A 144,179-nucleotide genomic window follows, 5' to 3' on the forward strand; every position below is an offset into this window, starting at 1 on the left:
AAACCCACTCCCCTATCCTTCTGACATCCTGTGCTTTAGAAATGAGGCCAGATATCCACACAAATATGGACAGGAGAAAAATGAGCTGACTTTTCTTTCATAAGTACCTAAAACTAAAAACATATGAACCTGTAGGTAAGCAAACAGGCCTAATCTGAGTGTCTAACTCAGAAAGTCTTGGGAGTTGGAGAAGTTTGTTTGTTTTTGGATGGGGGTCTTGCTATATTGCCTAGGCTGCTCTTGAACTCCTGAACTCAAGTGATCCTCCTGCCTCAGCCTCCCAAGTAGCCGGGACTACCAGCACACACGCCACCATGCCTGGTGAGATTTCCATCTCTTATATATTTCCAGGTGATGCTGCTGCTGGTCCACTGGCCACACTTTTGAGAACCACTGGTCTAAGGATTAAGCAAGCAAAATGAATGTCCCTACAGTGATTGAATTACTGGGGCATACTTATCCAGATGACCATTTTTAGCAGGGAAATTTGTACAAACTTACAACTTCCCTGGAAAATTCCATTTTGTGGCTAATTTCTTCTGGTTTCTTATCTTCTCTCTATGTTCCTCCTCTCCCTTTAACCATCATATCCACCCTGAAAGCATATATAACCTTATTTTTTTTGGTTTTTGTTTACAACTGTATTTAACTTTATTGGTACACATTCTCAGAATTGAGGCCCTTTGGAAAAGGCCCAAGGTTTGCAAATTCAAAAACACATTTTGAATTGAGGCAACTTAAAAACATATCTTATTATTGCTTTTTCTTGCATACTCCAAATTTCCTTTACAATTCTCCTCTTACATATCAGTTTGAATCTAAGCAGTACTTAAATTAGGAAGTTCACAAACTCAAGGCAACTGATAAGTGGTAGCATCTAATAAGCAAATGATTTTCTAAAGTAATTTTCCATTTTTATTCTGCCCTATTTCAGTCAGTCTGGGAGATTCCTGGAAAGAACATGTGCTAAAAGCATTTCTATTTATATTAGCAGTTGGTTCCATAAACAGCATATTTGTTTTACTTTTCTCTGGATCATTCTCAGCCCTATTTGCTCCAGTTGAGTCACACTGCCAAAGCAAGCTGACATGGTTTATACTCAAATAACCCTAACTTGTTAGTCCTGATGTACAATTTTAAGCATATTTATAGAAAAAGGAAAAAGAAAACTACACCAATACGTAACGTAGTTTTTTGTTGGTGACCTCTCTCTCTCCAGCCAACTGGTAATCTATTTTTATTTAAAATAAAATCTAGCTTTTAAAAAATAAAGAAAGCTGTTGATAATGGGAAAGGCTGTGCATGTGTAAGGGTGGGAGGTATAAGGGATATCTCTGTACCTTCCTCTCAATTTTGCTGTGAACCTAAAACTGCCCTGAAATAAAAAATCTTAGGCCGGGCGCGGTGGCTCATGCCTGTAATCCTAGCTCTCTGGGAGGCCGAGGCGGGCGGATTGCTCAAGGTCAGGAGTTCAAAACCAGCCTGAGCAAGAGCGAGACCCCGTCTCTACTATAAATAGAAAGAAATTAATTGGCCAACTGATATGTATATAAAAAAAATTAGCCGGGCATGGTGGCACATGCCTGTAGTCCCAGCTACTCGGGAGGCTGAGGCAGAAGGATCGCTCGAGCCCAGGAGTGTGAGGTTGCTGTGAGCTAGGCTGACGCCACAGCACTCACTCTAGCCTGGACAATAAAGCGAGACTTTGTCTCAAAAAAAAAAAAAAAAAAAAAAAAAATCTTAAAAAAATGAATGCAAAGCATTTATTGCATAATGATTTAATGACAGGATTAAGGATGTATTAAAAGATCTATTGGGAAGAAATTTTCAAACTTAAGACCCCAGAGTCTCAGTTTTTGGTGAGTATTCAGATGCACACGGTCAGGCATGCTGCCATGTGTCATTGTTGCTCAGGTGCTAGATTAGTGACCACTGATGCCTTTGGTGGTCGCTGCTGAGAGCTCTGAATCTTACATCCCTGGAGAAGCCAACCTCATGTCTCCTGCAATTTGTGAAGCACCAACTCTCCTGAGCCCTCTTCTTTGAAAATTTCATTGAATCAAATCTCAGCCCACAGTTTGTCTGGTGGCCCCATTAGCTGTTCCAGGGTGGGACCTTGTCTAGTGTCTTTTCTCAGATGAGCAATCAATCTGCAGGCTCACATCTTGCCACACACAGGGTTAGAAAAATGTGTGGCATACAACAGCAACCCAACAGAAGTGGAATTAAACAGAAACTTTATAGTCTATTTCTTTATCACTCTATCACTGCTGTTTTTTAGGTAATCCTGAGCTTTGTCATCTAAATATTAAGCCCAGTATTTTGCAAGATAATCAAAATGGAGAAATTCAAAAATTCTCATTTCACAAGTACAGGCCCATTTATTCTCTTTCAAATCTCTTCTCTTCTAAAATTGCACCCTTCATGATAAAACCATATAATAAGTGACCTTGGAAAAGTCACTTAATTTCCCTGAGCCTGTTTCCTTACCTGTAATATGAGGATAATAATAATCATCTCTTTCAAAAGTTTTATGTGAAGATTAAATAAAATTATGTATATGAAAGCTCTTAAGAGTTAAGGCAAACTTGATTATCATTGTTACCTCAAATCTAGATCACAATAATACCAATAATCTACACTTATAGCTACCTGAAACAGAACATTAGCCATTTTCTCCCCTAAGTTTTTCTCCTGTTTTCCCAAAGCCCTCTACTCCTTGAGTCAATGGCATTCACTCCCTCAGGGAGTGGATGGGCACAGCCAAGACTGGGGAATCCCTGAGCAGAAAAGGCCATTTGCCTGGCTCCAAGAGTATAGACCTCAAGAAAAGGCTCATGTCCAACATGACATCCAGTGGTAGCATTACAGTGTCTAGGGAACAAGTCCAGGCAGATGGGCCTAAGAGAGACCTGAAGAGACTGCACATCCCAGCATAGTTGGGGAATGCTGCAAGAAACTCCCCATGTCCCCACAGAGATGTGGAAGGGACTGAGCAGACAGCAAACTGGAAGAGCCCTGCTTGTAAAGAGTAGATTCATTAGCAAATTAGCAGGGCCTAAAGCTGAAACCCAAGGCAGATAGAGCCTCAGGATGGGAACCCCACGAGGAAGAACAATTGTACAGGCTGGTCTCTAAAGATGGCCCAATGCACCCCACCGTCCAACAGTGACATCCCTGTGTAGTTCCCTCCCACATCGAATCTGGGTTGGTCCTGTCACTCACTGTACCAACTGAATGCAGCAGAAGTGACACTGTGCCATGCCAGTTCTAGGCCTGGCAGCTTTTACTTTAGCCCTCGTGAAAGTCGGGACCAGTTACCTTGCTGGAGAGAGAAGCCATGTGGAGAGGCTCTAAATGGCAAGGAGACACCATGCGAGGAGAGAGACCACATGGAGGAGTGCCGAGGTGCCAGAGTTGTCCTAGACCAGTCAGTTTGAGACTGTCAGGAAAAAACTGTAGCCTGACAAAATCAGGTTTATCGACCCTCTGAAATGAGGGAGATCATACTCTAGAGGAATCTCGGAGTGGCTTGCTGAAGGCAAAGTAGAGTTAGCATAGGATTTGAGGGAAAGGTGGAATTTAGGTGGAATATAAAGCTGAGTTTTTCTGTCTGTTTTTGAATTGAAAATCATTTTGTAAATTGAGGTCATCAAGGAAACTCTGTGAAGTGACATTAAGAGTCAAACAATTTTCTCGCAAAGCATTTGGAGAATATATATGCATTATGTAGATGACAAGGGGGTTCAAACAGGATGTAGGGGTGCAGAGGATGGGAGATGAGGTGGATAACGGAACCTCAGTATCCTAACCCAGTTACAAATTGGAGCAATGGAGATCCACTAGGAGCCGAGTAACAGGAATAAGACAACACTGTGCCTGGCTGGCTCAGGAAGTGCCAACAGATTCAAAGCCATATGCAGCATTTGAAGACTCTAAATGTCTACTGTCTTTAAAAATTGAGATACCATATTCCACAGACCATGAATTCACATACCGTAAAAGTCACCATTTTAGACTATACAACGCAGTGATTTTTAGTGTTGAATCCGAGTGTTGATGGGCTCGAAGCAAGGCATCCTCTGTGTAAAGGGTTCAACAGCAGGTCTGGATGATAAAGGGGACCCCAGGGTCCTGTTTCCTGGGCTGTTAGAAAGCTGTGATAGAGTAGAATGCTGTGTCCAGAAACCCTCTGCAGCTGAGTTGCAAAGCAAGGCTATTTCTCTGCATCAAAGTGACTTAGCTCTTCCAGGCAAAAGTTTCTAATAATCTATGATTTTAGGAAACAAAGCTTCTCAGTGAATAAGCCAGTTGGTAGCCACTCACAGCTGCCGTGTGCCCTTGGATGAAAAGTTTTTCTTCTTTTAACTTCGCATCTGGCCTTATTCACATCTCTTATGTGAATAGCCTGATGAATGGCTGCGCAGATTTTTTACACTCTTAGCCTGAGCTCATTTTTACTTTCTCAGAGTGAAGAAGGCAACCCAGATCTTCCCATCCAGTGCTATCCTCTAGGGGACCCCAGCTGCAGTTGCCATTTGATCAAAGCTGCATGAGAGAGTTCAAGCAACATACGCAGAAGAACACACTGAGCCCAGTCAACCTACAAAAATGTGAGGGAATAACGTCTTGGATTTAGCCACTATGTTTTGGGATGACTTGCTACATATAAATCCGTTATTGAACTAACCATGCTTGAAGCAGACCTCTCCCCTGATGGCAGGATGATAATAAGACCCTGCCAGTCAAGCCCAGAGAAGGAAATAGGGGAGAGGAATGAGCCTAAATTAGACTAAGGACTTACTCAAAAGGCTTGAGTTTTAACCTCTGGCGCTAGAAGTCAGAAGAGTGGTTACTTCTGGGGGATGGAGGAGCTGAGTGGAGAGGGGATGAGGGAGCCTTCTGGATTGCTGGCAATGTTCTACACCTTGATCTGGGCAGTGGTTACATGGACGCATACATATGTAAAAATTCATTGAGCTTCAGGACCAAGTGGAAACGGCATTCAAGAGTTAACTTCTGAGTGAGATGTGCACCATCTGGGGGATGGTCATGATGGAGACTCAGACTTTTGGGGGGAGGGGGGGAAATGGGCATTTATTGAAACCTTAAAATCTGTACCCCCATAATATACCAAAAATAAAAAAAAAAGTTATGTAGATCTAGTTATATTTAAATTTATAAAAATGCATGAATAAAAATTACATGTAAATGTAGAGCTTATCACTGTTCTAATTTATAAAGATGTTTATTTTTTCCTGATAAGAAAAGTAAAATATCAATTTTGGTATTTCTTGGAAAAAACATTTTTTTGAATGGAGGTGAACATTTATCTACTATGATGATAGTTATGATAATACCAATGAGTCTTCAATTTTAGGTACAGCTGTGAAACACCTGCTCATAAATAGTTAAGGATCTCTCTTTCTTGCAAAGGACCATCACCATATTTTTCTTAATTATATATAAATTAGATAGAAGGTTCTAGAGTTATTTCTCATAAATGAGTTGATTTGTGTAGAATACTTAGAGCTTAGAACAGTCCTTGGCACATAATAAGCAGTCAGTGTATGTTATACTTCATCATCATCATCATCATCATCACTGTCATCATTGTTGCTATAAAGGGGCATATGAATTTGGATTATTTAATTGTATAAAATGCTGATTAATCCCAAAAAAAAAAAAAAAAAAGAGTTAACTTCTGGCTGGGCGTGGTGGCTCACGCCTGGAATCCTAGCACTCTGGGAGGCCAAGGCCGATGATTGCTCAAGGTCGGGAGTTCGAAACCAGCCTGAGCGAGACCCTGTCTCTACTAAAAATAGAAAGAAATTAATTGACCAACTAAAAATATATATACAAAAAATTAGTCAGGCATGGTGGCGCATGCCTGTAGTCTCAGCCACTCAGGAGGCTGAGGCAGCAGGATCGCTTGAGCCCAGGAGTTTGAGGTTGCTGTGAGCTAGGCTGATGCCACAGCACTCACTCTAGCCTGGTCAACAGAGTGAGACTCTGTCTCAAAAAAAAAAAAAAAAAGAGTTAACTTCTCTGATAGAATAATAAAGAAAAGGTAACCAATTCTGTGAAATGTATACCTGCCACACATTAATGAAAACAAGAGATTATGACAGATGCATGATGTAAACAAATAATGATGTAGGAAAAAAGTACTAATTACGAGTCTAAACGCTGAGTGACCAAGATGCCAAAGATGAATATGGTTGAGAGCATGGAACTTAAGTAGAATATAAAATTATAAAATTGCTGGAATATCCATTCTTATAATTCCTATTTTAATGAATGAAATTAGAAGTAGGCTGTACTCTCTTCAAGGTTATTGTCCCTGGAATTAGAGGTGGAAGGAAGCTTTGAAATTGTCCTTCACTAGTCATCAAATGGACTGCACACTGGATTCACCTGGAGAGCTTTAAAAAATACTGCAGCCTGAGTCCCACCCTAGAGACTCTCTGATGTCATTGGTCTGAGGCACAGCCTGGGAAGAAGGATGTTTAAAAGCGCCCCAAGTGATTTCAGCATGCTGCCAGGGTTGAGAACCACTGGTCAATTTCAATCACTCTTCTCACAAATGAGAACACAGAGGCCCCGTCCTAGCACATCCATTCATTGGCTGCAGCCAATTTTCTCTGATGTGCTCTAATAGGAGGGAGCTGGGGCATGGACAATGCCAAGCAGTGAATAATCTAAAAATAATTTCTATTTGGTTTGGGAAAGCAGCACATGACTTCCTGGCCGCAGACTGGCCTGGCTAATTCAGTTGGGCCTAAATGAATGTGTCTTCTCCCGAGTTGACACTGACAACCCAGCCCTGGGCTGAGGTGTTGAAGGAAGATGGCCAAATTAAATGTCGACCATGGCCAGTTCCCCCATGGGCAACCAATAGGCTGCTGTCAATGGCGTGCAGTATCTATATGGATGTGGGGACCTTTCTTAGCAGAGGGTTCCACAGTGGAGCAAAGCTAGCTTTCTCCTGACCCTTTACTCTGTGAGGGTTGGGGGCCAGAAGTGTGAAGAAGGAATAAAAAGAGAGAGGCTAGTGGTTATCCAGGAGCAATAGCTGGGTTCTATGCTAAGCACTTCTATAAACAGTACATGCTCCAGACAGCTCTGAGTTAGGCATTCTATTACCCTCATTGTAGAGATGAGGAAACTGAGGCTCAGAGAGGTTGTATAACCACCAAAGCAGAGCCAGGATAGAAACTTAGGCTTATCATACTCAATGCTTTTCCTGAGACACCATCTGTCTGTCCAAGAGGGTCGTCTGCAGATGGCCTTGGGTCAGATCCTTGGATGTTAAGTCCTGCTGAATGAACTTTGCCTCCCACTTTTTTAGCTGTAACAATCTAAAGGGAGCAGCAAGGGAGACCGCCAGAAAGTGCCTATGGCAGCCATGGCAATCTGCCTCCAAGTACAGGAGCATAACTGACCTAGAGCCCCAACTGCCATGCTCTGAAATCTGTCACCCTCATTTATGCTGAGGCCACATTTCCCAGGCATTGTGTGGCACCCCTTTCATGCCTGAGTCCAGTAGGGATACCCCTCAAAGGTGGGCCCATTCCTGGGAGGCATGGGACTGCTCTGATGTAAGTAAGCCTTAGCAAATCTTCCCTAAGACTGCAAGCAGCAGCATGCTTCCACCACGCTTCCTTCCCCCTCCCCTTCACTGGGGTCTGACGGCTCTCTCAGCTTTGCCAGCTCCTTCTGTTTTCTCTCACACAGGCATCTCCCTTAATAAAGTCCTCACGTATCTAATCCCATCTCGGCATCTGCTTCTCAGAAGACCTGGACTAAAGCAATGCTGTTCCCCACTGGTGCCCCTAACCAGACACACATCGCTGTGCAGGGAAAGGGGAGGGGAGGAGGTCACCTGCCAACTCGCAAGGGGAAGCTTGTCTGAGATTCTGAAGATGAAGGTGACAGAGGAACAGATTTCTCAATATGTTTGCCTTCATCACTGGTCTCGGTGATATGAAGGAAGGTAGTTTAGGAGACAAGGAATTGACTAGCACCTCAACTAGCCCTGACAGAGGGCTAAGTGCCAAGAAGTCACCTGTTATTGCAGGTGACCACTAGGTCTAACTTGGAAATGCTAGGTATTCTTTTCTGCTCTTGCCATGTGCTTTTGGGGAAGACATTCAAACCCTGCAGTCTCAGTAACTACTAACAGGGAGGTTTTCCTGTCATCTTTGCTCCTCCTGAAGGAGGAAAGTAGATAAAGGATATGCTGATTCGAAAACACCTGGAAGGAAAGTGGTGCATTCCCACCAATACCACAGAGCAATGCTTTGGAAATACTAGCCAATCACACTTGATAGAAAGGAAAAGAGGTTTAAGATAACTTATTAGGTATAGAATATGCAGAATATGCAAACAATAGCTAATTATAAAATATAGAGGAAATTGGGAACTAACTTACAATAGCAATGAAACAGATTAATGCTTAGGAACAAATTTAACAAACACTTTGTAGGGTCAATATGATGCAAACTTTTTTTCTTTTAAGAGACAGGGTCTCACTCTGTTGCCCAGGCTGGGGTGCAGTGGCATGATCAGTAGCTAGGAATACTGGCGCCCACCACCACACTTGGCTACTTATTTATTTATTTATTTGTAGAGATGGAGGTCTCGCTATGTTGCCCAGGCTGGTCTTGAACTGCTGGCCTCCAGTGATCTTCCCACCTCAGCCTCCCAAAGTGCTGGGATTACAGGCATGAGCCACAGTGCCCAGCCTAATGAAAACTTAAAACCCCACTGAAGGGCAGAAAAAGAACTTCAGTTGAAAGATACCTTATTGTTGAATAGAAATGATATTTTAAGATTGAATTCTCAAAATATTCATTTAATTTTTATATGAATATTTAATATTCACTTAATGCCACTCTGTATTACCCATGTCTTTTTTACTTTCTATAATTCTGATGCTTTGACATCTAGGCCTTGCTGACCCTGGAGGGACTGCCCAGCCCAGGGTCAGCTAAATCCTAGTGATAGCAAACAACTCAGCAGCTGCGGCCTCACTGACCCTGGAGAGGGTAAACAACTCTCGCCTTTTACATGCAAACCAACCAGTCCAGAGCTCAGAGCCCCAGTGTCCCACTTCACGGCCCTCTTTACCAGGCTCTCACATTCTAGGGCACTATGCCCTCTGCCCTAATCACCCTAGGGCACATCAGACAGCTAGGGACAGCCCCTACACCATTTCTGAGCCCATCCACAATGTTCAGAGGAGCCAATCCTAAATCTCTTTACCCTGCCTCACACCTTTCTTCCTGCAGTAACCACAAGAAAGGCTTTAGCCCACTAATCCTCTTTCTCTCTCTGATGTGACTGAGCCCTCCTCTTGGGAACTATATGTAATCACTATCTTTTAAATAGCAAGTCTCCTGATATGTTTGCCTTAGTGAACCTTTAAATTTTCTATTAATACATTCTATTTTAAAATACTAGATTTCTTTTTTGCTACTGAAGTTAATATGGCAAAAAAAGAGAAAAATCATCATGAAAATTCTGAAAAAGAAGAGTAACGGAGGATGGTGGGGAGAGGGAACAGGTGAGTGGCTGATGGGGGACAGAGAGGCAGGATGGCACTATGAACTATTAAATGGTTTGATGAATGCAGTCGATATAAATTGCAGCCCACACTCAATTGTGAAAGAAATCTTTATTTTCAGTAATTTAACTTAATTTTGACCTCCATGTTACCAGGATACCAACTAAATTTCAGTCATTTCAGGGCCTCATGCCCCCCAGTCCCATCCCCAGCACTGCTCTAAAAATCATTGGGTTTATAAAATACCCACACATCAGGGTGGGCTTCTAATCCTTGGTGGCTCATCTCTCCACCTTGCATCCTTGTTTAAAGTTGTCTGTCATAGCTTTTGTGATATGAACCCCTCCTGGGCAACCTCGTCCCCAGGAAAATTTCCTTGATGTTTTTATTTCCACATGCCATGTGTAAGCAGACTGCAGGGGAACCCACAGAGGAGCTTGTCAAACAGGAGCAAGAGGACACAGGCTCTGGAAGACAAGGGGTGGTAAATCTCCCTCACAGACAAGTGAGGGAAATATACTCACTTCATTCACAGACAAATAGGGTAGGGAGATGGGAATTTAACTCACCATGGACAGAGGCACCCACAGGGTACTGCAGGAGCACACAGAAGGAGGAAGACTTCATGGAAGAGAGAACTGTTGATCTGGGCCTAGAAGGATATGTAACTGATTCCACATGGCAAAAATGGGTGGGGGTGCATGGAGCATTGTAGCAGAAACATCATGAGCAAAGCTGGAGCTAAGGTGAAACTGAGTCTGACTTCCTGAGCCCACCTTGACCATGCAGTGAGGAGACAATTCCCAGGAATGTGCAGGGACCAGGAGAATGAGCCTCAGGAGTGAACCAAATGGCAATAGAGTAATCACTCCGCAGAGCTGGCTCCAGTGACCACTGGATGAAAGAAAAGAAATCACGAGTCTTGCCACCTCTACAGATATTTCTAGGTCCTGAGTCAAAATTTAAAGAGATCCAGGAATTTGTGTGCATGTCTTTCTCTGCTCCCTAATTGGAAGGGTGACCATACAACCTGGATTTGCTATGGGTTCACTGGCCACCTAGCTCCTCTTCTGGAAGGGAAGGCTTTGGAGGAGAGGGAAGATGCAAGATAATCCAGTGAAAACCAGAGTACGTGTAGCCAGTCCTACCTGTCAGATCTGAATCCAAGATGTACTTTTATCTCTACCTCTTCTAAGGGTAGGATTTTCTTCTAAGGGTAAAATTTGTAGGATCGTCAATTTCTTCCTTCTATGTTACTTCATTTATTCAGATTAGCAGCAGCAAACGCAACCAGAAAACACTAGATAATTCAAACTTAACCTGTATACATTTCGCTCTCTGTAGTCAGCAGGCAGCTTTATTAGGATTGTATCAGTCATAATTCCCATCTGTAATTTAACTAGTTTCCAACTTTTTAATACATTCATGATATTCTACTGTAGTCACTCTACATGTACATTTATTTCAAAGTCACAGGCCACTCCTTCACTGGAATGCACTGTTTACCCACTGCCTAGCTAAGTGTCTTAAAAATAATAAAGGAACGCAAATACTTTGGGATTCAATATTATTTTCATTTTCTTTCTCCTTCAGTGTTTAAAAGTCCTATTATTTTCTTATAACAGACTTAAGGCTTTTTTTCCTAAGGAAAATATATTAATACTCATTTTGCATAATAAGCAGAGCTACTTCAAATGTGTGAAATAACCATGGAAAATATCTACTGAGCTGTTTTTAACCATCATGAGTTCTTATTCAACTAGCATTTAGTAAACCCCTGCAGAGTGCTGTGGCTGTATAAGGAAGTAAAAAAAAAAAAAATACACAGCCCCTCTTTTCTAGGAAATGTCTAATTTACTTGGAAAAGTAAGAGCCACTTTGAGAAAAGAGAAACTACTGTTTACTTTTAAATTCAATGCTAGGCAGGGATTCCAGTCAGTCTTCTTTTCTCTAAAGTCTCACTTTCCTAAAACACAGTGGTACTTATTGAGGGCCTTTTATGTGCCAGGCACTGGGCTGAGCTTCTGCATAGCTTTTTGAATCCCCAAATAACCCCATGAAGTATGAAATACTTTAGAAAGAACATTAGTAGAGGAACTAACCTGAGAAATCATTTCCCACTGATCTCAACCCTGGATTATGAGTTTTCCTAAATTAAGAAAGCTGCCATAATCTTTCAAAGTTCAGTTTTTATGAGGTATTTGGGAATTATATGTTCTAGGATTGTGTTTATTATTTTAAACTAGGGGATGCAAAATGTTTTATCAAAGTAAGTTTTAACTATCGACCAATAGATTCAGTTTAAATTTACTTAATATCTCATCCTTCTAAGGAAAAATCCCTATGAGAAGATTAATTTCAAGATCATTTTTACAAAAGGAGCAGTCAGTGGACTCTGTCAATTAAAGTATTCCTGGACTAATCTGGTCTTTACACGCTTACACTGACCTCTGCTGGACAGTCTAATAACCTGCCAACATTTTTTTCTCTTGAGATAATATGGTTATTAGGAAGGGGCATTTTCTCCAAATTTTACCCAGTATTTAGAAACAGATTTATATAGTTCAATTCACAAATATTAATTACGCCCTGCAAACCACCTTAGGGCAAAAATCTTATATTGCACTTGGCTGCCAGAGGCAAGCATCTGTGGGCAGAGGAGAGAACTGATGAGGTTACTGGAGCTGCCCAGTCTGAATGCTCTTTTCATTATTCTCTTTTTCCTATGCAGCCCGGGCTCTCTATTGTATGCTTAAAAGTACCTAAGGGTACCTGCCAAGTAGGCCTGCTTCCAGGGGCCTGTCAGGGACCAAATTACAGTATCTCTAGGGTTCACACCTAAAGCTGGAATCCATCACTTTGTGGTGGTCACTTGTGCCCCAAACTACCCAGTGTAGATAAGTCTGCTATGGGTGGTACAAACGAGCTGAACTTTGATATGAAGTCTAATGCTCCAATTCATATGAAATTGCAGGTAATAAATATGAATGACCTTGAAAATAAGTGACATTTTTCTATTTCTGGTAGTCATTTAAAATAATATCTGTTTCTATCACAACTGATCCCAAAGAGATACAAGATATAATTTATGAGTACTACGAAAATCTTTATTCACACAAATTGGAAAATGTGGAGGAAATGGACAAATTTCTAGAAACACATAGCCTCCCTAGGCTCAATCAGGAAGAAATAGATTCCCTGAACAGACCAATCTCAACAGCCGAAATAGAAACAGCAATTAAAAATCTCCCTAAAAAGAAAAGTCCCGGTCCAGATGGCTTCACACCCGAATTTTACCACACTTACAAAGAAGAACTAGTACCTATCTTGCAGAAACTATTCCACAACATCGAGAAGAACGGAAACCTCCTCAACACCTTTTATGAAGCGAATATTACTCTGATACCAAAACCAGGAAAGGATGCAACAAAAAAAGAAAACTACAGACCAATATCCCTAATGAATATAGATGCAAAAATTTTCAACAAAATCTTAGCTAACCGAATCCAGACACTTATCAAAAAAATAATCCACCACGACCAAGTGGGCTTCATCCCAAGGATGCAGGGATGGTTCAACATACGTAAATCTATAAATGCAATTCACCACATAAACAGAAGCAAAAACAAACACCACATGATTCTTTCAATACATGCAGAAAAAGCTTTTGACAAAATTCAACACCCTTTCATGATACGAACACTTAAGAAAATAGGCATAGAAGGGACATACCTAAAAATAATACAAGCCATATATGACAGACCCATAGCCAACATCATACTGAATGGGGAAAAACTGAAATCATTCCCACTTAGAACTGGAACCAGACAAGGCTGCCCACTATCTCCACTTCTGTTCAACATAGTGCTGGAAGTCTTGGCTACAGCAATCAGACAGGAAAATGGAATCAAAGGTATCCAAATAGGGGCAGAAGAGATCAAACTTTCACTGTTTGCTGATGATATGATATTGTATCTAGAAAACCCCAAGGATTCAACCAAGAAACTCCTGGAACTGATCAATGAATTTAGTAAAGTCTCAGGATACAAAATCAATACACAGAAATCAGAGGCATTCATATACGCCAACAACAATCTAATTGAGAACCAAATCAAAGACTCAATTCCCTTCACAATAGCAACAAAGAAATTAAAGTACCTAGGAATATACTTAACCAAGGACGTAAAAGACCTCTACAGGGAGAACTATGAAACACTGAGGAAGGAAATAGCAGAGGATGTAAACAGATGGAAATCCATACCATGCTCGTGGATCAGCAGACTCAATATCATCAAAATTTCTATACTACCCAAACTGATCTACAGATTCAATGCAATACCTATTAAAATCCCATCAGCATTCTTCACAGATATAGAAAAAATAATTTTACACTTCGTATGGAACCAAAGAAGACCCCGAATATCAAGAGCAATTCTAGGCAACAAAAACAAAATGGGAGGCATTAATATGCTAGATATCAAACTATACTACAAAGCTGTAGTAATTAAATCAATATGGGATTGGCACAAAAATAGGAATATGGACCAGTGGAACAGATGTGAGAATCCTGATATAAAACCATCCTCATATAGCCATCTCATCTTTGACAAAGCAGACAAAAATATACGCTGGGGAAAAGAATCCCTTTTCAATAAATGGTGCTGGGAAAACTGGATAGCCACCTGTAGAAGGCTAAAACAGGACCCACACCTTTCACCTCTCACAAAAACCAACTCACGCTGGATAACAGACTTAAACCTAAGATATGAAACTATTAGAACTCTAGAGGAAAAAGTTGGAAACACTCTCCTAGACATCGGCCTGGGCAAAGAGTTTATGAAGAAGTCCCCAAAGGCAATCACAGCAGCAACAAAAATAAATAAATGGGACATGATCAAACTACAAAGCTTCTGCACAGCCAAAGAAATAGTCATGAAAGTAAACAGATAACCTACAGAATGGGAGAGAATTTTTGCATCCTATGCATCCGATAAGGGACTGGTAACTAGAATATCTTAGAACTCATGAAAATCAGGAAGAAAAAATCAAATAACCCCATTAAAAAGTGGGCAAAGGACTTGAACAGAAACTTTTCTAAAGAAGACAGAAGAATGGCCAACAAACATATGAAAAAATGCTCAACATCTCTAATCATCAGGGAAATGCAAATCAAAACCACAATGAGATATCACTTAACCCCAGTGAGAATGGCCTTTATCAAAAAATCTCCAAACAATAAATGCTGGCGTGGTTGCAGAGAGAGAGGAACACTCCTACACTGCTGGTGGGACTGCAAACTAGTTCAACCTCTGTGGAAAGCAATATGGAGATATCTTAAAGCGATACAAGTGAATCTACCATTTGATCCAGCAATCCCATTGCTGGGCATCTACCCAAATGATCCAATGACACTCTACAAAAAAGACACCTGTACTCGAATGTTTGTAGCAGCACAATTCATAATTGCAAGGCTGTGGAAACAGCCCAAGTGCCCATCAATCCAAGAATGGATTAATAAAATGTGGTATATGTATACCATGGAGTACTATTCAGCTCTAAGAAACAATGGTGATATAGCACATCTTATATTTTCCTGGTTAGAGCTGGAACCCATACTACTAAGTGAAGTATCCCAAGAATGGAAAAACAAGCACCTGATATATTTTCCAGCAAACTGGTATTAACTGAGTAGCACCTAAGTGGACACATAGGTACTACAGTAATAGGGTATTGGGCAGGTGGGAGGGGGGTGGGTATGTATATACATAAGGAGTGAGATGTGCATCATCTGGGGGATGGTCATGCTGGAAACTCAGACTTGTGGGGGGGGAGGGCATTTATTGAAACCTTAAAATCTGTTCCCCCATAATATGCCGAAATAAAATAAAAATATATATATCTGTTTCTGAAAATTAAATTACATAATTATTTTTAAAATCTTGCAGAAGGAGTGGTATATGTATACCATGGAGTACTATTCAGCTATAAGAAAGAATGCTAATATAGGACCTCTTATATTTTCCTGGATAGAGCTGGAACCCATTCTCCTAAGTGAAGTATCCCAAGAATAGAAAAATAAGCACCATGTGTATTCACTATCAAATTGGTTTTAACTGATCAACACCTAAGTGCACATATAGGAATAACATCTATCGGGTGTTGGGCAGATGGGAGGGAGGTGTGCGTATGTATATACATACATAATGACTGCAATGTACACTGTCTGAGGGATGGACATGCTTAAAGCTCTGACTCGAGGGTGGGGCAAAGGCAAGATACGTAACCTAAACATTTGTACCCCCATAATATGCTGAAATAAAAAAAAATCTTGTAGAAGGAAAAAACGAAGACATAAAAATAACCTATAATCCTATCACCAAGTTGTTTTAAAATATTGGTTAATTTTGTGCCTATCTTTTTTCTCTACGTATGCATGTGTGCATGAGAAATGGGTATATTTCCTTATTTGGCCCCATTCCATATTGTGGCCTGCTCTTTTCATATAATATTATATTGTGATTATTTCTCCATTAATAAATATTACTGCACAAAATTTTTATCTTATGATGTCAGACCACAAATTTATGTAACCAATATCCTAATATAAAACATTGCCATTATTCCTAAACTATGCTGAATGGCCTTTTATATAAATATCTGACCAAATATTTTATTATCTCTTGAGTTTACATTCCCTAAATGGGCTCACTGTGTCAAAAGTTATGGGGTATGAACATTTTTAAGATTCCAAATACAAGCAATGCTAGAGTTACAGAAATGTTGTACCAATTTCAACTCCAACCAGCAGCATAGGAGTCCCCATTTTCACTTCACTTTCACTTCACCAAAATTCAGAATAATTTAATAAGCACTTTGTAAGTGGATAGACAAAAAAAGAATTTTCAATATAACTTACACATTCATATTTATTTATACTCATACTTTTAATTTTTTAATTGTTTGTAGAGATGGGGACCTTGCTATGTTGTCCAGGCAGGTCTCAAACTCCTGGCCCTAAGCAATCCTCCTGTCTTGGCCTTCCAAAGTGTTGGGATATACTCATACTTTTATTAGCCATTTGTATTTTTTATGTGAGTTATACGTGCATGCCCTGTGCCTATATTTTACTGGTACATTAATATTCTTCTTAGTTATAAGAGTTCTTTAGATAGTACAGCTAACTCTTTTGGGTCATGGGGGTGGATCCCTCATGAATGGCTTGGTGCTGTCCTTGTGGTAAAGAGTGAATTCTTACTCAATTAGTTTCCATGAGAGCTGGTTGTTATGCATAAACTAAGGCTGTTAATCCAAATATATCCTGTAATTATTAGTTTGGATGTAGTGTTACTTCTTTGGCTTAGTAAAATCTTTCCAGGAAAAAAAAAGACCCATTAAGTATAGGACAAGACCCACCTAAATGCTGAGGAGACTAAGGTATGAAGTGGTCAAAAGATAAAATATGAACTAGAAAGAGCCTATGTACCCCAACTTCCTGAACATGTCTCTACATTAGACAAGTCTTACAGTTTTTTCTTTGGAAGATGTTTTTACTAAGACAGGTAACTGTCATAGTCTGTTCACTGTTGCTGTAAGGGAATACCTAAGGCTGGGTAATTTATAAAGAAGAGGTTTATTTAGCTCATGGCTTTGCTGGCTGGAAGGTGCTAGATTGCTCGAGGGGCTCAGGATGCTTCCACTCAAGGCAAAAGATGAAGAGGAGCTGGTGTGTGCAAAGATCACATGGCGTGAGAAGAGGCAAGAAAGGGAGTGGAGAGGTGCCAGGCTCTTTTTAACAACCAGCTCTACTAGCTCTCATGGAAACTGAGTAAGAATTCAGTCTTTACCACAAGGACAGCACCAAGCCATTCATGAGGGATCCACCCCCATGACCCAAACAACTTCCATTAGGCTCCATCTCCAAAACTGGGGATCAAATTTCAACATCAGGTTTTGGAGGACAAACATTCAAACTGTAGCAGTAACTTTAAGAATGAATTTACATAAAAGTATACTGATGTGTAACTCAGTGGTTGGGGAGTTGCAATGCTATTATTAAATATTTAATAAAACTCTTTTCTTTCATCTGTAAATGGTTATTTCTGTAGTAGAATACTGGTAACTTTTTCTGTTTTTAATCAATTCCTTTACTATAAAATATCATTTAAAATGTTTTTTATTTTTCTTGTACAATTTTAACATTATAGTAATTTTGCTGCAGAAAATAAAATTTCATTTTGCAGGAAAGAGAAAACTCAAGTCCACCCATTGGTATCTTTATTTACATTTTAGAGCGCGTCAGCCAGTGAAAATCCTAGAAAAGGAAGACAACAAACATTCAGTCAAAAGAAATAACTGTCTCAAACTCTATCCTCACTGTTTTGCTTGTTCTAAAATTTAAAAGTCCTACATAATGGTGGGTAAATGAGGTTTGTTTTTGCTCTAGTGCTTTTCCCAAAAAGGAGCTAAAAATCCATTAGCAAACCTGGCTGTCATGTCCTACAAAACAATCTAAAATGGCATTCTGGGTCTTCTTCTATTAATAGTAATCAGGGTACAAAAAAACCATACCGTGAAAGAACCAGAAGTGCACTCAAAAGGAGAGAAGAGGTGAAGGAGGCCCACAGAGGCTAAGCTCCCAGAGAAGAACATGGGTAGGAAGAACTGTGCATGACAGACTTTTCTAGGACTGACACCATCCTACACACATGGTCTGGACAGACTACTGCACAGATCTAGGCATTCTCTGTGTCAAAGCAGAAAGCAGCCAGCCTGAGAATCAATGACAAATGGCAGATGGATAGACAAGACAAAGATCAACAATTTAGAGACTATAATATATGTAGAATTCCACTGGAATGAAGATAAATAATATTGAAGTGATAAATCCAGGAAATATAAGGATAATCCTCACAGAATTATAATAGAAGAGGATAAGAGCTTCTATTTCTCCAGGAATACCCAAACAAACAATACCCAAATTCATAGGGAAATTGTTAAACAGAGATCATTAGAAGCAGAGAGGGGACAATTTATTAGGGCGCTCTGTAATTAACATAGTTAAAGATTATTTTTATTGTAAGTGTTCACCAAGCTTGTCATAGTGGCTTTAGTTCCCCTAGTACTCTCATGGCCTGACACCAGGAGGGGGCCATCCTGGGTTGCAAAACTACTGTATTCCAGTCCCTGGAAAGTATATATCCAATCATAAGTTAATAAAACAGTGTAAGATTTAAAAACCTGTCTATTGGGTATCTGGTTGGTATAAATCGTTTTGACAAATAGCATTTAAAAAAAGAAAAGGCAATCAGTAAGCCCACAGGGGTAGAGTAGCTTCTGAAAGTTGTTAGCAGGACAGCCTGCCTGCCTGCTCCTAGGAAATCCCGCTGACCCTGCTGGTCACCCTCCTGGCACAGTCCTGTGCTTATCTTCCTCATCACTAGCTTCTTGAGTACCTCTTCTCTCTGCCTGAGGTAAATGCCAGAGTCTCTAATAATCTGTTTCTACACAAACAGAATTTCAGTAAAATTTTATATATTTTACAGCTTCCAAATTAGTTAATTTATATTTCATTGATCGTCCAGGTATCTGTTTGCCCATTTGTCCCCAGCCTTGTTCAAAAAAGGAAGAAATCCCACAGTGGACACGTGTAAAAACCAAGACGGAAAGTACCTGAAAAATACTGGCTCTGTAGAGTGGCTGATATGCAAGGTGTAAGCATGCAAGACAGGTTATAAGAGGAAGCAAGTGACAGGATCAGGACCAGGAAACAAAATTAAGTATGAAAAGCAACTTAATGTGGGATGGGAGAGGATCAGGCTACACACTTAGCCATGTATTTCACTGCTGTAACCTACACTATAGTTTTGCCTTAGAGGTTAAAGTCATTAATTTTGAATGCAACAGCACGAATTGTCTGAATATAGTCTAATCTCCCATGTTACTTCCTCCACTCTATTGTCCAGCCACTCTGGCCTTTGTCACTCCTCAGACTTGACATGCTCCCTCTTGCCTCAGAGCCTTTGCACATCTCTTCCTTCTTCTCTTTACCGAGTTAGTCCCTCCTCATCTCTCCAATCTCAGTTTAAGCTTCACTTCCTCTGAGAAGCCTTCCAATACCATCAGATTCCTTTGTTATATGTTTGCTTAGAACTGGGTTCCTTTCTTTCCAAACAAACAACTGCCTCGCTCTGTCATGGTGTGCTCAGCTGTGAGGTTACCGCACTGTCTCTCTACCTTACTGGACTGCAAGCTCCGTGAAGGTGAGGACTGAGCCTAGTTCTGCTTCACCATGCTATTCTTTGCACCTAAGACAACATGCCTTACACATTATCTCAACAAATATTCGTTAAACAAAAAAGTAAAACTGCCAAACTCAGAAATGGCTTAGAAAGACCTCTGTGAATAGAGCGTGCTCTGTTTGGTGGATACTCTTTGGAGGGGGTGGAGGAATAGATGCATTTCCTGCTTTCTGTTTAGCAACTGCATTTACCTGGGCCTTCCGTGTGGCTTGTGGCTCAATCATGATGTTGATAAGAGAGGGTTTAGTTGTGTCTGCTAGGGATTGCCTCAAGGATTTTTGCAGTTCTTCTGGTGTTTGTACAAAATACCCTTTGCCTCCAAATGCAATCATGACCTGCTCATAATGAGAGTTTGGCAGAAGACATGCTGGAGGGGCCCTGAAAAACAAGGTCACAAGTCAATGAACTTTAAAACTTAAAAGTTTTAAGAAAAAAATCCATTCTCAAAATAACCCATAAAAAAATTTAGGCTGAACTGAAAGGCATACTTTTATTTCCAACAGTTAAACTGAGATGCCAGTACACTAAATTTTCCCTATATTTTTTATTGTCTATATAGCAATGTCCAATAGAACTTTCTGAGATGATAGAAATGTTTTATTCCTGTGCTATCCAATATAATAGCCACTATCTACTTATTTCTGTGAGCACTTGAAATGTGACTAGTTAAACTAAGGAACTCAATTTTTAATTTAATTTAAAATAATTTAAATTTAAATCTCAGGCCAGGTGTAGTGGCTCATGCTTGTACTCCCAGCACTTTGGGAGGCCAAGATAGGAGGACCGCTTGAGGCCAGGCATTTGAGACCAGCCTGGGCAATGGCGAGATGCCATCTCTATAAAAAATTTAAAAAAAAAATTAGCTGGGTGTGGTGGTGCATCCCTGTAGTCCCAGCTACTTAGGAGGCTGAGGCAGGAGAATCATTTAAGCCCAGGAGTTGGAGGCTGCAGTGAGCTATAATGATGCCACTACACTCTAGCCTGGGCAAGAGAGAGAGAGAGACCTAGTTACCAAAAAAAAAAAAAAAAATTTAAATTGTAACAATTGCAATGTGCCTAGTGGCTATTATACTACACAGCACAAGCTACACTATCAACTATTATAAATAAAAAAAAAATGGTTATACAAAATAACAAATAACAGTAAAATAACAAATGAAGTTAGTGAGGCATAAACAAACATACCCCTACCCTATTCCACACCCAGACTGGTTCACAAATTCACATCTGTCTCATAGCCTATGGCCAGCCACAACATTGTCTTAGTTTGGCTCTGCTACCAGATGATCAAGATTTAGCTAAGTGGTAAAAGCAATGAAGACCTCTGGATCATAAATAATATGTAAACATTCATATTGCTACATAGTAAGACTGGGAGAATTTTGTAATAAGCTCTTTTATTAACAAGGCTCAGATGTCATGCTCATTTATCTCAGTTTTCAGCGGCTACCTGATCATAAACTACTGAAGTACCTAATTATGGATATTTGTTCAAAGAGGAACCACAAAGACAGGATTCCTGCCCTTTATAAGGGCTGACGATCAAAACAGATGATACTTAACCATGCAGGTACATTCTAATACAGTAGACTTTTTAAAAAGATATTAAAATAGATGAGAGAAAGTAAATATACATTGTTTTCAGTTACTTACGCTATCGTAGCATCTTGAGATTTTAACATTTCATTCCAAGTATCTGTATCAAAACCTTGGTAAATTCCATTATTATTCACCACCAAGATTATGATCGGCAAGTTGTACCTCAAAGTAAAAGTCAAATATGAAGGAAATCATTTTTTATTCTTAAGCAATTTCTTTTCTTTGGGCTGAAATTTTAACTTAGAAATGGATAACGTTTTCTATAAACTTTGTAATTTTAGAGGAACACTACAAGTTAAGTATGTATTATCCTAATAAAGATTTCTGTCTGATAAAATCATTATCCAGGAACATCATGAAGTGGTAGAATGAATGCAAGATTAAGAGTTAGTAGACCTAAATTCTGGTTTTACAGCTATTTAGCTATGGACCTCAGGCAAATCCTGAGCTTTTCTGAATCTGGGTTTTCACAGATATAGATAGTAATATGAATGACACCTTCCCTACTTAATACCCTCTAAAGACCTCTTCTGGGTGGTTCCTAGGAGCACTAGTTGAAAACTACCTTTCTACTTCCTGAGCTCCTCAGACTAGATGCTGCGGGAGATACACAAGTGACTAGCATACACACTCTGCGCTCAAGCCACTGCACCCATTATTAGAAACACATTACATGGTGTAATTAATTAGTACAGAAAGAAAGTATCTAACAATGTGCTAAACAGTATAGCAAAGAGCAAAAAAAGATAATTAACCTTTATGAATAACTGAAAAAGAATGTGGGCTTTATTTTCTGCTGTAATTTCTGATGGTAGGTAGTAAAAATAAAACTAAACTGCATGCTGTTAAATAACAGGACTGTGGTACCTATTTCTCTCCATGCTCAAAAGGAATCATTATCTAGAAGGCCAACTTCCTAGTAAATCACGTTTTTGTTGTACATCAGTTGGTTGTCAATACAGACACTCTTAACAGACACAGACAGTGGGCCCTCCGTATCTGTGAGCTTTGCATCTGTGGATTTAACCAACCGCAGATCAAAAATATTTTTTAAAAAATTGTGTCTAGGCTGGGCGCGGTGGCTCAAGCCTGTAATCCTAGCACTCTGGGAGGCCGAGGCAGGCGGATTGCTTGAGGTCAGGAGTTCGAAACCAGCCTGAGCAAGAGCGAGGCCCCGTCTCTACTATAAATAGCAAGAAATTAATTGGCCAATTAATATATATATATATAGAAAAAAATTAGCCGGGCATGGTGGCGCATGCCTGCAGTCCCAGCTACTCGGGAGGCTGAGACAGTAGGATCGCTTGAGCCCAGGAGTTTGAGGTTGCTGTGAGCTAGGCTGCAGCGACGGCACTCACTCTAGCCTGGGCAACAAAGAGAGACTCGGTCTCAAAAAAAAAAAAAAAAAAATTAAAAAAAATTGTGTCTGTACTAAACACATAGACTTTTTGTTTCCCTGTTGTTATTCCCTAAATGATATAGTATAACAACTACTTATAGAACATTTACATTGTATTAAGTATTATAAGTAATTTAGAGATGATTTAAAATATATGGGAGGATGTGCATAGGTTATTTACAAATACTATACCATTTTACATCAGCGACTTGAGCATCCTCAGATTTTGGTAACTGAGGGAGGGTTCTGGAATCTATCCCCCATAGATACCAAGGGACAACTGTACCTTCCCCCAGTCTTGTAAGTTGTATATATCAAAGCTTTGAAAACTCCAAACATGATTCAAAAAAACCCTAATAAGAGCCCTGGCTAAGAAAAGAATGGTTTTACCACAGTTTAAATATAGTTGGGGAGAAAAAAATCTCCATACTTTCATAGTGGATCTACAACTCATGAGTTTCTCCATGAATCTTTATAACTACAAACATCATCCAAGTGGCTCAAGTTCATGGAATGTCACCTCAAAATTTACCTGGATTATCTCATTTGTCCCTTTCAATCATTCTCTAAGGTAGGAATTATTACTATTCCTATTTTAAAGAAGAAGAAAGTGAGGCTTGGTTAAGTGACTTAACCAAAGTCACTTGGTGTTGACACACTAGAACCAGTATTCACATGCAGGCCATTTGTCCCAGAGGCCATGCTCTTAACCACCACACTCTGCTGTCTCCCTGAAGAAAACAAGCTTCTCTCAGGCCAAAACATTTTTTTTCTAGTAACCTCAAAACTACTCCCTATAGATTTACAGGATTTTAGCATACAGTGAGGAGGTCAGGAACACAGAAACACTGTTCCAGAAGAGAAAGACCTTGGGTTACTTGCACCAGTATTCTCAGGACAGAGTTCGGTGCTATGCACAGGGCAGCTGACACATGGTGAACACTGGTACATATTTATTAGGCAAGTGGGTATGTAATTTTTCATATTCTGAAGAATGAAATGCTCTGATTCAGGATGCTGTTTTACCTGCAGATGGTTTCCACCTCCATGCCAGAAAACCCAAACGCACTGTCGCCTTCCACACAGATGACCCGCTGCCCAGGGCTTCTATCTTTAGCTAGTACAGCAGCTGCAATAGCAAATCCCAAACCAACTCCCATTGTTCCAAAAGTACCAGCATCAAGCCTGTTGGGGAACAAAACTAAAATGAAACTCTGGGGCATGTCACAGAGGGTGGAGTTGACACAAATCTTTTAGTCGTATTCACATGGTTTGTGAAAAAATAAAGAACCATGAAAACATTCTTTTTCTTTAATATAAAATCTTTAGACTATGAGGAACTAATTTGTCAAGAATAAGCATGATAGGGAAAAGCACTCATGACTGTTTGAAGACTGTAAACATATCCTTAGAACACTGAGAATACAAATTATCACACAATACCAAAGATATATCAAGCATAATAACTCTATGAAACCTCACCTAAGAATACTTTTATGAAATATGTCATCATACACTGCACATGTATAATTCTCAAATGTTTCCTTAATCTGTATTATTATAGTTTCAAATTAAACACATCATAATTAATTATAATTTCTTTCTCAGAAGACTTACCTGTGACGAGGAAGGTAGTTTTGAAGCACAGTGCGTCCAATGTCCATCGTATTTGCTCCTTCGCTTACAATAAAACAATCTCTGGGTAGTTGTTCTTGAACATGGTAGAATACTGTGTAATAATTCATAGGCGGGGATTTTTGGGAAGCTAATTCCTAAAAAGTAGACCAGAATGTAATCAAAATTAGATTGGGATACAATGAAAATAATCAATGTCAATAAGCTACTATCAAACTTACTTAGAAATAGGCAACAACTATAAGGTTCCCAAAATGATTATAAAATGGCCACTCTGAGAAGTTAATTGACCTATGAATAGTCCTGGGGGATATGCTAAGAAAAATGTGTCCCATGGCCCGTGTTTGGGACACAGTCAAATAAGTTAGGGAGGCCAGGCATGGTGGCTCATGCCTGTAATCCTAGCACTTTGGGAGGCTGAGGTGGGATAATTGCTTGAGGCTAAGAGTTCAAGACCAGCCTGAGCAACATTGTGACCCTATCTATACAAAAAATTTGAAAATTAGCTGGTTTCAGTGTCTCACACCTGCTACTTCCCAGCTACTTGGAAGGCTGAGGCAGGAATTTGAGTTTACAGTAAACTATCATGATGCTACTGCAATTTAGCCCAGGCAACAGTGTGAGACCCTGTCTCAAAAAAAAAAAAAAAAAAAAAAGTCAGGGAATCTCTTTCTGGAAATCCACAATGCCTAGTAGCATATTAAATACTAAGAAGTCCTATAGTAAAGAAAGCTGGGAAACATTGGGTTAAACAAAACTAAACTTTCTTATTTGACCACTCTTAGGAAAAAACTGCCTTAGAAAAAGTAAAACTTTTATTCTAGAATAATTTCATCAGAAATATGACCCTACCTAGCACTATGGGAGGCCAAGGTGGCCAGATTGTTTGAGCTCAGGAGTTCGAGACCAGCCTGAGCAAGAGCAAGACCCCATCTCTACCAAAAATAGAAAGAAATTAATTGGCCAACTAAATATGTGTGTGTGTATATATATATAAATTAATTAGCCGGGCATGGTGGCACATGCCTGTAGTCCCAGCTACTTGGGAGGCTGAGGCAGAAGGACTGCTTGAGCCCAGGAGTTTGAGACTGCTGTAAGCTAGGCTGACGCCACAGCACTCTAGCCGGGGCAACAAAGTGAGACCCTGTCTCAAAAAAAAAAAAAAAAAAAGAAAGAAATATGACCCTAAACTTAAAATAAAAATATCATAATTTTAGAAAACAATCTGAAAATCTGGTTCTTCCTCTACACACTGGAAAGTAAAGCATATATGCTACACCTACTATTCTAAAGGGTTCCTACCTGAACAGAGGGAAAAGCAGCAGGGAAAATGCCTTTGTCTAGCCACATGCCTTTTAGAGCTAGAGAAAGCCACAGGGGGCTTTAGCAGCAACAGAGCCACCTGGCCCCAGCACTGCCTCTTGTGCTACTTTGTTCTATTGGAGATATACCAAGATGGATGAGCGACCTTCCTATACTCCTGTACCAGAGAAGAGAGGCAAGTTCCTTCCGTCTTAAACTAAGGTCATTCCTAGGAAAAAGAAGGTCAGGATATGATTCAGGAAATAGAATTGAGACTGGCTCCTAATAGGAGAAACAGTCACTGATTAAAATTGCAATGTAAGATTCATGTATAATCAATTCTGCTATAATGCTTGGTGCAAAAAATACGAATTTGTTTCAAGATGATGGATATATTATGGAATCAAGTAAGCATAACTCAAATTTCATATTTGCTTATGCATAATTCTGCCAGTAAGAACCACTAAGTGACCACAGAAAACTGCACTCAGAGGACTCAATATATAGGAATACACAAAACAATGAAAAAAATCAGGAAATACCTTTCTCACAATCAGAGGGAAGGCATTACACATATATACAGAGACTTTAAATAAAAATTGCCAAGTCCTGCAAAAGTGACTCAGTGTGTTAGCAGTCAATGGTTTGGTAGTTTCAAACGTCACTACAATGTCCAATGCCTTTGCTATCAGACAAAGCCACAGGTTCAAATGGGAGAGCTGCGAAGGAATTTCTAGCAGTAATAGAAAAGTTAAATTAAAAACAAGGCTATACATTGGATCAAATTTTCTATTTTAATGAAACAGCTATCTATTATCATCTCGTGCCTTGAAGGTCGGATATCTTTTCTTTTGAGGCAGCGTCTCCATCTGTTACCCAGGAGCCCTCAGCGCAAGATGGCGCCGCGGGAGCCTACCCCTGCCAGTCTGCAGGAATGCTAAGTGACAGCGTCCACCGCCCTGTTCCAGCTCCCCGAGAAAGCTGGAGGGGAGCCCCGGCGGGTGCGATGGCCGCGGTGGCCGCCAAGCGGGAAGGGCCGCCGTTCATCAGTGAAGCAGCTGTGCGGGGCAACGCCGCTGTCCTGGATTACCGCCTGACCTCAGTGTCAGCGCTGTCGGGGGCCACAGCCGGCATCCTCGGCCTCACCGGCCTCTACGGCTTAATCTTCTACCTGCTTGCCTCCATTCTGCTCTCCCTGCTCCTAATTCTCAAGGCGGGAAGGAGGTGGAACAAATATTTTAAATCACAAAGACCTCTCTTTACAGGAGGCCTCATCGGAGGCCTCTTCACCTAAGTCCTGTTCTCTATGGCATGGTGCACATCTACTGAAATAGGGGCAGGGGTGACTTTTTTAAAAGAACAGATTGGGAGAACTGTTGCCAGATATTAAGACCGAATAGACTTACCTAGTTTTTAAATTGTTGAATACGCTGCCTGTTCTGTAATGTTATAAATAATTTATATCTGAAGATGGAAAGCCTGTATCTTCAGATTAAATGAAGCATGAGACACACACACAAAAAAATCTGTTACCCAGGCTTGAGCGCAATGGCATCATTACAGGTAACTGCAACCACAAACTCCTGGGCTCAAGCAATCCTCCTGCCTCGGCCTCCCAAGTAGCTTGGATTACAGGCATGCACCACCATGCCCGGCTAATATTTTTAAAAATTTTTTGTAGAGATGGGGGTTTCACTAAGTTGCTCAGGCTGTCTCGAACTCCTAGCCTTAAGCGATAAACCTGCCTTGGCCTCCCCAAAGTGCTGGGATTATAGGCGTAAGACACCACACCCAGCCTGAAGCTCCTATATCTTAAAGGCAGAAAAACATGCCCTGACATGCCTTAGGATTTAAAGTTCCAAAAAAGTCACTTGTGATGTTCTGTATCATCATCAAATTGAGAACAATGAGCCACATCCATCACACCCACTACTACAACTTTCCATCCCATGGCAGATCATCCTTTTTCCACCATTTCATAATAACTCACAAGCCACAACCCTCCCAATGCCTGCTGCCCATTTAAGGTCTTTTTCAAGGTAAAGAGCTATATTTACTGGCATATATTTCTTAACCACTTAACATGGTTAAAACTTTGCTACCATTTTTATTAAATTCCTATCTTATCTTTAGGTTTCTGAAGTTTTTGAGAGTCATGTCCCTTAACCCCTTTTTCCCATGAGCCCTGAGGTTTATACTGCATGATTTTGAACAGCAAGGTGATTTTTAGGAATGCATATGTCACATTTCACATTATGGCAGAACTAACCGAGCTTCAGTGGGTCCCTTCTTACCTTAGATGCAGCTTCATTGCTGTCCATTTTTTCCCTCAGAGTTTTCCACCACTTGCTCTCTGGAGGATACTGCCATGGTATTTTATCAAATTCTTCTAAAAGCTAAAAAAAACACAATTTTTTTTTCTTTTTGAAAATAAACTTAAATCATATTAACATAAAAATCTCCTTTTATTTTTTATTTCGGCATATTATGGGGGTACAGATTTTAAGGTTTTGATAAATGCCCTTTCCCCCTCTCCCCCCAAAAATCTCCTTTTAAAGAAGAAAATACTGCCATACTATTCTACCCTTTGCATCACTAGGACTATTTTTTTTTCCTCTAGGCAGCAAACAACTAATAGAAGATAAATGGGTAACATGGAAAGCTTTTGTTTGCATCAGTGTGGTTTTTGGCCAGATGCTGAGATTCCCATAGGACAGAGTGAAGTGTTACTTCTTCCACACTTCAGGCAGAGGCTCTAAAGCCCTCCTCAGTCTTTGACACTAGAAGGAAACCACCCTCTCCATAGGACCCTTGCAGGAATGCCAACAAATACCTATTGATTCCTATGATACAGACCCAAAATGCCCCAGAGTGATTTAATATGTTACTGGGAATTACATCCTAATATCCTATAGTCATAACAATACCAATTTGTATCACCCAAAATCAAGCGATAAATGTGATTATATTTTACCTCCTTTCACAGTGAAATAAAAACTATGTACAAATAATAAGAACCTGGAAAAGTCACTGATTACAGCTTGAAGAGTAAAAAGTTCTTTGTTACCTAAAGAAATACTAAATTCAATTTTTCCAGTGAGTAAGCCAATTCTTGGCTGTAAGTTCCATCCCTTTGAAAGGTATTATTATAAATTTTCAGCTAGCTGGATCCTGTATAATAAGTCACTGTTTACCTACTGAAGGACTTTAAATTTTCTATTGCCTTCCAAAAATGCTTAATTTACATAAAAATGAGCTATGTACAAGAAGTTGGATTTACCAAGTTCCAAAGTTTTACTTAAGAAGTTTTCCATAATAAATTTTATTTAAAATAGATATTAATAGACCTGTTACCAAGTAAATCAAGACTAAAACATTTTCAAGAATTGACTATTCCCTAAAGATTAATCCACATAAACTAAAACCCAGGCAGAAGTCCTTACCTGTTTAGTGACAGCATTTATGTCTCCTAGCAAAGTCACAGCAGGCCTTACATTATTCCCCAATTCTTCTGCACAGATATCAACCTAAAATTGAGACATGGCCAAACAACAACTCATGTTTATTCTTAAAAATCTTTACAAAGTCAATCAACACTGAATAAATGAACTGTACATATACAACATTCAAGGATTTGATATTCAGAAGTTCCTTAATAAAAGCAAAAGACCATAGAACTATATTAGTATCACAGCTAATATAGAGAACCTCATCATCTTCCCTTATTTTAAAATGTAAGGAATTTTGGTATTGTTCTATTAAACTGACAGGAATATATTTGACCTGATCAATTAGTTTTGAATCTAATCCATAATAAGTTCTATAGAATTACATTTGAAATTTCTATCTAAAGCAGGGGTTATCAAATTTGAGCATATATCAGAATCATCTGGTGGGTTTGTTAGACCATAGGTTGAGGGGTCCGCCTCAGAGCTTCTGATTTCAAGAGGTCTGGGTCTGGAAATGTGCATTTCTAAGAGGTTTCCCAGGTAGTGTTAATGCTGCTGGCCCAGGGAAGCACTCCATGAACATGGCGTGATTACTTCCCCATTTACTCAGAAGCTCTATTTCTGGATGGTCATGGACAAGTGAAAATAGCTTCTGCAAGGAGGAATAATTAAGACACTCCAAAGAGGATTTGGTTTATCCTGTAATCAAGAGGGGCAACCACGAGGTAGCAGAATCTTCGAGGCACAACCCAAGGTCTTGCTGGTTGTTTGTGGTTTCGGTTCTCAGTGGCCTCAGATGGGAAAGGCGCTATTAAAAGTTGACTCCTTAAGAAGTGAAAGGTAAGCCCGGGCCCAATGGCTCACGCCTGTAATCCTAAAACTCTGGGAGGCCGAGGCGGGCGGATCACTCAAGGTCAGGAGTTCGAGACCAGCCTGAGCAAGAGCTAGAACCCGTCTCTACTAAAAATAGAAAAATTAATTGGCCAACTAAAAAGATATAGAAAAAATTAGCCGGACATGGTGGCACATGCCTGTAGTCCCAGCTACTGAGGAGGCTGAGGCAGGAGGATTGCTGGAGCCCAAGAGTCTGAGGTTGCTATGAGCTAGGCTGACATCATGGAACTCTAGCCTGGGCCACAGAGTGAGACTCTGTCTCAAAAAAAAAAAAAAAAAAAAAAGAAGTGAAAGGTAGATTGGGAAAAGATAGCAACTGTAGTCGTCATCAAACTGTGGTCATCAAACATCCAATAGAATGGGCACAATCGTGTAGAACTTGTAGGTTTGCATGTCACTGTGTAGGTAGTACTTTCCATACCAGTAAAGAAACCAAATTATAAAGAGGATCCTAATGGTATAAGAGTCATCAAAGAGAGGTCAGAGTATATTCCAGATACTGTTTGATAACATAGATAAAAGCAATGTAGTTTAGAGATTTCCAACCAAAAGATCAAAAAAAGTTTTGGCTTCTAAAAGAAAACCTACCTCACTTCTTAACAATGCCAAATGTTTCCTTCTAATCTATCATCCTACTTAAATCTGGTTTCTCTACCTTTAAATATACTTGAACTGTGAAGAAGAGGCAAATTATACTTTTCAAACTATTTGAAACTTGATTTTGAAAGGTTTTCTGGTTAGAAATAAAGCAGCACATTATGTTTCATGGGCTTGAGAAGGCAGCTTATTTTGGGACCTGTAATTATGTTAGACAATTTATAAAATTCTACTTTTGTAAAAAGAGAAACAGTTCTTTACAGAAGTCAGAAAGAAAGTAGAGCTGATATGGTTGAGGAGGAGAATAATAAACTGTAGATAGCTTTGCTTTTAAATCTCTCCTCTCTAAGTACCTGGATAAACTTCACATCTGGCCGGTATCTTGGAGGCAGTCCAAAATGTAAAATCCAATTTAGTCTGGCACCAAGTAACACAATTACATCAGCAAACTGCAAAGCCCTATTTAAAAAAACATCTGATATAACACAAAAAGAACAACTATATTTCTTATGTGAATTATTCTAAAATTAATTTCTAAATGATTTTTAAAAGTCTACATAATTTAGAGCTTACATTAGATTTTAGAATCAGCTTCTAGGGTAAACTTGATCTTTCAAACTAATATCATTTATGAAACCATTCTATTTACATAGTAATCTAAAAGATGAAGTAGAAAAAATATTACCATATACTGTCTCTATGCTCTATTTTATTTATTACTTTTTTATCATTAGAAAAATTCATACAAGTTCACTATAGACAACCCGGAAAAAAACAGAAAAAGTATGAAGAAAAAAACAGAATCACCCCATAATACTGTCAATTTATAAACTATTATCAATATCCTGGCATATTTTCATCTAGTCTTTTTTTCTATGAAAGTATATTTTTATACAGCTGAGCTTATATACTATAATACTGTCTCATGCACTTTTGTTCATTATAAATGTTTTCCTTTGTTATTAAGTTCTTCTTAAGTACAATTTTTAAAGGCCACATATTTTGCTGAACACATATACCACAGTTTATTTAATGTTTGCTCAATTGCTGGATATTTTCTTTGTAATTAATAGTACTGAGTGGGATATCTTTATACTTAAGTCTTAATGCACTCTTCACATTGATTTCTAGAAGCAGGTATTTTTAAAACTATTGATTCATATTCTTGAATTGCTTTCCAGAATATTATACCAAGTGTATTTCTAATAGTTTTATTTTATATATTATAATATTTTTGTCAATATAACTCTGATCTTTAATGATTTTACTTTCATACCACAGCCACCCTTGCTTTCTTTTTTTTTTTTGAGACAGAGTCTCGCTTTGTTGCCCAGGCTAGAGTAAGTGCCATGGCGTCAGCCTAGCTCACAGCAACCTCAAACTCCTGGGCTCAAGCAATCCTCCTGCCTCAGCCTCCCGAGTAGCTGGGACTACAGGAATGCGCCACCATGCCCGGCTAATTTTTTATATATATATATTAGTTGGCCAATTAATTTCTCTCTATTTATAGTAGAGACAGGGTCTCGCTCTTGCTCAGGCTGGTTTCGAACTCCTGACCTCGAGCAATCTGCCCGCCTCGGCCTCCCAGAGTGCTAGGATTACAGGCGTGAGCTACTGCGCCCGGCCCCTTGCTTTCTTTTTGTTTACTTCAAATGTCTTTGCCCAGTCTTATTTTTAAGCTATATTATCATTTTTCAGATGTGGCTCTTATAACAGATTTAGTTGCTGTTATTATTAATGCAATCTGAATGTCTCTGCCTTTGTCCAGGGCAGCTTATTATTATAACTGCTGTGGGTTTCATTTTTATTTCTCATTTTTCTGCTTCTTATATCTGTTTCTCATTTTTTCTGTCTTTTGTCATACAGGATCTGTATTTACTACTTGTTTTCTTCAGTGATGAATGTAATTTTCACAGAAATTACAAACTCAAAAAAAAAGTATATACTCAAGTATATACTCAAAAGTATATACTCAAAAAAGCATCTTTATATACTATATTAGTCCTAGGGGACCCAATTTAACAAAAAAATAAAATTTGCAATTGGCAGGATAGATTTGCTTATTGATACTCTAAAACTGTTGAAATTATTAATTCATTTATAGCACCTTGCAATCTTTTTTACACTATTAATGTCATTATCTTCTTAAAATTTGGCTAGAAGGAAAATAAACTTCAGTTCAATCTAAATTAAAGTAAAAAAATTTTTTAAACTAACGAATTAATTTAGTTATATAAAGTATACTAATATGAATGAAAAGACAATCTATTAAGGTAGCATTAAATGAGCAACAATTAAAGATTGAGCAGCAAAAATTATATTTAAAAAACCCTCAGAATTAATTTTAATCCATGCATGAGAATACGAAGAACACCAAATGCATGACAGTGGTGAACTATGAAGAGGGAGGGATGGAAAGGGGTCCAGAATAATATATATGTGACTGCAAATGAATCTGTAATATAACATAGAGTTAATATCTGATGCACAATTTGTCAGATTTAGGTTGGGAGCAGTGGCTCACACCTGTAATCCTAGCACTCTTGAAGGCTGAGGCAAGAGGAATGCTTGAGCTCAGGAGTTCGAGACCAGCCCGAGCAAGAGCAAGATCCCACCTCTACTAAAAAGTAGAAAAATTAGCCAGGCGTCGTGGTGTGTACCTGTAGTACCAGCTACTTGGGAGGCTGAGGCAAGAGGATCACTTGAGACCAGGAATTTGAGGTTGCAGTGAACTACGATGACGCCACTGCACCCTAGCTGGGACAACAGAGTGAGACTCTGTCTAAAAAAAAAAAGTTGTCAGATTTAAAATGGACTCACTTGTGTCAAACCCTGGTAAATGGAGCTAGGGAAGGCTATGAGGGCAGGGCTCTCATGAATGATTTGCCTGGTAACAGGAAATATCATAAGAAATCTTTCCAAACAACAGCTTGCTACATGAGTCACACAAGGGCAGCTAGCTGCTTATACAAAAACACTTGCCTGACATACTGTTTCAAAAGCCCTATCCTATAAACAGCCCCCTATGACCTAGCAACTGCCACCACTCACCAATCAGGGGTTGCCAGCTTCCAAAAGACACTGTAGATACCAATAAACTTTCTTTTAAAACAAATTGTGGGCCGGGCGCGGTGGCTCACCCCTGTAATCCCAGCACTCTGGGAGGCTGAGGCGGGTGGATTGCTCGAGGTCAGGAGTTCGAAACCAGCCTGAGCAAGAGCGAGACCCTGTCTCTACTATAAATAGAAAGAAATTAACTGGTCAACTAATATATATAGAAAAAATTAGCCGGGCATGGTGGCACATGCCTGTAGTCCCAGCTACTCGGGAGGCTGAGGCTGCAGGATTGCTTGAGCCCAGGATACTGAGGTTACTGTGAGCTAGGCTGATGCCACGGCACTCACTCTAGCCTGGGCAACAAAGTGAGGCTCTGTCTCAAAAATATAAAAAATAAAAATAAATACATAAAACAAATTGTGTAACTTTGTCTTTCCCCAATAAAACCCTAACCTTTCCTTTCTTCTCCAGATATATAGTAGGCTACCTTGGTCTGTATGTATGTCCCAGATTACGACCCTACTTCTTATATATTATTCCCAAATAAAACCTTTTTACTTAGAGCTTGTCTCTTTGTATTTTTTATGTTGACACTGATAAAGTTGAGTGATGGTTATTCAAGTGTTCATTAAATTATTCTCTCTTCCTGTCTGTATATTTAGAATATTTCATAATAAAGAAATTTCAAGAAATATTTTTTAAAAAGGTAGAGTATATCACAAAGTGTGCCTTAAAAGTCTAAAAAGATCATGACCTAATGACCTCCTGAAAAAAAAAAAAAAAAAAAGTCTAAAAAGAGGAGGCTTCCAGGGATAGCCAAGATTGGGTATATGTTTGAAGAAACAAACACAGAGGGGGTAAGTTTCCAAGGGTTTTATTTCCCCTCTTTTATTTCCTGGCTTTAACTCAAGGGTAGCCCTAGTTGCAGAACTGTAGGCAGCAAAAACTTGGAAAGAAACCCATCTTTTGGGTCAGAATATCTAGAAAGGGGGCCTCTGTATGCTGGAGAGTATGAGAAAAAAATTCAGATTTTTTTTCTGTTTCTCTTTCTCTCCCAGCCTTGCTCTGAGGGCAATCCTGTTGCAGAGCTGTAGTGTGGTGGCTCTTAAGCAGCTATCATAAAATTCCAGAGAAATACCATCTCTCAGGCAAGAGGAACCAGGAAAAGGACCCTTGTGGTCTGAAAAACATGGAGATAATACCCATTACTTTTTTCTTGTGCAACTTGCTCAGAGGGCAACTCCAGTTGTGTGGTATTATAAGGCAGCGATGAAGGATGTGATCCACTATTATATCATCAATAATAAAAACAATACTCTCCATTCAGCCTCCAGGAAAAAAAAAAAAAACCCACAAAGGCCAGGATGTCTGGAATTGGGGGTGGGAGAGGGGAAGTCCTAGAGAGGAGAGAAAAGAACTCTCTAATTCTGGGTATGAACCAGGACATGTCTGAGGCTCACCCCTAAGCTGGGCATGTGCAGAAAGACCCAAATCAGCACAGCAAAAACTCTAAAACTGACCTTGGAACTACTGCCCACAGTAAGAGAGTATTTGTAGTCTGAAGCTAACCTAACCAGATCAACTGCTTGCTAAAACAACAAATAAACAAAAATCAACATTCTACAGAGGATTTTAATGTGACCCAGAATCTCACAACAAAATATTCAAAAATCCAGGATACAATCCAAAATTACTCAAGTACAAAAAGAACCAGAAAAATGTGGCCAATTCTCAAAAGGAAAGATAACGAATAGATGCCTATCCAAAATGACCCAGATGTTAGAATTAATAAACAAAGATCTTAAAGCAGCTTTTATAACTATGCTCCAGGAAGTAAGGAAAAATATTCTTGAAGTATGTGTAAAGATAGAAGTTCTCAGGAGACAAATAGAAAATATGAGAGAGAAAAGGATTAAAAAGAAATGAACAGATGCTCAGGGACCTGTGCGACAGTATCAAAATGTCTAATATTTATATCACTGGAGTTCCAAGGGAGAAGAAAAAGATTGATGTATCACGCCTGTAATCCTAGCTCTCTGGGAGGCCGAGGCGGGCGGATTGCTCAAGGTCAGGAGTTCAAAACCAGCCTGAGCAAGAGCGAGACCCTGTCTCTACTATAAATAGAAAGAAATTAATTGGCCAACTGATATATATATAAAAAAAATTAGCCGGGCATGGTGGCACATGCCTGTAGTCCCAGGTACTCGGGAGGCTGAGGCAGAAGTATCGCTGGAGCCCAGGAGTTTGAGGTTGCTGTGAGCTAGGCTGATGCCACGGCAATCACTCTAGCCTGGGCAACAAAGCGAGACTCTGTCTCAAAAAAAAAAAAAAAAAAGATTGATGTAGAAAAAATATCTGAAGAAATAATGGTGAAAACTTTCAAATTTGGAGAAAGACACGAATTTTCAAATTCAAGAAGATTTGAGAACTCCAAACAGGCTAAACTAAGAAAGAAAACCATATCCAGATATGTCATAATTAAACTGCTAAAAAAACCAAAGATAAAAAAAAATCTTGGGAACAGTCAGGAAAAAAAGTATATTACAAATAGGATAACTTACATGATTCTTTCAGAACTTCTCCCTAGTTTCATTAATATCACAAAATCATTTAACCTAAAATCTGCCATGACATTGCATTTAAAATCTGGAACACCACGCACCTGGATCTGGCTGCACCTACACAGTTTGGATGGTTGTCAGGGACCACACCCTTCCCCATAGGGGTAGGCAAAAATGGCAATTTACACTGCTCCACCAATTTCCTGATATTCTTCTCTGCATGAGCATAAGCAGCACCTACAAGAAATGCAAATGTATTGGATGACTTGCCTCAATGTCTTTGTATACTTGGTTCTCTCTTCCTGCATTGCCTTTGGTCTGTTTGTAAACTACGTGAACTATTATGGTCTTTCCATACCACCTACACAAGCAAATTGTAGCTGCTTTCCTTGAGAATCCATCTCACCCTCTCTGTACACACCACACAAAAAGTATATTGGCCCTTACTTGTTACCAGGTCTATCTCCCCAATAGGTGGTAACCATTATTTCTCTGTATCCCTCATGAATGATTTCTACAATCCCTGCCTTATCATAAGCACTCATCAAATGTTCATTAAAGGAAGAATGAAAACTATTACAGCACCACTGAGTGCTTGCCACATACTTTGCTATTTAATTATATTCTACTTGGGTAGTTAATATCTCCAGTTTACAAGTGACGTAACTGACACTCAAAGCAGTTGCTTGCCAAAGTCACAGAGCTAATACATCATATAATGCATTCAACTTAGCTCTGACCTCAATTTTTTTTCATTGTCCACGATTTTCATCAAAACTATTTTTAGTTTCTATTTATTTAGTTCCTAAGTAGTTAATAATTGCCTAGCATGGTCATAGGTGATTCTGGCAGTCTCAGTTCTAGCACACAAAATGGATACTACAATAGAATACTGACAGGAATATCAAGTGGGTTGGTACAACATCTCGGGAGAAAGCAATTTGACAATATGTACCAAAAGTCTTAAAAATATTCCTAATTTTTAGCTTAACTTTCTTTCTGGGGATCTACCTTAAATCCTAAATATGGAAAAAGCTTTAAGCACAAATATGTTTGCCACAGCTACTCTAAACAGACAGACAATAATTGGAAAAGATTTAAGTATGTGCCAGTAAAGTAAGTGTTGATGTACATATAAACAGACATTAAAATATATATTATATTTAGGAAAGAATTTTAAGATGATAAAAAATTACATAAATATTATAATGTTAAATGAATAAGGTAGGCTATAAAACTGTCTGTATAGTATAATCATAATATGTAAAATATGCATGAAAAAAGGAATAGAAAAGTACTAAATGCACCCCTTGGATGAAGGGATTTCTTCTTTCTACTTTTCTGGATTTTCTAAAAATTTTAAATTTTCTAAAAATTTAAAAATTTTCCAAAAATTTTCTAAAAATTTTATAAGAGTAAAAGCACATTTCACTTGTAAGACCAAAGAAATATAAATAGGTGATATTTTCTGAAACAGGTGAGATCTGTGGGCATTTAAGGATAATTCTGTAATTTCAAAACTAATACAAAATAATGCTAAATGGATAAAGAAAACTCCTATTTCAATTCAATTTCAAACATTAGACAGATGTTAATAAATAATGAAGACCATTTATAAAAAGAATCAAGCATTCTTTCAAAAGCCTAGTAAGATTTAGTGTTCTATTCAATACTACCTTTCCCGATGATAAGAAGGGGCTGTTTGGCATTCCTAATAACAGATGCTGCCATACATACAGCAGGAGTTTCTGCCATGCTAACAGGAGGTGACATGCAGCACTCTGTGTACCTGGAAATAAAGAACTTGGTTAATTAAAAATGGCCAACTCTAAGACTTTTTATTATGAAAATTTCAAATATATAAAAAGGTAGAAAAAAATAGAATAAGCTCCATATATCCACCATGTAGATCCAACAACTAATATCATTTTATTAATACCACATTTGTTCCACACACAAATATTCATTTTTTTCCTGAACCATTTTAAAGTAAATTATAGGCATCAAGACATTTCACCCTTAAAACTTCCCCATGCAGCACTAAAAGAAGGATCTTCTCCTGTGAAATCATAACATCATTATCACATCTAGTATACTAACAGTTATTCCATAATATCATCTAAAATTTGACAGTGAAATGGCTAATTCATAAAAAGAAAATTTGGGTTAATGGCTTTGTACTGTGATAGCAGCAGTAGTAGTGGTTATTGTTATATTCAAAAAATTTTTTCAGCTCCTTATCCTCATTTTATATGTTTTTGTAATAACATGTTGTAAAAGCCATACTAAAAGCTAATATTTAATACTTACAATGTGTCACTTATTCTCATCTAATTGTCAAAACAATGAGGTTAGGTATTATCATTATCTCCATTACACCACTGAGAAAAAAAGACTCAGAGAAAGTAAGTAATTTGCCCAAGGTCCCCATGTGGCATGTGGCAGACACTGGATTAAAATATCATTCTATCTCCAAAATGTATGCTTTTAAACACTTTCCTATATTTCTATTCATTGGGTAAGTTAATATTTTAGTATCACAGTATGCATTAGTAAAAATAATTAAAGCAATTTGCCACAGTTAAGTATTTCTGGACACTAAGTCCTCACTGTGGTATTTCATTTATTCTAATTAATAAACTCATACTGTATAAAATTTGTACACACAATAAAAATGGACATTCAACCTTTACAAAATTTAAAAGAAGGCTTACAGAGTTAACTTAGCTGAGGCTTGCCCTCACCCCCAATATTATTTTGATTAACATGTGCAGTTATTATACGGGATAGCTGTCCCAAATAGAAATCACTCAGTGGTGTACTAAGTGTACAGTAAGTCCCACTGTCTCTCTGCAGTCTAGAGAACTATATGGTCCACAACAGCAGTTATGTACTAAATCATATCCAGCTTGATGTATTAACCCAAGTACCCATCCTTACCAGGGGTGACTTAGGTACCAGCGAAAAAATGTTTTCTCTATTTATTTTCAGTTAGTGTTTATTTAAGAAAAAGGAGGACATGACAAATCACAGAAACCTCTGTGTTGGAATATTTTTAAATTCTATTTTTTAAATTTTAATTTAAAATGTCTACATTTTAAATATAGACAGCTACATAAACATTCTTTATGCTAAATCCTAATAAATTTTCAATAATCACCTCATCTATTGGCTTACACTATGAAGATTCCCAAGGACCCATACTACAATAATGGGGATGTATAATTATGGTTATTGGAGGAGTAATTTCAAATGAGGAGTTCAGGAAGCTTTAAGTATTTGATTTAGTAATCAAATCCAAAGATAATTACTATATAATACCATTTTAATGAAGAGAATTAAGCCCTTTGGCTAGGATTTAGTTTAATTACTAACTTATCAAAAGTTAAGACAAATGGAGATTAACTTATAAACTACTAGGTAATTTCTTGTTTAAAAGGTAAGCATCATGATAATATTTGTAACACTTAAGAAAGAATTCCAATATAACTATTACTTACTTTATAGAATTCACATTCACCAGGAGGTTCACAAAATCTGCAGGTATGTCAACATAGCAAGCACCTGGACGGCCATAGATACTGCTTCTCACTGCCTACATTTATTACAAATAGAAGAAAAGATTTTTAAAATCTCAATCTTATCATATTCCACTTGAAGGTAATTTAAAGCTATGAAATGAACATGATTTTTAATTTTTCTAGATATGCTTAGTTGGATAAAAAACAATTAAAATTGAAATGTCTTCTATTGAGTCTATATTTTTAAAGGTATTTTTGTTTAAAAGGGGAGAGATAAAAAAGTATTCATTTGGACTTTAAAATTCATATTCTATTATACTTTATACTTTAGTCTTAGATGTTACTCATTAGGCTCTGCCTGCCAAGATTTTTCCCTGTAACATGTACTTTCATCTGCCTCCTAATCCTAATGAGTTGGCAGAGTTTTCAGAAATTGTAATGTTATCATGTGTGTCAAATGGTTTTTGTAACTTATGGTTTTGAAACACCCCAAATGTAATTTCACATATAAATGCTAGGTAACTAATTAATTTATAATATAGGCTGAGCATCCCTAATTTGAAAATGCAAAATCCAAAATGCTCCAAAATACAAAACTTTCTGAGTGCCGACATGGTGTCACCAGTACCACACCTGACCTCATGCGACTATTCACAGTCAAAATCCATGTCCACAACAGTTTATTCAGTGTTCCCAAAGGAAAAATAAAATTATATTCAGGCTATGTATATAAGTATATATGAAACATAAATGAATTTCTCATTTAGACCTGGGTCACATTCCCAAGATATCTCATTATATTATACGTAAATATTCCAAAATAAAAAAAAAACAACCCTGATATCTGAAACACTTCTGGTCCCAATCATTTCAGATAAAGCATACTCAACCTGTATGCTGTTTAATTAACTAAGAGATGGTCTTATATGATTTAGGCCCCATTTTCAAAAATAATCTTTTGTAAAAACATAAAGGAAAGAGTACCTAGGGGTTCATTATACTTTTCTTTTTACTTCTGTATAATTAAAAAGATAATTTTAAAAACTAAAGCACAGGAGAAACTTTTTCCAAAAATAACTTACTTTACCTCTGTTTCTACAATTAAATGTAATGACAGTGAACATTAAAATTTAAATAGCTTTTAAACAGTGTCATTTTTAAGTGCTTAGATATATTCCTAATTGTCACTCATTCTATTGAGAATAAAAATAATGTAAGTATAAGCAACTGAGAAATACCACTTGACTTAGAAAGCTTGGTATTTAATACTGTACCTTTTCAATAACAGAAGGAATAGCTTCTATGCTGGCTGGCCGGGCAGAGAACTTGCTATATAATCTACAAGCTTCAACCTACACGGAAAGTGAAAATCACTTAAAATTCAGCTTATACATATTACTCTTCTGAAGAAAGACAAAATGTTAAGTCATTACTCTCTGTTTAGACTCGAGAAAATGCATTCCCTAGACTGTCTCTTAAAAGCCTATTCAAAGCACAATCAATGTTCTACCTCAGTATGATTCAGGAAGCAAATCAAAACAAGACATATTTTTCAATTCTCAGATTGGCAAAGATGAGAAAGTTTGATAATACAAACTACCACAACACAGGAAAACAGGCACTTTAATAAACTGCTGGTGAGACCATAAATGGCACAGGAAGTTAATGTCTACAAAAAATTTAAATGAGCATACTCTTGGACCCAGCAATTCTACAGCTAAGATTACATAACTTCATCTGTTATATCTTGTTACAAGAATAATTTATTTTTACATTTCTGCCAGTTTTCCTTTTATATAATTTGATGCTATGCTATTTGGAACATGTGAATAAATTCAGTAGTGATAATTTTTCACTGTTTAATCATGAAGCATTATATAGAAACTATTTCTTGGGCCAGGTGCAGTGGCTCATGCCTATAATCCTAACACTCTGGGAGGCCAAGACGGGCAGATCGTTTAGCTCAGGAGTTCGAGACCAGCGTGAACAAGAGCAAGACCCTGTCTCTACTAAAAATAGAAAAAATTAGCCAGGCATGGGGGTGCATGCCTGTAGTCCCAGCCACTTGGGAGACTGAGGCAGAAAGATCACTTGAGCCCAGGAGATAAGGTTGCTGTGAGCTAGGCTGACACCACAGCACTCTAGCCAGGGCAATAGAGTGAGACGCTATCTCAAAAAAAAAAAAAAAAAAAGAAAGAAAGAAACTGTTTCCCTTGATACTTCTTGGTATGAAATCCATGGAACAACTAGTAGTCTTAGTCCCACAGGCATGACAGAAGATGACTCCCCAAGTTTCAGTCCATTTATGTTCATGTCCTTTATTTTTAAGAACTTCCACAAGAAACAGATATGTGGATTTTAAATCAAATCAGTGATCTTTCTCTTCAGTTTTTAAATTTAATCTAATAAACTACTATTATTTTCTACTTCAGAAAAAATTTATAATGGACATTGAAACTCTCTTTTTTCATCTACATAGTTTTTGTAGGAACTTTAAATTTCCTTTTAATTAACTCATCTGCTCTACTTATTTTTCAAATATATCAGCATCCATTTAATAACTGTTGTTGTTTTCTACTGTTAACTACGTAAAATTTCAATTCGCTTCTAAGAGTATAAAAATATAACTTTGGCATTAACCTAGAGTCCAGTATTTTACATCAGTTTATCACATATAAAACTGTTTATATTTTGAAGTTCTCAACAATGATTCCTGATTTACCAATAGACTTTGTCTAACTATTTTAACTTTGCTCTTAACTTTGTCCTGTAAATGCTCAAATGTATTTACATCATATCATTCACTCTCACCTATTTACTTCTTACAACTATCCTTTAAACTATAGTATTTTGTTCAAAAATTCTTTCAAGTTTCTTCTAATTTTGAAATACTTCCATCCTCCTACTAAAATAAAAATAAATTTGTCCAGGGTCTACAGATAATCACTTTGAGCAGGATTTTTCCTCTCCATTCTTATTTCCCTTAAAGTCCGGGAGGCATAGTCTAAGATCATTTTCATTCCTACATCTTCTTGACTCTTCGAATAACTTATCTTCAGATTTAAAATCCTGTCAAAAAAGGTATATTTCTTCAAAGTTTATTCCTAAGCACAGCATAGACTCACTCTTTTTGTTTAAACGCTTCGGTCTCACTCTGTCTCCCAGGCTACAGTACAGTAGTGTGATCATAGCTCACTGCAATCTTGAACTCTTGGACTTAAGCAATCCTCCCACCTCAGCTTCCCAAGTAGGTAGGACGACAGGCATGCCCCACCAAACCTGGTTAATTATTTTAAATTTTAGGTGTGGGTCTTGCTATATTGCTCAGTGTAGTGTCAAACTTCTGGTCTCAAGTGATCCTTCCACCTTGGCCTCCTAAAGTGCTGGGATTACAGCCATGAGCCACTGTACTCGGCATCTAAGTTCTTTCTTAATATATCTATCCTGATATTGTCTTGTAGTAGTTCAGGAAAATTACCTTTAAGTTACCTCAAGTACCTCTAATTTATTTATTTTAATTTTGCAGACAGAAGTTTTTGTTAATATCTTCTCTTTTCCTAAACTCTTTTTTCTTTTTTGAGACAGAGTCTCACTCTGTTGCCTGGGCTAGAGTGCCGTGGCATCAGCCTAGCTCACAGCAACCTCAAACTCCTGGGCGCAAGCGATCCTCCTGCCTCAGACTCCTGGGTAGCTGGGACTATAGGCATGTACCGCTGTGCCCAGCTAATTTTTTCTATTTTTAGTTGTTTGGCTAATTTCTTTCCATTTATAGTAGAGATGGGGTCTTGTTCTTGCTCAGGCTGGTCTCAAACTCCTGAGCTCAAGCAATCCTCCTGCCTTGGCCTCCCAGAGTGGTAGGATTACATGCATGAGCCACCATACCCCGCCAACTTTTCCTGAATTCTTAATGGTGTGTAACTGTGCTACTAAAATCTTAGGAGTTGGATACCTGAGGAAACTCCTGGAAAGCTCCCATCGTTTCTTGATTTCTTTCAGAGGAACCACCAATCACAAGCAAGGGCCTGAAACAGCCATTTTTTAAAAAGATAATTACAAATGAAATCATCATGTGAAACACTCAGCAGAGTGTTCAATGCATAACAAACAATAAATGGTAAAAAGAAAAAGAGGGAGGGAGAAAGAATATTATATTTTCCCTTTAAAACTGCAGATTAAAAAATATTTAGGAAGCAACCTGATGTGAAAGAACCCTTCCTCAATTTCAGAAAAATACAAAATTTGTATTTGTATATGTTCCCCCCCCCCCGGCCCCTTTTAAATGTTGATGCTAAACTTTTAGGTGTAGTGACATAAAATGAATTTTTACACCTTTCCTATTATTCTTGGGATAAAGAGAAAATTTACACTTTCCTAAGTGAGTCTATTTGAAAATCGCAGAATGTGTGACATTTCTCAACAATAAAATTCTTATCCTTCAAACTAAAAAAAAAAAAAAGATACAGCAAAACTTAAGGTACTCAAAAATATCAGACCATAATTTGTCATGAGATTAGTTTAAAAATAAGTATCAGACCATAATGTAGATAAGGGAGAGAAAGACTAGGAAGAAAGGAAGAAAAGAAGGAACTACTAGAAACACAGGGTGAGTGCTCACTTCGACAGCACATACACTAAAATTGGAACAATTAGCATATAAGAAAAAAAAAGGAACACAGGGTAAGAATATAAACAATGTCCCTCACACTAGGAAGATTATAATACAAACTGATTAGAACATAACCTCCTTCAACCTGACCTTACTAGTAAAGTACCAGGGATAGGTTAATGGCAGGGTTAGAGAATAAGCAGTTTATAAAGTAAACTCAATAAATATAAGAATCTCAATCGTCTTGCCAACCATACAAAACAAGGTGAAAAATTAGGCATATTTTACATACTGAGCTGGGATTTTTAAAAAATAATCTTTCACTTAAGTAAACAGAACTATATACACATTCACATAAACACACACATATACATACACATATATACACATATGTATTATACATAAGGAAACTCTAAAATGTTAACAGTGTTTATCTCTAAGTAAAGGAATTATTGGTGTTTTTTATTTTCTTCCTAATACTTTATTTTTCTTGTATATATTTAAGGTATACAACATGACGTTCTGATATACACATACATAGTAAAATGATTAGCACAGTCAAGCAAATTAACATATCATCTCACAGTTACTTTTTTTGTGTGGTGAAAGTACCTGAAATCTACTCTCTTAGCAAATCTAGTATACAATATAACATTAATAACAATATTCCTCATGCTATACATTAGATCTCTAGGACTATTTATCCCACATAACTAAAACTGTACCCTTTGACTTCCTACTCCCTATTTCCCTTCTCTATCCCTGCTCCCCTCCCATAGTAACTACCTTTTTACTTACTATGAATTCAAATTTTTTTTTCCAAGTCTTTCCATCGCAGCTCAGTAAAATCATGCAGTGACATTTTTAAGAAAATATTTTTGAGAAAATAATAATTTGCTTACCAACAGTTCATGTTTGCATTCGCCATACCACCTAAGGCATGGATAAGACCTGGGCCAGAAACAACAAGGCATACTCCTGGCCTACAAGTAAAACGGAATTTATTTTATTAAAAACAGGTCAAATGTAACAACTGATTCATACTACTTTAGGGTGAAACATGGCAACCTTCTTGGACTTCAAAGGAAGGACATATACTCTTTACTATAATTAAAAAAATAATTATTAGAATATTTTTGATATAAAAAAGAGAAAGATTATATCAATCTTCTTGCAAGAAATAAGGTACCTATCATCTTCACATTGTATTCCACTAACCTCTTCTTTTGCTCCTATATTTGGGTGAAATCAGGTGACTGCATACAGAAGCAAAATGAGTACATTTTCATATAAAAGTCTTTTTCATTTCTTAATAAATATTATGGCAATTAATTTTTGACAGAAAAGGAATTCTGAATGTAGTGCTCTGCCCAAAATATTTTAAAATTGAACTTGGATGCTTTACCCTAGACTTTACTTTCTAAGCTTAAAGCACTCATGGAAAAGGTATCTTCCATACAATTCAGTTTGCCATTTTATATTTATAAAGTAATTTCTCAAAAATCTCTGCTTAAGACAGACTTTAAAATAACTTAATTATCACCAAGTAAACTAAACTTCTAGCAGTACTATCCCACAGAACTTTCTGTATACATATAATACAAATGTTTATATAATACAAATGTTTTATATCTGCATAGTCTGATATTATAGCCACTACCCACATGTGGTTACTGAGCACTTGAAATGTGTCTACTCCAACTGAAAAACAATAGTTTAAATGTTTAGTTAAATATAGTTTAATCTTAATTATTCTAAATGTACATGGCCATATACAGCTAGTGGCTACTATATTAGACAGTATAGTTCCACAAATTCATTCAAATAGTAACATGTTTTAAAAGTATGAACTTTTGTGTTTTCTCTAATCATTCTAGCATTTTCAAAATTAAGGTGTCGATGACTATAATTTAAATGTTTTTCAGGCTAAACAAAAAGATTACAATATTTTGCATATGTAAATAAAATGACAGAAAATGGTGAAGATAGTGTTATTTGTTTTTGTTTTCTGTTTTATTGAGACAGAGTCTCACTTTGTTGTCCAGGCTACAGTGAGTGCCATGGCGTCAGGCTAGCTCACAGCAACCTCAAACTCCTGGGCTCAAGCAATCCTCCTGCCTCAGCCTCCCCAGTAGCTGGGACTATAGGCATGCGCCACCATGCCCAGCTCATTTTTCTATATATATTTTTAGTTGGCCAATTAATTTATTTCTATTTATAGTAGAGACGGGGGTCTCGCTCTTGCTCAGGCTGGTCTCGAACTCCTGACCTCGAGCGATCCGCCCGCCTCAGCCTCCCAGAGTGCTAGGATTACGGGCATGAGCCACCATGCCCAGCCGATAGTGTAATTTGGATGGCCTATTTTCCTCAGGCTCAAATTCAGAAGGTTCCTATTAGATAAGAAGGACTACTTCAGTGAGGTCTAGACTTTAAGACCTTATTAGTTTATACTTCTTAGCACTTTAATTACTAATTTCAGTTTTAGAAGTTACAAAATGTACTAAAGTTAACATAAGTGAAAGGGTATGATATAAAGTACAAGGGGAGTACAAATTTTGCTTAAAAAATACATGTGTATGTAGGGAAAAAACAGAAGAAAATATGACAAATTCTCAATAGTTGTGGGATCATAGGTAATTTTAGTTTTCTTCTTTATACTTGTCTATATTTTCCAAGTTTTCTAAAATGGGCATTTAAAAAAAATATATTAATTTCTAATACTAAAAGAGGAGTGAGTAGTTAGGTAACACAGATATACAATAAAAAATCTGAACAAGTGGAACAAGCCCCAATAATCACATTTTTGGATCAAGCATTTTTGTACTGAGTGTGCTTGGGTAAAGTTGCAAGATCCAAGACATGATATGATGTCAACTCACTATCTGATCAACAGTGATTCACGCTGCAAAATGGCAACGTGTTCCACCCTAAAACACTTTTCTGGTATTACCATCCTTTTGATCTGACCCGTAGAAATTTATAAATTTCTTTATTTTTCTTTATTAATACCATCTTCTATATTCTTTTCAAATCAACTAATCCTTCATTTGAAATATATAATAATTCTACCCAAAAATATCAAAGTAATTGAAATAAAACAGACTGTAATTTACCTGCCTGTCAGATATCCAATCGCGGAGGCAGCATAACAAGCCTACAAAGAAAGAACACTGGGACTTAAGCACATTGGGATCCTTATAGTACATGTATGAGAATAATTTACTATTAAGATAAGGTAAAGAAGAAATTGGAACATTTCCCATTTTAACAAGAAATGTTCTGCCCATAAATTTCAAATAATAGCTTAGGTATCTAATTTTTAGTTTTTAAAGAAATTTCTTCATATCCATGTTATTCATAATATCCTCTTACAATTGTCTGCAGGATCAATAGAAATGTCCCCTTTTTAACACTGATATTGGTAATTTATGCCTTCTTTCTTTTATTCTTCAGTTTCATGAGTTTATCAAATTTATTAATCTTTTCAAAGAACCAATTTTTGGCTTTGTTTGTTTTCCTCTATTGTTTCTATTTCATTGATTTCTGTTCTTATATTTACTATTTCATTCCTTTCATCTGAGTTTGATTTTTCTTTTTCTAGCTTCTTGAAGTACCAGCTTAGAGCACTGGTTTTTGATCTTCATTAATAGATTCATTTAAAGCTATTCCCTCTAAGAACTGCTTTAGTTATATGCTACAAGTTTGATATCTCATCTTTTCATTGTCATTCAACTCGAAATGTTCTCTATATTCTATGGTGATTTCTTCTTCAACCCATCAATTAACTACAGTCTGTAGTGATCAATATCTTCTTTCTTATTCCTGATATTGGTAATCTGTGTTTTCTCATTTATTCTTGATCAGTCTAGCTTGAAGGTTACTGATTTTATTAATCTTCTCAAATATTTACAAAATACCAACAATTGTGTTGCTTAATTTTCAAATATTTGGGATTTTTTAGAGATCTTTCTGTTACTGGGTTCTAGTTCATTCCATATGCTCAGGTTACATATAGTATACATGTTCAATCCTTAGTGATTCTTTGAGATTTCCATTATGGCCTGACTATGGTTAGTTTTACTTTTTAAAGGCACTTCAGCTCATAATCAGGAATAAAGAAGAAATGCTAAATTAAACTAAATACATACAAGATAACCTGGAAAATGCTGGGTATTCTCTCAAATTCTTCTTAGTCTGGGATAGTATTTTTTTCAGCATTATTTCTTCTCATTTCTTTAGAAATAACAATTGGGTATTTTCTAGCCTTCAATCAGCTTTAAATGAAGTAGTATACTGATCTAAAATAAATCTTTGTTAAGGATGTAAGGACATACATGCAAAAAATAAATATTTATGAATCATAATCTTAACTGGCTCCACTATCATATACCTGCTAAGAAGCTACACAAAGGCTCTGCTCTTTTTCTGTTTTGCTATTCTTTACTGGCCCTGTCTCTTTTCTGTTTTCCACATAAGGCCAAATTCACGTGGGACAATAATAAGACAACTCTTAAGAAATGAGAGTACATAAAACAAAGTCCCTACTGCAATAAGAATGCTATTTTGGTCAGGCACTGTGGCTCACGCCTATAAGCCTAGCACTTTGGGAGACTAAAACAGGAGAATCATCTGAGGCCAGGAGTTCCAAGACCAGCCTGAGCAAGAGAGAGATCATATCTCTACAAAACATAGTAAAATTAGCTGGGTATTCTATAAACTGGCTCAAGTCAAAAAAAAAAAAAAAATTAGCTGGGTATGGTGGCATGCACCTGTAGTCCCAGCCACTCAGGAGGCTCACACAGGAGGACTGCTTGAGTCTAGGAGTTTGAGGTTGCAATGAGCTATGATGACATCACTGCCTGGGTGACAGAGCAAGACCCTGTCTCAAAAAAATAAAAATAAAAGGAATACTTATTTAGACATTGAGAAGCATTGCCCCCTTATGAGAGCTGGGTAAGAAATGTTACTATGCAGTGCAAAACATAAAACAACATATAACAAAAAGCATAGTAGGTATCAAAAGATGAGAGGTAACCGGTTGTATAACCATAAAAAATCTGTTTCTCTACCAAATTACCTACACTCACAGGCAGAACAGTATACAGAGAACTTAAGAGAGCAGGCTCTGGAGCCAGTCTGTTTTGATTCCAATTCCAGCTCCCCTACTTTCTATTGTGTAATTTTGGCAACACACTCTGTACCTTGGCTTCTTGATCTATAAAATGAACATAATTCAAAGTATTACTATGAGGGTGAAACTGGTTCATACATGTGAAACACTCAGAATAGCACCTGTACTTGGCCAGCAAGTAGGCAGATTGTCAGAAAGTTAACAGTTATTGAAAGCTGGTCAATATATGTCTCAATTACTCTAAGAATCTGATGAAAGACAATCAAGTCACACCTAACTGTACCTTTCTCTTTCGTAGAAATGCCTTAGAATGCCTTAGCTTGTTCTCATATTCCCTCTGAATCATCCCGTCACTACCCTTAGTTCAGGCACTATTTAAGTCATCTTTTGACTACTACAAAAATTCAGGCTGCCTGAGGGAAATATGTACTGAGATGTCCCAGAGGCACCTCAAATGCATATGTCCAAAATTGAACTCATCACCTTTCCCCTCCAAATTGGCTCTTCTCTCTGTAATCCCAATCTTGGTCAGAGAGACTATGATCAACATAGTCAGTCAAGCAAGCCTCAAACTTAGGAAGAGCCTGTCTTCTTCCTAGCTGGTTAATGCCTAGTGAGCCTTCAAGACAGCTCAGATATCACCTCCTGTGGGAAGCTTTCCATGAAGTCTTAAGCTTTCACAACACTCTGAATATATCTTTCTCACAGCACTTATCACATTATAATAAGACTGTTTCTGTCCATAGCTAGATTATAAGCCCCTCAAAGCTAGGTAATGATTATCATCAATCTCTGTATCCAGCAACCAACACACACCACAAGGGACCTAAAGAAACCTCAACTAAGTTTATAGGGACTGAAATAAAATTTCAATCTAGAGTCTGTCTTCTGGCTCCTACCTGCTGCTCCATACTCATGAATAAATATCACCTTTCTTTTTTTATTTTTTTTTAAGAGACAGGGTCTCGCTATATTGCCCAGGCTGGCCTCAAAGTCCTGGGCTCCAGCAATCCTCCTACCCCAGCATTCTATGTAGCTGAGACTACAAGGCACATGCCACTGCACCTGGCATCATCTTTCTGAAGTACAAACCTACTTATGCCTCCGACCTATTTAGAAAAACCTTTACAGTCTCCCTCATTGCCTATTGGAAAAAGTACAAATTCCTTTTCTAGTTAGAAAGGATTCTCCCCACCTCCCCTCAGCCTACCTACCAGGCTCACAGCCCACCATGCCTTTAATAATCTTGAGGCTGGGTGTGGTGGCTCACACTTGTAATCCTAGCACTCTGGGAGGCCGAGGTGGGAGGATTGCTTGAGCTCAGGAGTTCAAGACCAGCCTGAGCAAGAACGAGACCCCGTCTCTACTATAAATAGGAAGAAAATTAGCCAAACAACTAAAAATAGAAAAAATTAGCTGGACATGGTGGTGCATACCTGTAGTCCCAGCTTCTTGGGAGGCTGAGGCAGAAGGATTGCTTAAGCCCAGGAGTTTGAGGTTGCTGTGAGCTAGGCTGATGCCACGGCACTCTAGCCCAGGCAACAGAGTGATACTCTGTCTCAAAAAAAATCTTGATAGAATAGTATAAACTAACATTACCTCTACAAGCAATCTTCCCTGTCCTACTCAAAGAGAACCAGTCATTTCCTCTGTGCTACTACTATTCCTTATAGGTACGTCTACTGTGAGAGTTATACTAAGTTTTTTTCTGTATGTTTTGCCCTAACCTTCTTAGACTGTGATTGACTTGAAAGTCAAGACTAAACCTCATTCCTTCTTTATATCTCTTTCTCTCACAGGTTATGGAGCATAATGCTTAGTGTATAGCATACACTCCATAAATGTTTGCTGTTTGAAGAAGAAATCAGTGGCAGACATGTGACCTCTGGAAAACAATAAAATATAGGTCCCAATAATAGGTCAGTAGTGTCATCTTCTCACACAGATGAAAGAAAACAATGTTGTTCCAACTAAGTAAAGGGTAGAAGCAACACAAACTCAAGACCTGTTCATTTTAAGATTAAAAAAAATTACAAATCTCAGGTCTTATAGATAAAGAATGTCATTCAATTAATAAATAATGTATTAAGTATCTACATCATGCAAAAGTCCCAACCAAGCCAGGCACTGTGGAGATATGATAACAAATGAGCCATAATTTCTGCTCTCCAGGAGTTCATATCTGACAGCAGAGGAAGGGTACCATGTAAGGGGGCCAAGGCAGTTGCCTGGGCAAAAGGGGTTAAGAGCCTAAATTAGAGGGCAATAGTTGAGAGTGTAAAGCAGGAATATTAGCCTTAGACAGACTGACAGAAGTGGATTCTTGATCTTTTAAGCCAGCATTGCTGAGACAAGAGTGAGAAGTGGGTTGGCAGAGGATGTACTGAAAGTGGGATAAAATGTCATACCTTCCTTTCCCTGTCTCCAAATATGCCTCTAAGAAAGGTGGCAGCATGATGTGATGGAAAGAGCACTAAACTAGGATTTGGGACATCTGAGTTTCAATCACAACTTTATCATATGTGATATCCATCACCAGCACAATATAGTATAGTAGTAAGAGCATGAACTCATACCCAGAATACCTGGGTTCGAATCCTGGCTATGCCACTGCTAGCTGCATCATCTCAGGCAAGTTTTACTTAACTTGTGTCTCACTTTTCTCACGTGTCAACCAGGAACAACAACAGTTAACAATAATCAACAGTGACTGACATGTGTAAAGCACTCGAATAGTGGTAAGCACGAGTGTTTGCAATGAATATCTGCCACTGTCATTGATGATTCCCAGTAATGCATTCGGCTACCTGCATCCACACTCACCGCTTGCTCATTCCTCATCCCGATGTACCTGATGCCCAGCTCCTGGGCAGCAAAGGCGATTTCGGTTACTGGGATGCCTACAATGCCAAACATGTACTCCACACCCTGGGGGACAAAGAACAGGGGAAGAAACATCGCCACATCCTTCCCTCCCTTCGGCGCGCTAAAAGAAAATCTCCCACAAAACCTTCCTTCCCCCTTCCCGCCATCCCCCGGTTCTACTCCTAGAACAGTGTCTTGTCTCCAAGACAACACATCGGTCCCCGCCGGCTTCCGTAGGAGCCTTTCTCCTCAGGAAGGTCGGCCGTACTTGCGTTTTCAGGGCCTGGGCGATGACTTTAGCACCAGACACCTCTCCCTCATTTCTGTCGCTGGGCTCTGCGACGTTGCTTTCCGGCATCTTCCACCTAAAAGGCCAAGGCACTTTCGCAGCTGACAGCGGAGCTGACACTGAGACCTGGCAAAACCAACGGGAAGACGCCCGCCCGCCTCTGACCGACAGGAGGCGGGCCCCCAACCGCTTCAAAGAGGCGGGGCTCACTCCGTGCGCGCCTGGGGAGAGGGGAGCATGTAAGCACGCCCGTTCTCCAATCGGAACCGTGCCCTGTGCCCGGCTCCTCCACTCGCGGGGTCAGAGTGCCAGAAGGAGGTGGGACCAGCGGGAGTCCCCGGCCTATGCCGAGCAGGTAAGAAGCCGAACCTCGGAGGCCTCTCGCCATTGTCCCGGACTCTCTCTGGAGTTTTCGGGACGGCCAGGGCGAGTGGCGCATGCGCACAGTCAAGGTGGGCGGCGAGCTAGGAGCCGGCGCGGGAGGGGGCGTGGCGCGGTGTGCGATCCCGGCCCCGCCCCGTCCCGCCTCCCCGGGGACTGGAGCGCGCACGGCGTAGAGCCAAGTCGCCCAGGGGGGATGTTGTGTTGCCGCGTCCTGTTTTCTAGGCTTTCACTTACGCGCATTGTGGTTGACACGTCCATGACTTCGTGGCTTTGCACTCCGTAATCATGGTAGCGCATGTTACTTAAGCCCGTAAGCGGAGGTGTGCTCTTTACCTCCGTTTTGTATTTGAAGGCACGGAGCTTCCCAGCTAGAGATAAAGTAGTTTACCCAGAGTCCTTCGATCCAGGCCGTGCCTCAGACTCCGAATCCTGTTTCATATTCACACTGTTGAGCCCTTGGGTCACAATCCTTGGAACCTACTTAGTTTTGAGCGCTATGTTCTCCAGTCTTTGCTGCTTAAGCCACGTTACTCTCCATTATTATCTTCCCAAAGTCAGGAAGTGTGGCTTTTCATAATTCTTGGATTCAGTCCCTGCCTAGAAACAACCATCCGCTGCACCCCACAGCATTTTAAAACATTTTGAGTGACAAACATGCTTGCAATGTGGGATTTCTAAGATTACCAACTCAGAGTCATTAGACCTATCTGCTCATAGATCTATCTGCTCAGTAACAATAAACATAAAATCTTCAATCATAACAAAAAGCGGAGCTTTAATTTTTGAGAATTTCATGTGTTAAGCAAAAAGACCAGTGATAGGTGGATGGTAAAGGGACAAGAAGAGAGGGGAGCAGTCATGAGTAGTGAAACGAATGAGAAGCATTGGAAGTGAAAAGATTTCTAAACCCAGACATTTTCACACTATAGTCCTGGGCCCTTCCAAAAGGTCTTCCCCTCTATTTCAACACTTCATCCTACCCCAAGCAAAAAAGAGAGTAAAACTGTTGCTTCCCTGGATATAGGGGCCTCTCTAAGATGGAAATTTCTTTGAAGTTTCAGAGTTCATCTTAAATGTAGGTTTTGCATTCTACACCAGAATGTTTAATTTAAACATTTTAATATTTTAATTTAAAAATAGCCCCATATTTTAATTTAAAAATAGCATTTTACTTATTGAGGTATAATAAACATACAATTAAATGTACAGATCTTAAGTGGCAGTTAGATGAGTTTTGACAGTTATGTATACCTATGTAACCACCACTCAAAACAAAAATGACATTTTAAACTGTTTACTTGTCAAGAAAATTGACATTCCAGAAAGATGCAAAATGTTCTTTGTGTGTTTTGAATAATGCTTGGCACAGTACCTCCTGTCGCTGTTTGTGAAACATATAAGCTTACTGTTTATATCAATATCTGTGTGACAGTCTCTACCCCTATTGCATCAGAATCACTGTGAAAATTTTTTCAAAATACAGCTGCTTGGGCCCTACTCCAGGTCTTCTGAATCAGCATCTTAAGGCAAGTTAGGAACCTGTATTTTTTAAAAGTTGCTACCTGCTTTTGATTTCAGCCCTGAGGTGAGAACCGCAGCTGGAAGCATGAGTTAATAATTAAATGTATGATTGCCTAACTGTTACCAGCATAATACTGTTGATTAATTTGGGTTTACAGGTTCAAGGCTGGTTTGACATTAACAGCACAAGCTGCATTGATAATAACCTTTGTAGTCTCCATACAAAGGAAACATTTTGTAAAATTGTGTAATGGATATTTTGTAAATAAAGGTACAGTTAGGTACAATTTCCCATTTTCCCTATTTATGGCAACTTTTGGGACATCCTGTAGTTAGTCAGCTCACCAGGCCTTGCATCTACTTCTGTGTCAAAAGAATCACTGACAGAATGAAGTGCAGTGAAAACTGAACTGTGAATTGGAACAAATTCCCAGAATGCAGATTAACTGGTTTTTCAAAAGGATAAATCCTCAACTGGCTAGATTCTGTCATTTAGCAAAGAGAAAAATTGAGATTGTTTAAACTTGCTTCCACCTGTACACCTTTCAGTTAGGGATGCAGCATTCCACTGTTAACTTGGCTTTGATGATTCGGCAGCAGTGACTTGGCCCTGGATTAGCAGGGCCAAAGAGCAACTCCTTTTCAATCCGATTGTAATTATGGGATCCCAGGATTCTTTTGTAATTTATTCAAGGCCCTTTGTAAAAAATTCTTAAGCACTAATAGACATAGAATTTTATTTGTTGAATATTCTACAATTTGTTTTGTTTATTTATTTATTAGTGGGACAGGGTCACAAGAGGAATAAATCTAACCTTTTTTAAAAAAGAAAATGCTGAAGTGTTGATAACGTGCTTTCCAAAGAGCAGAGCCAGTCATCAAAGAGTCTGTATACCAATTACTCTATTTGTGAGTGCTAGATTTGAGATTATGAGAAAGAGCAATTTGTCAACTTTCTTCCATCTAAGTGAAGAGGATATCCAGGCAACCAGATAATTTAGTAAGAGTTGCAAATAGAGTGCCTGGAGAAAATATACTCTCTAAAGGCTGAAGCTTTTACAGGCAGTAACTCCTAAACCCCCCCAAATTGGGATAGTACATTTTAATTTCAGTCAGCTAACAAGGACACTAAGAATCCTTGTGATTATTTAAAAGCATAACTCTAGCTGAACTTGTGATAAATATTATTACAAACATGTCTCATCAGAATGTGGAGTGTTTGGTTATCAAGTGAAGAAATGAATATGTTATAGAATAGCTAAAAGTGAAATTGGCTACAATAAAAGAAGAGAAAACTGGAACTGAATCTCTTAAAAACAAAGAAAAAGGCAGAAACAATAGCAAAAATAGGAAATCCATCTAGAACACTATTTTTAAAAGCAACACTGAAAATTGCACAGCAGGAAACACGCTTTAGAAAATATGTCAACATAGAGCAGGAAATAAAATAATGTAATAAAATGGTTCTTTGAATAAAATGGGTTAAATTGATTTTGTTTCCTTTCATTAAGTTTGTGGACTTCAAAGTGCAGGACCATTGAAAAGCAGCTTTATTATCGAGCTAGGGAATGTATTGACAGTAACTCAATAACAAAAAGCTTGATAATAAAAATTCCCGGTGCCTGTTGACAGATTTTTCCCAGGTACCCTGTGGCCTAGAGAATGCTGGATTCCTGCCTTTGGCTTGGGCTGGCAAGCCCTTTGCCCTTGCTGGATATTTCCAAGGGAGACCTGGAACTGGAACAGGGAATGCTGTGGGAAGAAAACTGAAGGAACATTGTTTCCCTGTCTTAGCTTTGTGTTCATCCATTATGAGTTTGTTTTTTTTAAGCAAATTTGGGATAGTTTGACATCAGCAGTTGTTACGTTGTTGACAAAGATGTTTATTCATGTGAAATGCACCAGGAAATGAGGACAACTGTATGTTGTGCTATGAGGACTTAAACGCCTTAGAAATCATAATATATTATTTTTCAATATGATGGAACTCAATACTTGGGTGGCCCACGTGGTAGGAGGACAGCCACGAAATATGGTACCAGTAGTGAACTGTTTCCTGTTTTCACTTATTTCTCCTGTTTTTCCATTAGCATTCATTACAGCCCTTTGCTTTTTAGCTTTTTAAATTATATGTTATTGCTTTGTTTTGATTTTAATCTGTTCCCTATGTCAGCAAAACAAAGACTCATCTCTGAGGCAGAATCTCCGGGTATGGGGTCAAACTGGGATTGTAACCCCAGGTGAAGGACATCTTCGTGATGAAGAACCTAAGCCCTTAAACTTCTTTTTGAGTCATAACTTTTGAGTTCCTCTTTGGAGCTTAGCTGGAGTTTATTGTTTTCGCTTTTTAAAATACACATTTAACATTTATGACATCTTTCAGACACATGAATAGGATCCGAGATTGATACACACCTATGCACCTGGCCTCTAGCTTTAGAAATACAACATTACAAATACAGTGAAGCCCCCTGTGTGTCCCTTCCCCCTCACACCTCCTTCCCTATCCCACAGAGGTAATCAATATCTTCAAATTGGTATTTATAATTCCCACATTATTTATTCTTTAGGTGATGGACATTTTGGCCATTTTTAGCTTTTCATTGTATAAACAGTGTGCTGTGAACACTCTTCCATGGCTGCTGCTTGTGCACACGTGTGAGAGTTTCCACATATGTGTTTGACCGGTGGGGGAGGACATCACCAGGTTTGCTAGAGATTGCCAGATCACCAAAGTCATTGTACCAGTTTATATTCCCAACATTTGTATATGAGAACTTTCTTTTCTCCATATCCTTAATTGTGGAGCTTTAAAAATTTTTGCCAATTTGATGATGTAAAATGGCTTCTCATTTCCATTTCCCTGATTACTAATAAAGTTAAGTTATATTTGTGTGTGTGTGTGTGTGTGTGTGTGTATATACAGAGTATATATATATGTATATGTATATATAGGATATGGGGGTTTCTTTCTCTGTGAATTACCTGTTTACATCTGTTGCCCATTTCTTTATTGGATTATCTTTCTTTTTGATTTGTAAATGTTCTTTGTATGTTCTGAATGCTAATTCTTTGTCTTTTAACATTGTTCCTAGTTATTTTTGAGGTATAAAGGGGTTATTCTATAGTCACATTTGACAATTATTTTCCTATACATGTTATATTTTTTGTATCTTGCTTAAGGAAACTTTCTAAGCTGAGGTTATGAAGATTTTTTTTCTATATCAAAAAGTTTAAAGTTTTATTTTTATATTTATATTTTATATTTAAGTCTACCTGGAATTGATTTTTATATGTGATGTGAGGTAGGAATCCAGTTTTTTCCCCACATATCTGTATCAATTGGATTTGTGGTATAATTAACCACCCCAAAACTTAGTGGCTTAAAACAACCACCATTTATTTGACTTATGTTCTTCTGAGGCTATGCACAGCTGGGCTCACCATGTGTCTGTAGCCAGGTGCCAGTCAACTAGATCACTCTGCCACTGGAGGTTGACTGGTTGTCCACTGGTACAGCAGGCATGTTGCCACTGAGCCAAGTATCTCTGGTCATTCAGCAGGCTACCTGGGCTTCTTCACATGATGGCAGCAGGTTGATTACAAAGGGGTTGTTAGATTTGGGGGTGGAGGGAGGGGGGGAAGACACCAAGACTCTTAGTTAAATTTGAATTTAGGATGAATAATGAATCATTTTTTTAGTATAAGTATGTTCCAACATATTTATTTATCTGAAAGTTAAATTTAACTTGGCCTCCTGTATTTTTATCTGGCACAATCTTGATTCCAGATGCTAATGTAGCTTACATTGCCCAGTCTTCCTTGTAGCTAGGAGTGGTCATGGTCCACATGTGGGCCAAATCAACTTAAATGGAAGTCACTGGGCAGGGCTTTTGGCAGGCTGACAAAGCTGGCAGGTACCCTCCAACTCTTCTTCTGTACAGTGTGGTGATTGAAGTTGTAGCAATCATTTTGTAATCACAAGGTGACTCTGAAGATGAAAGCTACATGCTAAGGAGTGAGGCACAAAAAGAGAAGGACCCTGAGTCCTATATGACATCATGGAGCTCCCACCTTTGTCAGGTTTTGTGATCAGAATTTTCTCACTTCATAAGAAAAAAAAATGTCTTCTTTTACTAATATTCTGGGACACATTGGGTAGCATTGGGATTATTTCCTCCCTTATAGTTAGAAAGAGTTCCTCTAGAAACTATCTGGGCCTGTTTTGAGGGTAGAAGATGGGTGGGAATGGTTGTTTGATAACTTTTTTTTTTAGAGGCAAGGTCTTGCCATGTTTCCCAGGCTTTAGTGCAGTGGCATGATCATAGCTCATGCATCCTCGAATTTCTGGGCTCAAACTGGGACTACAGATGAATGTCACCATGTCAAACTAATTTTTAAATTTTTTTGTTGAGACAGGGTCTCACTATGTTGCCCAGGCTGGTCTCAAACTCCTGGCCTCAAGTGCTCCTCCCACCTTGGCCTCCCAGAGTGCTGGGATTATAGGTATGAGCCACTGCACCCAGTCCTGATAACTGTTTCTTCTCTGATTATTGGCTTGGATCACTTTTCTCTTTTATCCAAAATTTTGGTAAGGTATATTTTTCTAATAAATTATCCATTTTATCTAAATTTTCAACTTTATCAATATAGAATTGAATGAGATTATTAATTTTTTAAAAATTTCTTCATCTGCTGACATTTATTATTTTTTGTATATTCTCTTTTTTTCTTAATTGGGTTAGCTGCTGATTTATCTATATCTTTTTTTCCCCCAAAGAACAACCTCTTGGACTTATTTATTCTATTGTTTTTCTGTTTTCTAATTTAATTTCCACTTTTATTTCATTTCCTTCTGTTTTATTTTTTCTTATAAAAAGATGTATGTGTGTGTATATATATATATATGTAGATATATATATATATTGAGGTTTTTTTAGTTTTTTTTTTTTTTTTTTTTTTGAGACAGAGTCTCACTCAGTCACCCTGAGTAGAGTGTAGTGGCATCATCATAGCTTACTGCATCCTCAAACTCCTGGGCTCAAGCGATCCTCCTGCCTCAGCTCCCAAGCCATAATGCCTGGCTAATTTTTCTATTTTTAATAGAGACAGGGTCTCACTCTTGCTCAGGCTGTTCTCGAACTCCTGAGCTCAAGTAATACTCCTGCCTCAGCCTGTCAGGGTGCTAGGATTACAGGCTTAAGCCACAGCACCTGGCCCCTTCTGTTTTCTTGAGCATGACATTACACTTTCTCTCACTCTCACCACCTTTTGTTAGTTTTATAATTTCTACATTTCCAGAGTTTATAACATTTTCGCTGTGTTCTATAAACGTAATGCTCATATTTGCTTTATGTTCAAAGCTCTTGTCATAGTTTTTCCATTCACCTTTTTGGTTGGCAGAAGTTTATACTGTATGCATTTTTTTAAGAAAGGCTGATGAGGCCAATGAGAATAATATTCCCTGAGTTCTTGCATTTTCAAACCTATTATCTGTTATTTTTATACTTCAACCATAGCTTGGCATGGTATAAAATTTCTGGTTTATGTTTTCTTTTCCAAAAGGATTCTATAGGCTTTTACTAGCATTGGTATTATTGTGGTAAAGTCCGAGGACAGCCTGCTTTTTTTGACTTTTAAAAGCCCTTGATCTTTTTTTTTTTTTTTCTTTTAGAGACAGGGTCTCATAAGGTTGCCCAGGCTGGTCTCCAACTCCTAGTCTTAAGTGATCCTCTCCCCTCAGCTTCCCAAAGTGCTGGGATTACAGGTGTGAGCCACCGTGTCTGGCCACCTTGATCTTTTTATTTGGCTTCCCTAGTGATCCTTACTCTATATTTGAAGATCAGATACTAGGCTATCTGCTGGTGTTGGCATTCTGTTTCTTTCTTTCTTGAATTTTGCTGTGTCCTTTCAAATTCAAATCTGCTTTTATTTCTGATGAGTTTTCTTCAATATCATCTTTAAATATTTTTTCTGTTCCAATATATTATTTATTGTTGTATTAAAAAATTACCATTCACGTAGCAGCTTAACACAAGACCTATTTATTATCTCAGAGTTTCTGTGGAGTCTCAGCATGGCTTCACTGGATCCTGTGCTCAGAATCTCACAAGGCTACACTGAAGGTGTCAGCTAAGTCCACGGTGTCATCTGAGGCTGAGTTCTCTTCCAAGGCCAATTGATTGTTGGAAGAATTAATTTCCTTGCAGCTGTAGAATTCACAGTGGCTTGCTGCTTCAAGGACAGCAGGAGAGAATGTGTCTGAATTTAGGGAGCACCCCAGTTCTTCTTTTAAAGGCTTTTACCTTACTAAGTCAGGCCCAACTGGTATCATCTCTTTTGAGTAACAAAATTAACTGCTTTGGGACTTTAATTACATATGGAAATCCATTCAACTTTGCCATACTCTATTGGCTAGAAGCAAACCACAGTTTCCTCCTGCACTCAAGGAACAAGAATTATATAAAGAGCCACCTTAGAGTGTGTCCACAACACAATATTTCTTTTTTCTTTTGTGGATTTTCCAGTTACGTGTATGTTGGATCTCATTCACCTAGGCTCCATATCTGTCATTTTCTCTAGACTCCTTTTCAATTCTCTATTTCCATCCATGTTACTCACTTATTTACAACATCATCTGGTCCCTTTGTGCTGCTTCCATATTTACCTTAATTTCTTTGACGGTTTTATTTTTTTTCTCTTATTTCTTCCCTGAGCCTTGCCACAGAACATTTCATTTCTCTTCCCCCTACCTGTCTCCCTCCTCCCCACTTCCTCTTCCTCTCATCTTCCTCCTCATACCCCTCTCTATCTCCTTCCTCCTCCTCCTCCTTCTCTTTCTTCTTTTAATTCTTTTGTCACTGGTCTACTTTGTGCTTTTGTTTTATAGAGGTAATTGTTATTTTTTTCATTCATTGCAGAATGTTTTGTCACAATTTTTATTTGCTTTGTGGTGATTTTCTGATGAGTAATCTTCACTTTCTTATAGTCTCTTTCAAAATATCCTGAGCTTTTTATTTACTCATTTTTGAGTGAATTTTTCTTTTACTGTTTATTTGCAGGTTTATGTGGGAGGTGAACCAAGCCATTCTGGGTTTATTTTCTTTCTACACATTGAAGGTATCATCTTCTTCTATGGTTGCTCTTGAAAAGTCTGCTGTTATTCAGATTACCTAGTCTTTAAAGGTAATCTCTTTTCACTCTGGTTGCTTTGAAGATGTTTAAAAAAATATTTGGAGTGCTAAAGTTTCTTTATGTTGTGTCTAGATTTCTTTTTGGTTATCCTGAATCTATGGATTTCTGTATTTCATTGATAAAAGTCTCAGCTTTTATTCCTTCAAATATGTGTCATTTTCTGTATTTTTTCCTTCCGAAGTTCCAATTAGAAATTGATGGAACATTGTATATATCTTTTATGTCTCTTAACTTCTTTTCCCATTTTTGTCATCTCTGTGGTACATTCTAAGCAATTTTTTTTTCCATCTAACTCCCATGCCACAAAATCTTTCCATCTGATTTCATTTGACAGTATCTTATTCTTTTACCTTTGTTAGATCCCAGTGGGTACTTCTTTAATCATATTCAGTGTACTTATTTGATAATTTGCAGTAGTAATACTGTCACCTGAAGTTGTTGGGGACCTTATTTTGCTGTGTTCTTTTGACTTTCTTGCATGATAGTTTATTTCTTGTGTGTTCAGTAATTTTGAATTGTGAGTTCGTATTTATCTGGGCTCTACTTGGGAGGCTCCTGAGTGGCCTAGGGTGGAGAAGAGTTCCTTTAGAGAGGATGTAGATTGGCTTTTCCAGGAATCTCAGGACTGTTATCTCAAAACCACTGTGCTCATTTCTTGGCTTGGGGATACTGGGGTCATGTATGTTACAAGAATTTGAATCCTGAACCCACATAAGGAAAAAGCTTTGGTTATGATTCTTCAAGGGCTACTTTTTTCCCCCCTACTTAAAGCCTAAGATGAGATACACAAGTTTCTGTGTCAGTTACTTTAGCAGACAGGCAGGTGTTTGTTTGTTTATTTTTGCCCATCCTTTCAAAGAGGGAATAGATTTTCAAAGGGGACTCTCTGGCCTGGCCTGAGAGTCCCCATATACTCCTCACCCCAACATATGCACAGTCTCCCAATATCCCGGCGAAGAGTAGCACATTTATTACAGTTGACAAGCCTGCATTGACATATCATTATCACCCAAAGTCCATAGTTTATATTAGGATTCACTTTTGGTGTACAGGTATTGTACATTTGACAGGTTTTGACAAATACATAATGACATGTATCCACCATTACAGTATCATAAGAATAGTTTCACTAAAAATCCTAAAAATCCTCTGTGCTCTGCCTGTTCATCCCTCTCTCCTCCCTGACTCCTGGCAACCACTGATCTTTTTACTGTTTCTGTAATTTTGCGTTTTCCAGAATGTCATGTAGTTAGAATCATACAGTATGTAGCCTTTTCAGTTTGGTTTCTTTCATTTAATAATACGTATCTTAAGGTTCCTCCCTGTCTTTTATGGCTGGATAGCACCAAATAACATTCCATCGTCTGGATATGTCACAGCTTATTAATCTATGCACCTACTGAAGGGACACCTCAGTTGTTTCCAAATTTTGTCAATTACGAATAAAGCTGTTATGAACATCCATGTACAGGCTTTTACGGGGACATAAGTTTTCAACTTCTTTGGGTAAATACAAGGAATGCGATTGCTTTATCATATGATAAGAGTATGTTTAGTTTTATAAGAAACTGCCAAACTGTCTTCCAAAGGAGCTGTACCATTTTGCATTCCTACCAGCAATGAATGAGGGTTCCTGTTGCTCCACATCCTCAACAGCGTTTGGTCTTGTCAGCATTTTGGATTTTAGGCTTTCTAATATGTGTGTTGGTGGTATCTCGTTGTTTTAATTTGCAATTCTCTAATGACACGAAATGTGGAATGTCTTTTCATAAGTTTATTTGCCATTTGTATATCTTCCTGGGTGAGATGTCTGTTCAGATCTTCTGCCTGTTTTTCAATCAGGTTAGTATTTTCTTTATTGTTAACTAGGAGTTCTTTGTATATTTTGGATAACCTTCCTTCATCTGATATGCCTTTTTCAAATATTTTCTCCCAGTTTGTAGCTTGTCTTTTCGTTCTCTTGACAGGTAAGAACCACTACACCTGGCTAATTTTTCTGTTTTTTATAGAGATGGAGTCTTGCTCTTGCTTAGGCTGGTCTTGAACTCCTGAGCTCAAGCAATCCTCCTGCCTGGGCCTCCCAGAGTGCTAGGATTACAGGCGTGAGCCACCAGGCCATCGCGCTTGGCCTTTGTTAGTGTTTTTTATTTCAAGCATTTATTTTTTGATTCTTTCTTAGAATTTCCATCTCTTTGCTTATATTACCCATCTATTCTTGCATGTTGTCTCTTTTTTTCCAGTAGAGCCCTTGGCACGTTCATCATAGTTATTTTAAATTGCTGGTCTGATAATTCCAACATCGCTGCCATATCTGACTCTGGTTGTGATGTTTACTCCCTCTTCACACTGTATTTTTTACTTTTTAATGGGCCTTGTAATTTTTTGTTGAAAGCTAGACATGACATACTGGGTAAAGGAACTGCAGTAAATAGGCATTTAGTGATGCGTGGTGGAGCGTGGTGGGAGGGGACGTGTTCTATAGTCTTACCATTAGGTCTCAGTCTTTTAGGGAGCCTGTGCCTGGGGACTGTGAACTTTACAAGTGCTTCTCAGCCCCTACCCCCACCAGGTGGAACTGAATGGCTAGAGGGGCCTAGAGCTGGATATTTCCCTTCCCTTGGGTCAGTTGAGCTCTAATAAAACCCCAATAGGTTAGGCTCTGGTAAAATCCTTTCTCTGGAGGTCAGGCCTGCTAAAGAATATTTTGTTTACTTTTCTCCTGCCTCTGCCAGAAGCATGATGGGATTTTTCCCAGTCTTCCTTGTGAGAACCTGGTTTAGCTCCTAGAGGTAAAACTCACAAAAGTGTGGGTTCACCGATCTGAGACTGGAGTTTTAAACTCATAGGCTTGTCCCTGCTGAGCCTCCAGCACTCCATCTGTTACATTTTGGGTGTTGCTACCTGGGTGCTGGTTCCTGTGGAGGTTCTGCTTGTGGGTTTCTGCTCTGGTAAGTTGTGATTCTCTGTATCCGCCTGTCTCTCTAATACTGGGGCAAAAGTTTGCCCTGTGACCTCAATTTTCTGACATTTCTAAGAAGAGTTGTTGGTTTTTAGTTTTTGTTTACCTTTTTACTTATTAGGATGGAGTGGCAACTTACAAGCTCCCTACATGCCAGACTGGAAACCTGAAGTCAGCTTTTTATTTTTTCTTTATGGTTTTCATTTATTAGAAAAACTGTATAACATTTAAGAAAGCATTTTAAGTCTCCATAAAAATGGCTTGCATGTTTTCATTAATTCACATTCTTTTTCAGTCTTTGTTCACATGCATACATATTTTACTTAGCTATTATAAATATAGAAAATTTTTCACAATATATTTGTTTGGCACATCTTAAGCATATTTCATTTTCAAAGACTTCATAATTATCTCTATAATTTTTTGCTTAATATTCTACCTGGCTGATTTACATTAATTTTCTTAACTTCCTATTAGATATTATTTGTTTCTAGCTTTTGTCTATTGGGACTCATCCTTCTGTTTCAACTAGCTTCAACTTATTGAACATAAGGCATTTTATAGCAGATATTTTTATTTCAACTTATAGATGAAGGAATTGAAGCTTAGTTATGTTACATATAACAAGGTCATATAATAAACAAATATCAGCATCAGGATTTCAACTGAAATGTGCTGAAACTCAAAAGCTATATTCTTTATTTCCATGATATGCTATTACTTCAACTAATACCTTTTTTCCTTGCTTAGAATGACCTACTATTAAATAAGATAAAGTCCCAGAGGTAGACTGGTTATGACTCATAATACAAAATTTCAAACTTGTTTATACCAGTAAGACATTTCTATTTATTATCACTTTACTACTTTACCCCTTAACTTTTTTTTACAAATTTAATATTCTTAGTACCAGTTTTTGTTTTTTGTTTTTTTGAGACAGGGTCTCACTCTGTTGCCCAGGTTAGAGTGCAGTAGTGTCAGCCTAGCTCACTGCAACCTCAAAATCCTGGGCTCAAGCGATCCTCCTGCCTCAGCCTCCTAAAGTGCTAGGTTTATAGGTGTGAGTCACTGCACCTGGCTGAATAGTATCATTTTAATTTTTATTTTGTACATAAGTTTAAAATCTTCCAAAGTGTTTGTTTATGATTTGTTTTTTTTTCCTTGTTTAAATCTGTTCTTGTTCATTCCCTGTTTATAAGTGTTGTCTTGATGTTTATATTTTGCATGTAAATTTTAATTTGTCAATCTGTTTTTTTCTTTTTCTTTTTTTTTTTTTTTTGAGACAGAGTCTCACTCTGTCTCCACAGCTAGAGTACAGTGGCATCATTGTAGCTCACAGCAACCTCAAACTCCTGGGCTCAAATAATCCTCCTACCTCAGCCTCCTGAGCAGCTGGGACTATAGGTGTGTGCTCCTGCACCTGGCTAATTTTTTCTATTTTTGGTAGAGATGGGATCTTGCTCTTGCTCAGGCTGGTCTTTTTTTTTTTTTTTTTTTTTTTTGAGACAGAGTCTCACTTGTTGCCCAGGCTAGAGTGAGTGCCGTGGCATCAGCCTAGCTCACAGCAACCTCAAACTCCTGGGCTCAAGCAATCCTACTGCCTCAGCCTCCCGAGTAGCTGGGACTACAGGCACGCGCCACCATGCCCGGCTAATTTTTTGTATATTTATTAGTTGGCCAATTAATTTCTTTCTATTTTTATAGTAGAGACAGGGTCTCGCTCAGGCTGGTTTTGAACTCCTGACCTTGAGCAATCCGCCCGCCTCGGCCTCCCAGAGTGCTAGGATTACAAGCGTGAGCCACCACGCCCGGCCCGCTCAGGCTGGTCTTGAACTCCTCAGCTCAAAGGATCCTCTTGCGTTGGCCTCCCAGAGTGCTAGGATTACAGGCATGAGCCACTACACCTGGCCTGTTTCTTCCATTATTTTAACTGCTTCACATTTTAGAAAGTTGTTTCGTCAAGTGTCTGATAACTAATTCTAATTTATGCTAGTTTTCCTAACATTCAGATGATTTTGAGTTTATTTTTGTGTATCGCCTAACATATTTAAACTTTTTTCCAAATTGTTATTCATTCATCCCAATATCACCCTTTCAGTCAACCTTCTCCTCCTATTATTTTGAGTGTGGTGGCATAAAAAGAGTGTGGGCTTTTGGACAGAATAGGTTTGGTTGAAATCTTCGCTCTGGATAGTAATCCCCTTCTAGTTTAAGAGTAACTGCTTGGCCGGGAGTGGTGGCTCACACCTGTAATCCTAGCACTCTGGGAGGCCGAGGCGGGAGAATTGCTTGAGCTCAAGAGTTCCAGACCAGCCTGAGTAAGAGCAAGACCGTCTCTACTATAAATAGAAAGAAATTAGCCAAACAACTAAAAATAGAAAAAACAATTAGTCAGGCACAGTGGCACAGGCCTGTAGTCCCAGCTACCTGGGAGGCTGAGGCAGGAGGATTGTTTGAGCCCAGGAGTTTGAGGTTGCTGTGAGCTAGGCTGACACCACAACACTCTTTCAGGCAAGAGAGTGAGACTCTGTCTCAAAAAAAAAAAAATAAATAAAAGAGTAACTGCTTCCTCAAAAGAAGCTAGAATATCCCCCTCTGCTTTGCCTCTGATGCTGAGGAATATAGTGCTTAAAACTCTTGTGGAAGACTGAATCCCCTACTCAACCCCATACTCCCAGCACCCTCAGGGAGTCCAGGTCTGGAAGCCTTGGACCTGCATGCCAGGTAAAACTGTAGCACTAGGGGAGCCAGTCAGATGTCTGCCCCATTGAGAGTCTGGTTGGCATCGGGCAGTGGGACTTGCGTTAGAACCAGGATGCAGCTATGGCTGAGCTGGGACTTTTCCCCAAGGCAGAAATGCACACAAGTAATTATTGATTTAGCCAAAGCAGAAGAAAAGAAAAATGCTTCATGCCTCCAGGAAAAGAGGCACAAAGGTGGAGACATTAACCATTTCTCTACACATCTACCATGCCAGGCTTGAAGAAGACTGTCGAGTGCGTGAATAGATCTGGAAAGCTCACTATCATTCTTAATTGTGCTCTACCCTCCAACCAAACACCTGAGTACCCGCAGCACGCTGTCAGTCACCACGTCTTCCACTGTGCTTGTGTCAAGAGCGTCCTCCACGTGTGCTCAGAAACTGACAGCATCAGCACCCGTTTGCCTGCTTTTTGTTTCTTTCTTGGTAATCTGCACTATGCCTCTCCCAAATACTTATCTCTTGGGCTCTCAACAGGAAAGGGTGGCCTTTGGCATGTGATTTCTAGTCCTTTGGTTTACTTTAGCTTTTTAAAAAATTGTTTCTTTTACAATTCTTCCTATCATTCAGTTGCAGTGTTTCTGGACTATCCTATTAGGGATTATTCTTTCCATTTGGAGAACGTGGCTCCCTGGCTCTGTCACCCAGTGCATTGTTCTCCACTGCCTGCATCCTGGGCAGCTTCAGCTCCATGTTTCACTCCTGAGTGCTGGCAGGTGACAGTACAAGTGTGACAGGACTCGAAGTAGTGATGCTGCGTCTGCCGCACACCTAGAAAGGTTTCATCCACCGTACACTTACGTTGTGTCCACTGTACATTTAATAATCACAAAGCGACTTGACTTTGCCCACATTTCTGAGCACATCGTCCCTGAAAATGTTGACATGTGGTTCTAGGACATCATATTTTCTAGGCACTGGTTCTTTTTTCTCCTAGATGTCCAGCCCTCAGGTCCTCATTATCTAGAACAGGGGTCCTCAAACTTTTTAAACAGGGGGCCAGTTCACTGTCCCTCAGACCGTTGGAGAGTGCGCACTGTGGGCCCAGGCCGAGTTGGCTGTTAAGCAGGACAGGCAGTGGCAGCAAAAACATCTGGAGGGCCAGATAAATGCGCTAGGTGGCCCACATGTGGCCCATGGGCCGTAGTTTGAAGGCGCCTGATCTAGAAGAAGGTGGTTCTTCTGCTGACTTTAATTTGAGGTAGTCCAACAAGGAAATGGAGGAGACATTTCCCAAAGGCTTTTTTCAAAATGATGCCTTGCTGACACACAGTGAGGCTCATTTCAGATAATTTGGTGGTGGCTTTTGGAAGCCATAAACATTCCAAAAGAGCAGAGTAGCTAGAAGTTCCCCCACCATTCTTCTCCACCAGGACTGACTGATAGTAGAAAAGCCTTTTCTGTGTGTATTTTCCTTTCTGCCTGATTAAGGTCTCTGATCAAGGAGATTGACTTTCTCACGATTGATTTTCGACCTCCCAAGATTTCCCTGAACTTTCCTGCAAACTCAGATGTGCATTCGAGAATAATCTGTTACAGTTTTGAAGAATATGGTTGGAAGACTTTTCAGATTATCTAGTCTTACTATATTGACCCTGTTTTGTTTTTTAAAATCAGGAACTTTATTTAAACAAATGCAATCCAGTAACAACCTGGTTCTGCAATGGTGTTCCTGTCACAGCTAAAACAAGCACTGAGTTCTCTAACAGATCTAGATCAAATTGTTTTCGGGGAGGCATTTCCCTCTAGTTTTAGTGTTTAAATACTTTCTTTGCTGCTTTTCTTCACTAAATGTGGTAGAAACACTTTGAAATCTGCCCAAGTTCTATCAGCCTTATTGGAGGGACACCTGGGAAGTAAAGGCGACGTTTATTTTTTCTGATAACGTATTTTTTTTTATTTATTTATTTCAGCATATTATAGAGGTACAAATGTTTAGGTTACATGTGTTGCCTTTCCCCTTCTTCCCCTCAGGAGTCAGAGCTTCAAGCATGTCCATCCCCCAGATGGTGTGCATCTCACCCACTATGTATGTATATATCCATCCCCCTCTCCCCCCTCCCACCTGCCCAACGCCCAATAAATGTTATTCCTATATGTCCACTTAGGTGTTGATCTGTTAATACCAATTATCTGGTGAGTACATGTGGTGCTTATTTTTCCATTCTTGGGATACTTCACTTAGTAAAATGGGTTCCAGCTCCATCCAGGAAAATACAAGAGGTGCTATATCACCATTGTTTCTTAAAGCTGAATAGTACTCCATGGTATACATTAACCACATTTTATTAATCTACTCATGTATTGATGGGCATTTGGGTTGTTTCCACATCTTTGCAATTGTGAATTATGCTGCTATAAACATTCGAGTGTAGGTGTCTTTTTTATAGAGTGTCTTTTGTTCTTTTGGGTAGATACCCAGTAATGGGATTACTGGATCAAATGGTAGATCTACTTATATTGCTTTAAGGTATCTCCATATTGCTTTCCACAGAGGTTGAACTAGTTTGCAGTCCCACCAGCAATATAGGAGTGTTCCTCTCTCTCCGCATCCATGCCAACATTTGTTGTTTTGAGACTTTTTTTTTTTTTGAGACAGAGTCTCACTCTGTTGCCCAGGCTAGAGTGCCATGGTGTCGGCCGAGCTCACAGCAACCTCAAACTCCTGGGCTCAAGCAATCCTTCTGCCTCAGCCTCCTGAGTATCTGGGACTACAGGCATGTGCCACCGTGCCCAGCTAATTTTTTTTTTTTTTTTGAGACAGAGTCTCACTTTGTTGCCCAGGCTAGAGTGAGTGCTGTGGCATCAGCCTAGCTCACAGCAACCTCAAACTCCTGGGCTCAAGCGATCCTACTGCCTCAGCCTCCCGAGTAGCTGGGACTACAGGCATGTGCCACCATGCCCGGCTAATTTTTTTTTATATATATGTATCAGTTGGCCAATTAATTTCTTTCTATTTATAGTAGAGACGGGGGTCTCACTCTTGTTCAGGCTGGTTTTGAACTCCTGACCTCGAGCAATCCGCCCGCCTCGGCCTCCCAGAGAGCTAGGATTACAGGCGTGAGCCACCGCGCCCGGCTAATTTTTTTCTATATATTTTTAGTTGGCCAATTAATTTTTTTCTGTTTATAGTAGAGACAGGGTCTTGCTCTTGCTCAGGCTGGTTTCGAACTCCTAACCTTGAAGGATCCACCCGCCTCAGACTCCCAGAGTGCTAGGATTATAGGTGTGAGCACAGGGCTCGGCCTGGCACTTTTAATAAAGGCCATTCTCACTGGAGTCAAGTGATATCTCATTGTTGTTTTGATTTGCATTTCCCTGATGAATAGAGATGTTGAGCATTTTTTCATATGTTTGTTAGCCATTATTCTGTCTTCTTTTGGAAAGTTTCTGTTCAAATCCTTTGGCCACTTTCTGATAGGGTTGTTTGATTTTTCCTTGCTGATTTTCCTGAGTTCTAAATAGATTCTAGTTATCAGCCCTTTATTGGATGTGTAGCTTGGGAAAATTTTCTCCCATTCTGTGGGTTGTCTGTTTGCTCTCATGACAGTTTCTTTGGCTGTGCAGAGAAGCTTTTTAATTTGATCAGGTCCTGCAAAGGTGACGTTTCTGATTCACATCTTTTTTTGATTCGAGGGAAAGATAGGAGTCAGATAGGATATGCATGCCTTTATCCTCTAGTCCAGTGGTTCTCCAGGTGTGACCCAGACCAGGAACATCAGCATCACCTGGGAATTTGTTAGAAATGCAGATTCTCAGTTCCTATCCCAGACCTACTGAATCAAAACTGAGTCTGGGGTCCAGGGATCTATGTGTTCCAGCCCTCCAGGTGGTTCTGTGGCACGCTTACATTGAGAAACCCTGCTCGGGTCTAATTACCCAGAAGCTCCCTTGGAAGAACTACTTTGAAATGTTTATTTACTTCTCTTGCAGCTACATTGAGACTCCCCAGTGGTCTTTGACGTTTTGACCAATGAATTCCTCCAGTTCTTCAACATGTCCTAAGAGGACTGGCTTCCAGTCCCAAGCTCACCACTAACCAGTCCTAGAGTTGTCCCTCCCCGTGAAAATAGAATTGTACCTTCTGCTTTCACTGCGTTATGTGGCAGGAAGATAAGAAGTAATAATGGGTTTACTTAAATAAACCAATAAAATGGTTTACAGTGTATATAAAAGGCAGTGTGGCATTGATGTAAAATTTTGTCCCTATAGATCCCTTAACTCAGCCAGATTTCCCCCTGCAGAGGGTATTTGTCACAGTGGGGATGGACAGCATCACTTTTTACATTCAGTCCCCTCTTACAAAATCACAACAAATTTCATACTTGTGAATATAAAAGATGCCATGGTTGTGGGATTATGGGGAATAAAAAACAGCTTGCATGAAATGCAGATCTTGGAAAATCAAATGCTTTATTTTTTCACTGTAAAAGAGATACATGAGGTATTAGAAATGGAAGGGAAAAGAAGGAAAAAACCACATCCATTTACTGTTTAAGAATCACCTTGTCAGTGTGACGCTTAAGATCACACGTGTACCCACTTGGGTTAATATTCAATTTGTCCACAGGGTGGCAGTAGCAAACCTGTAGAAGCAGTCTCAGCTGGGGTTCCTTCTGTCTGAACAGTCAAAGTGAAATAGACTAAGACTTTATCCAAATACCACGTGCAAAATAAAAGCTGTCTTACATTAAAAACATGGCATTTCAGGAAGAAGGTTTATTTGACTTAAACTGTGAAGATAATTTCCCATTTGAGGAAAAGAAAGATGATACGTTTAGATTAAAGTGTCAAGATCCTTTGATTGCACATTTAGTTTCCTAGGACAAATTATTCTAGTCAACGGAGCAGAAATTGGCCCTAATCAAAGGCACAGTGCAAAGTTACCCTTTTGTATATCATTCTCTTTCTTGAAGATAATAGCAGGAATTTTCTAAAAAGTGAAATCACAATTTACCACCTCAGCTCAGAGGACTTATTAACGTGGTAATTTATTCACTGTTCCTTGTGAGTTCAGGCTTGAATCATCAGCTGCCACTCACAAGCGTTTCCACTTGACCTTTCCAACTGAGACGTCAAAAGTCTTGGTGGTGGGTGGATTAGAACAAAGCTGCCAAAGCTGCAACCCTTGTGGAGCTTCTTGTTCCAGGGGCCAGGCACTGACAAGCTAATGACTAGCACACTCAGATGGGACAATAAGAAAACAAGAGGCAGTCCTAAGACTTTCTGGGAAATAAAATGTCTCTTATGATTTCTTTAAATTCACATTATGTAAAGGAAGCGGAGATAGACATTATTTCTCCTCCTTATGTAAAAGAATTTAGACAAGGAAATGACAAAATTCATGAGAACAGTTTTAAAACTGTTTGAACTTTACAATGTTTTTCTTGGCATCCTGTCAGCCATACATAGGAATGTATACTATGCTGATTGCTGATGACTTAGCAAGTCCCTCAGGCTTTGTTCCACAGGATGTGACATTTCCTCTGCCAACTTCTCTTGCCTCCTTTCCCAACCATGGGACTGTTATTCTCCCTGACAAGTAGAGAGTGACAAGATCTTTTATTAAAAAGATCAGTAGGTCTAAATATAAATTTTTAAAATGTATATACCTGCCTCTGAAATTATCTTATTAAGAATGCCTTAGTAATAATCCTTTCATTTTGTTGCAAAAAGCGCTACTGTAATAGCATGGCTAAGGAAGGAAACACGGGTAATTATCCCAGATGAATCATTTAGCAAGGTGGGGAAAAAAATCCCTTGTGTGTAAAAATATCTCATGATTGACATGTTACCAAATTTCCATGAAATAGATTTCCATGTAATTTAGACTGTGATTCCTTTTCTTCTTAGATTGAAAGAACTTTCCCGGTCAGGACTGGTGTTGGGGGCACGTTTTGCCTTATGAAATAAATGAGAAGCAGATCTGTAAGTCTGCTCAGAGGTCAGGATCCTTGCTTGAAGATGCCACTCTGGGCCGGATGCAGTGGCTCACGCCTGTAATCCTAGCACTCTGGGAGGCTGAGGTGGGAAGATCGCTCGAGGTCAGGAGTTCAAGACCAGCCTGAGCAAGAGCAAGACCCCGTCTCTACTAAACATAGAAAGAAATTAGCTGGACAACTGAAAATATAGAAAAAATTAGCTGGGCATGGTGGCGCATGCCTGTAGTCCCAGCTACTCGGGAGGCTGAGGCAGGAGGATCGCTTGAGCCCAGGAGTTTGAGGTTGCTGTGAGCTAGGTTGACGCCACAGCACTCCAGCCTGGGCATCAGAGCAAGACTCTGTCTCAAAAAAAAAATAAATAAATAAAAATGCCACTCTGGCTTCTCTTCCCACCCCACCAACGATTTCCTGTCTCCTGGATGCATCCTCCTGGCATACTGTAAGGGCTTTGGCCTTCCCCGACCACACCACCTCAAACTGTCCCAACACCACCCTTGTCACTGCCTTCACTTCTCTTGGCGTTCTCGCCATCTGACCTGGCCAGTGTCCCCACACACCCAGAGCGTGAGCCCCACGAGGAGAGGCCCACATGGTCCACTGCTCCACCCGTGACGCCTGCACCCGGGCTGGCTCACAGCCAGCTGTTGCACAGCTGTCCAAGGCGAGCACCCTCCTGGCTCTGCTGTTTCCTTGCAGTGGGGTTCAGGGCACCTCACGGGCCAAGGCACCCATCTGAGAGGGCAGAGAATGTCCTCAGGGGGCAAGCACCTGGTCCCCCCAGTGGGCAATTCACACCAGGCCCTACCTGCAGTTCAGCCTCCCATGTCAGATGCCCTTCAGTGAGAGGGAGTGCACTGCTACCTGCCACACCAGGCACACACCTGTCACCATTTCCTATATGGTCCAGGTCCTGACCGCCTCTAAAGACAGGCCAGTTGCTGGATTTCCAAGAACTCCGTGACTTCCAGAGCCCCGTGTTCCCCGGGAGCCCCCACACCTCAGTCTGCCTGTGCATGCTGTCACGGGCTGGCACCTGGTAACCACTGCGCGGCATCTGGGGGATGCCTTGGCCCCTCCAGTCCTGCCACTTTAAAGCCAAACACCCCCACTGCTGCTTGCTGAGCCTTCAAAGTCCTTGCTTCAGACCCTGTGGGTTTTTCCTGAGACAGTACATGTGATGCCAAAGAGGAGAAACCAGCACTTGCTAATTTGGTTACAATGTCTCCTCTTTCACCACTCTGCAGGAGGGCAGACTGTTGTATAGGGGTCCTTCAATATCTCTGGGGAATTGGTTCCAGGCCCCCTGTGAGTACCCAAACCCTCAGATGCTCAAGCCCCTTAGATTATATAAAGTGGTGTTGTATTTGCATATAACCTATGCACATCCTCCCATATACTTCAAATCATCTCTGGATTACTTATAATAATCTAATGCAATGTAAATAGTTGTTATACTGTATTGTTTTTAAATTTGCATTACTTTTTATTGTTGCATTGTTACTTATAGGGGGCTGTTTTCCCCCTGAATATTTTTAATCCGGGGATGGTTGAATCTGGGGATGTGGAACCTGCTGACTGTACCTGTTTTATTGTAATTACTCATCTCTCCCACCTCATTAAGCTTGGTTCTTCAAGCAGGAATACCTGGTTAAATCTGCATAACCTCTTATTATCAACTGCCTTTGTTCACACACAGATGATTGCCACGTACAGCTCTCCTACCAGGCTTCTTTTGTAAAATAAATTTTATTTTCTCAAAATAGAAAGAAATGTGATATCTTGCAGGTTCTGCTGGTTCTTTGTTTTGCTGGATTGCAAGTCCCTTGGACTTAAACAAATGTTCTGTGTTCCCAGATCAGTGGTGCAGAGCTCTCAGCTGAGAAAGGTACATACTGTGAGTGCTAGCTTTGACCCCGGGGCTCCTGACCTGCAGGGACTGGGATGCAGCCCTGTCCTGGCCTCTGTTTTGACACCTCTCAGGGAGGCTACTGCCTTATACTTTAGAAATATTGTCAATATGACTTTGAAGATGAAGGTTCTCCCCCCAAACCACTGCCTGTTATTACAATTGTGAAACCAGAGATGGAATGGAAAGCAGTTTTTTGACACATTTAAAATTATTCCTTGCTTGTCTTTAGAGGCCAAGTTCAGATTAAGAAAAGCTTATCAATTATACTTTTGTTTCTACTCAAAAACTCATGACTGCTCACTCAGAGGCTCATTGTTCTTATCTTAAAGCATTGCTTACAGTGTCCCAGATGAATGGCAACAAGTCCTGGAGTTTGGTGTTTGGATAGCACGTTTATTTTCTGGGGAAAGAAGTAACAGTTTGGGATGGGGCAGGGTTGGGGTGGGAGAACGCTTCTCATTCTGAGAAGTGTTTGATTTTGCTAGGATTTTGAATGAGCCTCCCTAGTCCTTATTCTGTTGCTGAAAATAGTTATGGTTTATTTCTGGAATTTTTGACAAAAAAATAAAAAGAAAAAGAAATTTGCAGCCTGGGGAGTTTGGTTTTGAAATATAAACACAGGAGTTATGAGTTGAGACTTGGACAGGATGTTGTTTTCCTTTTAAAGGGCAGCAATGCAATTCCTTGATTTGTCTTGGTTATCTTGACGTTTAATCCGGATTCTGGGCAGTTGGTTGGCCCCAGCCCCTCTCCACAGGCAGCTGGCCTGGCCTTGGCACACCGCTGGGCAAATCCGTGTGCCGGGGGTCGGGCTTCCGCTGGGATGCCAGGCTGATTTTCAAGATGGAATTGGACTGTTCACTCTAAAAACACTTAGTAGCACACAGCTTTTAGAAATAAATATTCCTATTCTTGGAGGTGGGGGAAGACACACAGGAGTGTCATTTACTTCTGGTCTTTTATGGTAGGAGTTACAAAGCTCAGTTTACTTTCTGGAAAATTCTAGTTTATTTTCTAGAAAATTGTATTTTATCACTGCAAAAGGGACTTTATTTCCAAACGAGTATGCTCGTTTGAGCAAAATTTTTGGAGTCACAGAGACGAAGGTCGAGACAGTGATGATGTGCGACGATTCTCAGGTTCAAAGAAGAAGAAAAAACCCGTGCTCTGACTGGGGGACTTCTCTTGGCTCGTGTGTAACGGAGAGTAGATATTGGCATTTGGGTAGGAGTCAGCAGTTCCTTGGCACCAGATGGAGAATGTCGTGCTGAATAAAGGGACCGTTATCCATTATGTTCATTACTAACCACAGAAATGTGGGAGAATTTTAATCCATTTGGTTTTTATGGGGAGGAAAGCTGAGCTGAGCTGTACCCTGACCACCACAGCAGCGTGTTTGTGTGTATGGAGGGCAGGGGGTGGAGTGTGAAATATATCACGGAATTATGTCACATAATCAGAATATTTGCTATTGCTTAAAATTCCAGCACACAGCTAGAAAATGAGCAGTGACGTACTACAGCCTTGCTGAACGCTGGGTAAGAAAATCATGGCAAACGCTGAGACTGTTTGGAAATGTTCTAAAATCAGACTGTTAACACAGTGAGCCATTTTAAACGTAGCTTGGTACGTGTTTGGAGAGAAACACACAGTCTTTTATTAGGAACATGAAACAAACTCTTTGAGCTGCAGTATCACTGCCGGTGTATTTAATTGCTGGGATTAATAAATCACAGCTGTGAAAGTTAAATTCTTGGCAGGATTCTTTATTCAGCTGTTTTCCCCTTGCCCTGTTACATTCCAGATTTATGGTCTGCACTATGTCTGGAGCCGGCAGTAAGCTTGCTCTTTTCCTCTGCGGCTGCTACGTCGTTGCCCTGGGAGTCCCCGCCGGGGAGCCTTGCGTGGCTGGACAGCAGGAGGCCGAGTATTACGTGGCCGCCGTGTACGAGCACCAGTCCGTCCTGAGTCCAGACCCGCTAGCTCTCACCAGCCGTAAGCAGGCCTTGGAGCTCATGAACCAGAACCTCGACGTCTATGAACAGCAAGTGATGACTGCAGCCCAAAAGGCAAGAAGTGCTCCTTGGTTAGGCCCCGAGCTTGTGTCATAGAACAGAGCAAATTACTCTTTAGCCTTTGATCCGTGGTAAACCTGGGCTTCCTGCAGCCCCCCTGGAAAATCAGTGCAGCTAGTTAACCTGAGTTGAATTAGTCAGTTGGCTAGAGTCTCGCTGCTCAGAGAGTGGTCCGTGGACCAGGAGCCTCCGCAGCACCTGGGAGCTTGCCAGAAATGCAGACTGATGGGCCTCACCTCAGACCTACTGAATCAGAATCTGTGTTTTGGCAGGATCCCTAGGTGATGCTTTTGCACTTCAAGTTTGGGAAGCCCTGGGCTAGATCACTGGTCCTCTCAGATGTGGTGGTGTAGAGAAATCAACTGGGCAAGTTGTAAACAAACCCTGGTGCTGGGCCCCAAAGAGTCCGTTGTAATGAGTCCAGATGGGGTGTGGACTGGGCATTGGGATTGTTTTTAAGACTCCCCTGGGGGTTCTAATGTGCAGAAAAATTTGAAAACCACTGGGCATGATGAAGTCTTACACTCTCTGAGGTATTTGAAGCTTAACTGAAATAGTAAGCATGCACAAAACTGCCATTTGCTGCCTTCAGATTATTGGGGGCTCATTTCTGGTGTCTGTGCCAGACTATGAACAGTGTGAGAACTTAGTCCAGACAGAACTGACCCCACACCGACAGAGGGAGGCCAGTGCCAGCCTTTGTGAAGGTTTCCTGCTTGGCCCACGTTCTCCCCTCCCCCAGCCCTCACCAGGAAGGGTGGGTATGAAGGAGAGGGGCCCCTTGGGGCAAAGAGGGAAATGTCCGTGCCAGATACTACCAAAGAAAATGCCCAGCTGGGAAACCATAACCAAAGGGAAGCTTGAGCTTTAGCTCTGGTGGCAGTCAACCAAGCCCATCTGTGTGAGGAAGCCCTGTTCTGCCCAACAGGAAGTGAACTTCCCTGCTCTCTGTGAGTTTGAAGGGCAGAACCAGTCCTGCCAGCAGGTCTCTGCTCTGAACAGCATGGTCAGGGTGTGTGTGTAAAACTGGTGTTGGAAGGCAGCTTAAAGACCTTGTCCAGCTTCTTTGCTGGATGACTCTTCTCTCTTGTCCCAGACACCCACTTTCCCCTTGTACACCATCAGTGGCTCAGAACTCACTGTCTCTCAGGTCCACTTGTTACAACTGTGGGAACTTCTGGAAAAGTCTTCAATGAGCAGCAGTCAGCTCTCCTTGGAACTGCTACTAGACTTATGTCCTTGGAGCCCTTACCATGGCATGCCACCTTCTTTGCATTTGAGGACAGCTGTCGTGGCTCCCTGGCATCTCTCCCCCAGACAGTATATCCTTAGTTCCTTCGGAGGTTTGGTTTCCAGCCCTTCTACTCAAGACTCTCTGGGTTTTCTCTGTGCTCAGAACTGTCTGCAGCTCTCCCGGTTCTGACAAAAGCAGCATGAGGAGCTCTCACCTCTCTCATTCTAGATGTTTTCCCTGGAAAACTTTTGGTAGACACATCTCACTGTGGATTCGTAAGGCACTTGCTGTCAACTAAACCCCTGTGCCCTTTTCACACACGCAGGCACACATGCTGCCATTGCCATCCTGAACTTGTAAAGTTGATTTATTTAACCTGAGAGCAAGACTTCACATTGTGCTGTTAAATTTCATCATTCCAGCCTGTTGGGCTATTTAGGGATCTTTACTGGCATCCAAGTATCAGTTACATTCACGTCATTCACACATTTGATACACACCTCATTTGTGTCTACGCTGAAGTCAGTGTAAAAAAATCCCAGGCTGTGCCCTCGGACCTCCTGCTGACATTGATCTGCTTGAGGGCGGGCGTTGTCTTGATAGAGATGTTTGCTTGCATGGCACTGATTCCGGCACCTGAAGTGCCACCTACCTCTTGCCTACTGTATCCTGTCCTCAAGCCCATTTGGCAGCCGCCACACTGAAGCCCAGAGACACTGACAGCAGAACCCCCCTGCTTTCCCCTTTTACTGACCTGCCCCCAAAGGAAACGTAGCATGGTTTTGTTGAACCCATGCCAGCTGCATAGCATCGTTCCTTCTCCATTGTGGTCCAGGAGCGGGGATGAAGCTGTTGACATGACTGTGTCTGGTGCTTACAGATATCTCAGCTCCCCTACATGGTTATATGTTTTGAACAACTTCTAAGACAAATTGATGGCAAGCTTGTGTTGAAGTTTTATATCAAACTTGCCATAAGGGCAGAGGTTCTCGAACAAGCCAATCAAAATGCAGTCATGTGTCACTTAATGACAGGGCTACATTCTAAGAAATATGTTGTTGGGCGATTTTGGTCATTGTGCAGACATCATAGTGTACTCACGCAAACCTAGATGGTGTAGCCTACTGCACACCTAGGCTCTATGGTATGGCCTGTTGCTCCTAGACTACAAACCCATACAGCATGTTACTGTGCTGAATCCTGTAGGTGACTGTAACATTACGGGAAGTATTTGAAAAGGTACAGTAAAAATACAGTATTATAATCTTACGGGACCACTGTCACATATGTGATCTGTTATTGACTGAAACGTTGTTACGTAGCACATGACTGTTATTCTTTCTTGGTAGAGGCATTCATAGGGGACAAAAGGAGTCCAGTTTATAGATGGTCAGGCTGGTCAGTCACTTAGGTCAGTAACCTTCATTCCTCAGAAGGAGCTCTTTAAAATTTTTTTTGTAGAGCTATGGTCTTGCTATGTTGCCCAGGCTGGTCTCGGAACTTCTGGCCTCAAGTGATCCTCCTGCCTCAGCCTCCCAAAGTGCTGGGATTACAGATGAGCTAATGTGCCTGGTCAGGAGTTCTTGATCTCATTAAGGCCTGAGCTGAAGCTATTTATCAGTAATGCAGACTACCTCCTAGGAAGGATTACTAGTCACATCAGACCCAAAGTTCTGCCTCAGCTCAGGTTTTGTTCCTCCCCTTTTTCCTGGCTATGTGCTCAGAGAATGCAATTTAATTTTCATATTAATATAGTATGTGTACATAATTTAAATGTTATTCTCCATAAAAAACCATTCAATGCTCTCAAAGTTTTGTTTTCAATAAAAGAAGGTGTCTGTCCAAGTATAATTTTCAAAAAGTTAAAAACATGACTCTTGTACAAACATAGAATGAATAAAGCTTTTATTTAACTCATTAATTAATGAAGGAACTAATAAGATGGTAAAGTTGGTGCAAAGGAGAATTTAAGGAATGGAAAAGTGTTTATCAGTCCAATGAATGTTGCAATGAATTTGCTAAGAGATACAAAAGCGGCAAATGTACTACAGGGCAAGACAATTGTAATCTTTGGGGTGATGTTTTAAATAACAAAGTCAAACAGTAAACAGTAGTATATTTTCTAGAGAGTTAAATGATCCTTGAGTGAGCCTGTTAAAGAGTACACCAGTATAATTTGGAAAGGCATGCATTCTTCATCTTGCATTTCCAGGTGTGTGATAATTTTTCCTTACATAGTCATTGCTAAGTGTGCAGTGAGATGACCAATCTCATAGTGTGCTGATGGAGCATACATTGGTATAATCTTTCTGGAAAGCTATTTGGCCATGTGTGTTCATAACTTAAAATTTTTCATACCCTTTGACCTAGTAATTTCACTTGTAAGACTTTAAAGAAATAATTAGAGATTTATCAAAGATTCGTGTACACACTCATTCAGTAAGTGTTTTGAACATGCTGTATGCAGATGAGTCGCCACAGTTTTCTATTTATTACAAAAGATTGGGAATAATTCAAATTCCAATAATTGAGAGTAAATTATGGTGTCCTCTAAAATATAATGTGGCCACTACAAATGCTATTTTTGAAAGTTCTTTATGAGAAAAGTCAAGATGCAAAACCATGTATTTTTTATTATCTCAATTGTATATACACATATATACAGAGAGAAAAACAATGAAAGTAACCAAGATATTAACAATAAATATCTCTATTATAGGATTATGAGTTGTTTATTTTTGTTTTCTAAATTTTCTACAGTGAAACTTTTGAAGCTTTTATAACCAGATTTTAAAAAAATTAAAAAGAGTTTGCAAATGCATTCCAGAAATAAGTGCCTCAAACTGCCTGCTAGTTGAGATGATTCATGACTTCTCTGCCTGCCTTCCCCACCTTCTACCCTGGAACCCGTGCTCCAGGCTTGACGTGTTCAGCCCTGGAAGTAGAGAGCCGCAGAAAGAATGAAGCTCTGGCGCTGAGAGCCTAGGGCTGCCCTGTTTGTATTTCCTTCGTTGCTGTAGACGTCACAGGGAGCCTCAGGCCATCACAGCCGGGAAGCCCAGGGTGTCCCAAGGTGTGGCAAAAGGCCTTTAGGGTAGTCAGAGTCCAAAAGGGAGTGTCCTAATTCCCAGCTGTGGAATTGAGATTTCCTGTGAGTCCCTGTTTCTATGCTGAGATCAACAAGCTGACTCTTAGCCACTGGCCCAGTGGGTCCCAGCAGGTCCCAGCCTTGGCTTCACATTAGAATCACCTGGGGGACCGCTGAACAAACACTGTTGCTAGGACCCCACTGCAGTCAATTGAATCTGACTTTTTAGGTGCGGGCCCCAGCATCAGCGTTTTTTCAGGAGTTCCCCAACTGACTTAAATGCACAATGAATGTTGAAACCACCGGACTGGAGATTGCACACCTGTTAATGGACCCAATATTCAAGGCCCTCTGCTGTTGGACCGACTCCCCTTGCACCACCAAGAACTCCGACCCCTCCCAACTGTTTGCTTTGGCAAACTCCTGTGCCTTTCAGCCGAGCATACTCCTTCCCTCCTTCCCTGATGTTCCCGGCATAGTTAATGGTTATCCCTAGAGAACTTTGTCTTTGTTCCCTTGGGATTAGGTCAAGTGAGGCAGCCTCTCCAAGACTTAAGATCTCTGAGGACAGCTGAGCCACTGTCTTTGTACCTCTGGTTCCTGGTACAGAGTATCTTCTTGACAGTTGTCAAGTGAATGAACGAAAGAATAAATGAATGAATATGAAGTGGTGATTCCCATCATCTGATAACAGACTATACTTTGATGTTTTGATTTTCAGGGTGTACAGATCATAGTGTTTCCAGAAGATGGCATTCATGGATTCAACTTTACCAGAACATCCATTTACCCATTTTTGGACTTCATGCCATCTCCCCAGTTGGTTAGTTGGAACCCATGCCTGGAGCCCCACCGTTTCAATGACACAGAGGTGTGTGAGGATCCCAGCTTTCTTCCTCAGTAGACCGAAGGCACTCGGAGACGAACCAAGTTGGAGGGCAAAAGCCAAAGCATGTTAACTAAGATTGAAAAGAGACCGCAGGATCCAAAACAATCAGACCCCAACCCCCCAAATTTTATGTGCCACATATTTATTCAGTTACAGAATATCTGATATTATAAGGTATTACTCAGCTATGGATCTTTCCATTTATTAACTACACAAGAATTATATGAATATATACTTAAACCAAAACAAATCAAACGGAAGTAAAAATAGGAAAAGCCACCTTCACCATAGCCTGTCTCTCATCCTACTTCCTTTTGTAGAGAAACTGCCATCAACAATTTAATGGGCATTTGACTATATTCTTTTCTATGCATTTCGTAGCAGTTGACATCCTATTTTTTAGCATACTATATGCTTATTCTTTTTTAACTCTTGTAATTATAAGCATTCTTTTAATGAATATCTTTGTAAACATGTCTAAGATTTTCTATAGATAAAATTTTTAGAAATGGAATTTCTCAAAAAATTTTTAGAAATTGAATTCCTATATACATTTTAAATTATATTAAAGAGTACCAAATTTCCCCCTTAAAAAAACTTTGATTTCACTATACATCCCCTGTAATAGGATATGAGTATCTGTTTTCTCACCCTTTGGTCAATGTAAGATAGAATAATTTTTTGAATTTTTTTCAATCTTATGGAGGTAAAAAAGGGATATCTCATTGTTTTAATTTGTATTTCCCTATTACTAAAAAGACTGAGCATTTTTTCAAATGTTTCTTGGCCGTTTGTATTTGTTCTGTGAATCACCTGTTCATATCCTTTGCACGTTTTCAGTAGTGATTGCTTTTTTAAATTGATTTATGATAGCTGTTTGTATAAAATGGACACAAGTACTTTTGTACTTAAAAAATATGAAGCCAAAGGAAGGACTTTAAAAATTCATGTAATTATACCTTTTCTCCTCTAGGTCCTCCAACGCCTGAGTTGTATGGCCATCAAGGGAGAGATGTTCTTGGTGGCCAATCTCGGGACGAAGCAGCCTTGTCACAGCAGTGACCCAGGGTGCCCAAACGACGGCAGGTACCAGTTTAACACAAACGTTGTGTTCAGCAGTAATGGCACCCTTGTCGACCGCTACCGTAAACACAACCTGTACTTCGAGGCAGCTTTTGATACCCCTCTTAAAGTGGATCACATCACCTTCGATACCCCCTTTGCTGGCAAGTTTGGCATCTTCACTTGCTTTGACATACTGTTTTTTGACCCTACCATCAGACTCCTCAGAGACTCTGCCGTGAAGCACATCGTGTATCCGACTGCCTGGATGAACCAGCTCCCGCTCTTGGCAGCCATTGAGATCCAGAAAGCTTTTGCCATTGCCTTTGGCATCAACGTTCTGGCAGCTAACATCCACCACCCATCCCTAGGGATGACAGGGAGCGGCATACACACCCCTCTGAAGTCCTTTTGGTACCATGACATGGAAAGCCCCGGAGGTCACCTTATAATTGCCCAAGTAGCCAAAAATCCCCAGAGTCTCGTTGGTACAGAGAACGCAACAGGTAAAACGGACCCATCCCATAGTAAGTTTTTAAGAATCCTGTCAGGTGAACCATACTGCGAAAAGGATGCCCAGGAAGTCCACTGTGATGAAGCCACCACGTGGAACATGAACGCCCCTCCCACATTTCACTCTGAGATGATGTACGACAATTTCACCCTGGTGCCTGTCTGGGGGAAGGAGGGCTATCTTCAAGTCTGTTCCAACGGCCTCTGCTGTCACTTGCTTTACAAGAGGCCAACCTTGTCCAAAGAGCTGTATGCCCTGGGGGTCTTTGATGGACTTCACACGGTACATGGCACTTACTATGTTCAAGTTTGTGCCCTGGTCAAGTGTGGGGGTCTTGGCTTTGACACCTGTGGCCAGGAGATCACAGAGGCCACAGGCATATTTGAGTTTCACCTGTGGGGCAACTTCAGTACATCCTATATCTTTCCTTTGTTTCTGACCTCAGGGATGACACTGGAAGTCCCCGACCAGCTTGGCTGGGAGAATGACCACTATTTCTTGAGAAAGAGTGAGCTGTCGTCCGGCCTGGTGACGGCGGCTCTCTATGGGCGGTTGTATGAGAGGGACTAGGAAGAGTGTGTGGTCTGCGGGGTGGACTCTGGCCATCACGTGGACAGCCCTGCACTTCCACAGGCTGCAGCTCACAGCCCTGGGACCATCCCTTCTGTCCTTGGGGACGGAAGCCCACTTCTGTGGCACCCGACCTCACCCTGGGAACCGTGGGAAGCAGTAGGAGAGACAGATTCCCTCAGTGTCTCTTCCTCTTAAACGTCAATTACTGAGACATTCTCTGGTATGTCCTATTCTCATTTGTCTTTGTCGGGCCACATCTGCCTCTAATAAATCAGTACACAATTGGTTTTAAGAGCTAAAACAAAAATAAATGTCAGTTTATATTTTATATACCCACAAAGCAGTGGTTTGAGGTTTTGTTTTTTTTTCTTGTTGTTGATCAAGTGACACCCAGGACATGTAAATATTTCACAAGCCTCAAAGATTTTCTAGGGTAAAAAACAAACTCTCAAAGCAAAAGCTGTACCAGAAATGGCTGCTTCGGGGACCTCCCCCATCCTGGTCAATGAGGACTCTATCCAGAGGAAATGGCAATGCTGGCGCCACCAGCAATGGCAGAAACAGCTTGAAAACAGCTTTAAAAATAGAAAAGAAGTTTTTCTTGCATCTGCTTGTCAGTAAACGCAGCGTGTAGGCAGGCCTTGGCATGACTGGAAGGAGCGCAGTGCTCCGGGTGGAGGGCGGATGGGGCCTGGAAAATGTTAGGACAGAGGGGCAGCGATGGAAGGTATGAGTAATAGAATTCTTTCTGTACAGTGCATCTCATCCAGGGATTCCAGGGACCTTAATAAATCGAGGTGGCTGTGGGCAAGAATTGGGCCATTCGCCCAGCTGTGCAGGTTGGAAAGATGCCAGTACGGCTCGATCTGCAGCCCCACCCAGGGTCTCCCTTTTGCAGGGAGGGATGGCAGCCATCAAGATAAGTTGCAAGGCCGGGCGCGGTGGCTCATGCCTGTAATCCTAGCTCTCTGGGGGGCCGAGGTGGGTGGATCACTCAAGGTCAGGAGTTCGAAACCAGCCTGAGCAAGAGCAAGACCCGTCTCTACTATAAATAGAAAGAAATTAATTGGCCAACTAATATATATATATAGAAAAAATGAGCTTGGCATGGTGGCACATGCCTGTAGTCCCAGCTACTTGGGAGGCTGAGGCAGAAGTTTGCTTGAGCCCAGGAGTTTGAGGTTGCTGTGAGCTAGGCTGATGCCATGGCACTCACTCTAGCCTAGGCAACAAAGCAAGACTTTGTCTTGACAACAACAACAAAAGAGTTGCCAGAACTACTGTGGAGGTTGGGCCACTTCAGTCATGCGTTGGTTTCATAACTCAGCAGGTACAGTATAGGGGCTTCCCTCAATAGTAGTTCCAGATACAAAGCCATCAGATCCGGTGTGCTGGAGACAGTTTTAGGCCACCGATTTCTTTATAATTCACGTCCAACATTTCAAAGCCATTCGAAAAAGGATTTTGACTTCACGCCTAGTAACTGTTTCAGATCATTTTTTAAGTGCAGAACAGATAATTAGTTTTCAGTGATTTACCATTACATGTTAAGGCCATTTAGTTTTTACTCCTTTTTAAATTCGTTTTTTTTTAAATGGTATATATAGACTTTAAAAATACAACATTTTATAAAGCAAAAAATGAAAGTCTCTCCTCATTCCTCCGCAGTGTGGTCTTCCAGACCAGTTTCTGGCTTTTAGGCAGGATTGTCAGTGCTGGGATGCCCGAGTCAGGCTGACGGGGTTTATGTTCATAGCTTCGCCATTTACCCTTCCTGGGTAGCCTTTCCTGGGCCCCAGTCTTCTCTCTTGTGGAGTGTTGAAGAAGCCTTGTGGGAAAGAAGCAAAGCCAGCGCCAGCCCCTCTGACTCACTGCTCCTTCTAAAAAGCCTGGGATGAGTCAAGTCTTCGGGGAATAAGCAGGAACGGCTCAGGATTCCTGAGGAAGCCTTGGGATCCTCGTGCCCCGGGATGTCCCCTGGAATGGGAGCGGGACCTCCCGTGCCAGAAGATGGGGCTTGCCTGCCCTCCCAGCGTCTCCGCCAGACGGAGTGAGCCGGCAGGCCGGGTGTGGCTGCAGATGTTCTGTCCCCACCCACCCTGCTGCCCTTCCCCAAACCCCAGGATGACAGAAATTATCTTGAAGACGCATATTGCTGCGTTATGCCAAGATGATTCAAATCTGCCCGGGAGGCCAGTCCTAAATACAGACATGGTGGAACTACTTCACCCAGTACACATCTATGAAGCACCTGCTGGGTGCACATTCTGCCCTTCTGAGCAAAGCACCACAAACTTCCCCTACGTTACTTCATATTAACAATTTCGAAGGCATTGTTCATGAAGTAGAAATCAGGGGAAAAGCAAATAATGGTGGTAGAACAAAGTGATTGTTACAGTTAAAAGAAGTATCAGCCAGATGGCAGAACAAAGTGGAGCACAGGGGAAAACGAATAAAATAAATCATTTTCAGGGAAAAAAAACGTACCTATGACTAATAGTTGAGACATGCTTTTGTCAACTGTGTGAAATTTAGGAAGCAAGTGGCAATCTCGACTATAGCATAAAGGCAGGAAATCGAATGTATTTTTGGCCCAGTCGGACTTGGGGGAAGTAGCTTGGTTTATGTGGTTTCTCATGTAGGTGCAGCTGCGCTCGTCTGTGGTTTCTCACAGGGGAAGTGAGAGAGAGCACAGGGAGCTGTGTTCACACTGGACCTAGACAGCCCCGTTCTTAGAGAAGCCCAAGCCACAGCTGCTCACAGACGGTCCAGTCCCAGGGCCCAGCACACCTGCTCCTGGGGGGTGGCCTGTCCTCAGCCCCTGCCAGGGGAAACTCACCTGGGCCTCCCCTTCCCCACAGGTGGCCTTGCTCAGTCCCTGTGGCCCCTCCCCCCGGCACAGCACATTGCACAGGAGGAGGCAAGACCAGCCAATCGGAGGGCTGCCGGTACCTAGGCAGAGACGTTCTGCCTGGAGAAGGGCACTGGTGAGTCAGCCATGCTGATCCTCAAGGGAATTCAGAACTGGTGAAATGCAAATTGCCACCAGATGAACAAATGATTTCGTAACAAAGTGGGTTTGCATATGGCAAAATACGAACAAGGCAAAAACAGTATGAAATGCCGTGTTGGGCACGAAGGCCTGGGTGAAGGCCTAAAGCAGGTGCCGAAGCGACCTGAAGTTCTCTGAGCAGGACAGCTGTTCTTCGCCAGAGAAAGGGCCTGGTCTCTGGCTTCAGTCTGCTTTCCCTGCCAAGCCTCCCTTCTTGTGTTAGCTGTCTGCTCCCACATCATAAAGTACCCCAGACTTAGCACAGATGTTATTAACACACACAGTTTCTGTGGGTCAAGAATGCAGGAGTGGTTTAGCTGGGTCGTGTTTGCTCAGGGTTTCTCATGCTGTTAAGATGTCAGCCAGGGCTGGAGTCACTGGATTTGGAGAATATTATTGGTTGAACTGTGTCTCCTCCCTAACCCCAAAAAAGAAATGTTGAAGTCCTAATATCCAGTACCTCAGAATGTGACCTCATTTGGAAATAGTGTCCTTGCAGATGTGATTAAGATGTAAGCTGAGGACCCACTAGAGCAGGCTGGTGGGCCCTTAATCCACTATGATGTGTCCTTATAAGAAGCAGAGGGACAAATTACGCGGGGAGAGATGGCCTGTGATGACAGAGGCAGCGATTGCATTAGGACAAGGAACGCCAAGGACGGCTTGCCAACAAACACCGGATGCTAGAAGAGGCAAGGAAAGATCTTCCCCTACAGGTTTCAGAAGCAGCGTGGCCCTGCCAACAACTTGATTTTGGATTTCTAGCCTCTGCAACTGTGAGACTATAAATTTCTGTAGTTTAAAGCCACCCAGTCTGTGGGACTTTGTTATGGCACACCTAGGAAACAAATTCTGAATGCAAATGGCCTGTGACATGCCTGGCAAGTTGGTGCTGGCCTTGGTTCCTTGCCACATGGCCCTTTCCCTGGGGATAGCAGGGTGTCCTCATGACATGGCACCTGGCTTCCCCTGGAGCAAGTGAGCCAAGAGAGAGCTGGTCTCAGAAGACACACTGCAGCATCTTGGTAGTGTCCTATTGGGTTACTCAGGTCAGCCCTGCTCCCCATGGGAAGGGACACAGGGCGTAGATGCCAGGATGTAGGGATCACTGAGGACCATCTTGAAAACTGGCTCCCACTCTCTTCAATCTGAGAAACGGGAGCCATCCTGCAGGCTGAAGTTCACACCCTGCTCAGCTCCCCCTCTGCCTGACCTCTGAGCCCACATGAGGTCCTTCACCGTGAACCCGGGTCTCTGATCCAGCCATGGCCAACCCCCCCAGATCCCCCAGCGTGCTGAGCACAGTCTGGCCCCTGCATTGCTGTCTTTGCTTGAAATGGCCTTTTCTGATGAGAATAGTTATCCATCCTTCAGGGTTGCTCCCTCATCACAGCTTGGGAATCTTCCCCATCGAACCGGCTTTCCCCACTCCCAATTCCCACAGCCCTTCCTCACTAGGCTATAATATTTATCTGAGTCCCTGCTGCCAGAATGCAGGCCACCGTGTAGTGAGTGACAGCTCTGTGCTGGGTGCACATGGATGGTACCCCTTAACCTCAATGAGCCCTGAAGGTTTGCTATGGCTATCTTGTAGATGGGGGAAACTGACACTGAGATCTTAGTGAGTTGCCCTCATGCAAATGTGTGCTGATGCTGGGACTTGCGTCGTCTGCACAGTGACTCTGCAGGGACTCACCCTCTGAGAGCAGAGCCAATGTCCTATTCATCTTTGTGTCTGCAGCCCCCGGTGTGGGGCTCCCTTGGCTTACATTAATAAGGTCTGTGCTCTCTACTCGGTGACTGCTGAATGAATGAATGAATGATTGGGTTGTCACAAAGAGTGTTTATAACATTTAGACAGGTTGAGGAAAAAAACAATAAAACTTCCTTTCCCCTTGGAAAAAGTTCCTATTTTAGTGTTCTAGTATTGAAGTAAAACAAAAATCTAAATAACAGCTAAACAATTAAAAATGAAATTAGGCCAGGTGCAGTGGCTCATGCTTATAATCCCAGCACTTTGGGAGGCTGAGGCAGGAGGGTCACTTGAGGCCAGGAGTTTGAAACCCTGTCTGTACAAAAAATAATAAAGGTTAGCTGTGCATGGTGGCACATGCCTATAGTCTCAGGAGGCTGAGACAGGAGGCTCACTTGAGCCCAGGAGTTTGAGGCTGCAGTGAGCTAGGCTGACGCCACGGCACTCCAGCCTGGGAGACAGAGCGAGACTCTGTCTCAAAACAAAAACAAAAACAACCTAGAACCTAGAAGGGGAGGGAAGGAGCATGAAGTCAGGGCAGGGGAGCAGCGGTGGGTTACGTGGGCTCCGCAAGCCGTGGGAGGAATCTGAGTTGCAGGGCAGCGGTTGGAGGGCAGTAAGAGGGAATACCATGCTCATTTAAAACGATTCCACCGGCTGCTGACAGAGGCTTTCAGAAGCCCCACGTCCTTTGAAGTCAGTCACACCTGATGGCCAGCCATGCAGTCTCACCAAGGGGATGGAATAAGGAGCAATATAAGCAATTTTTTTGTTTTTTGAGACAGTCTCACTTTGTTGCCTAGGTTAGAGTGAGTGCCATGGTGTCAGCCTAGCTCACAGCAGCCTCAAACTCCTGGGCTCAAGCAATCCTCCTGCCTCAGCCTCCCGAGTAGCTGGGACTACAGGCATGCACCACCATGCCCGGCTAATTTTTTGTTTATATATTTTTAGTTGGTCAATTAATTTCTATTTTTAGTAGAGATGGCGTCTCACTCAGGCTGCTTTCGAACTCCTGACCTCAAGCGATCCGCCCGCCTCGGCCTCCCAAAGTGCTAGGATTACAGGCGTGAGCCACCGCACCTGGCCTAATATAAGCAATTTTTAAAATTTATAATAAATAGTTTAAGGAGAAAAAAGAGCTGTGGTTCTTTCTAAATATCCATTCTCAGCTTCACATTTTTTAATACAATCCTGCATCAGTTTTTAAAAGACTATTAGACACATCAAAACCAATGGGGACAACGCCTACATTCATGGACAACAGAAAGGCACTTGTTTTTAGTAAAAATACACATCTTCAAAGAATGGTTGCAATCCAAGTTCTTCAGCAACCATTAAAAGCACAAAGAAGGATGTGTCCCCCGAATCGTAGTAAGCGTCTCATCTGAACTGCAGTGTAATTGGGGGTGAACCATGCTGGGGATTTGACGTTTGTAAGGAACACCATCATCAGGTAGGAATATAAAGACCTTACACATGCTTATAAGAAAAGCCACTATTTTGGCATTATGAATCTCAAAAAGGTGAAGAATTTAATTGGTCTGTAACTAATACAGCACAACGTGGCCCCTGAAAAAATTCTGTTTCAGACCTTTCCTAGGGGCAATGTATGCCGAATATGTAAAAATGGACGTGTCGCAAAACAGGTTTGTTCCTACAAAGTAACATAACAAAAAAGTAAAACAAGAAGTTGAAACACATACACAGAGTTTTTTTTTTTTCATAATCTTTGTTTCATTGGCAATCAAAATGTTAATGTCATATTAACACACACAGCTTTTAAGAGTGCTGGCTTGGGAGTCCAGAGACCAGGTCTGGCTTCCTCCTGACTTGCTGTGTGGCCTTGGCACATACATGCTTTCCCCTCTCTAGGCCTAGGGTGGTGTATCTGTGAAAAAGGGGGCTCAACTAGCTGACTTCAGCTCAAACCCACGGGGAAACTCTCATTCTTTTCTAATAGTAAATGATGCTCTTTCTAATAGTAAATAAGGAAGGAGACAGTGTCCACATATGGTAGAGGAGCTATTAGGGAACACTTAGTAAAACAAACAAAGACTCAATTTGTCATATGAATCATCCCACCCCCGGGCTGGAGGCTACCCACTCCCTCCCAACTCATTCATTTGTTTAATATGTTTAGATGTTCATAATCAGTGTTGTGATTATCTATTGCTAAGGGAAGGAACTACTCAAACTTAATGGCTTGAAACAACCATTTTATTTTGCTCATGAATTTGGTTGGGGAAGGGCTCAGTTCGGCAGCCCGCCTCTTTCCAGCGGGAGTGGCTGGGGCTGGAGACTCACTTCCAAGATAGTTTCTGCACTCGTGTTCCCGGCACCTTGAACAGCTGGAAGGCTCTTCCAGGCCTCTCCATGTGGTCTTCCAGCACGCTGCTCTCAGGATAGTGAGACTTCTAACAGCACACTTCAGGGTTCCCAGACAAGAGACAGGAAGGGGAAGCTGCCAATTTTTTTTTTTTTTTTTCAAATTGCTAACTTTGTAGTTTTAATTTGTATGCCAGCATCTTGAAATTAACAGCTAGTACTTATTCATCAGCAATCTCCTGTTGACATGAAGCAAGTTGTTTGAATGCAGTAGAGCATGAGTCAAAGCATTTAATGTAGACGAAAATGAGTGATGCCCAAGCATTCTGGATTCTTTGCATCAAGGAATGGACATGTACAGGCAGGCACAGTGGCACTTCTGCTGCAGTCTATCGGTAAACTTGCTACGGAGCCCTCCTAGATTCAAGGGGAGGGAAAGACTCCACTTGTCGGCGGGAGGAGTGTAAAAGAATTTGTAACTATTTAAAACCTACCTCAAAGTAGGCTGCTATACTGATACCACTTTTTATGTATCGAGGGGGTTACTATTGCCAGGCATAGTAACTCATTTAATCTTTTCAAGAACTTTGTAAGACAGATATCTTTGTCATCCCCATTTTACAGATGAAGAAATAGAAACAGAGAGGCTATACAATTGGTCCAGGGCCACCCCAGTGTATGTGAACTAAGCTTTAAATGTAGGCAATTTGTGCATGAAAAATTAATGAATTAACTAGGCTATTTATTATCATAACTTCATATACTACAGCGATGGTAAGGCATGTTATAAGCACTATGCAAGGAAGTAGCCTTTCCATATTCCAGGTAAACAACACCCTTTTTAGGTGGGGCTGGTCCCGGCTGCCTTTTTGCTGTGGGTCCAGATTTTGCCCGTAGCTGAGAGAGGGACGGGCGGGTCAAGGGCACCTTCCATAGGAATCTTTGTCAGTCTCTCTAGGCATTAATCTTGCAAACAACATCAAAGTCACCAGGCAGCATTTAAAAAAAGTTAGTATCAGAAACCCAGGATATGATGGGTATGACAAAGAAAGCAGTTGAAGGGAGTAATTCAGAGACAGAGAATACAAGTTACACTGGTGCTCCTCTGGACATGTGACAGATGGCACAGCTCACAAAGCCCTCTTCTGCACCGGACATGTGTTTTAGCCCTCATATCGCTATCCTGGACAGCTATTACCTGGGTAACAAGAGGAGGGTCACCTTCCAGCACCTGTTAATCAAGTGATGCCAGGCTACCCCATGGAAACAATGGAGGGTTTTGGGCGCCATAGCAATCGGCACCAAGGCAATCTTGCCAGGCACTCGGGCAAATTTTTTGTACATGTAGCCCATTTTTATCTTGCTTGTGCTCCAGCAAGCACCACATTTTTACCAGATCTTCAGATTGAGTCAACCCCCTTTAATCCAAGGTCCCCTAATACCACACAGAGGAAGGCTGCCCTGCCCAACAATAGATCTGCTTGATGTTTCCAGGAACTGAGCTCAGTCCTCCTGGTCAAGGTACACCTTAAATACCATCTCACCTCTTTAGCTTTCCCTGACCCTTTTGGGAAAATCAACTGCCCTAATCTGTATTCAATGCATTCCTCCTCTAGGATACTTCCTTGAGCACTTACTGTGTGTCACTCCCTTCCTGCTGAATACTTCTGGGCATCAACTCACCTAATGCACACGAGGACCATGGAGTGCTCCCATCCATATTTCACAGTTGATGAGAACTCAGAGAGGTTATGCAGTCTGCTAAAAATCACTCAGGTTAGCCTGTCTGCCTCCCAAGTTCATGAATTTGGCCACACCCTGCCACCTCCCACTGATCACAAACTATACGTATTTGTCTTCAAGTCCAGTTTTTCATCAGGTGATCAACTCTACCAGCGCCAAGGACTGGTGCTGAGCAAGCTTGAGGGCCTCTCCAGGGCTGTGTGAGCCCAAGAATCCTGACTCAGAGGGAGGTTGAGGTGTCTCACACACCTCCTACTCCAGGAAGCATAACTGATCTAGGGTGCCTGCTGCAGTTTGAAATCCATCGCTGGGCTATTAGTTTTCAAATCTGTTACAGAACTTAGAGGTACAGCTGAGGGACACAACTAGTGCAAGTTAGAACACCAGAGTTTGCTCTTATTACTGAGGTTCAGCAGTTTTTCTTGAATAAATGTTCCAGAGGTTGCTGACAGCCTTTAATTTTCAGACTTCTGCGACAGCTGATTCTGACAGATTTTGCCAGTTTTATCACTGCTTTTATGAAGAAGCAATTTTCAGAGGTCCTTACTCTGACATTATCATTGACATTTGTGTCTGTGACACAAAAGCTTTTTGACCATTTACTGTGTCTTAGGTCCTATTTCTCCAAGTCACTGAACTGTAGGTGCAGGCAACTGACACCCCTACACTCTCATTGGCTGCTCAGCCACAAGGAGAGACAAAACTCTCCTCCAGAAGCCCCTTTTTCTTGAATTTTCTTCATGTTCTCTTGGATTTTTGCATTTCTTACTGTTCTGAGGTTTAAACACCAGAACTTCCAGTAACTCTTCTCTCACGCATGCTGGGTACTGCCACCTTTGTGGCAGAAATGAGGGCTCAAACAAGGTTATGCAAGCAGCAGCAGGTGAAGTGAAAGATTATCAATATGAAATATATGCACTTTGTTCCTACTAGATCTGAGCCAGTATTACTCACAGTACCTGCTGTTAACTTTGGGTGCCAGAAATGAACCACCTTTGCCTGTTTTTTCCTGGGTATTTCTTTAGCATAAATTCCATGTCTAAGAGTTTTGCGCTAGCCTACGCAACCAAGTATTGTGCCATTTTTATTGCTAGCTGGAGATGAAGCATCTTAGATATCATGGAGCTAACAGGCTTTCAAAAAGGTTTCACCTTTGATAAACCCAGCCTGCCTCTGTATTTTGATGCTTGGGTAAAATTATGGCATGCTTTTGGGTTAACCTCCCTCAACAGAATCCTCAGATTTGCCTGTGATTACCTCACCATCTCTATCTATTCTTTCCTTGTTTTATTACTTTGTTAAACATTCTTCCATTTATTCAGCAGAACCTTTGCACCTCACAAGAGAAATGTTCCTGTAATCTTAGTGCATATAAGGGCAAAAAATCTTGATATCAAGGACCTCCTCCCAAATACCAGAACTCAGATAGCTAGACAGTCACTCTTACAAATCTTTCTCTGCAAAGTAATCGTCAGATATTTTTCTTGACTGTCTGCCTGACTAAAACCTAAGTTTTTTTTTTTAGGAGTATGGTATTTTTTTTAAAATTTCAAAATATTAAGTGGGTACAAATGTTTTTGTTACATTATAAAGCTTTATAATGCTTCAGTCAGGGCTGTGAGTGTGCCCATCACCTGAATATTGTTCACTGTACCTGGTAGGTAGGTACAACCTAAGTTTCTTCAGGGCAGGGACTTTATACAGCTCACTGTTGTGTCCCTACCATATTTAAAACAGTGCGCATGCCACAGAGCATGTACTTCCAGAAATGTTTGACAAATGGCTAAATCAGTTTTAAAGATGAAAATTTAATTGTTCTTAAAGTTTACAGAAGTGTGAAGAGGCGGGAGTATCTTAAAATTAAATTACTGTTATTTCAAATTAAGGAAATACTACTTAAGCCTACACTTCAAATTTAATTAAGACAATAGACAAGAATCATAAGGGCAAGAGGAGGGAGACGACCAAAAGAAAGTGAGATGTAACACAAAAAGAGGAATGAAGCAGAGATGGAGACTTATGTAAGTGCTAGAGAGGGAGAGATGGAGAACTGATCTAGAGTGGAGAGCTTTACATAATCAGTTTTTTTAACTCTGCCTTGAAAAGTATCACTAGCTAAGCCTTCCTTTCTATCTTCTTTTAGATCATGATCTGCTTTGGAAGGGATGGGCACAGGAAGACATGAGAGAGGAGACCGGTGCTACATTCTTCTGGAGGCTGAGGTAGGCAAGAGGTTGGTTCTCTACCTTTGGGAAAGAGCAGATTCAACAACTAACCGTTCATCAGCCCTGCAGTGCCAAGGAAGAACTTTACAACTCAAAGTACATTTTCGCTATCCAGTTTCATAGCTGGACCACCCACAGCAGAAGGGTACCACAAAAAGAGAAAGAACAGTCATAAAGGAGAGACTACCAAACATGCCCAAGGAAAAAATGGAAAACAGTGACAAATTGGTTGGCTCATCATTTCACAGCAGGTGAACTGATGAAATGGAACCAAAACTATTCCAACCCAATTGGCAAAGAATACTGCCCCGTCCCACTGATGTAGGGCTTGCTATGGTCAGTGAAGTGTTAGCACATGTGATGTACACAGACACAAATCATGTTTGTGTGGTCGGGCTTGCCTTCTTGTGCTTTTCCCATCATGGTGAAAATTTCTGTACAACTTCTGCATTCTATACAGGCAAAAGCCCAACTGACAGCAGAAAGCCAAGCTCGGCTAGAGCCCCAGCTTGAAGCAGAGTCACCCACACAACCCTGTGTCAGCCAACCTGCAAAGGCGTGAGTGAGAATGATTATTTTAAGCAACTGAGATTTGGGGTGGTTAGGCAGCAACGACAACTGAAACATAAGTAGATGTCATTCTTTCAGGATACATGTCATCGTAAGGGCAAACTATGTTACCTCCTCCTTGTCGCTGTACTGCTCAGAGCCTAGCATAGCTCCTGGCACACAGCAGGTGTTCAATCAACATCTGTTGCAGTCAGATTTATGTTTCTTCTAAAAATAGTGACCTAGGAGAATAAAACTACAGGGAGCTTACTTAATTTAGTAATCAGTATGTGTCCCAACTTCAAAATCACCAATTTCAACAAGGACCAGAAAGCATATTAGCAGTCATTAAGGGATTAAGACTACAAACAAAACTGCCTGGATTTGAACCTAGGCTTCACGAATTACCAGCCAGGTGACCTTGGGCAAAAGTTACTTCCTCTCTCTTCCCTCATGTGTTAAATGGTACTATAAATAGTTCCTTGCATCTTGCCTGTTACCTGATAAATGCTGTGTAGACATTTTCTATTATTATTAGCTGCATAAAGACGATTTTGAGGTTATTAAAGCCCTCAACTTGTTCCTCTAATCACCTCTGTGTTCTCGCTTCTGTTATCTAATCTCTGTACCTGTTTATAATTAGCTGTTTTGTATGTTTTCATAAACTTCCTATGCTCAGGAATGCTAAAGTGCTGACATCTACTCCATCCCACAGCATCCTTCCACCAGCCACTTTAAGAACTGCTGGTTTTGTTCTTTTCACATAGGATATTATTTGCCCCCTTTACCTGCTCAAATTGTTATTTGGTCCTCAATGTCCAGCCTTAGAGCCACCTCTTCCAGGAAGCCTGTTCTGATCTTTCTTCCCAGTGTGTTCTTCTTTAGCAATTCACCTCTACCTCAATTACACTTTATTACTTTCTATTTATACCTTTCCATGATGAAATTATAAGCTCCTACAAAACAAGGCCACAGTTTCTAGGCTTTCTGCCCATTCTCATCCCCAAGTATACAGTAAGTAAGCAATAAATACCTGTTGAATAAATATATTTGAAAATCCCACAGATAGGTTCATTTAAAACAGCTTTACTAAAAAAAACCAAAAAAAACCCCAGCTTTACTGAAAGGTCATTAGGTTTTTAAAAGAAAGGTAAAAATATGCCATCACTGAACACTAATTAGACAGTTTAAGGGAAAATAAGTCTGCACGTAAAAAAGACAGACACTTGATATATTGCATTAAAAAACTTTATTTCTTTAAAAGGTCCAATATAAGCCAAATTAAACCCCAAATTTACAGCTATACTTGGAGATCTCCTGAACTAAATGGCACTGTTTGAGTTGAGTGTCTTGTTAAACGGGGTCATTTGCTATCACCACCATTTACACCCTAAAGTAGTTCTAGAGCAGAAGCTGGCATTATTATAATACACATCAGATATTTCAGATGTTACCTTTCATGCAGAAGTTAAAGAAAGCAAACAGGCTTTTCTACTCCGTGTGAGGGTAAAAAAAACACTATAGAACAGGGCCCGAATGCTTTTGACATACAAAGGTGTAACTATAAAGGAACTTACTGCGGTGCTGTGTTCATTCAAGTAGTCCACATACTTATTCCAACAATACTGGTATTGTTCAAATACCATTTGGGACAGCACTTCAAGATTTCAACTCATTGGGTGCAGTGGTTGATCAAGGTGGGGGATAGACTCACAGATGTGATTACAAAGCAATGAAATCAGTTTTCCCAGTGGGCTGGCAACTGCAAGAACCACCTCACAAATGTTTTTGATAACAGCATCAGTTACATATAAGAGATGCAGGATCGAAGTTCTGGTATGTGTAAGGATAAATTAAAAACAGCTCATTACTTTATAGCTACACCTTGGATTTCATTAAATGTGGTAACTCTAATAGTGTGCCAAATGAGTCCTTCTGGAAATCACTTCAGCAGGGGAGTCAAACGGCCTGTAAAAGAGAAGACATGGCAGAGCGTGCGAGATTCATCCTTCCAACATTCTCAGGGTTCTCTCGGAGGACAGACCCGGACCCAAGGACAGAGGTTACCCGGAGGGAGGCTTCAACTCCATCTAAGGAAGACCTTTCTAACAGTTAGAGCTGCTCAACTGAATGGACTGCTTGGTGAGGTAGAGTCACTGGAAGTGTTCAAGGTGGAAAGATCACCCTTGTAGAAGGAACTCCTGCATTTGTTAAGAGGTTAGAGAGTGGATGAACCTCAGGTCTCTTTCAATTCTGAGATTCTAGAAAATTCCCCCAGGGAATTCAGAAGAGAATTCCTAAAAGGAAAGAGAAAGCACACATATGTATACTTTTAGAATCCGCTTGAATTTTTTTTTTAAAAGGTACAATAGAAAAGTAGTCCACTGTCTTTAAAATGCATATTCACCTTCCTACCACTAATAATTAGGAAGGGTTCATTCTGACTTCTTTATATTACAAATAAAAGATGGCAGATTACATTTCTAATTTCTGTAAATATTTTAGAAAAATGCTTAAAATCTAGTAGTCAATGCCCTAGAAACTTTATAGATTTTTAGATAATATGCACAGATACAAATACTTATTCATTAAATACAGCTCACATCTGTGTTTTATTATACTCTAAAATATACAGGAATTTTGATGTACTGAAAGAGTGCAAGTAAATACAGTATTCAAGCAGTCACTATTTCTATGTACATGCTCATTAATTCTTCAAAAAACCCACAAAATTATCAAATAGATCAAAATACTGTTCTGTGTTTTCACACTTTATATTCAGAAAAACCAGCTGATAATTTACAATGTCATAAAGTTTCCAGTTTCACAATACAAAAAGGATAAAATGAAAATGGGTATCATTTTGCTGTAATTTATGGAACTTTACCTAGACCTGCAAGATCCCTACATATGTGAAATCATTTTTACTGGGAAGTGACAGTTACAGTAAAAGCAGAACCACATAGATTGTTATTTAAAAGCTTAAATGTCATCCTTTTCTATCTCTTTTTTATTTGAAAGGTAGTCTTCAATTTGGCAGGCAATTGTTTCTCTCTCCAAATAATAACAGGTTCCAAACATACTACTTTTAAATATGACTAGGCTTCAGTATTTTAAATCTTGCCCAATATAGAAATGCCTTCCAAGAGACTTAAAGATGTTTAACTTATGAATAACAAGAGGTATTTTTTCCTTTTGAGTCATCACTTTTTCAAAACCCAAAGAACAAAAATAAACAACAACAAAAATCCCCCAACCCATTTTGGGGAGCACAAAAGTAATGTAAAGTGACTAACGTGTGCCATCAAAAGCAGTAAGACTGAAAACTCCATTACAACTTAGCTGCAACTGGGTGAAATAATCTACTTTCTGATTTCATGAATTTTTTTCCTAGGAAATTCTTTACATTTTTAAACAAAAATGGTTCAATTTAAAACCCGAAGCATTCACAACTGGGCAACAGCTCGACCCTAATCTGACTCAATGTCTCTGTCACAAGTATTTTCACTCATACTGCACCCAGTCAGCTGGTTTTTAATTCTAATATTATAAAAATTTGAAATTTTTATGTAAAAGAAAAAAATGTAAAAATACATCTGCTTTTTTTCATGGAATTGAAAGGCTTTCAGATGTTTTCTTAAAAAAAAAAAAAATCAACATTTAAAACCAATCTCAGCTTCATTTCCAGAACTATTAAAGTTTGGTTTAGGTAATGTTTCATTTCACCTACTTCGGTTTCCACAAAGTGGCATTCTATTAAAAAACCTTTAAGTTATTTGGTCCTTTGGCAATTTGCTGTGCACATAATGACTACTGTACCAAACTTTTATTGCCTTTAAGTTTAGTTGTAATTTTATTGATAAAATTTAAAATCTAGTGTCCTTATTTCTTCTTTTACAATAGTGTTGCTTGTATAAGCAGGTTAGGGTGCACAGTGTCCCAAATTATTCATGACGCTGCAAAATCAAATAAACAATTCCACAAAGCAATTTGACAACAATCTGTTTTTCTCTGATCAAGTCTATTTCAAGATTCTAAAAGTTCCTTTTGTAAAACTTGCCTTTAAAACTCTTCTTCCTAATGTCATCACATTTCTTATATCGGCTCACTGTGCGATCTTTCCTCTTAGGTTGAATTTTTATGTGAATATGAAAGTGCCTTTTTCCTGAAAAAGCACAGTTTGCAGTTTTAGTGTCCAAACTCCCTTAGACCCCCGGCTCAGCCTCTCAGTAGGTCTCAGAATCGGAGTCGTTGAGCTCATCCACATCAGTGTATAAGTACTCCTGTTCCCCACCAATGTTGTTGAAACTGCAATAGGAGCTAGGTTCATTCCTCATGATGGGCAAGGCTTCAAAGCTGACTGTTTTTGAGGTGTTGGTATAACGGTTAATGGCATTGAATGTCAGGGATGATAAAGGGCTACTTGATGAAACAGGCATCATGGTGGCCAAAATGAGAGCCAAGCAATCAGCCACATCCTTATTGGGAGCACAGGCCAAAGCTGGGGTATAGCCTAGAATTAAAGATAAAATTTAAAAATTAAACATCCTGAGACTTATTTCACTAAGTAAAAGGAAATAAACTTAAGGAATTCACCTTTAGACATATTTTAAATTTCTCAGCTTATAATAAATTATTTTAACCAGTATGATTCATAACTTTCCAATAAGTAGGAAAAGAAAATAGCTATAGAAATCTAGGAGACCTTATAGACTAGATAACAGAAGAGGAAACTGAGAAGGATGATTTCCCCAAGATCTCACAACTTATCAATATCCATCTGAATTCATAGCAGATATTGGGCTAGAATAAGAAAAAATACATAGTTTGATAAATCTTATTTCACAATGGTGAGTAGAGACTTACTGTTAATTCAGTTATGTAAGTAAGCCTTTACATACTGAGAAGTCTAAACATGTACATATTGAAGAATGAGGAATTGGGCAGGTGCTCAAAAGATATGTGTTCAAGAAATGACACTTGGTTGTCAATTTAACTTTTCTCTCAGGGGGTCAGTCCGTTGAAGAAAAACAGCAGATCAACTAAACAGTTGAACTCTAAAAACACTACTAAATCAAAACAAATAGGAATTGTAAATGTTCCCTTTTGTAGCAGAAGATGACTGACTGACCTCAGGCATAAGGCCCTACAAAGTATCAACACAGCAAGTTGGGGAGGTAACATTCGGTACCTCTGCTGGTCAAGATCTAGTCTTGAGGCTGAATACAAAGTGTGATGCGAAGTTTTAATTATACCATATGGAGCTTTATAATAGTTCACACTTATTATTTTAAGCCACGTGAAGCCAATAGGTATTTAGCAGCAAATGACTTGGTTTTGCTCTATAGCTTCATTTGCTGTTGTACATCTAGACACTGTTTTCCCTATTACTACATTTACCCCAGTTTTAGCCTTCACACACATATGCATATATTTATTAAAATATCACATTTGTTTTTTATGGTGGGGTGGCTCATGACTGTAATCATAGCACTTTAGGAAGCTGGGGCGGGAGGATTGCTTGAGGCCCAGAATTCAAGATTAGCCTGAGCAACACAGCAAGACCCTATCTCTCTCAAAACTTAAAAAAAAAAAGCTAAGTGCGGTGGTGCATGCCTGTAGTCCTAGCTACTGAGGAGGCTGAGGCAGGAACGTCACTTATAAGCCCAGGAGTTTGAGGTTGCTGTGAACTATGATGACACGACTGTACTCTACTCCAGGCAGCAGAGTAATACCCCATCTCAAAAAAGCAAAGCAAAGCAAAACAAAACAAAGCTAAACTAAACTAAAATCACATTTGTTTTTGAGCCATCCTGAGCAAGAGTGAGACGCTGTCTCTACTAAAAATAGAAAAAAATTAGCCAGGCATTGTGGCGTGTGCCTGTAGTCCCAGCTACTCAGGAGGCTGAGGCACGAGGATCACCTGAGTCTAGGAGTTTGAGGTTACTGAGAGCTAGGCTGACTCCACGGCACTCTACTCAGGGCAACAGAGTGAGACTCTGTCTCAAAAAACAAACAAACAACATCTGTGTTTTAACTAGCTGAATGACTTTTAACAAACATTCAAATAACCACCATTCAAATCAAGAAAGAATATTACCAGCATATCAGAAGCCCCGCATATCCCCTAGCCAGTCACTATACCTTTCCTCGTCCACAATGGTAACTGCATTCCTGATTTATGCGGTAATCATTTCCTTGCTTTCCTTTCTACTTGTAGTCATAAACACTATAGTTTAGTTTTGATTTTTTTGGTACCTAATATAAAAGAAATCATGTAGTATGTACTATTTTATATTTGGTTTCTTTTGCTTAACATTATGTGTGTGAGATTTATCAGTGTTGTACTTAACTGTAGTTGGTTCATTTTCATTGTTACATAGTATTTCAATGTGTGATTATACCATGGTTAGTTATATATTTTAACTATTGGGCAGATGCTGTTTCTAGTTCTCTTATATATTTTCATCTATGCTATATTAGTCTTAATAAAGAAAAAATAATTTTTTTCCTCTTCATAAATTTCCCTTTTTGTCAAGGGTCAAAGGGAACTGATATTCCTCCAAGCTTGACAGAGTGGCTAAAGGATATGCCTATTTTTGTAAACCATATATGCTCAAAGTAACCAGGAGAGTGCCTCACTGCTCAGTTCTTTCAAGGATTCTTCTGAAGGTCTGAGGGTATCTGCTGCTGCTGCTGGCAGGAAGAACAACCCATCAGACATGCCATGATGCCTTGGATGACAGTAGAGTTGGGCATAAAAGCATGTTTCAGGAGTGTTTTCCAGTCAAAATATGACTAAAACAAGGCTCCTGTCCCTCTGCATGGGGTTTTATCCTTTAAAATGTCACCCTCTCTGCTTAGAAAGTTCCTTCCATACTTTCTACTTGTCATGTGGATTTGACTTAGAAGTCACTTTTGGGGATGGCTTTCTCTGATCTTGCAAAAAGGGGTTTGAAGACCCTTTTATGTATGCTCATAGCATTCTAGGTTTACTCCAGTTAAACTATTTTAGGTGCATCATAATAGCCTGCTCACATTCATCTCCACTCAAGGGAGCAGACTGTCTTACTCTATATTATATACTTAGAACTTAGCACAGTGCTTGGTATAATTACTCATGCAACAAATGTTCACTGAGCCTCCACTATGTCAGGGCCTCTTCTAAACACTCAGAATACACTGGTGAATGCAAATGACAAAGATTTGCTGCTCTTGTGGTGCTTGTATTAGAGAAACACACAATCAACATAATAAAAAAGTAAATTATATACAGTATGTTACTAATAGAAGCTCAATGAAAAAAATAAAGAGGAAAGAGTAGAGCAGGTTAACAAGGACTGAGAATGCTGTGGTAGGGGTACATAGCAAGTTGCAGTACAAATAAAGTAGGCCAGAATAGGCTTCATTGAAAAGATGAAATTTGAGCTAAGATTTGAAACAGGTGAAAGATTTAGTCAAAGAATGCTTGGAGTTTTCCAGGCAGAGGAAACAGCCAGAACAAAGATCATAATGCAAGGAAACCCTGCTATGGAGGAGCTGGCATGGCAAAATGAACTGAGAAAAGGGAGAAGAACAGAAAATGAGATAAGAAATGTAATAGGGTAGGGGACAGATCCTGTAGGGCCTTACAGATCATAGGAGTGAACCAAGATTCAGGAGTAACATGTTCTCATGTATTTTAAAAGTATCCGGATCAGGGTAGTAGGAGAAAAGAAAAAAGAGGGCCGATTTGGGATATACTTTAGAGATGGAATCAACAGTTATGTGCTGATGGACTGTACACTGGGTATGAGAGAGAGAAATCAAGATTGACTCTAAGGTTTTTGCCCTGAGCACCTATAAAGATGAGAGATGTCTTCAGCTGAGCTCAGGACAGCTATTCGAAGAGCAGGTTTGGCGAGGGTAGCAGAAAAAAGAATAATTAGCAGTTTGGTTCTGGACATGTTAGGTTTAAGATTGTGAGAGGTCTGGGCTGGAGATATAAATTGGGGAATTCTCAGCATATAGGTAGTATTTAAAACCAAGGGACTAGATGAGATTATTTAGGGAGTAAATGTAGAGCTAGGTAAAAGCAAAAAGAACCAAGGATTTAGTCCTAGAGCCCTCTAATATTAAAAAATTGGGGAGAAGAGGGAGAAATTTTATAAAAGAAATTGAGAAGAAATAACTAGTAATATATAAGGAAAGCCAAGAACGTGTGAGGTCCTAAAAGCCAAGTAAAGACAGTTTAGCAAAGGAAAAAGAGTAATCAGTTGTGCCAAAAACTGTAAGTAAAATGAGCACTAACAAAGAACTCTTAGTTCAGTGGAGGTTGCTGGTACTCTTGATGAGAACAGTTTTGCAGTGTGTGTGTGTGTGGGGGGGGGGGGTGGAGGGGAGACAAAGGCCTGACTGTAGAGGATTTAAGAGAGAATCAAAGAATGAGAGGGGAGAAAAATTGGGGACAGCAAGAGAGCCAATTCTTGAGTAGTTTTGCTGCAAAAGGGAACAAAGAAATGAGGCAGTAGCTGGTAGGAGTTGTGGGATTAATACAAAATTCTTTAAGATGAGAAAATCAATATTTATATACTGATGAGAATAATCTAGGAAGAGACCAAAACATTGTTATTGTGGGGCACAAAAGGGAAGAATGTGTAACGTGAAATTCTCAGAGGGAAAAGGGGACAGGAAAAGGGGACCTAGTACACAGGACCTAGTGTATGAATGGAAGTACTGGCTCTATGTAAGAATATGGCACTATGTAGGACCTTGGTAAATATTGTTGAAAGAACAAAATCTTTGGCTACTAAGGTAAATGAAGGTGGTAAATATAAATAGTAAACACTGGCTTTGGTTTAATAGATGATATACGAATTCAGAATTTCATCTGTTAGATAAACTTTTCCTGTTTCTTTTGCCCTTATTCCTTTGCCACAAAGTACTATTCAATATTAACTTCAGCTCTCCTCTTTGACCAAAAAGAAATATTCAAATTTATTTTACTTTATTTTATTTTTTTGAGACAGAGTCTTACTCTGTTGCCTGGGCTAGAGTGCCATGGCGTCAGCCTAGCTCACAGCAACCTCAAACTCCTGGGCTCAAGCGATCCTCCTGCCTCAGCCTCCCGAGTAGCTAGGACTACAGGCATGTGCCATCATGCCCCGGCTAATTTTTTTCTATATATTTTTAGTTTGCCAATTAATTTCTTTCTATTTTTAGTAGAGACGGGGTCTTGGCTCTTGCTCAGGCTGGTTTGGAACTCCTGAGCTCAAACAATCCTCCTGCCTTGGCCTGCCAGAGTGCTAGGATTATAGGCATGAGCCACTGTGCCTGGCCTATTTTACTTTAAATATGGATCATCAAAAGGTAAGGGCTTCTAGTAAGATACAGGTGAAGGGAAGAGAATATAGAAGAACCAACTTACCATTTTCATCTACTGCAAGCACACTTGCTCCTTTCCCCAGAAGTTCTTGAACCACCATTGTTAGCCCATTTCGGGCAGCAACATGCAGAGGTCTGGGGGGAAAAATTATACATGTACGTGCGTTTAAGTACGTATGTACACACACGCACGCACACACACACACACACACACACACACACACACGCACCTGGCTGTCAGAGGGCATTTCGGTAGAGTTGTAAAGACCCAGAGGTACAAACCTGAGGCACCTAGTCCCACCAGCAAAGATGGGGGTGGGGACAGCAGAACCTCTGTGCAGTGTATTGCCACACCTTATCAATGTGTGTAAGCTTTGGCACAGGACCCACCAGCAAGTTTCCACCTTCACCAAACCCTTTTGTTACTTTCCTTCTAAGATTTGATACTTAAAAAGATTTTACCAATGAAGCTGCATTCTTATGTTAAGAAATGAAGTTAGCAAACATATGTAACAGAGTATATAATAAAAACCGTAAATTGCAATAGCATATATTCTAATGCATTGAAAAAAGTTTACAAGCCCCATGACTAATTTTTAGACCTTCAAGGGATTTAACTGACCCCAGATTGGAAACAATATTTGAATATTTTTCTCTTTACCAAGTCTCAAAGTGGAACGGCAAATGAAAATTAGGAGAGAACAATGGGAGACACTGATCTAAGATCTCTGTCAGTCAAAGTGGAGGTTGGCTGCTCACATTATTAAGAACGATTCTTTCTGAAACCTCTTTAGCTTACAGACACATAATTTCTTACCTCATTTATTGCTAGTGTCAAATAACATATTACTATAGCTGATTTCCATAAAATATACAGAATACTACTACTTTCCTTCAGAAAATTATATGGTCTATGGCCATACCACCCTGAATGCACCCGATCTCGTCTGATCTCAGAAGCTAAGCAGGGTTGGGCCTGGTCAGTACTTGGATGGGAGAAAATTATATGGGTAAATGGACTAAGAAAAAATTACATTATTGTCAATGTTGTAATAAAGTTTCAGTTCAAAAGCTTTTAAAATATTAGTCATATGCCTTTATAATTGTGATGATTTTAAAAACAATTTTTGTCAGTTGTAAACCCATTCTTTACTTTTTAACTGCTTCTATGACTGAGACCTATTCCAATAGTCACATGTTAAAAAAATATCCATTTATCCTTTTTATAAAAAATTATAGGCCACAAAGTTTCATTAGACATCAAAAGTACTCACGTTTGCAAGGCTGCATTGGTTGCGTTGATGAGGTTTCTATCTGTTATCTTTTCCAGTATTAACAAGGCACTAGTTTCATGACCCTAAAATTATGGCAAATAACTCTTAGAAACTTTAAACCATTAAAGATAAATCCACAAACTCAATAATCCCAGTCTATACAATATGTACAACACCATATATATGCCATGAATCTTCCTGGCTAATACTTTAAAATATCTGTCCAAACGTGTTGGGAGAGGAGGTGGGGCAAAGGACAAGAATTATAAGATTAAAGAAAAATGACAATTGTGTTTAGGCCTGTGTTCCAAAACTTATTTGGCTTACTGGAGACTTTTATACACCATGGTGCCAAATAAGTCAGTATTTTTGTTTAAGAAACCTGATGCCAATAATCATTAGAGGTTTGGTCCCCTAGGTCTGTTGATTTTAGTGAAATGAAAAAACTTCTAATGCCACTGTTAATATTAACAATGAAAACATGTCTTTAAAATGTGTACATACCTTGCTGCAAGCCAAATGGAGGGCGGTATTTTTACTATTATCTTGTAAAGTCAGATCTGCACTAGCACTGCTAACCAGCATCTCTGGGAGGAAAAAGTGCATCAATTCTTATGTTTATGAACATGTTTCTTAGATTACCAATAACTCACTGTAGAGAAATGAAAATATAAAGCAAAAATATCCCTCTCGCAAAAATTTAAGTGCAAGAAAAATATTGTTATCTATAATGTATACATACTCTAGTGTCTATAATTATATAGGATAATTATAATGTTGTGTAAATCACAGACACTAATAACAGCAATTAACATTTACTTTGTGGGTGGGTAGTAAATTTCAAATACTGTTTTATGTGCTCTGGATTTATAATAATTTATTTTACCCTCATAATAACCATATAAAGCAGGTAGTTATTTTCTCATTTTATAAATGAAAAAACTGAGGCATAAGGTCACTTAGCTGAAAGATCTAGGACTCACATTCAGGCAATCCGATTCCAGAGCCAGTGTTCTTAACCACTATGGTACACTGCCTTGGTAAAGTAGACTCTTCAATCAGTAAGGGCAAATTAAAACATTGTGTCCCTAAACGAAAATGCGGGTTGCAAGCAGGTAAAAGGTTTTAAGTCTTAGGAGTGATGTAATAACTAGTGGAAGTCAGAAGGCTTGGGATCTAAGTTATACATAAGCAATATACATGCTTAGAAAAATAAAATTCTTAAACAGTTTCTTTACCAACTGTATTTGTTTGTCCATTTTCTGCAGCCATCATAAGAGGCGTTTTCCCAGAAGAGTCCACAGAATTGACTTGAGCATTATGGCTGAGCAGCAGCTGTAAACACTCTACATGGTCTGTGAAGGCGGCTGCATGAAGAGGACTTCTGTGATACAGAGAAATTGAAACACATGACTAAACCTGAATGTTATGTATATTGCAAAAAAACTTATTCTTTAATTTATGACAAGCAATTTTTAAGGGTTTACATATTAGGCTATAAAAACACTGGATACAAATAAGCTTAATGGAGCGTACTAATTTCTGCCATAGAAATTTGTACTTTCAATAACGTATAGGCCTTAAACTACTCATAAAATTGCTAAGATAAACATTACATTTTTAAAGAGAAATCTGAAGAAAATTAATCCTGATCCAAGTACTGCCACCTATGATAACTGCTGGACTCTCTTCTAGCCTTTATTCCTATTTAGAAAACTGTTAACTTTGTTAAACAATGATCTTTGGGTAACAAATATAACTTCTTAAAAAAGGGTGAAATCCTTCAAAAATAGTTTTCAAAACTATAAATTAATAGAAAAGCATTTTATATAATGTAAAAAATAAGATTTTAGAACAATTTATACCTGCAAACACAAAAATCAACTTTCAATTCATAATGGGTAAGTAGTTAAAATTTTTTCCTGATTAAAGTAAAACTATTTCCTACATAGCTGGATTCCTACCTTCCTTTTGAATCTGTGGCATTCACAATGCTGGCACCTAATGTATCAATTAACATCTCAGCAGCACCTTCGTTGTCATTTATCCTGTGTAAGGTAACAAAGTGATCATTCTCACAGCAATGGTTTATTTTTATTAAAAACTCAAACCAAATCTTATTTTGGATTTACTTACACGGCACAATGCAACGGACTAAAAGCATTTCCTTCAGTTTTCTGGAAAACTTCCTGTTCTAAAAGAAGTTCTACACATGTCTCATGACCTAAATAAGTAAATAAAAACCAGCTATTAACATTTAAAAAAGATATTAGCAAAAATTGCAAATATATATGTGTTTAAAGGGAAAAAGTATAAGTCCCTGCCCCTATCCTATCTCCCAGGTCCACTCTCTAGACTGTAACCACTCACTGGTAACTTAGTATTAAATAGTTTCAGAAAACTTCTAGGCATATACAAGTGCACCCATACAAACATACAGTTGGCCCTCCAAATCTGTGGGTTCCGCATCCATGGATTCAACTAATGGCAGACACAAAATATTCGGGGGAAAAAAATGGATGGTTGTATCTGTACAGATTTTTTTTTCCTTGCCATTATTCCCTAATCAATAGGGTTTAACAACTATTTACATAGTATTTACATTGTATTAGGAATTATACATCATCTAGAGATGATTTGAAGTATACCAGAGGATATGTGTAGGCTATATGCAAAATACTATACCATTTTATATAAGGGACTTGAGCATCTGTGGGTTTTGGTATCTATAGGAGTTTGTGAAATCAATCCCCCATGGATAACAAGGAATGACTGTTCTTTCTTCTTCTTCTTCTCTCTCTGTTGCCTGGGCTAGAGTGCCATGGCGTCAGCCTAGCTCACAGCAACCTCAAACTTCTGGGCTCAAGCGATCCTCCTGTCTCAGCCTCCCGAGTAGCTGGGACTACAAGCATGTGCCACCACACTCAGCTAATTTTCTTCTATTTTCAGTTGCATGACTGATTTTTTTCTGTCTTTTTAGTAGAGATGGGGTCTTGCTCTTGCTGGTCTTGAACTGCTGACCTCAAGCAATCCTCCTGCCTTGGCCTCCCAGAGTGCTAGGATTATAGACCTGAGCCAAGGGAGCCTAGCCTGTACTTTCTTTTTTTATGCAAATGGCATGTTTGGTTTTACAGCTTGCCTTTTATTTTCCTAAGTACAAAATGAGGTTTATTCAGGAAAGGACAGGATTATAGAGCAACAGCAAGGTATAGGTTTATATAGCAAGAGCAAGAGACATTAGCCACAGATGACAAATGCACCCCATGTCATAACAAAAAGGATGCAACTTGCTTTTTACTGAATTGTTATCTATTCCTTCCATAAGAGCATATATAGAAATCTTATTCTTTAATGTTCCAAGGAGTTTCACATTATCAGTATATGATAAATAATTTTTAGGTATTGCTACTTGCCAGTTTATTTTATTTATTTTCTTTTTTTTGGTAGAGATAGGGTCTCACTATATTGGCCCAGGCTAGTCTCTAACTTCTGGCCTCAAGTGATCCTCCCACCTCCACCTCTTTCTTTTTTTTTTCCTTTTGAGACAGAGTCTCCTTTGTTGCCCAGGCTAGAGTGAGTGCCATGGCGTCAGCCTAGATCACAGCAACCTCAGACTCCTGGGCTCAAGCAATCCTCCTGCCTCAGCCTCCCAGGTGGCTGGGACTATAGGCATGCGCCACCATGCCCAGCTGATTTTTTCTCTATATATTAGTTGGCCAATTAATTTCTTTCTATTTATAGTAGAGATAGGGTCTCACTTTCACTCTGGCTGGTTTCGAACTCCTGATCTTGAGCAATCCGCCTGCCTTGGCCTCCCAGAGTGCTAGGATTACAGGCATGAGCCACCATGCCCAGCCCCACCTCCACCTCTTAAAGTGCTGGGATAATAGGAATAAGCCACCACCTCTAGCCTAATTATCCTAACATTCTCAAACAACAGCTCAACTTCAACTTTATTCCATAATTGTTTTTACCAGAAAAATAATGGCAAAATCTGGAGATATTTTTGCTTATCACAACTGAGGATAGGGATGTGCTACTGGCATCCAGTGGGTAGAAGCTAGTGATGCTTTTAAACATCTTGCAATACACAGGGCAGTCCCTCATAACAATTATCTGGCCCAAAATGTCAATAGTGCTGAAGTTGAGAAATTCTGCTTTAATTCTATCTTTCTAAATGTTAACTTATTATTAAGAAATAGCAAGGGAAAGTCATCCAGTATTGATTTAAGAGCCTCCCATTCTCCTGGCATGTGGGTTCTTAAGGTATGGCCTGGAGAATCCTGGGGTGATATTGAAAAGGCATAAATATAGCTGTGGATATATAAGAATCGAACCATTCTATTAAACTAGCCATTAAAGAGCATTTACTACTCTTCTCACTTTAAAAAAGTTCTAGAAAATAAGTTATTTTTCACAAAAATGTTATTTTAACATAATAGATTTATTATTTTTAAAGAAATAAATATTTTTAAATTTTAAACAGTTCCAATTTCTAATAGAGTCAATATTAATAGCTATAACCTACAGATCCTGAGACCAAAGAGTTTGAGAACCACTATCTGAGTAGAGTCAGACTGAGAAAAAAGGGAACTTTCAGGCTCCTGGTTACCTGCAGAAATCATTGCTGGGTGATATCAAGCAGACACTCTCATCACTTTGTATCACAGTTTATGAAATATAGAACTGATCCATCCTCCTTTTGATGTTTTGGAAGGCTATTCTGAAGATGTTTAGAGCTTCATAAAAATTAATAAATTTTTAAAAGGAATAAGGTAAGTACTCAATTTCTGTAAGTAATGACCATATAAACTAAAATTTTAAACTTCAGCCTGTTTTTTTCCCTAAAACTTGGGTATCACTTCAGTTTAATTTTGGTAGAAAGGTTGTTTTCTGTTCTTTTGGAGTGCTTCCAATCTTCTTTCCAGCTGTACAATAATTGCTACTAGTCAAAGTAAAACCATTTTATATATTCTACTTTCAGAATACCAAATTATAAAACAGGCTTACGGCTATAAATATGGCATTAATTTTAGGCTGTCTGTATAGTCTCTTATTGCATATAGCCAACACACATTTAATTCCTTATAGCTCAATTCAGAATCACAATTTTGCTACAGTCTGAAAATTAGACACATCTGTTATGATCTTTAAATAGTAACCAGGCACATAGTTCATGCAAAATTCTGTGTCTTGTACAAAATGCCTTAGAGAGTCTAAATTTAGCAGGAATAGAGTAGGAACTCACTTCAGGGAAACAGTGTTCTACATATAGACCTGTTAAGAAATGTTATAATACAGAGCAGTTCTCTAAAGGACAGTTATAGCAGTATATTTACAACTAAATGCTCTACCTGACAAAAAAAAACTTCACTGTGTGATTTTTCCAATGGTTAATTCTCACTGATATATTTAAAAAAGCAAGCAGGGTAAGTCTTTGCTTCAAAATAGTTTTATCTCACTGACTTTACATAAACAAAAATCACACATCTGTGGATGTTTTTCTACTATATTAGATATTTTGGGTTTTCCTTATACTTGTAAAATGTTAAGTCACAGTATAAAAACATCAAATATTAATAGCAAAATACAGCATCTTTTTTGACTTAGCACTGTTTGGCCACTTCACTACACTCATTAAAAATCAGGTTTTAAGCTCACACCTGTAATCCTAGCACTCTGGGAGGCTGAGGCGGGAGGATCGCTCAAGGTCAGGAGTTCAAGACCAGCCTGAGCAAGAGTGAGATGCCCGTCTCTACTAAAAATAGAAAGAAATTAGCTGGACAACTAAACAACTAAAAATATATAGAAAAAATTAGCCGGGCATGGTGGTGTACACCCATAGTCCCAGTTACTGGGGAGGCTGAGGCAGTAGGATTGCTTGAGCCCAAGAGTCTGAGGTTGCTGTAGGCTAGGCTGACGCCGCCAAGGCACTCTAGCTCAGGCAACAGAGCAAGATTCTGACTCAAAAAAAACCCCAAAAAACCCAAACAAACCAGGCAGAGCCAGAAAGATTGCTTGAGGCCAGGAGTTTGAGACCAGCCTGGTCAACATAGCATGACCAGTTCTACAAAAACAAAAACCAAAACCAAACCAAACCAAACCAAACCAAACCAAACCAAACCAACCAACCAACCAACCAACCAACCAACCAACCAACCAACCAACCGGTTTAATAAGTTGAAATGGGAAAAAGAGAAGTCAAATTCCAAAGGTTTTATACTTTTCAAAATTGGTTAAGGATCTGAGGTAGTAAAAGGGAAACTAAGTAAACTAAACTTTTTGAATTAGCAATAGCTGTAACTAGTCAAGATTTTTGTAATACCATCAGTACTCAATTGAAGGATGACCAAATGTAATCACGGAACCATCTTCAAGAAAAGCCCAAAACTTTCTCACAACAAAAGAATGGAACTCTCAACTCTGGCATAAGGATTAATGTGAAAATCAAAATAGTATATCTCAGAAATACTTGTGAAAACATTTAATTGTAATTCTGTAAGATTCAGATTTCTTCTTTCACCATAACTCAACAACATTATTTGTCAGAATGGCTTCCAGTGAAAAGAACCATGAAGTGGCATCCTACAGAAAGAAAACCTCAACTCTCTGGTAAAAGCAGTTAGATGGTTGTAGAACAGACACTTACTATACTTATCTATTTTAGCAAATAGATATTTATATAAAGATACAGTTTATATTTTCTCTACATTTTGAGAGAAAGTTGTTAGAACTGTGGACTACAGCTTTGTAGATATGCTGTCATAACTTAACATTTATCTCAAAGCTACAGAGAAATTCAAAAGAAATTTTAAAAACCTCTCATTTCTCTGCTAAAGAAAGCCTTGACCTCAAACTTTGACAGGAATGATGCTTGCACTATATGTAATACACCTGAGTGTTTCCAAAAATGATAAAATCTCTGGTCCTACAAAAGGAAAATAGTATCTCAACATGCTTCACAATTTTATGTTTTTTTTTTAGGTTGTTACACATTTTTTATTATTATAAATAATCCTATTAGAAACATTTCTGAAAATCAGCACTTCCCTTTTAAAAATATTTCCTAAGTACTGTTTCTTCAAAGTGGAGTCACAAGATCATAAGGTATTATTACTTTTAAGATTCTGGCATATTGTTGGTTCGTGGTTTTAGAGAAGGAAAATGACGTGTCTGAGAGTGCGTGTAGTGGACGCCAACCTGGAAGGGAGGAGAAAGACAGTGACAGTGATGGAGCCAGCCTGCAGGTAGAGGAGGCTGCTGTCATCCAGCTTCATGTAGGTGCAACGTGAGAGTGCTTCCTGTTTCCTGCCTTCTGCCCAAAGTGACACATGTGTGTGAAATGGCTAAAAATGAGCCTGGATTAGAGCCACGGGTTCCTGACGGTTCCCTGCTTCTGCGATGGGTTCTCTCTAGTCTGTCCTCAGCCAGACTGGTCTTGTGTAAAACATAAGCTTTGTCATCTCCACTCCTGTTCAAAACTCAGCAATGGCCATCCATTTCTCTTGGAGTAAAATTCAAAGTCTTTCCATTATTTAAATTTTAATTTGTGACATTCTGTAAGCTAAACTCCATTTTAACATCTATTCCTTAAAAAGAGCTTTATGTTTTCCTGAATGATCTTTTGTGAGTCTGTAAAAGGGATTACTGTGAGTGTGAGTCTCTAGGAAGCCAAAAGTAAGTCTGTTCTAACCATGTAGCAAAGTTAACCAATTAAAGTTCCTAATTCTAAGATCTGCCAGGGTTTTATTCCTTTAAAACATGGAGCATATATGTTACGGGTGATGTAAGAATCTTATCTTGTGATATACTCAGAATAAACATACAGAGATTTCAGTTTAGAATGTGATGCATTTCATTGTTTCTCCTACCTTGGTCATTTTTTCCTAATACAAGTGTATTTAGAAAGTAAAAACAATCAAAATATAAGCATACTATATAAAAGCAGTGGAAATATTGCAAAAACTTCTTAAAAGTGCAAAATATTTGCTGAAATAAAGGTCTAAGAAAAACTTCAAAAACATTTCATGACTTATCTCAAAACACCTTTGACAACTATTCAGCTTTAGCATGACAACAGGAGTGAGCTATAACTATATAGTGGATTGTTCCTAAGCTTCCTACAAATCTTAAACTTTAAGTTTGCCTTATAAATATGTCATTCTCATTAATCTCATAATGTATTATAGTTAGTTGTCTCTACCCAGCACATAATAGGCATTTAATACAGGTTTTTATCTGTATACTTAACCATTGTAGCAAGCCCAGTGAAGTGCTGTATATCCATGATTGTCTGCTATGGCTGGATTTGCATCCATGGATGCTGCTGACTGCAAAAGGGCTCCAAGAACACCAATATGTCCACAGGCAGCTGACAAATGTATAGGTGTCCGGCCCCTGCTATCTCGAAGTAAGCACTTAGCACCATGTTGAAGTAATGCATCTACACATTCTTCATGGCCAGTAACTGCCTGAAAGAATAATTTACATCTAGTCAAATATATTATGTTAAACACTACATGCCAACTTTAGCTAATTTAAAAAATTACAAGTCCATAATCCCCATACCCTTCTATCAATTAAGGCCATTTATCATTTTCTGAATAATTCTGTATTTTTATTGGAAGTGGTTTAAAAATTCAGTTAGTGGGGAGGAGTATATTCACACCGAACGGGTACAGGGCATACTGTCTGGGGGATGGGCATGCTTGTACCTCTGACTAGGGTGGTGCAAAGGCAATATATGTAACCTAAACATTTGTACCCCTGTAATATCTTGAAATTAAAAAAACTCAGTTAAAGCAACAACTTTGTCAAAACACAAGTTGTACAAAAAAACAGGAAGAGAGAAACTTGTAATTCAATGAAAATAATATTTCAAAGGTAAAAAAGATAAAAATGTATTAAGAATAGGTAAGATAATGGGAAAAAGTCAAACTGACATTAATTCTACTCAAGGTTTTAGAGTTTTAAAATTTTGTTCTAACATTGTTCTCTGGATTAAGTTGTACTGTGATTGTTCAAAATTAGCATTTAAAAACTAAGATACTTCAAGTTTGAGGTACTGGAAAAAAATAAAAAATAAAAACTAAGATACTAAAGGAAATAGTAAAGATTACTTGATAAAATATTTAATGGAGAAAAATAAACATAACCTAGGTTCAGTTCTAGGTTATATGAGGTGATAAAAGCTTTTTGAAAGGAAATGAGAATATTTTTGCTTACCCCTCTATGCAGTGCTGTCCTTCCCCATTTATCTTTGGCATCTACATTTGCTCCTTTGTTTAGCAGTGAGTAAACACAGTCTGTGTGCCCGTTAAGAACAGACAGCATCAGAGGCGTTCTGAGAAACAACAGTAATAGGTTTAGTGCTATGACTTAATACTATATTCTATGGTTTTCCAAATATACCTTTTGTGACATTAATTTAATGGACACTTAAATTAAAAAACTATGTTTGATGTTACTCAGTTACATACTATGAAAGACTTACTAAAATAGGAGCAAAAGTATGAAGATTAACAATCATCCCCCAAATAATTTAAAAATTATTGAAACTTACTGTCCATTTCCATCTTGAATATCTACTGCATTCTGTGGTTCTGCATTTCCTATTAATAGCCGTAAGCATTCTGAATGACCATTTGTGGCTGTAAAGCAGAATTTAAAAATTTCAGTAATTATGTATAATGATAAAATAGAAAATGTCTACCTGAGAGCATATCTTCTAGAATTTAATTTTGGGAAAGTTTCACTGAATTCAGTATGCAAGAATGAAAACTATAGGTACAAAGAAGGTTTCTATTGCCTTTGGCTATTAAAGCTGAATTGATATAAATTCTTCATGGCAAATCATGGAATGCAGGCTGGCTACCCAGCACCCATCCTTAATCATCTGCCTTAATAGAATGCTCATTTTATTTAATTCTCAGGCAATGTGGTCAGGAAGAGTGGCTTGCCTTTAGCCAAGGGATGATATGATTAGACCAAGTCAATCATAACCACTCCATTCTCCTCTGACAGTGATCAGTTTTGAGGTAAGCACATGTTTGAGACCTGACCACTGAGAGGCTCAGTAATCTAGAAGGCTTCTAGGAAATCTTTTTATCCCTGATAATGAACTCCTATGCTTTTTCTTTACTGATTTTAGGCATGATATTATAAAGTAGCAGCAACCATTTGTGACATGAATACAAAGGCAAGAGAATAGAGAATCTGGTCCAGAGCTCTGGCACCACTGCAGAATCAACCAACCCTGGAACTGTATCTATCTTTGGACATTTTATGTGAGACACTAAACACCGGTCACTTAAACCACTTTCCAAGTACTCTGTTACTTAGGGCTGAAAGAATTTCAAATGATATGTATATAGTAGAAGAAAAAGGATACATCTAAAGAATACATTTGTAAGTCCAAATGCATAAAATGGGCAATGGTACAGAAGTAGCTCAAAGAAAACAGAAAAATTTTAAAATAAGTTAAATCCTCTGCAAAATTCAGGTCCTACTCATATATAATGAAGTTTGAAGTTTAAAGAAACATATAAGAAAAATATATTTTGCACATAATGATGAAGAAAGCAATGTCTATCACTACTGCTCCTAAGTAAAAGATGACAAAACTGGTGAAAGCAAGTTAGATACTGTATATTCTATTAATATAATTCTTTTGTTTGAGACAGGGTTTCACTTTGTCACCAGGCTTGAGTGCAATAGTGTAATCATAGCTCACTGTAACCTCAAACTTCTGGGCACAAGGGATCTAACCATCTCAGCCTTTTGAGTAGCTGGGACTACAGGAACACACCACTATGCTCGGATTTTTCTTTTCTTTTTCTGAAGAGACAGGGTCTCATTCTGTTGCCCACGCTGGTCTAGGACTCCTGGTTTCATGTGATCCTCCTAAAGCTCTGGGATTATAGGTATAAGCCACTGTGCCTGGTCTCTGCAGCACTTTCTGATAGCTATATTACTATAAATTATAATAGTTATTAATTATGACTTGTGGCTCAAAATCACTACCCCTCCCACCCTAGCCCAATCTGTATGCTGCACACTGCCAGCATCTCTTATAAGACTTGGGGATGGTTCAAGGAGATCCTATTTGGCACATCATTTTAAAAATCAGTTCATTTACACAGTGCACAGTAGCTACTGGTAAGTATTTGTGTCCTGTAAGTTCGACACCAAACACCAAGCTTAGTATCACCATGGGCATGCTAACGTTAACCTCTAAAAAAAAAAATATCTCGGTGTTCTTTCTATGACTTATGAATAATAAGATGTTCCCTAGTAGACTTCCAAATCTGAAAGGCAGCCATATAACCAAGGCTTGCATTTATTGAAAAGGTAGGTGCTAACAGTATCCTGGCTCTCTTTTTGCAGGTAGGACTTATGCTGGACTATATGGCATCAGCCAGCTACTGCTGTAGTGTCTTAGCTCAATGTTTACCTATTAAGAGTATAACTACTCCATGAAAGCTTTAAATTAGCTCTGCCTATAATTTATTGCAATATAATTCTTATCTATATATATATTTGTATTTATATTTTATTTTTAAATTTTTCTAGACACAGGGTCTCATTATGTTACCCAGGCTGGACTCGAACTCCTGGGCTCAAGTGATCCTTACATCTCAGCCTTCCAAGTAGCTGGGACTTACTTGGAAGTTAACTTTGCAGACTGATATATAACTTAACTCTTTTTCAGACTATGATAATAGAAAGTGATAGCATTTTAACCTTTTGATCAAAGCATGTAGTGTGTGTGTGTATCTCCATCATTAAAATATTTATCTCCGAACCCTGCTTGATTGTTCTGAAAGGCTGCTCTGGGAGCAACAGTGAGTGTGTTTAATAAATAGTCCTCTACAATGCAAGCTTCCCAAAAAAACTAGAAATAGAATCCAACATGTATATTCATATGCATTCTTAAGGTCACTCTATAAAAACAGACTAAGTGAACTGAATCTAATCACATAAACACAGCCTATTGGGGATAAGAAAAATACTTGGCTAAGATTTTTTTAATTATACCAGTCTTGGTTATTGAAAATGAATATTACCTTGTAGTAATTCCTGTCTGTAGATACTTGTGAATCTGCATCTACTAGTGATATACAGCTGGTACCAAGCCATTTCAATGACTTGGTTATAGATCTTTGCATTTATAACATATCTGCTACAACATCAAATCACAACATTGAGTAGTTCTTGCATAAAATAGGGGTTCTATAAATCTGTCTGAATAAATGTTTAATGTAGTACACTGGTAAAATAAGTCAAAATGTTTATAAATTGTTAAAGAATTTCAGAAATTAGACTATTACATAAATCTAATTTCTAAAACAGATAATGATTTTTTAAGTGATTACAGTCTTGGTGTTGATTTCCCCCAATACAATCATTCAACCATTTAAAGTCAAAAATTTTAAGATAATTCCTAGCAATATTATATACTAGAAATAGAAAAAGAGAAGAATATTAGATGGTGGCAAATAAATCAAGCACAGTATTTGGCATACCTGCTGCATGTATAGGTGTTCTCTTCAAAATGTAATCTTTTACTAAAATTGAGGCTCCCTGATTAATGAGTACATCCACACATTCAACATGGCCCTTAAATGCTGCAAGATCTAAGGGTGTTCTTCCACTACTATTTCTCACATCAAGATCTAACAAAGACTGTACCAACACTTCCAATGCTTGATGGTGACCATGATAGGCCTAAAATTAAATAAAAATATAAATTAAAAAATATATATAGACTGACTTTCCAAATACTGTTTAAACTGTAAATAAGCAAACTTAACTTCACATTATTTTATTTGAGATAATTCAAAACTTCTGTATTCAGAATTCAGAAAGTTAATTATAGACTTTTCTAACAATAAACATAGTAGGCTACAATGTCAGGGAACAGGTATTCTGCAAATAATAAAAGTCCAAATGACAGGTAATCTTTTTATGAGTATATAATGCCTGGTTCATGGTAGAAAATTCAATGGATGTGTGACATGAATTCATTTAAAACTGTGATTCTAAGTCTATGATACCAAAGCCCGCCTTTTCAATCACCGTTCAGTGCTCTACATTAACTCCAGAGACAGCCAGCAACTTGAGTTGAGTTGGTGCTTGAATCTTCTGATTTCTCAAATTAAAGGACTACCCCTATCTCATAATGTGCTATTGCTAAAAAATAAGCATTTCTTTTAGCAAAGAAATACTTAACTGAGCCGTTTGAATATCTACCATATACCAGGCATTTTCCTGACTGTATAAAAGAGTAAGGTTTAAAATTTGTCAGACTGAAGCCCTCTTCTTTACCCAGTCTGATAAAGGGGCTTTCCAGTTAATTCATTTCAAATCCAACATGTCAACTGAGCATACATTATTTACACTGGACTGGATGCTGAGCAGGACATGAAGCAATAATAAGCTTCAAAGGACTGTAAAGCCATTTCTTATGGAAAATACCAGTAAGAGATAAAGTTGCTCTGGGCCTTACCGATCTCTTTGATGCTTCTGTGGTAGAAGGCTTGACTACCACAAGCTTGACTACCTTAAAGATTAAAGTGACTGTTGATTACAGAATTCTATGGTTCTCAGACCACATTTAACTTTGCTCCTCAATACCAGGTCAATGAAATTATGCTATTAAAAGAATGAACTCTGAGGAACCCCACAGTATATGTAGATGATTGTATAAAAAGGAGAGAAAATAAGGATGACAAGGAGCCATGATGATTAGCCACAGGACTCTTCCTCTTATAATGTCCTTGTATAGGACCGAGAGAAGCAGCCTGTATGTCTGGAAACCAGACATGAATAAAGACCAGTTTCCTCGAGTCTCTGGCCAGTATGTTTTCATTGCACTGAGCTATTCTGAATGGGGAGCATTTCGAATGAAAAACTACTTCAAGTAACTTCTGAAAACCTCCTAGAGACAGATACATAATGAAAAAGTGGTGGTATAATCACATTCCACTGAGCCTAATTACAAAATTTCCATTTCAGCTTAAAAACACTATTCAATACACCCTTATTCACAGCAGCACTTATTTGCAATAGCCAAGAGATGGAAGCAACTCAAGTGTCAAATGCCAGATGAATGGATAAACAAAATGTGGCATTTCCTTAACAATGAAATATTATTTAGCCTTAAAAATGAAGGAAATTCTGCCACATGCTACAAGATAGATGAACCTTAAGGACATTATGCTAGGTGAAATAAGCCAGTCACAAAAAAAGAAATACTGTATGATTCTACTTAAATGAGGTACCTAGATTAGTCAAATTCACTGGAACAGAAAGTAGACTGGTAGTTGCCAGGGGCTAAAGGGAGGAGAAAATAGAGAATTGTTGGTTTATTGGGTACAAAGTCCCAGTTTTGCAAGATGAACAGATTTTGGAGATTAGTTGTATGATAATGTGAATATATTTAATTCTATTGAACTGTACACTTAGAAATGGTTAAGAAGGCAAATTTTGTGATTTTTTTTTTTAACACCACATGAAAAAAATCTGACCAAAAAAAAAAGTAATTGTGGGAGAGGAAAAAACCTCTAATCAATGTAGAGTGCACTGTTAATGTTTACAGGCACAAAAAGAGAAACTTGCCAAACTGAGGGGGGGGGAGCCCACAAATGTGAAATTTCTAAAGAAACATCATTAAGCTAATAAGAGAGTCCTACAGACTGCAAGACTTTTGGGAGCCTTTAACATGCTATTTGTTGAATCTCCATGAGGGGTAAATAGTCTAGCACCTTGTAAGTGCTTAAGAAATAACAGTGCTTTTATTATGGTCAGAATGATGATGACCATGCAAGAATGCCTAGTCATCTGCTCAGACTTCACTTCTTGCCACCAATAGCTAAAAAAGGCTATTTTCTCCATGCTGTCTTTGCCTTTTCAAACTTCTTACTATGCAAGTCTAGGACAGGTGACGGTGTTTCCAAGGACGCAAAAGGCAAGGAAGCCGGAAGCTTCAAGAATGCCTTCTTCATTATTTAAACATGATAAGAAGTACTAGTGGGGAGAAAGGGACAGAAAGAACAGAAAATCCAATATATGTGCATCAGTGTTAGAACATATGCAAGGAGAATATTAAGATAAAAAATAATAGTACATGTGAAAAGAAATTATTAAATGGATCACTGAACTTGTAGTGATCTACATTAAATGTAGAACCACTCTTCTACATTAAATAAACATTTTACTATTTTAAAATGAGACATCTCACAAACAGCTAGTGACAGTACCCTAGTCTCTTGATTCTCAAGGTCCCCTTTGCCCTCTCCAACTGTAATATGCTTTGTTTCAAAAATAAATTCTTTCAATATAGAAGGAGCTAGATTGAGCTCTACTTGAAATTTCCTATGGGAATTCATTCCCTTTAAAGAATTGTCACACTCTTCCCTAACTTCTTCACTTAATGACTGACACTGAGATGACAAATTCAGAGGAATCCCAAGGACCAAAGACAACTGTTTACACAAATACACACACACACACACAACCCCAAAACCAGAAACCAGTACATTAAGAATTCTCTGAATTAAAAAAGTTCTTACACACATGCTTACATACTTGCTAAAAGAAAAAAAAAAAAGAAAAAGAAAAAGAAGAAAAGATTATATGATTTAAAAAAGAAAAAAAAAAGTTCTTAAAGTTTGAACTGTATGATAACAATTACACCACAGACCAAAAGACCAAAATACATGGTATTAGTTTGAGTCAATACAAATAAGTATTAGATATTTTGAGTAAACTAGCCATCAAGCTGCTATTTAGGTAGTACTCACAGCCAAATGTAAAGGGCTTATTGTTGCTCTATTATCTGAATCATTCAGCATATCTGTCCCCGAGGTCTCCATTAACTAAAAAAGAAGAGGCATTTTAAATGTCACAAAGATATACTTCAGCAATTTTTTCCCCCTGCCTCCCAGTTCAAATCCATTTACAGTATAAATTGGTAACTCAGCAAACTCATAAAACAGGATCATCACCAAAGTGTGGTAAAGACTACTGACTAAGAGCTTTGAAGAAGTGCTATCAACTAAGTTTGGGGGAAATGCTATTAAACTATTGCCAAGTAGACACCTTCCCTCCCTCTGCATTTATGATTTCTGTCACTATCTTTGCTCCTATAGATATGTAAAAACAGCTTTGGCTCTAATGAGAACAAAGTGATAAATATAATATTCTAACTGGCAGAGGAGAAATTGATTAATACTCACAACATCTAAAGGAGTTTCACTTGCAATCTGAAATAAAGATTAAAAAAATGAAAATATTAGTTTAGAAAGTATTCATATATGTTAAGTCTCTACTTAACATTGGGCTTTGTTAACTTCTATTCAAAACCTGTGCTTCCTTTGCACAAAATTCCTAAGCAATTTTACATTACAAAAGACCACAAATCTACATACATAGGTCTAAAATTTTAGCCTGAAAATCCACAATAACCTACGAGAATGTTATTTTTGCAGTGGGATTCTAAGTGCGATATTAAATATGTCAACCTTCTTTTTCTTTTATATCCATTCTTCTTGAATTTGATTTCCCCTTTAAGGGGTGCAAAGTTTAATATAATTTATAAGGTAAGTCTAAATAAAAGTACCTTTAACCTAAAGCACTGGTTACACACGTGAGTAGTTTTTAACTTGTCCCTTACTTTCCTTCTGGTTTGGCAAAGTGGGGTGAACCGTATGCATATTCCAAAAAGAGACCACAGTTGAAATAAAAACTTCCTTTGCAGAAGTAGAGTCTTCCTTCTTAGAAGGGACTGTGAATAAACGGGCCTTTCAAACTTCCCTAAACATAAGGGGGAGTCCTTCCTCTCATAGGGACTTTTATTTCTCACATAAGACACAGTTATAATTCTTTAGAAATTCATGTAAATATTTATTTAAAAGGGCAGGAGAAGTAAATGCTATAGACACAGACATGGGTTAATAATTAGTCCTCTCCAGAGATCTACTTTTATCTTTTCTTTTTTGAAAAAGAAAAGGGAGTAAGAGATATCTTACTAAGGCAAGTATGAATTTTAGAGGTATACAGATTCTGAACATGTTAAAGAGCCAAATAAAATTTGTTTCTTGATACATTTATTTTCATTTTTGTTACATTATTAAACTAGAAACTCACACTAGTCCTTCCACATGAATTCAGTAATCTTACCAGCTGAAGACACAGACGGTGACCATAAGCAGCTGAATAATGAACTGCATTGTATCCCTGCTTATCGCGAATCCCTGGATTTGCATCGTTTCTTAGTAAGTATTCCAGGCACCTATATACAGTAACAACATAATACAAATTCTACATCCTGTATTTTAACCAATGATAAAAAGAGACTGAAATTAAAACTTGTGATAGTTTTTCTTATACTTAAATAATGTAAAAATTATAAATATATTTATACTGTAATAATCTATCATTAAATGACATTAAAGTATCATAAAAATACAAATGAAATGTTCATAAAAGAATCTTGATTCAAAGTGGATACCTCTAAAGTCTGTAGAAGGCTTTAGTATACTTCAAGGCTCTTCTTTACATAGTCACTATCTATGGCACCACCTATTCCATTCAAACAATGTTTGATAGGATTTAAACTCCTAGTGGTGGTGATCATACAATGTTGGTAACATTGCTGCTTATCTATCTAGAACACAGAATGAGTATAATTTCTCATCAGGAAGCTCAAGAAAGGATGGCAAAAAACCCCCCAAGAAACCAAGGTCAGAATTCAATAACCAAATAAGACTGAAAGGTGTATAAACAGAATAAAAGTGGTATGAAGGTGAGAACAGCCTTTCCATAAGAGACACTTCATTTCTGTACTGTTAATATTAAAATAATTTAAAAAAATACTACAAGGCTCACAGTTTGTTATAATTTTAATACATTTTATTACCATAGCAAAAAAAGAGATAAGACTTGCCTCTAGAGTTAGTTTGCTACCAGTGACCTTGGGCAAATCATTTCCCCTTTATAGTGAAATGGCCTCTGTTAGGTTGGGGTGGGAAAATCAACTTAATAATCTAAAGTCTATTCATGTTCAAATTCCAAGTCTATAGTTACCCATTGATAATTTTTCTAGTATTTCAATATGTCTACCAAAATAATTAGTTACACTATCAGGGGAAAAAATTCTACAATGAAATACTCCTTGTTAAAAATTTAAGTTTCTGGCCGGGCGCTGTGGCTCACGCCTGTAATCCTAGCTCTTGGGAGGCCGAGGCGGGCGGATTGCTCAAGGTCAGGAGTTCAAAACCAGCCTGAGCAAGAGCGAGACCCCGTCTCTACTATAAATAGAAAGAAATTAATTGGCCAACTGATATATATATATATATATATATATATATATAAAATTAGCCGGGCATAGTGGCGCATGCCTGTAGTCCCAGCTACTCGGGAGGCTGAGGCAGAAGGATCACTCGAGCCCAGGAGTTTGAGGTTGCTGTGAGCTAGGCTGACGCCACGGCACTCACTCTAGCCTGGACAACAAAGTGAGACTCTGTCTCAAAAAAAAAAAAAAAAAAAAATTTAAGTTTCTAAAATCACACTGAAGTTATATAAAAACAAATGAAAAGGAAATCTAAAGCAATATAACTGATCTTTTAGTAACTGTCTCATATACATATGAGGGCCATTCTTTCAATGCTAACCCTTATTTCTTCAACGCCAAATTGCTTAAAACCTTTTAAATCTCTTAAGAATTACTTTCAGACATTAATATAACATCTTCAATGGTAGCAAATTTTCATCTTTTTAAGCAAGATTTTGATATTTATGAACAGCTGAAATTCTTTGGAGTCAGGCATAATATGTGAGATCATTAAACTGGTTATTGCTATGATAAAAAACAAAGCAAAGCTCAAATCTGGCTCTAAAGTAATAAGACTGGTTTTTTTAGGAGTTTCAAAAACTAGCTCTGAGGGCTGTCAGGAAAAGTTAGTCTTTCAGGCAGTATGTAAGCTCTGTTTATACAGTCTTCTTAGGTTCCCAATTCAGGACAGTGCTCGCTGGGATGCAGAAAAAGCATGCAGCTCTGTAGGGCAGTTTAATTACTTTATAGGCACAAACACTTCACACCACAAGGGCATTAAAAAAACATCTTGCAAGTTCTCTGGATGTTAGTGATAAAACAAAAATGGTTCTCTCTTACTGAGACCTGAGTACAAGACAGATTCTATCAGTGGAACAAACTATTTTAAGATAGCTCACTGATACATGAGTACTGAAGAAAAGATTTATTTAAGGAAAGCAAAACAAGTAGGTAAAGTTCATGTTTACTTTCTAAAGTGGGAGAAGTCCCAACACATTATTTATAGTGATTACTTTCAAGTTTACAGCACTAAATGGTTTAAAAGAATGTAATTGTTATTCCTGCAGTAGTTCTTATCAAATTGTATTATAGAAAGGCATATAACAGGGCTTTAACTCTGATTAAGGCTGTGAGAGACATGAAATGATCTACATACACACACAGAAATACAAGTGTTAGTAGTGGTTACCTTAAGACAGTTGGTGTGAGGAAGATTTCTTCCTTTTTATAATCAGGAAAAACAATTCCCTACCTTCCCCTTCTCTTATATACACTACATATAGGTATGGAGGAGACCCTTACCATCTGGCGTAAAGCAAGCCTCATTTCAAATGGCAAAGAGAATTTTATTTATTAATATTCAATATGTTTAATATGTTTCTAGTGACTGCAACCAGTTATGTGTTTGCTAGATTTTTACATGATGTGAAATAAAGACACTTCAGAGATTTGCTGACCCATGACTGTCTACAGAGAACGAATACAGTCATTAGTAAGTAGAAGATTTAGAGTAGAATGAGCCAGGAAAAATTTCATGTATTTTTCTAATATTTATTGAAATAAATATGAGGATGGTGGGTCATAAGACAGAGAAGAATCATAATTACTGTACGTTTCTCCTAAACAGCAGAATACCAATGTGAGAGTGTTAAAAATTCCAAAGTATAAACAACGGCTTTCCCTGGAGAGATTTAAAGACAGAAACTGTGATGCTGACAGAGGGTTAGTAAAAAAAACATTAAAAAACAAACAAGCAAATGTATAGTATTGAATAATAGTAGTTTGAAGTGACGGAGAATTTGTTTCTTCTTTTAGAAAAATGTTTAACTTTGCTTTGGCAGAAGTAGGAATTAATTATGCCAGATTCTCTTATTACTCAATCTATTCCTGGTAATTAAATCCTTAGACTTTAGAAAAATAAACCAATCCTTTAATGCCACTGAATTTAAGCCTTCAAAACAATTGCTTATTAAAAAGCTACCTCTGGTATCCTAGAATGGCTATTATGACTTATGCTTTCAGAAAGTTCCCAAGAAACAAATCACTGAATCAATAAATGCTGGTATTAGACAGAATCTTGAGAATTCTGATACTTAACATGTTGACAGGAAACAGAGGCTCCAAGGAACACTGCTAGATTCTCTTATGAACAGTTTCATTTAGTTTTCCCTAAAACTCTTACAAGTAGGTTTCATTTTAATTTTACAAATAAACTTTAGCTTAGCAATACTTTGCTCAGGCTCAAACAGGTACAATATGGAGACCCTAAGATTTAATCTGAGTCTTTCTGATCCCAAAGCTCATGTTCTTTCCAGTACATCAGGCTGTTTAGATACTGAGAATTACATGTTTAAATAATAAAAGTCACTAGCCTACTTTCTCAAAACAGTTTATATTATGTAAGAAAACTAGTGATTTAATTCACTTTAGCACTAGTACTTGTCTATAGAAAAAGTAGATTGGCTTAAAATGAAACCACAAAGCCCCAACACTATGGGCTGAACACCGTGTTATTCCTCTTTTTTTAAAAAATAAGAATTCAGGTTTAATGCATTTGTCTAAGGGCAGGAGGACCACAGGGTAATCTGTGTGTGGGAAGGGAGAAAGGATAGGGGTATGGGGACAACCTCTTAGTGGACTTTAGATCATGCTAAGCTATACCCAATAACCAATCTGGAAGTACTGGTAAAGGACTATAGATGGTGATAAAAGCCATTTTAGGTATAACTTATTTTAAGAAAATGTATAAATCAAATCCTGAAATTATGAAATTGATAAATTAGGGATAGTCTACTTATCTAAGTTTAATAAAGTATATTCTGATTTATAGTCTTTAACACAGATTTTCTTTAAATAGCTACTATCCAAAAACATACTTCAAATGACTTCTTCCAAAATCTATCTACACCTAATTTTTCTGATATGTATAGAATTGTAAAGTGTTATATTCCTGCAAATAGAAAGTACATTTTATACCTCGCAGAGTTCTCTCAGTGAGGAAAAAAAAATGTTAAATAGAAATCAATCAATCAATCTCAAAAAGTAACTCGTAAAAAAAAAAAAGAAAGTACATTTTATTTTGCTAGTGCCTTTTAGATTAGTATTTTAGCCACAAATCCAACATAACAGAATGTTACTTATAAAAATGGCGTTGTCTCAGAGTGGGGGAGATAATCAAACAGAAATGGCTTTGAAATTAATTACAGAATGTATAATAAAATAACATTTGTGAATAATACCAATAAATTATGTTTTTTTATTTTGAGGGCAAAAAGTAAATATGAAAAACCAAATTAAGTAATTCTATGTTAAATGTGACTTCCTTGAAGAATATTTTATAACATCTTTTCCCAGAAACCATTATTTATTTTTTCCAATGGTATTTTTACTTTTCACTGACCCAGACACAACGGGAATACCAGGCATGAAAGAGCTTTTTTCTGTCTTCAATGAGTTTATTTTCTTCCAAGAAGAAGCAAAGTATTATAAATGGGTCTAATAGCTTTAGGTAGATACATTACTTATCAAACAGTTTATCCACTACTTATTCTTTTGTTTTCACTCATTCATTCTTGGCCAACATTTATTTACTCTGTCATCTAATTTACTTTTTATGCAATATTTAAGCAATATCTAGTACTTATTATGTGCCAGATTCTGTGAGTTCAATTACTATCTTTTTGATACCAATTTACAAGGATTCCTCGCAAATTTTAACACTCTACCTCTGAAGGATACTTGTATTAGCATCTCTTCTCAATCTTCTGATGACATTGTTTATGCATCTCTCCTTTCTCCCTTTCCCCATGATATATTCAAGGCTGCAACCTCTCAAAGTCAGATGGAAGAAAACATGGAAGTGATATTAAGATGTCCTTTTGGCAGGGAGGACAAGATGGAACCTTTGTCTTTATTCTACCAGATCAGTCAGTAAGGCAGGTTGCTGAGTAGAATAGGTGTAATAACTGTGATTTAGGAATAATTACAAAACCAATTTATTTCCTAAAATGGGGACCCCACACAAAGATAATCAACCAAAAATACAAAAAGGAAAAATAAATTTGTAAGCAAAACAGCCATCCATGTAGAAGATATCAGTTTATAGAAATAATAATCTTTTACTCTCACCCATATGATACTTACTTGCCGTCTGTGTCTGATGTAGCTGCATAATGCAGGGGCGTGCAGCCTCTTTCATCAAGGTCATTCACACTTGCTCCTGATCCCACAAGAGCAAACAGGCACTGGTAATTGCAGTTGGCAGCAGCATAGTGTAGTGGAGATCTTTTGTGTTCAAGGTAGTAGAAGAAAGATAAAAGCCAGGGACAGAACTAGTAAACAAGACCATACGTGACTCTTTTTACTCCACCCAGTTACACATATGTATAGTGAGCCTTAGATTGTCTTCTACCATATACTAAGTGTTGTGGAGGACTAGACATAAAGCTAGAAGGAGAAAGTAAGGTGGCAGAGAACCTTCAAATATATGAAATAAGATAGAAATAGTTAAATTATTTCATGGTCCCCAGGCAGTAGCAATCCCAACCCTTTGAGTGAATTACAAACAACCTTCATATTTTGCTCAGAAACTTGAAAATATTCATTTTAACAAAAATCTCTCTATACTAATAAAAATGTTCCACAGTACAGAGGTAGCTGTCTCTGTTCATGTCTCAGTAGATAAACAGAAGAGAAAAAAAATAGAAGAAATATTTTTAAAAAGCCATTAACCCTGAATTACCTCCAAATCTCTAAACTCAGAATGTTTCAGAAAGCTGTTTGTTATTTGTATATAGAACGCTCAAAGTATTACAAATTGACTAATATAAACTGAATTAAAATATAATCATAAAAACAAATTATGCAAATGTTGCATTTTAAAACCAAATAAGGTGATTTTTGATTTTGTGGATCATTAAGTTCTTTTCATTAGCAGGCTTATGAGAGCAATCTATTCGAAGTAATGATGGGGTCAACCAGTTTTTTTCTTCTATTCGTTTCTGATTTCCTACCATACATAATTCTTTTTACTTCTCTTCTGAACTGGTCCCAATCACATGCACTGACATACATTTATACATTTCTTCCTGATACACCCTTTCTTGTCCTACAGTTTGATATGTATAATCCTCAAACTGTTGACACACATAATTTTGCTTATATTGCCAACTCCATCTTTCAAACTAATTCAAACTGCCTTCAATTCTTTCCTGTATGGTTCTAGCGCACTCCGTGTCAATTCCTATTAAAAGTAACTTAAAGTAGCTCTAAATACTGCTATCACAAATGCTAGTAACAATGAGAACTGAATAGTGAGAGAGCACATTGGCTGAATGACTACAAAGACTGTCATTTCACAGCTGCCTTCTTGCTGTGAAATACTTGGTAGAATGTGTGGATATATGTGTACATGTAAGATTTATATAGAAGAGGAGAAAGAAAAACTAACACATATATATATTTGTAACCTATTTTCTCCCTCTTATAGGCTCTGTAACAAGATGTGGATAGTAGAATCTCTCACAAAGAAACGACTTGGGAAAAAAATAAACCAAAAAATCCTAAAAATAAAGAAAAAAGAAAAAAATAAGGAAAAAGAAAAGAAACCAAAAAACCCTAAGAAAATAAAAGAAAAAAAATTTACTTGGGACAAAGAGAATTCTTTTACTGTGCTCTAGGTATCGTAAGTTTCTTGAAGGAAAACTACTATGGGATTTTACATTTCCAAATTATGGGAGGGGGAGAAGTGACAAAGAAGTATAGAGGGGCCAGGCGTGGTGGCTCACACCTATAATCCTAGCACTCTGGGAGGCCGAGGCAGTTGGATGGCTTGAGGTCAGGAGTTCAAGACCAGCCTGAACAATATTGAGACCCCATCTCTACTAAAAACAGAAAATAATTAGCCAGGCATGGTGATGCACAACTGTAGTCCCAGCTACTCAGTAGGCTGAGGCAGGAGGATCGCTTGAGCCCAGGAGTTTGAGGTTGCTGTGAGCTAGGCTAATGCAATGGCACTCTAGCTTGGGTGACAGAGCAAGACCCTGTCTCCCCCCAACCCCCCAAAAAGAAAACTGTGAGTGAGAGTGAATATTTAGAAGTTATAGACTTTACTCAGGACTCAGTGAATCATGATCACAATGCAAAAGATGCTAAATTGTTCAGTTAATTCTCAGAAGCCAGTTACAAGGTTGAGCAAGTCATTAATAAAATTAGGCTTTCTAGAAGGAACTATTATCATAACATACCTCCCAAATTTGTCCTTTTTGTTGAAGTCTGCACCAGTATTCAGCAGAAGGTTTAGGCACTCCAAATTCCTATTGAGGGAAATAGTTAGAAAACTTAATTGTCAATGATGTTATAATTAAATTGGTAGGTTTAAATAAGCATACAAGTATGTTTTTAAATGAGGATAACTACGAGCAAAATGGCATGATTTACATTTTATGAAGAATAAAACATAAAACATCTTATCTAGAATTTAGAAAGTTAAATATAAACACATATTGGCACACTGATAGGAAATAATAAATAAATCATGTTGTCACTGTTTAAATGGAAGATCACATTTGTAAAAGAGATCCTGAGGAGTTTTTAGGAAACAACATGCTTATAATTGAATGGTTTAACTTTAAGTGGTTTTTCATACTAAATTAAAATGGATTAAAAATAAACCCTGAAAATATGGTACATCCCAAGCCAGCCTTCCCTTATTTTCTCCTATACTATGATTGTTTTAGTTAATATTATAGGAGTGTACATTACATATGTAGGTATTTCTGTAATTTAGTTTTTATAAACCTGAACATCAACTTACTATGTTACAATGAAAACTGTAACTGCCAAGTGATCAGACACTCAAGTCTGTTGTCCCTTTCTCTGCAGGCAAGCTACACGGAAGTTAGGTTTTAACTGGAAGGTTCTCTGGTGACCTTGAAAGATCAAGGGAGCCAATCACACACTCACAATCCATCTCTACAACTTAGACTGGCCTGGTGGTATTCTTGGCTCAGCACACTTGTCCTCTGAAATCATTTAAAATTTTTAAGGAATTATCATTGGGAATAAAGTTCTTATAAAATGTTCTTTTCATAAATCATGAATTAAATGGCTTATTACAGATAAATCAACAGAAACATTAGATTACCAGCATGCTTTCAGAGACCAGCAGTTTTAGCTGAAGTTTGTCATTCATTTGAACCAATTGCCTAGTTTACCCTAGTAGTACTATTTAAAACTTAGTCCCAAATCTTCCAATCTCAAATTTTCCTCCTCCTAGTAGAGGTAAGACATAAACATATTATATTTTTTCCCTCTGGAAAATATAATTTAAAAAAATCCACTTAAAGAGTAGTACAATAGTATTATTCAGAATTATTCAGAATCCCAGTATTTTTATGTTCTCATGTTAGGGACATATTTTTATTTTAAGAAATCATTTTATTAGTTTTTCATTTATCCAGGAATTATGTTCTTTTACAGAAAGCAATACTTAGTTTTGTAGGTTAATTCTCTCCCTCCTACTCACAACCTATGCCTTAGGTAGAAGAGGATGAAAAAAATAATTTCTGCCACCCTGGACTTTCTATTCCCAAACCATTCCTGCTATGTTTTGTTTTGTTTTCTATTTTCTAGCAGCCTAGAACTAATAAAGAACAAAGAGAGAAGAGGATGAAAAAAGTAATTTCTGCCACCCTAGACTTTCTATTTCCAAACCATTCCTGCTGTTTTTTTTTTGTTTGTTTTCTATTTTCTAGTAGCCCAGAACTAATAAAGAACAAAGGTAAGAGAAAAATTGCTATGACCAGTTACCTTTTTCTTAAAGAAATAAAAATACTATTAACATACCCTCCAGCTGCAGCTGCATGTAGACAGGTCCTGCCAAAATCGTCTGGGGTATCTATATCAAATCCTATAAGAATGGATATGCCTTATTATATAATATTATATAGATGTATTACTTTACACTGAAGTATTATATCAAGAATTGTATCTTCCCCTCCCAAATAAAACTATGAATTCTGAATAGGTAACAAAATGATTGAAGAGAAAAATGAATTAATAACATACAATATTATAAAGAAATTACCACTATTAGATTGGGAGTTTCAGGACAAGTACTAAAGTGCTGGTTTAAAAGGTCATAGGATACAATGGAATATTATTTAGCAACTAAAAGAAATAAAGCCCGGATACTGATACATGGATGACCCTTAAGAACATTATGCTACGTGAAAGAGGTCAGTCACAGAAGCCCACACATGGCATGATTACATTTATATGAACAGTTCAGAATAGGCACATTTTACAGATAGAAAGATTGGTGGCTGCTTAGGACTGGAAGAGAAAATAAATGAAAACTAATTGCTAATGACATTTCTTTGATGGGATAAAGAGGTCTTAAAATTGATTGTAATGATGGTTAAATATCCTCGTGAATAGACTAAAAAATACTAAATTGTATACCTTAAATGGGTAAATTGTATGGTATGTGAATTATATCTCAGTATAGCTATTTTAAAAAAAAGCCACAGATGCTTTGTTTCCTGTGAATTATTATTGCCACTGATAAGAGATTTTAACATTTCTTTCATGGAAAACAGGTTAAGTGAATACTTATGGATGCACAAACATTTCAAAAAAATCAGAACAGAATTAACTTACTTAAAATATCATTAAGAAAAACTCAGAAGTGTCTGTTTTTCTATCTGTTGTAGACAGGGTCTCACTCTGGTGCCAGGGCTAGAGTGCAACTGCATCATCATAGCTCACTGCAACCTCAAAGTCGTGGGCTCAAGTGAGCCGCCTGCCCCAGCCTCCCAATTAACTAGGCCTATAAGGCTCGCCGCCGCCACACCTACCTAACCTTTTTAATTTTAATTTTTTTTTTTTAGAAACAGGGCCTCTCTATATTGCTTAAGCTGGTCGCCAACTCCCACCCTTAAGCAATCCCCCTGCCTTGGCCTCCCAAAGTGCGAGGATTATAGGTGTGAGGCAGCACAACCAGCCTATCATACTCTATGTTTTCACTGGAACTTTCTCAGAATTTTTTCAGTAAACACATGTTAATATATAAAATATGTTCAACTTTCTTAACAGTCTGAGAAATAGAATATCATTTAAAATCAATTAATCTTATTATATGTTTAGTAATTTTATACATTTAATAAGGATCAGTTTTGCAGTAATATTTACAGAAAACCATTAATCCTGTTGTTTCACACCAACTATGATTACAGCATTTTAAACTAGTAATTAGATACTATATAAATAATTTCACAAACCTAGAAGAAATTGTAAAATGGCTTCTGGCTATTAAAATGGAAGCTAAGACCAATAAGAAATGCAAATGAAGATATTGTGCTTCTATATACAAAGGACAATCCAAGAAGAATAACATCCAACAAACAGAACAGAGGAGAGGAAATCACTAGAAAAAGAAAACATTTTCCAGAGCTAAAGAGAAAATAGAGTCTTAGAATTAAAGAACTCAACAACTTCTAAGAAGAGTTAATGAATGATCCATACTTGGGCCCATCTTCATGTAATTGTGAAAAAGCAGGATAAAGAGATTGTCTTAAAATTTTGGGGGATTTGGGGAGACACAAACAAACAAACCCACAAAACTGTTCTGCAAAGGCTCCACTCACCTGAAGAGAGAAGTTTCCTGCAGCAATCTGAAAAACCACTTAAGGCTGCCAAATGGAGAGGAAACATTCCATGTATGCCACGCCTTCATTACAACACAAGAAAAATATAACCATTTAAACAAATTAAAAAGAGATCACTTAAGTGAAAGATAACTAGATGAGTCAAAATCGCTATCATTTTGGAGAGTCATTTGGCTAGAGGTTGAAGGTGAGCATAACTTATTACCCAGCTAGTCTTCTCCCAGAATAGAATTTTAAAACCTTAGCACCATTGTTATTATGGATTTTGTTGGGGGGAGGTGGGAGGAGGAAAGGGCTGTCTTGTGCATTTAGGCTGTTCTGCAGCATCCCCAGGCTCTACCCACACTGGATGTCACTAACGCCTTCCTCCCTAAATTGTGACAACCAAAACTGTCTCTGGACTTTGCTTAGGGAGAGAAATTCACTACTACATTGCCCAGCCATTGTAAACCATTTCCATAAGGCAATATATTTAAGGATGTTTATTGCAGTAATTTCATAGTAGTGAAAGATTGTAAGCAATTTATGTTTGCAAATAAGAATAATGAATAAATTGTGAAATCTTTAGACATCCATTTATTAATTAAAGTCTATAAAATGAATTAAGAGCCACTTGTAGAGATATGAAAAAAGACCAAATTTTATTTCTACGTGGCTAAATCAACAAGTTTAAAATATTTTTTAAAGTTGCAAAAGGATAGGCACAGTAGTATACCATTTACAGAAAGTAAGACAAGGTTTAAAACTGGTTAATGCATTCACAGAAATGTGATACAAGTATAAAAACATAAATATGAATGATAAACTCCCAATTTAAGTAGGGTGTTTACTTTTGCAGAGCATATGCAGAAGAACCCATCTTTCAAACAAAATTTTACATGGAAACTTTAATATATAAAATAAATAAAAGTGAATTGTTCTGACCAAAGTGGGAGGCAAGAAATGCTTTGTAGCAGCAAGCAAGGAATCCCTGAACTCTGTACAGCACAGTGTGAAAAACCATTATCTAAAGATAGTATTTGGATTTAAAAAAAAAAAAAAAAGATTTGGTATGTACAACAAAGTTTTTTAAGTACTTCTGTATTAAAAATAGAGATCATAATCCACATTTCCATATGAAATACCTAAAAAGGGCAGTTCATTTCCTTTTGTGCTTCCCTGTGACAACTAATACCACCTTGGTAAGTACTACTTACTTTGCAGTGTCAGCACCACTTGTAATAAGAGTGTTGATTAGCAGCTCATGGCCATATCGTGCTGCTATGTGCAAAGGGGTGTTTCCATTCTTATCCTCACAGTCGATTACAGCTCCTGTGACAAAGGACTGTCAGACACTGGACTATATAAAGTCAAACCCATTACATACATGGAAAGTAATATAAAAAATGCTGTTCAAGCACAAACTAATGAACACACCAATTCTAACTAGATTTCATTCATAGCATATTTATTGGTCCTGGACTTAGAATTACAGATTTTATACTTAAAGTAATTTTGTGAATTAAGCATAAGATTTTAATAGATTTTAAACTGATAAAATGGTTCTGGGGTCCAATAAGTTTGGGAACCAATGTATTAAAACAAAATTAAATACATTTCTTTAGGGCAAGACTTTTCAGAGCTTTAACATGCATACTCTATGTCATTAAGAGTGCATGTGGTGCTTCAAAAATTATTTGATCATGAGCCTATTTGTACTTTGCACCTGTGAAATCTTAGCACCTATTATCTAGAGGTTTACTAATAGTTCCTTGAACTATGGCTTGAGAAACATTGATTTAAAGTAATATACCTATAGCAAGGAGATGCCTTAGGGAAAAAAAAAAAAATAAAGTAATATACCTAAAAGTTATTTTGAGTTAAAAGTGTAGCTTTTTTAGTACTAATTCAAACACAAAAGAATACAAATTCAGAAAATTAAAATCATAGAATTTAAAATATTCAAAAGGGGAAAATGATAAATGTATAATGTATATACATTAATATATAATACAAATTGTGATAGAAAGGCAGTTTTTTATTTAGCAAAATTGAACAAAGTCAACACCAACTGCTGAAGAAATAATATTTATAATTCGGGGAAACAAAACAAAAATAAATGAAAAACAAATTATGAAAGATACATATACATGGCAATTTATACTCTTTAATATTTGATTTTCATATAATCTGAAATCATATATTAAAAATATACAGACTGCTATGGTAAATCCTCAATACCATTCATTTGGTGGATTTTTTTTTTTACTACATTTAAGAAAAAAAAACCAAACAGAAATACTTTTTACCACTCTGGATAATGGTTTGTGATCTGGAGAATCTACCATGGAGGGCAGTCATGTGCAGTGGGGTTTTCCCATCTTTACTCTGAAATAAACAAAAAAAACTTTAAATTACTGTTATATCCATAATATGTAATCCTTAGTTTTGTTCTGAATATCCTCTTGCATCTTTATTATTCTACAGCTATTACAAACATTAAATTTAATTGAAGCCTATGGAGGTAAAAGAACTATTTAAAATTATGAACTAATTTTTTTAGAATGTGCATCACAAAGCACAAATATACAAAAACTCTATGTCCTCAGTTTATAAATCGGGAGTGATATAGTCAGGATGTGCTTCCCAAATTTAAGACTCAAAATTTCACACTGTTCCAATGCTTTCATTTTAAGAAACCCTGAATTCCTCCTCGACCAAGGAAAAGTGAGTATCAGAATTAACATCAGCCACTACAGTTCATTAAAAAAAACCCTGTGTATATTATCTATAATTATTTGTAATAAATATTGTTAGCTATTTTCTCAAATCTCTTAAAATAAATCAGATTGGCTGGACATGTGTGTATTTCATATAGAAATTCTAAAGCAGTTCCAAATATGAAGAAAAACAACCCCTGAATTAAGGTGCTATGTTTTCTTCTGAGTTAGGTAATGTCTTTTCTTCCTTAAAATCTTTTAGTTAATCAAAACATACGTGTGATCAGTGCAAAGGAAATAAACTGTTTTGGAGCCCCTAATGTCACAGCAACATTCAGCATGGCTTCTGCGTCTGTACTAACATTGAAATGTGACAATTTTTCTAAGTCTATACTAACACTATACAATGCAGATATCATTAAGAAATCCTTAAGTCATCATGATATTGGAGTATTAGAGCAATACCATAAATAATACCTACTTAGGTATTTGATTCCATAATTTTATATGAATTTTTCAAGTAAACAAACTATACAATTGGCAAGTAATCTTCAAGAATTTCCAATTTTTTGGAGGCCCTGTAAGAAATGAAGGGAAGAAGAGAGAATGCATGCATGTGTGGGCTCTGGAGTCAGAATAATCTGAGTGTGGATTCTCAGTTCTGTCCAAGCAAGATTTTGGACAAGTCGTCTAACTTCTCTGGGCCTTCATTTCCTTAACAGAAAATGAGGATTATATCAGCTACACCTCCTCGTAGGTCTGTTGTACCGAGTAAACACAATAAACTTTTTGGGTAAAACACTCATGTGACATGCCAGTACTTGTTATATCATTTTAATTTTCATCATTGTTTTTTAATATGCTAGTTGTTATTCTTTCAACCAGAAAAAACAAAACAAAAGCACAAAAGCATTTTTAACAAAAAGATTCTGGTTTCATGTTTTCAAAATGTTCCCTATACAACAAATCCTGATTTTTAATGTTAACCTTTTGCCTATAGCCATTTTTTACAGACAAGAAAAAACAAAACAGAGAAACTTGTAATAAAAATTTGAGGCCAGGTGCGGTAGCTCATGCCTGTAATCCTACCACTCTTGGACGCCGAGGCTGGAGGATTACTTGAGGCCAGGAGTTCAAGATCAGCCTGAATAGGAGGGAGACCTCATCTCTACAAAAATAGAAAAATTAGCTGGGCATGGTGGTGTGTAACTGTAGTCCTAGCTATTCGGGAGGCTAAGGCAGGAGGATTATGTTTTAGCCCAGGAGTTTGAGGTTGCAGTGAGTTATGATGACACACCACTGCCTTCTAGCCTGGGTGACACACTGAGCCCTTGTTCCCCCCACTTCCCCCCTGCCAATTTGAATTCATAAGATAATAAAGTTTGGAAGATGTAACTACAATTAACATTTATATATATCACACTATGTTTCAGGTACAGTTTAAAACATTTCATAATATTAGTCATTTAATCCTCACAACCCTATGAGACGGATACCATTAATCTTATTTTGTGGATGAGGAAACCCAAACCCTGGAGTTAAGTAATTTAATCAGACCTCATAACTTATGAGTGATAAAGTCCTTTATTTCTTTTTGTTTCTGAGACAAGGTCTTGCTATGTTGCCTAGGCTGGACTTTAACTCCTGAGCTCAAGGGATTCTCCCACCTCAGCCTCCTGAGTAGCTGGGACTATAGGCTTGTGCCACTGTGCCCAGATAGTGTCCTTTATTATAATCCAATAGGTGGAACTGTATTAACATTTTTACTTTCTATGTACTAATCACAAAAAGTATTCTAAATATACAAAAGAAAAAGATTGAGATTACCAACTGAAAAGTCTGCCTTAAGACATGTTAGGAAGGGGGAAGGCACATTTGTTTTTCTCAGAACTGGAGAAACACTGTTACCTCAACACAATTACCTCAAATCATTTTAGAATCAAACTAAGACTTTTAAACAAGAAAACAGAAAAACTGACAGAAATTCTAACAGTTGGTTTCACAGGTGACCAAAATCAGTACTAAGGCTCACATTTCACAATACTTATTAGGCTTAAATATTAAATCAAGTATTCAGTGTATTTGCTTAGCTGACCAAAATCTATTCTAAAAGAACAGGGTGAGTGGGAAAACATGTGCATGTAAGTGAAGAAATCAATTAGTAAGGCTCATGTTAAACCAGACCTATACTGCCTTTTAAACTCTATTCATTTTTTCTCTACCACTCTTGTAGGGTAACTAATTTAAAATCTTAGAAATTGAATTATTACAAACTTAAATTCATACTCCAATTCTTAGTCATCTATAACTTAATCAAAGTCAGAAACATCAAAACGGAGAATGTGATATGAGGAAAAGATTAAGTAGGGAGAACAAAGAGATAATTTGATAAGAAGAACATGAAGGTTAGCAAATTAAAATTTTTATAACATAGGGCAAGTGTCAAGGACTTAGGCTCCTTAGTCTATCAACCAAATAATAAGTACCTGTTTGATAAATATAGGAAATACAGGTGTTAGGAATGCATGAGCACATAGTCTTGCTGGTTGAAAACTCAGCTATTAACAATTTTTATGTAATTTCAGAGCTGGAAGGGACCTTAGAAGTCATCAACACGGGAAACATGTTTCAGTAGAACTTAGCAATAAAACAATTGGACAACTGCATATAAATGAGATGTCATACATACCTAGGTGAGATTTAGGCAACTTTAATGAAATATGTTTTGAAACCAACATCATAGGCTGTTGCCTTCAAATGTACTTAACTCCTTTGCTAAAAATTTCCCTTGTTATGTATGAAATCTACCAATGAATTTTACAAATTAAGAAGGCAACTTCAAATAGGACCATTCATTGGTCTGAGCATTTTACTTTAAGTGAACCTCTTAAAGGAGTGATTCTTCAAAGACAGACTGAAAATATAATCACAGCGTCAACTACGTAGACACTGACATGAAGCAAGTGACTCATTATCATCAAATTATATTAAATACTCATGCCTAAATGACAGTATATATAAAATAGGAAGCTTAATCTCATTTTTTTTTTTTTTTGAGACAGAGTCTCACTTTGTTGCCCAGGCTAGAGTGAGTGCCATGGCGTCAGCCTGGCTCACAGCAACCTCAAACTCCTGGGCTCAAGCAATACAGGCATGCGCCACCATGCCTGGCTAATTTTTTCTATATATATTGGTCGTCCAATTAATTTCTTTCTATTTATAGTAGAGACGGGGTCTCGCTCTTGCTCAGGCTGTTCTCCAACTCCTGACTTCAAGCAATCTGCCCGCCCCGGCCTCTCAGAGTGCTAGGATTACAGGTGTGAGCCACCGCGCCCAGCCGGAAGCTTAATCTCTATGCTATGTTGATGCCACTACACTCTAGCCAGGGCAAAAGAGTAAGACTCTGTCTCAAAAAATAAAGAATAAAAATAAAATTAAAATTAAAAAAATAAGAATTTAACTTATCTCTTCTTCAAAAGATCATCACAAACACAATTTTTCAGTCTCTATGAGACTTGTTTATAATAAAATGGCTGTAGTTAAAATCATTTTTGTGTATTAAATATTAAGTATCACAAAAATGATGAAGACTTACCACCTATATCATTAGCTATTATGTAACTTTCAGTTTATTTGGTGCTGTCTTTAATGGTATGTATACTGAAGAGTTTAGATGTGACATGTAGTGATGTCTGTGACTAACTTTAAAAAGCATCAATCTAATCACTGGTGTCCAGTTAATAAAAAAAGCATAAAATAACTGGGCAACTGAGTGGGTGGATGGATTGCAATATACGATAAACAACCAATGGTAAAATATTAGTGGTAGAATCTAGGTGGTATGTATATAGGTGTTCGCTCTACAAGTCTTTTTTGAAATTTTTAGGAAAAAACACACTGAGTTATACATAAGGAATAGTTGTTTTGGATTTTGGTCACACTTTCAGGAGTATTTGAATTTTAGAAATACATGAAAATTCTGGAGCTCAAACAAGTGTGCTTTTACTGTATAATTCTGTGAGAAAGCACAGCAATTAAGATTTTGAGGTATGGTGAGGTGGACCATACCTGTAATCCTAGCATTTTGGGAGGCCAAAGCAAGAGGATTGCTTGAGGTGAAGAGTTGAAGATCAGCCTGGATTCCAAGTCAATGTCCAAGTAAAAAAAAAAAGAAGATCAGCCTGGGCAACTAAAAAAAAAAAAAATGATCCTTTTTTTAAGACAGGGTCTTGCTCTGTTGCCCTGGCAGTACAGTAGCACTATGATAGCTCACTGTAGCCTCCAACTCCCAGGCTCAAGCAATCATTCCATCTCAGCCTCCCCAGTAGCTAGGACGCACACCACCATGTCTGGCTAATTTAAAAAATTCTTTTGTAGAGACAGGGTCTATGTTGCCAAGGCTGGTCTCCAACTCCTGGGCTCAAGCGATCCTCCCCTCTCTACCTTGAAAAGTGCTGGGATTACAGGTGAGCCACCATACCCGGCCACCAATCTTAAATATAGTCCTTTATGAATTTTGACAAATGCTTATCTATATAATACAAAGCCTACCAAAATATTAGGTCATTAAATATGAAATGTCAGATTTTGAATTAGAAGTTTAGTTTATTATATCTCAAACAAGAAACAGCACAATTAATTAACATATACACCTAAACTCTCAACACAGTTTTGCCATCTTAATGGTAGCAGTGAAGAAGCCTAGAGAGTGACTGGTGATGAAATCGTGAAAGGTATTTTCCACAACTTGTTGAGAATTGGATATTTCTACTTGCAAGAAGTGGTCCAAAGCCTGGAAAAAGTGGTAGTTAGCTGGTGCAAGGTCTGGTGAATATGCTGGATGACAGAGTGTTTCCAAGTCAAGCTGTTATAGTTCAAGCAGCGTTGTTTGTGTGACATGTGGTTGAGTGTTGTCTTACAAGAGGATTGGACCGTTTCTACTGACCAATCTCAGCTGTTTCATCACAAACATCCTCATCATTTTGTCCAGCTGGTTGCAGTAGACGTCTACTATAATGAACTGACCAGATTTCACGAAGCTGTAGTGGATAACACCAGCATTGAACCACCAAACAGACACCATTAGCTTTTTTGGATGGATATTTGGTTTTGGACTATTTTGGCATTTCATCTTTAACCAATTATTGTGTTGAGCGCTTGCAACTGTCAAAAACAATACATTTTTCATCACATGTGACAATACGGTGTAGAAATGGTTCGCTTTTATGTCATGACAGCAAAGAAAGGCAAGCTTGGAGACAATTTCTCTTCTGATGCTTGTTTAATTAATGCAGAACCCATCTATCTAGCTTCTTTACCTTGATGATTTGTTTCAAATGGTCTAATATTATTGGAATAGTAACGTCAAACCTTGCTGCTAATTCACACCTAGGTTGAAATGGATTCACTTCCACTATAGCTTTCAGCTCATCATTTTTCACCTTGGTCTCAAGTCGCCCACATGGCTCATTTTTGAGATTAAAATCAACAGAATGGAACTTCTCAAACCAACTACATACTGTGCATTAATTAGCCACATCCTTCCCAAACACTTCATTGTTATTTTGAGCTGTCAAGCATTGGTGCCACAACAGAACTCATATTTGAAAATAACATTAATTTTTGACTTATGTATGGTTTCACAAAAGTTGCTCTTAAAATAACTTGACGGATAATCACAAGCCAAACTGTGTTTGAAAGAATAAGAGTGTACCTTCACAATACAAATAAAACAAGAAGTATCAAAGTGAAATGTCAGAGACATTTCAGGACAGTGTTCAGATGAACATTAACAGGTATTTTGGTGCTAAACAGATTTTGTACATTCAGGGAATACAATTCACATGTACAATGTCTACCTCATGACAAAACTGAATAATACCAAAAGAAATGTTTAGGAAAATGTAAACGAATGTATTTTTACATTAGGGATTTACTGTAGAATTAATTCTAAGACTCATAAAAAATAAACACAAACTGAAGATTCTGAGGTATATTCAATAGCATGCATATTTTCAGCCTTTTCACTTTGAAATGACAGCACTGTCATTGATATCAACTATCAAACTTAGTATTTAAGGAAATTGGACATTTCATACTTAATAATCTAATACAAAACGTTACCATTGCCCCATAAAGTTTCCTCATGCCTCTTTCTCAGTTGATCCCTCCTCCCAGAGGCAACCACTATTCTTATTTTTCTCAACTATAGATTCTGGAACCCCAGCAAGTAGAATTTCATCTGTTCTAGAACCTTATATAAATGGAAAGAGTGTACTTACTTTTGTGTAAGGCTTTTTACTCAGCATATTTTAAGGA

General features: G+C 38.6%; 4 protein-coding genes across 13 annotated transcripts in view; 2 read left to right on the forward strand and 2 right to left on the reverse strand.

The window, feature by feature from the left end:
- Positions 1-10,091: 10,091 nt before the first annotated feature.
- On the reverse strand, positions 10,092-53,068 carry HACL1 (2-hydroxyacyl-CoA lyase 1). Of its 4 annotated transcripts, XM_012766938.3 has the most exons (18): positions 52,751-52,985; positions 52,441-52,545; positions 47,600-47,640; positions 45,389-45,469; positions 43,830-43,902; positions 41,155-41,232; positions 39,860-39,954; positions 38,036-38,148; positions 36,461-36,596; positions 31,095-31,200; positions 29,245-29,328; positions 28,096-28,197; positions 24,482-24,636; positions 23,891-24,049; positions 21,520-21,627; positions 20,058-20,244; positions 10,345-10,462; positions 10,092-10,220 (listed from the first exon to the last, which is right to left on the reverse strand). In XM_012766938.3, the coding sequence occupies exons 1-18, from the start codon at positions 52,838-52,840 to the stop codon at positions 10,192-10,194; spliced, it is 1,860 nt and encodes a 619-aa protein (XP_012622392.2). In that variant the 5' UTR covers positions 52,841-52,985; the 3' UTR covers positions 10,092-10,191. The 4 variants fall into 4 exon arrangements, with proteins under 4 accessions (XP_012622392.2, XP_075861589.1, XP_075861587.1 ...); XM_076005474.1 differs by having other exon boundaries at positions 10,102-10,462; positions 52,751-53,068; XM_012766939.2 differs by lacking the exons at positions 10,092-10,220; positions 10,345-10,462 and adding an exon at positions 17,724-17,879 and having other exon boundaries at positions 52,751-53,068.
- On the forward strand, positions 26,808-27,095 carry LOC105872709 (ER membrane protein complex subunit 6-like). Its single transcript, XM_076005494.1, has one exon. The coding sequence runs from the start codon at positions 26,808-26,810 to the stop codon at positions 27,093-27,095; it is 288 nt and encodes a 95-aa protein (XP_075861609.1).
- Positions 52,993-85,216, forward strand: BTD (biotinidase). 2 transcript variants are annotated; one of them, XM_012766945.3, is made up of 5 exons: positions 53,039-53,126; positions 69,565-69,619; positions 77,246-77,510; positions 82,560-82,709; positions 83,701-85,216. In XM_012766945.3, exons 2-5 carry the CDS (start codon positions 69,582-69,584, stop codon positions 84,871-84,873), a joined length of 1,626 nt encoding a protein of 541 aa, XP_012622399.1. In that variant the 5' UTR covers positions 53,039-53,126; positions 69,565-69,581; the 3' UTR covers positions 84,874-85,216. The 2 variants fall into 2 exon arrangements, with proteins under 2 accessions (XP_012622400.1, XP_012622399.1); XM_012766946.2 differs by lacking the exon at positions 69,565-69,619 and having other exon boundaries at positions 52,993-53,126.
- Positions 85,217-97,753: 12,537 nt separating this feature from the next.
- The window catches only part of ANKRD28 (ankyrin repeat domain 28), a 180,690-nt gene continuing 134,264 nt past the window's right edge, over positions 97,754-144,179 (reverse strand). For 5 of the 6 annotated variants that reach the window (XM_020288906.2, XM_020288917.2, XM_020289005.2 and 2 more), the window contains 20 exons: positions 137,451-137,529; positions 136,359-136,473; positions 135,142-135,224; positions 133,340-133,403; positions 131,740-131,808; positions 129,638-129,778; positions 124,342-124,453; positions 123,399-123,425; positions 122,964-123,038; positions 119,685-119,886; positions 116,723-116,810; positions 116,386-116,503; positions 115,412-115,631; positions 109,297-109,384; positions 109,125-109,208; positions 108,399-108,544; positions 107,665-107,747; positions 107,161-107,243; positions 105,930-106,021; positions 97,754-101,036 (listed from right to left, as the gene is read on the reverse strand). In XM_020288906.2, coding sequence (XP_020144495.1) covers positions 100,750-101,036; positions 105,930-106,021; positions 107,161-107,243; positions 107,665-107,747; positions 108,399-108,544; positions 109,125-109,208; positions 109,297-109,384; positions 115,412-115,631; positions 116,386-116,503; positions 116,723-116,810; positions 119,685-119,886; positions 122,964-123,038; positions 123,399-123,425; positions 124,342-124,453; positions 129,638-129,778; positions 131,740-131,808; positions 133,340-133,403; positions 135,142-135,224; positions 136,359-136,473; positions 137,451-137,529 — 2,256 coding nt within the window. In that variant the 3' untranslated portion in view covers positions 97,754-100,749. The remainder of the gene's footprint in view (positions 101,037-105,929; positions 106,022-107,160; positions 107,244-107,664; positions 107,748-108,398; positions 108,545-109,124; positions 109,209-109,296; positions 109,385-115,411; positions 115,632-116,385; positions 116,504-116,722; positions 116,811-119,684; positions 119,887-122,963; positions 123,039-123,398; positions 123,426-124,341; positions 124,454-129,637; positions 129,779-131,739; positions 131,809-133,339; positions 133,404-135,141; positions 135,225-136,358; positions 136,474-137,450; positions 137,530-144,179) is intronic. The other variant, XR_012920527.1, reaches the window with a different exon arrangement.

The sequence above is a fragment of the Microcebus murinus genome, chromosome 1, assembly GCF_040939455.1.
Source record: "Microcebus murinus isolate Inina chromosome 1, M.murinus_Inina_mat1.0, whole genome shotgun sequence".
Lineage (NCBI taxonomy): Eukaryota > Metazoa > Chordata > Mammalia > Primates > Cheirogaleidae > Microcebus > Microcebus murinus.

Coding starts and splice junctions, on each gene's coding strand:
- BTD (XM_012766945.3), top strand. CDS start 69,582: ATGTCCATCCCCCAGATGGTGTGCATCTCACCCACTAT. Junction 69,620..77,245: donor GTGTGCATCTCACCCACTAT/GTATGTATATAT, acceptor GTTACATTCCAG/ATTTATGGTCTGCACTATGT. Junction 77,511..82,559: donor TGATGACTGCAGCCCAAAAG/GCAAGAAGTGCT, acceptor TTTGATTTTCAG/GGTGTACAGATCATAGTGTT.
- LOC105872709 (XM_076005494.1), top strand. CDS start 26,808: ATGGCCGCGGTGGCCGCCAAGCGGGAAGGGCCGCCGTTCATCAGTGAA.
- HACL1 (XM_076005474.1), bottom strand. CDS start 52,840: ATGCCGGAAAGCAACGTCGCAGAGCCCAGCGACAGAAATGAGGGAGAG. Junction 45,470..47,599: donor ATTGGATATCTGACAGGCAG/GTAAATTACAGT, acceptor TTTTACTTGTAG/GCCAGGAGTATGCCTTGTTG. Junction 41,233..43,829: donor CTTTCCAGGAGTTTCCTCAG/GTATCCAACTCC, acceptor CTTTCCGTGTAG/GTTGAAGCTTGTAGATTATA.